The 142,322-nt window shown below is 51.2% G+C and overlaps 5 protein-coding genes, 1 non-coding gene and 1 pseudogene across 13 annotated transcripts; 4 read left to right on the forward strand and 3 right to left on the reverse strand.

The window, feature by feature from the left end:
- The first annotated feature begins 18,867 nt into the window (after positions 1–18,867).
- On the forward strand, positions 18,868–27,372 carry LOC100282555 (uncharacterized). The gene is made up of 2 exons (NM_001369011.1): positions 18,868–19,774; positions 26,845–27,372. Exons 1-2 carry the CDS (start codon positions 19,000–19,002, stop codon positions 26,850–26,852), a joined length of 783 nt encoding a protein of 260 aa, NP_001355940.1. The 5' UTR covers positions 18,868–18,999; the 3' UTR covers positions 26,853–27,372.
- Positions 27,373–29,894: 2,522 nt separating this feature from the next.
- Positions 29,895–31,644, reverse strand: LOC103630561 (uncharacterized). The gene is made up of 3 exons (XM_008651610.2): positions 30,802–31,644; positions 30,548–30,661; positions 29,895–30,383 (listed from the first exon to the last, which is right to left on the reverse strand). The coding sequence occupies exons 1-3, from the start codon at positions 31,558–31,560 to the stop codon at positions 30,171–30,173; spliced, it is 1,086 nt and encodes a 361-aa protein (XP_008649832.1). The 5' UTR covers positions 31,561–31,644; the 3' UTR covers positions 29,895–30,170.
- Positions 31,645–51,095: 19,451 nt separating this feature from the next.
- LOC100273558 (uncharacterized) lies at positions 51,096–55,628 on the forward strand. The gene is given in 5 exon segments (NM_001147976.1): positions 51,096–51,615; positions 51,729–52,488; positions 53,849–54,064; positions 54,177–54,932; positions 55,031–55,628. Coding segments are annotated over 4 exon segments (2,001 nt in total). The 5' UTR covers positions 51,096–51,615; positions 51,729–51,972; the 3' UTR covers positions 55,544–55,628.
- A 606-nt stretch (positions 55,629–56,234) lies between these two features.
- On the reverse strand, positions 56,235–58,694 carry LOC100217026 (heat shock 70 kDa protein pseudogene; annotated as a pseudogene). 2 transcript variants are annotated; one of them, NR_159527.1, is made up of 5 exons: positions 57,615–58,694; positions 57,392–57,539; positions 56,997–57,066; positions 56,715–56,844; positions 56,235–56,485 (listed from the first exon to the last, which is right to left on the reverse strand). The product of NR_159527.1 is annotated as a heat shock 70 kDa protein pseudogene, transcript variant 1 (transcript). The 2 variants fall into 2 exon arrangements; NR_159528.1 differs by adding an exon at positions 57,215–57,284 and having other exon boundaries at positions 56,240–56,844; positions 57,615–58,539.
- Positions 58,695–93,366: 34,672 nt separating this feature from the next.
- Positions 93,367–98,670, forward strand: LOC100285585 (1-acyl-sn-glycerol-3-phosphate acyltransferase 4). 6 transcript variants are annotated; one of them, XM_023300294.2, is made up of 5 exons: positions 93,367–93,804; positions 94,009–94,068; positions 96,296–97,013; positions 97,203–97,333; positions 98,049–98,670. In XM_023300294.2, the coding sequence occupies exons 3-5, from the start codon at positions 96,385–96,387 to the stop codon at positions 98,498–98,500; spliced, it is 1,212 nt and encodes a 403-aa protein (XP_023156062.1). In that variant the 5' UTR covers positions 93,367–93,804; positions 94,009–94,068; positions 96,296–96,384; the 3' UTR covers positions 98,501–98,670. The 6 variants fall into 6 exon arrangements, with proteins under 6 accessions (XP_023156062.1, XP_023156065.1, XP_023156064.1 ...); XM_023300297.2 differs by lacking the exon at positions 94,009–94,068 and adding an exon at positions 95,811–95,903; XM_035959645.1 differs by lacking the exons at positions 93,367–93,804; positions 94,009–94,068 and adding exons at positions 94,075–95,155; positions 95,811–95,903.
- A 195-nt stretch (positions 98,671–98,865) lies between these two features.
- On the forward strand, positions 98,866–98,937 carry TRNAD-GUC (transfer RNA aspartic acid (anticodon GUC)). The gene has a single exon. It is a non-coding gene; the product is annotated as a tRNA-Asp (tRNA).
- An 836-nt stretch (positions 98,938–99,773) lies between these two features.
- LOC100279480 (uncharacterized) lies at positions 99,774–103,867 on the reverse strand. Its single transcript, NM_001152482.2, has 3 exons — positions 102,690–103,867; positions 102,267–102,344; positions 99,774–101,373 (listed from the first exon to the last, which is right to left on the reverse strand). Exons 1-3 carry the CDS (start codon positions 103,515–103,517, stop codon positions 100,024–100,026), a joined length of 2,256 nt encoding a protein of 751 aa, NP_001145954.2. The 5' UTR covers positions 103,518–103,867; the 3' UTR covers positions 99,774–100,023.
- Between the last annotated feature and the right edge of the window lie 38,455 nt (positions 103,868–142,322).

Genomic DNA, 142,322 nt, shown 5'->3' on the forward strand with positions numbered 1-142,322 from the left:
CGGGGAGTAGGTTTGCAAGAACCGAACCTCGGTAAAACAAATCCGCGTGTCACACTCTTCATTTGCTTGCAATTTGTTTTGCACCCTCTCTCGCGGACTCGTTTCTTTATTACTAACGCTAACCCGGTTTGTAGTTGTGTTTATATTTGTAAATTTCAGTTTCGCCCTATTCACCCCCCCCCCTCTAGGCGACTATCAATTGGTATCAGAGCCCGGTGCTTCATTAGAGCCTAACCGCTCGAAGTGATGTCGGGAGATCACGCCAAGAAGGAGATGGAGACCGGCGAAAAGCCCACTACAAGCCACGGGAGCACTTCATCGGAAGAGTCCCGCACCAAGAGGAGGGAGAAGAAGAAGAGCTCCTCCAACAAAGGCAAGGAGAAGAAATCTTCTTCTCACCATAAAGAGAAGAAGGAAAAATCTTCTTCCCACAAGCCGCATCGAAGTGGGGACAAGCAAAAGAGGATGAGGAAAGTGGTCTACTACGAGACCGAAACTTCATCAACATCAACCTACGACTCCGATGCGCCCTCCGTAACTTCTAAACGCCAAGGGTGTAAGAAGTTTAGTAAGACCCCCCTACACTATCCTCGCATTTCTAAACATGCACCTCTACTTTCCGTTCCATTAGGCAAACCACCAACTTTTGATGGTGAAGATTATGCTAGGTGGAGTGATTTAATGCGATTTCATCTAACCTCACTCTACAAAAGTATATGGGATGTTGTTGAGTTTGGTGCACAGGTCCCGTCGGTAGGGGATAAAGATTATGATGAGGATGAGGTGGCCCAAATCGAGCACTTCAACTCTCAAGCGACAACAATACTCCTCGCCTCTTTAAGTAGAGAGGAGTATAACAAAGTTCAAGGGTTGAAGAGCGCCAAGGAGATTTGGGATGTGCTCAAAACCGCGCACGAGGGGAGATGAGCTCACAAAGATCACCAAGCGGGAAACGATCGAGGGGGAGCTCGGTCGGTTCCGGCTTCGCAAAGGGGAAGAGCCACAACACATGTACAACCGGCTCAAGACCTTGGTAAACCAAGTGCGCAACCTCGGGAGCAAAAAGTGGGACGACCACGAAATGGTTAAGGTTATTCTAAGATCCCTCATTTTCCTTAACCCCACTCAAGTTCAATTAATTCGTGGTAATCCTAGATATACTATAATGACCCCCGAGGAGGTTATCGGGAATTTTGTAAGTTTTGAGTGCATGATCGAAGGCTCGAGGAAGATCAACGAGCTTGATGATCCCACCACATCCGAAGCTCAACCAGTCGCATTCAAGGCGACGGAGGAAAGGAAGGAAGAGTCTACACCAAGTAGACAACCAATCGACGCCTCCAAGCTTGACAACGAGGAGATGGCGCTCGTCATCAAGAGCTTTCGCCAAATCCCCAAACAAAGGAAGCGGAAAGATTACAAGTCCCACTCCAAGAAGGTTTGCTACAAGTGTGGTAAGCCCGGTCACTTTATTGCTAAATGTCCATTATCAAGTGACAGTGATAGGGATAACGACAAGAAGGGGAGAAGAAAGGAGAAGAAGAAGTATTACAAGAAGAAGGGCGGTGATGCCCATGTTTGTCGGGAGTGGGATTCCGACGAAAGCTCAAGCGACTCCTCCGACGACGAGGACGCCGCCAACATCGCCGTCACCAAGGGACTCCTCTTCCCCAATGTCGGCCACAAGTGCCTCATGGCAAAGGACGGCAAACGGAAGAAGGTTAAATCTAACTCCTCCACTAAATATGAGTCCTCTAGTGATGATAATGCTAGAGATGAGGAGGATAATTTGCGTATCCTTTTTGCCAACCTCAACATACAGCAAAAGGAGAAACTTAATGAATTGATTAGTGCTATTCATGAAAAGGATGACCTTTTGGACACTCAAGAGGACTTCCTTATTAAAGAAAATAAGAAGCATGTTAAGGTTAAAAATGCTTATGCTCTAGAAATTGAGAAATGTCAAAAATTATCTAGTGAGCTAAGCACTTGCCATGAAACAATAGGCAACCTTAGAAATGAAAATGCTAATTTGTTAGCTAAGGTTGATTCTCATGTTTGCAATGTTTCAATTCCCAACCCTAGAGATAATAATGATGATTTGCTTGCTAGGATTGAAGAATTGAACATTTCTCTTGCTAGTCTTAGATTAGAAAATGAAAATTTGATTGCTAAGGCTAAAGATTTTGATGTTTGCAAAGTTACAATTTCCGATCTTAGAGATAAAAATGATATTCTACATGCTAAGATTGTTGAACTTAATTCTTGCAAACCATCTACATCTACTATTGAGCATGTCACTATTTGTACTAGATGTAGAGATATTGATATCAATGATATTCATAATCATATGGCTTTAATTAAACAACAAAATGATCATATAGCCATATTAGATGCTAAAATTGCCGAGCATAACTTAGAAAATGAAAAGTTTAAATTTGCTAGAAGTATGCTCTATAATGGGAGACGCCCTGGCATCAAGGATGGCATTGGCTTCCAAAGAGGAGACAATGTCAAACTTAATGCCCCTCCTAAGAAATTATCTAACTTTGTTAAGGGCAAGGCTCCCATGCCTTAGGATAACGAGGGTTACATTTTGTACCCTGCCGGCTATCCTGAGAACAAAATTAGGAGAACTCATTCTAGGAAGTCTCACTCTGGCCCTAACCATGCTTTTATGTATAAGGGTGAGACATCTAGCTCTAGGCAACTAACCCGTGCTAAGTTGCCTAAGAAGAAAACTCCTAGTGCATCAAATGATCATGATATTTCTTTTAAAACTTTTGATGCATCTTATGTGTTGACTAACAAATCCGGCAAAGTAGTTGCCAAATATGTTGGGGGCAAGCACAAGGGGTCAAAAACTTGTGTTTGGGTACCCAAAGTTCTTGTGTCTAATGCCAAAGGACCCAAAACCATTTGGGTACCTAAAGTCAAGAACTAAACTTGTTTTGTAGGTTTATGCATCCGGGGGCTCAAGTTGGATACTCGACAGAGGGTGCACAAACCACATGACAGGGGAGAAGAAGATGTTCTCCTCCTACGAGAAAAACCAAGATCCCCAACGAGCTATCACATTTGGGGATGGAAATCAAGGTTTGGTCAAAGGTCTTGGTAAAATTGCTATATCTCCTGACCATTCTATTTCAAATGTTTTTCTCGTAGATTCTTTAGATTACAATTTGCTTTCCGTATCTCAATTATGTCAAATGGGCTACAACTGTCTATTCACTGATGTAGGTGTCACTGTCTTTAGAAGAAGTGATGATTCAATAGCATTTAAGGGAGTGTTAGAGGGTCAGCTATACTTGGTAGATTTTGATAGAGCCGAACTCGACACCTGCTTAATTGCTAAGACTAACATGGGCTGGCTCTGGCATCGCCGACTAGCACATGTTGGAATGAAGAATCTTCACAAGCTTCTAAAGGGAGAACACATTTTAGGACTAACAAATGTTCATTTTGAGAAAGACAGGATTTGTAGCGCATGCCAGGCAGGAAAGCAAGTTGGCGCCCATCATCCACACAAGAACATCATGACGACCGACAGGCCGCTTGAACTACTCCACATGGATCTATTCGGCCCGATTGCTTACATAAGCATCGGCGGGAGTAAGTATTGCCTTGTAATAGTGGATGATTATTCTCGCTTCACTTGGGTATTCTTTTTGCAGGAAAAATCTCAAACCCAAGAGACCTTAAAGGGATTCTTGAGACGGGCTCAAAATGAGTTCGGTTTAAGGATCAAGAAAATTAGAAGCGACAACGAGACAGAGTTCAAGAACTCTCAAATCAAAGGCTTTCTTGAGGAGGAGGGAATCAAGCATGAGTTCTCTTCTCCCTACACCCCTCAACAAAATGGTGTAGTGGAGAGGAAGAATCGAACTCTATTGGACATGGCAAGAACCATGCTTGATGAGTACAAGACTTCGGATCGGTTTTGGGCCGAGGCGGTCAACACCGCTTGCTACGCCATCAACCGGTTATATCTACACCGAATCCTCAAGAAGACATCCTATGAACTCCTAACCGGTAAAAAGCCCAATATTTCATATTTTAGAGTCTTTGGTAGCAAATGTTTTATTCTTGTTAAAAGAAGTAGAAAATCTAAATTTGCTCCTAAGACTGTAGAAGGCTTTTTACTAGGATATGACTCAAACACAAGGGCATATAGAGTCTTTAACAAGTCCACTGGACTAGTTGAAGTCTCATGTGACGTTGTGTTTGATGAAACTAACGGCTCTCAAGTAGAGCAAGTTGATCTTGATGAGATAGGTATTGAAGAGGCTCCATGCATCGCGCTAAGGAACATGTCCATTGGGGATGTGTGTCCTAAGGAATCCGAAGAGCCTCCAAATGCACAAGATCAACCATCCTCCTCCATGCAAACATCTCCACCGACTCAAAATGAGGATGAGGCTCAAGTTGATGAAGTAGAAGATCAAGCAAATGAGCCACCTCAAGATGACTGCAATGATCAAGGGGGAGATGCAATTGAGGAAGACAAGGAGGATGAAGAACAAAGACCGCCACACCCAAGAGTTCACCAAGCAATTCAACGAGATCACCCCGTCGACACCATCCTCGGCGACATTCATAAGGGGGTAACTACTAGATCTCGTGTTGCACATTTTTGTGAGCATTACTCTTTTGTTTCCTCTATTGAGCCACACAGGGTAGAGGAAGCACTCCAAGATTCGGATTGGGTGGTGGCAATGCAAGAGGAGCTCAACAACTTCACTAGGAATGAGGTATGGCATTTAGTTCCACGTCCTAATCAAAATGTTGTAGGAACCAAATGGGTCTTCCGCAACAAGCAAGATGAGCATGGTGAGGTGACAAGGAACAAAGCTCGACTTGTGGCGAAAGGATACTCCCAAGTCGAAGGTTTGGATTTCGGTGAAACCTATGCACCCGTAGCTAGGCTTGAATCAATTCGCATATTATTGGCCTATGCTACTTACCATGGCTTTAAGCTTTATCAAATGGACGTAAAAAGTGCCTTCCTCAATGGACCAATCAAGGAAGAGGTCTATGTTGAGCAACCTCCCGGCTTTGAAGACAGTGAGTACCCTAACCATGTCTATAAGCTCTCTAAGGCGCTTTATGGGCTCAAGCAAGCCCCAAGAGCATGGTATGAATGCCTTAGAGATTTTCTTATTGCAAATGGATTCAAAGTCGGAAAAGCCGATCCTACACTCTTTACTAAAACTCTTGAAAATGACTTGTTTGTATGCCAAATTTATGTTGATGATATTATATTTGGGTCTACTAACGAGTCTACATGTGAAGAGTTTAGTAGGATTATGACACAGAAATTCGAGATGTCTATGATGGGGGAGTTGAAGTATTTCTTAGGATTTCAAGTGAAGCAACTCCAAGAAGGCACCTTCATTAGCCAAACGAAGTACACTCAAGATATTCTAAGCAAGTTTGGAATGAAGGATGCCAAGCCCATCAAGACACCCATGGGAACTAATGGGCATCTCGACCTCGACACGGGAGGTAAGTCCGTGGATCAAAAGGTATACCGGTCGATGATCGATTCATTACTCTATTTATGTGCATCTCGACCGGACATTATGCTTTCCGTTTGCATGTGTGCAAGATTCCAAATCGACCCTAAGGAAGCTCACCTTAAGGCCGTAAAACGAATCTTGAGATATTTGGCTTATACTCCTAAGTTTGGGCTTTGGTATCCTAGGGGATCCACATTTGATTTGATTGGTTATTCGGATGCCGATTGGGCGGGGTGTAAAATCAATAGAAAGAGCACATCGGGGACTTGCCAGTTCTTGGGAAGATCCTTGGTGTCTTGGGCTTCAAAGAAGCAAAATTCGGTCGCTCTTTCCACCGCCGAAGCCGAGTACATTGCCGCAGGCCATTGTTGCGCGCAATTGCTTTGGATGAGGCAAACCCTGCGGGACTACGGTTACAAATTAACTAAAGTCCCTTTGCTATGTGATAATGAGAGTGCAATCAAGATGGCGGATAATCCCGTCGAGCATAGCCGCACTAAACACATAGCCATTCGGTATCATTTTCTCAGGGATCATCAACAAAAGGGAGATATCGAGATTTCTTACATTAATACTAAAGATCAATTAGCCGATATCTTTACCAAGCCACTTGATGAACAATCTTTTAACAAACTTAGGCATGAGCTCAATATTCTTGATTCACGCAATTTCTTTTGCTAGATTGCACACATAGCTCATTTCTATACCTTTGATCATGTCTCTTTCCTATGCTATGACTAATGTGTTTTCAAGTCTATTTCAAACCAAGTCATAGGTGTATTGAAAGGGAATTTAAAGTCCTCGGCGAAGACAAAGGCTTCCACTATGTAACTCATCTTTCGCCGTCACTCCAAGCAACCCTCCATTCTTGGGAGAAAAAGCATGAGCATCAAAGAAAAGGACTTCGTCTTTGGGGGAGAGAGTGAAAGAGCCCAAAGCAAAAGACCGGACTTCGTCTTTGGTATAATCTTAACTCATTCATTTATGACCAAAGGGGAAGAAAGCACTTTGTGGGCTCTAATAATTCCGTTTTTGGCGATTCATGCCAAAGGGGGAGAAAGTAAGAGCCCAAAGCAAAAGGACCGCACCACCACCAATTTCAAAAACTTTGTGTTTCCAAGGATATTATCAATTGGTTTTCCTATTGTGTTCAAAAGGGGGAGAAAGTAGTATTTCAAAAATTATCAAAACCCTCTTGAACACTAAGAGGAGGATCTCATTTAGGGGGAGTTTTGTTTAGAAGCATTTGACACAGGAGGAGAAAATTTCAAAATCTCGAAAATGCTTTGCAAAATCTTATTCATTTATCTTTGACTATTTGCAAAAGAACTTTGAAAAGGATTTACAAAAAGAGTTTGCAAAAACAAAACATGTGGTGCAAGCATGGTCCAAAATGTTAAATAAGAAAGAAACATTCCATGCATATCTTGTAAGTAGTTATATTGGCTCAATTCCAAGCAACCTTTACACTTACATTATGCAAACTAGTTCAATTATGCACTTCTATATTTGCTTTGGTTTGTGTTGGCATCAATCACCAAAAAGGGGGAGATTGAAAGGGAATTAGGCTTACACCTAGTCCCTATATAATTTTGGTGGTTGAATTGCCCAACACAAATAATTGGACTAACTAGTTTGCTCTAGTGTATAAGTTATACAGGTGATAAAGGTTCACACTTAGCCAATAAAAAGACCAAGAGTTGGGTTCAACAAAAGAGCAAAGGGTCAACCGAAGGCACCTCTGGTCTGGGAGCACCGGACAGTGTCCGGTGCACCAGAGGACTCCAACGCAAACTCTCCACCTTCGGGAATTTCTGAGGCGACTCCGCTATAATTCACCGGACTGTCCGATGTACACCGGACAGTGTCCGGTGCGCCAAGAAGGAGCGGCCTCAGGAACTCGCCAGCTTCGGGAATCTCCAACGGCTAGTTCGCTATAATTCACCGGACATGTCCGGTGTGCACCGGACTGTCCGGTGCAACTCCGGAGCAACGGCTACTCGGCGCCAACGGCTACCTGCAGCGCAATTAATGTGCGCTCTGCGCGCGCAGAAGGCAGGCGCGCCCATAATGGCGCACCGGACAAGGAACAGTAGATGTCCGGTGAGGCGGGCCCAGAAGTCAGAAGCTCCAACGGTCAGAATCCAATGGCAGTGATGACGTGGCGGGGGCACCGGACATGTCCGGTGTGCACCGGACTGTCCGGTGCGCCATCGAACAGACAGCCTCCCAACGGCCACTTTTGGTGGTTGGGGCTATAAATACCCCAACCACCCCACCATTCATTGCATCCAAGTTTTCCTCTTCCCAACTACTACAAGAGCTCTAGCATTCAATTCCAGACACACCAAAGAGATCAAATCCTCTCCAAATTCCACACAACGCCATAGTGACTAGAGAGAGTGATTTGCTTGTGTTCTTTCGAGCTCTTGCGCTTGGATTGCTTTCTTCTTTCTTGATTCTTTCATTGCGATCAAACTCACTTGTAATTGAGGCAAGAGACACCAAACTTGTGGTGGTCCTTGTGGGAACTTTGTGTTCCAAGTGATTGAGAAGAGAAAGCTCACTCGGTCTGTGGGATCGTTTGAGAGAGGGAAGGGTTGAAAGAGACCCGGCCTTTGTGGCCTCCTCAACGGGGAGTAGGTTTGCAAGAACCGAACCTCGGTAAAACAAATCCGCGTGTCACACTCTTCATTTGCTTGCGATTTGTTTTGCACCCTCTCTCGCGGACTCGTTTCTTTATTACTAACGCTAACCCGGCTTATAGTTGTGTTTATATTTGTAAATTTCAGTTTTGCCCTATTCACCCCCCCTCTAGGCGACTATCAAATACCTTGAGCCAACCAGAGCCAGATTCTGATGACTGGAGGAAGCCGATCATCAAATATATAAAAAATGAGGAGGAGCCAGATGACAAGAATACAGTTGAGCGCATCGCAAGACAATCAGCTCACTATACACTCATTGGGGAAACACTATACAGAAGGGGTGCATCAGGAGTCCTCATGAAATGCATTCTCTTAGCCACTGGAAAGCAACTTCTGGATGAAGTCCATGCTGGGCAATGTGGAGTACACGCAGCATCCAGGACCCTAGTTGGGAAGGTTTTCAGGTCAGGTTTCTATTGGCCAACAGCGAAGAGTGATGCAGCCGAGTTAGTCCAGAGGTGTGAAGCTTGCCAGTACCTGTCAAAACAGCAGCATCTACCAGCACAACAGCTGCAGACTATACCCATAACTTGGTCGTTCGCGAGCTGGGGATTGGATATGATTGGACCTTTCAAAAAAGCTCAAGGAGGATACACTCATGTACTGGTGGCTATCGACAAATTCACTAAATGGATAGAGTTCAAACCTATTGCTTCTCTAACTTCAGCTAAGGCAGTGGAATTCATACAAGATATAATATTTAGGTTCGAGATACCGAATACCATCATAACCGACCTAGGATCCAACTTCACCAGTTCGGAATTCTTCAATTTCTGTGAGCAAAAGAGCATTCAGATCAAATATGCCTCGGTGGCACATCCAAGGGCCAACGGGCAAGTAGAAAGAGCTAACGGGATGATATTAGAAGCACTCAGAAAGAAAGTCTTTGACAAGAACGAGAAATTCGCAGGAAAATGGATCAGAGAACTGCCATACGTAGTCTGGAGCCTGAGAACTCAACCCAGCCGAGCTCTGCATGGAAACACCCCCTTCTTTATGGTTTACGGTTCGGAGGCAGTGCTACTTGCCGATCTCAAGTTCGGGGCACCAAGGTTAATCTTTGATGACATAGCAGAAGCTGAAGCCACTAGGCTAGAAGACGTTGACGTACTCGAAGAAGAGCGACTGAATACGGTGATTCAATCAGCGCGATATCAGCAAACTCTGAGGCGCTATCATGATAAGACCATACAGCGTCGATCCTTCGCAGTGGGAGATCTCGTCCTCCACCGAATTCTAATGGGGGAGGGACGACATAAATTGTCACCTCTATGGGAAGGACCATTCATAGTAGCAGAAGTCACTCGGCTGGGATCATATTGCCTTACTCAGATGGACGGAACAGAAATTGGGAACTCATGGAACATAGAGCATCTCAGGAAATTCTACCCGTAGCTACATCACGGAGGCTCTCGGAACGACGATGTATTCTGTAAATTGAGAAAAATATCATCAATAAAAAGGTTTCAAAGGCGCTCAGATTGTTCACTGTCAATTGACACGCATACTTGACTCAGGGTGACCACTATGCCCTGCTAACGGAGCAATCGACTTAAGTCGGCAACGACTTAAGGCGGTGCGACATGCTCACGCATACTTAACTCTGGGTGACCACTATGCCCTGCTAACGGAGCAATCGACTTAAGTCGGCAACGACTTAAGGCGGTGCGACATGCTCACGCTTACTTAACTCGGGTGACCACTATGCCCTGCTAACGGAGCAATCGACTTAAGTCGGCAACGACTTAAGGCGGTGCGATATGCTCACGCTTACTTAACTCGGGGTGACCACTATGCCCTGCTAACGGAGCAATCGACTTAAGTCGGCAACGACTTAAGGCGGTGCGACATGCTCACGCTTACTTAACTCGGGGTGACCACTATGCCCTGCTAACGGAGCAATCGGCTTAAGTCGGCAACGACTTAAGGCGGGGCAACATGCTCACGCATACTTAACTCAGGGTGACCACTATGCCCTACTAACAGAGCAATCGGTTTGAGTCGGCAATGACTTAAGGCGGTGCGACATGCTTATACTTATCTAAAACTCGGGGTGACCACTACGCCCCACTAGCGGAGCAGTCGGTTTAAATTGATGCTAATTTAAATCGGCGTTGCGCGCTTGGCATGTTCGCAATCACCCGACTTAAGGCAACTTCTGTGCCCCATGATGAAATTTCGAAATCACCACACTGCATTTACTTCTACAAATGCAGATACTATTGAATTCTAAACAATAGGAAAACAATAGTAGCATTCAGCACTAAAAGGTGTCCTCTAACAAAACATCCAAGCACGTTAACCACGCGTTCAAAACATCCAATGTTTTTATATTTTGCAATGTTCTTCTCAGGAGCAACCGATGAAGAGGGGCGACTTGAGGAATCAGGAGCAGCATTCACGTCAGCCCTTATGTCGTCAGGAACAACCACACCAGGTCTCCTCATCAGAATCCGCCCCGCGCGAATGGCTTTATCCATAGCTTTATCGCGCTGGGCCCTCAGAGTAGCGGAAGTCTCTTCAGCAACCTTGACAGTCGACCGAGCGGTCTCTAGCTCCTGGGCGACGGCTTTCTTGGAAGCACGCAGATCCTTAATGACATCATCTTTGGTCGATACCAACTACCTGAGGCGAATCACGTCATCCAAGGATTCCTGCAGCTTATAACGATGATTGTCTAACTCCTCCCTGGTGAAGCGATGACTCCTCTCCAAGATGGTCAACGAGTTGCTGGAGTCACGTTATAGCCTGTCAAGATTGTCACGAGAAGTAACGAGGGCACGTTTTTCTTCCTGCAAACAAGAATCAGCTTCTTCAAACGTCAAGCAAGCAATAAGAACACAGCAAAACAAAGCCCGGATTCATAGGTCACCTTTTCAGAGTCGAGCTGAGCGCAGAGGGTAGAGTTCAGCGTGTTAGCATCATTTAGAGAAGCAGAAACCCCGGCCTGTTCAGTCTGACCTTGAGAATACTTTTCCTCGAGATCAGAGCACCACCGGGCCAGTTCAGCTTGACCTCGAGAATGATTTTCTTCAAGATCAGAAAGTTGTCGAGCCAAAGAAACAGTCAAGCAAAGGTGTTAAAATAAGAAGCAGTTTAATCAGGTAGCCAAAAAGAAGCAAAAGAGCACTGACCAGCATTTGTCGCCTCTAAGTCAGAAACACGCCGCTGGAGCAGCACCGGATTCCAACGCGCCAGAGACAAAGCTCCTTCTGGGACAGAAGCACCCTGCAACTTCAGCCGACTAGACATCTCATCGACCAACGTCTGGCATTAAAAAGCATACAAGCGTCAGAACAATCATCTGCCTAAGTAAAAGTTAGACCAGAAGAAACCAAAATACCTGGAGGTTGGAGAAGAATGAGGGAACCCCCAGGTCGTGAGAGGTCAATTGATGGCTCGGCGAAGGGTCACCAACCGGAACAACTCGCAACGAATCAGCAACAACCAATTCAGTGTTATCAGCAGAAGTCAGAACTCTGGCATTAGGTGTGTTGGCCTCTAAAGCGACTCCTCGATCCAAGGCTGGAGCTATCGCCATGCAACCAGAGTGTGGAGGAGAAGACCCTATGTGAACATCCATGGAAGTATGGGAGGGAGAACCCACTCGGACACCCTCGGGGGCTGGGTCACAGCTTGCGCTACCCATCCGAGCCGGATCATCCCCGGCAACACCCTCGGGGGCTGGGTAAGCGCCAGCACCATCTGTTGGGGACTTGTTCTCAAATGCTAAGAGTTAAGAACAAGGCAACATAAAAAGTGTTAAGTGTTAAAGTCCTTCGTCCTTCGAAGCATTATGTCCCTTCGGGAAATAATGAGTTTCGGACGAAGGTCATAAGAGACATACCTTCGTAAACATAACAAGTAATGACGAAGGATTCATATAAAGCATGAAATATAATATAAGCATCATCATAGAATCATTTCTATTTTATTAACATGGAAAAATAGAAATGATTTCAAATTACAAATGTACCTTCGGTCCTGAGAGAAGATAAAAAGTACAAGCGTGACGCAAAAGCAAATGCCAAGTCCGCGTGAACAGTACGGGAGTACTGTTCATCTATTTATAGACGCGGGACGCAGCCTACGTAAAATTACATTTATGTCCATTACATTTGTCAATGACTTATGGAAATCTGACAAGGTCCACGTAGTCTTTTCATCTTTAAGTCGGTTCCCCTCTCTGCTATCGCGACGAAGCTTCCCTGCGCACAGCTTCGGCTGTGCACCATCCTTCGTGGAGCTTGGTAATCAGCCCGTCCTTCGTCTGGTTCAGGCTTCGTCCTGACCGCACTTCATGTTCGTAATTCTGAGTCCGAAGGTACCTGTTCACATAATCCACTTGGAAAACATTGTCAAATCATGTTTTTGAGGACCTTCGGAGGACGAAGGCCCCCAACACCATCCTTGAGGACCGAGTCCTCTGCAGCAGCCACCTCTAAGGCTGAAGGTCCCTCAGTCACTTCCATGGGAGCAGGGCAATCTAAACCAGCTTCCTGACCCTCAAGACCGCGCTCCAAGGTCGATGAGGCACGGGACGCTGCCTGGGATGACCCCAACCCGGCATCGAGCACACCAGCGCAAACATCCATCGCGCCACCATCCGCCGGTTCTGATAACAGATCTTCCAAAATCATGTCTTCAAGAGTTTGATCAAAGTTCGCCAGAGATAATTCTTGCAGACCAATGAGGGCAGGCAAGGCAGGAGAAGGAACACCACTACTTCCCCACTAGCTATGTAACGCCGGCTGTTCTTCCGAATCAGAGGGATCTCGTCCTCTTCTTCATCATCCTCATCAACAACATGGACATCACACCCATTGGGGTCAGCGTCAGACGGGTCACACCCATTGGGATCAGCTTCAGTAAATTCAGGCACTGGCACTTCCTCAGCAACAGGAGCAGAAGGACCGGCATCCTGATCCAAGCTAGACACCTGACGAAGACGTCTCTTCTTCTTTTTCTTCCCCTCAACAGGAAAAGAGGCTTGATCGGCTCGGCAAGAACGTTTCAGACGAACATTGACAGACTTCTGAGCGTCTAAAGCTTTGTCAGCCTCAGGGATGGGCGCCACCACCAATGTTTCAGCAGGAGCGGCATCAGAGGAATCCTCGGCCAACATATCAAGCATGACACTTATCTCTGCATCACTTGGATTCAAAGGCACCTCAAAATGAACCTGCCACTCGTTGTCAGGAATTTCTCCGAGCGAGGCAACCAAAGCACTAACTTCTTCAGGAGAGGGTCGCACTCTAAGACCCAAACCGCTATCACCAGCAGGAGGATTTGACACGAAACTATTAAAAGCCTGGGAAGGAGACAGATTCCAGGCCGAGTATGCAACAGGGGCATCGATGTTCGATACCTTGCCTCTAAGTATCATCTCAAGCCGGCTCACTAAATCCACGGCAGGAATTCTTCTGTTGGTTACCCGGGTTGAGTCAGCCAAGCCTCGGTACAGATAAGCAGGATATGCTCTGTCTTTTAGTGGCTGAATGTTCTTGAAAACAAAGTCAGCGACCACAACTTCTGTAGTCAGACCCCTTTCTTTCAGCAACCCAACTTCTGCTAACAAACCCCCTGCTTCAGCCACTTCCTGGTCCATGGAGGACTCGGTCCAGCTCGGAGTGCGAACATCCGACTATCTCCCTGACCGTGGGGGGGGGGGAATTCCCATGATTCTCCACGATAAACCATTCCAGGTGCCATCCCTTGATGCTGTCCTTGAGGGGGATGTCGAGGTAATCAATTTTCCTTCCGTGGCGCATCTCCAAGCTCACGCCCCCCACCAGCTGGTGCTTCCTCCCGGCCATCCCAGGCCGACAGTGGTACAGATACTTCCAAAGGCCAAAGTGGGGCAAAACTCCAAGAAATACTTCACATAAATGAACGAAAACAGAAACTTGCAGAATGGAATTTGGATTCAGATGGGTCAGATTCAGGCGATAGCAATCAAGGAGACCGTGGAAGAAAGGAGAAATGGGCAGAGCGAGCCCACAGATGAGAAAAGGAACGTAAATGACGGATTCGTGGGTGTCCTCTGTCGGAACAGTGACCCCACGGCAAATCCGCCATGAGCAGAGCTCCTTCGGAGGAAGAACCCCGATGGAAACGAGATGAAGGAGGTCAGATTCGGAGACAACAGACATATGGTTACCTGCGAAGGGCAACTGACTATTGGGATCAATGGGGGGAATGATTGCGACGGACAAACTCGAAGCTTTCCGCTTAGGCGCCATTTCAACCTCGCCGGCGAACGGAGCAGAAGCGATATTGCAGAAGAACAAAGAAAGCCTGGATGCAAAAAGCTAAGCAAAAACTAGGGCACGGAGCGTGGAGGCGCGCGATAGTATAGTACATATGGGGTTTTCCCGGGCCAGATGCCGTTTCCAAAAAGTGCCCAGTCATCACCCAGCGGTTATTTCTAAAACGCTGACGTGCCATGTCATTACTCAGCTGCTATTTCTAAAGAAGCTGGTGCGCCATGTCATCACTCGGCCGTTGTTTCTAAAACGGCCGACGCGGCTCAAATTGACTCAGTTGTTGTTTCTAAAAACGCTGTCATTATCTGACTCCACTCGGCTATTACCTTCAAAGTAGCTGACGCGGTCTAATTATCACTCGGCTGCTACCTCTAAAGCACCGATGTCGCCAGTAATCGTTCGGCTGTTACCTCTAAAACACCGAAGTCGCCAGTAACTGCTCGGTCGTTATTTCTAAAACACCGACGCAACCCCCGTTACTACTCGGCTGTTACTTCTAAAAACACCGACGTCGCCAGTAATCGTTCGGCTGTTACCTCTAAAACGCTGACATCGCCAGTAACCGCTCGGTCGTTATTTCTAAAACACTGACGCGGCCCGTTATCACTCGGCCATCACCTTTAAATTGCCCCGACATCGCTGATAATCACTCGGCCACCACTACTAAAGCGCTGGCATCGTGAGGAAGGCAGTCTGAGGCACGACTCAACGATTCTAAGTTGCTACTTAAGCGTTACGTTTAGAAACAACCTCTGCAGAAGGCATCAATACAAACAATGATCAACAAGAAGACGAAATGATATACACAAGAGGGATCAAAACCATTCTTCATTATATGGGAAGTACCATCGAACTTACAAATCAACTCATTATGAGCTGATGCTTTCCCTTCTACTACATTACATTTAACTAACTATACTACTAGCTACTACTACATTATTTCGCTAATAATATTTCTACTACTAATCTACACTAACATTTAAAACTAGTGGCATCTAGCCACTGGCCTTGTTGCTGCCCTTGCTGCTGCCCTTGCTGACGCTACCGCCGTCGCCGCCGCCGGCCTTGCCGCTGCCGTCACCGCCCTTGCCGCTACCGCTGCCACCGTCACCGTCGCCTCCATCGCCGTCGCCATCACCGCCGTCGCCGCCGCTGCCCTCCTCGGACGAGTCGGAGGAGTCCTCCTCATCCGAGGAGTACTCCGACTCATCTGAGCCCTCGAGCCCGGCACGCTCGACGCCCTGGATGTAGGTCCATACCTCCGCGGCAATCCCCTGAGAGTCGTCTGAATCATCAGACGACGCCGGGGGAGAGACATGAGCCGGAAAGCCCTCGGACTCGAAGGAGAACTCCTCCTCCGAGTATTCCGAGTCGCCGAAGTCCTCCGAGGGAGGAGTCGGCTCGCGCTTGCGCTTGTCACCCGAGTGATGTGAAGAGCTGCCACCTTTCTTACTCTTGCCCATGGTGGAAGTGGAAGGAAGGAGAGGAGATGAAGCAGAAAGCAGTAGCAAGAAGCGTGAAAACGCTGGAGAAGTAGGAGCACTATTTATAGAAGAAGAAGGCAAACACTCACCTCCTACCACGACCACCGAACAGTCACAAAAATTCAATATACAATTCAAATCGTCTGAAGACACGTCAGGCGGCTGACGCCGTTTCACGTAACACGACACCCATTGGGACTCCAGTCAACTGCGTGGGCGATATGATTACACCCGCGGTCACATCAAGTTACTACTCAGAAGCAGTTTGCTAAATGCTCAGCGTACCAAGCCGTCCCTTGCCTACACCCATTGGGGGGGACGCCCAGAAATTATCAGTATATTTTCCAAAACTGTCACATCCATGCAGTATACGCAATGAATACTCCAAGACAGAAAAGAGATACCAGCAAGGATCAAAGGAAAGCCAAATATAGCTGATAAGGTACAAGTCTAATCAACAGAAGCATCAAAGCACGAAGTGATATGAAGACTAGTCAAGACCCATCTATCGAACGTCCAATCAGTTGCAGATCAAATAAATTGTCAGACCTAGCAAGATATGGGCATATCGTGTACTCGACTTCAAAAATAAAAATGTATGCTGACCTCTGAAGCATAACGTTGATGACATAATACTGACCTCTAAGGCATTCGACAAAAGAAAAGGATGATTCTCAGAAAAAAGCAAGAAATGAAGACCTTCGAGTGGATTATTTTCAAAAATCCACTCGAAGCTCGGGGGCTACACCCATTGGGTGCACCTTCGGTGCACCCAATGAATCACCATCCCCGAAGAAGCAAAATGCTGACCTCTAAAGCACAAGGCAAGGCTGGCCTCTGAAAAAACACGAGTGGAAGATGAAAATGATTTCTGATAATACCCGAAGTAAAGACCTTCGAGTGGATTGTCTGCAAAAATCTACTCAAAGCTCGGGGGCTACACCCATTGGGAGCACCTTCGGTGCACCCAATGGACTTCACAGGTCGACAGTGCAAAATGCTGACCTTCGAGGCACAAACCCGAGACATAACACCAAAATTTTGAGGAATAATAGCAGGAGAAGACAATAAAAAGAAGACATGTTAACCGGATCGCTCAGATTTCTGAAGTAGTGGCCCGACAGACTTATTTCCAAAAGCACTCCCTGACAAAATCAAATACCGCAAGCTGGACCTGGGATCTTTGGGCCGTTTATTTCAAAAGCAGCCCAAAGATCGAGGGCTTGTGAGGGACAGATATCCCCCGGGTTCACTAGAAGGATAAAAGATCTCACGAAAGGCCCAAAGGCCTCATAATTCGTAAGGTCACCCCCCTCGTGGGCCTGGGAGGAACGGACGGTGAGACAGATCAGCACAAGACCGGGTCGGTGCAAGCCTAGACGACCCAATAACATCTGAGCAATAATTGCAAGCAGTAACCCGACCTTCCCGCACAGGAGCCCCGTACGTCGGAACTGGGCGAGGATGAGTCAGCTGAACTATAGGGAGATAGACTCAGTTAGTTCTCTACAATTCCGACTCACGTTGTTATCATATCCACATGTAATGCCCCACGGTCGAGTATATAAGGCCTAAGGGACACTCCTTCAAGACGATCGATCGAGAGAGACATCACTCGCCACTTAGCCATCCACCCCGCTCTCTACGTTTTTCGACACTAGAGAGCTCCCTTGTAACCCACCGCATAAAGCATTCCAACCAGGACGTAGAGTGTTACGCATCTCAAAGCGGCCCGAACCTGTACACAATTGTCCACTATCTCTCGTGCATTTAGCATGAACCATCGAGCTACAGTCGATAACACCATCCTACTCCAAAAAGCACCTTGAGGTGCAACCCCGGGTGCGCGGTCGGACCCGAAACACCGACACCAGGCCACTCTACAAATATAACGATATACTACTCCTCTTTTAATTTTTCGTGTTTTAACGGTAGTAACATTTAAAACAATCCAGTGGAATTGTGGCAGTAAGGGAAAGGGAATCAGGAATTCAGAAACAATTAATCACAATAGAGGATAATCATGAGCACATGGCAGCGGGTAGTCAGCACTCAGCACACAGCGCTCGCCGCTCAGGTGGTCGTTGCCCATTGGCCAGGGAGGCGCTCCGCCCTCGCCTATGAATAAGAAAATAAAGGGAATGAGGTTGAAGAAGTATAGTTTGGGAGAAGATATAATGGCAGGGGCGGATTTGGGGGTGGCGTGGCGTCAGTGCAGGCCGCACGCGTCATTGCTACAGGGTCGCAGGGAGACTGAAGGCGGACTAGCGGAGGTGGTGGCAGATGCCTGAGTCAGAGCCTGCCCGGCCGCCTCAGAGGTTGCTGCCTTATGCCCTTACCGGATTTGTAGAGCCTGAAGGCGTGGAGAGCGATAGAGGACTGAATGGAGACGGCCGCGCCCCAAGCAATATATGAAGCGCAGCCGCGCAGGTTTGCAAAATAATTGGAAGAACCTATGTTCTCGTGACTTGAGCGACTGAGGGAGACCACTAGAGCCAGGCTCAATCGGTGTAAGCCAGAGGTCTTTTGGGCCACATTTTTTGGCTGAAATGTATTTTGGGCTAGATTTTTTGGTTGAAAAAAATCTGTATGCAAGAGAATTTTTGGGTTGCGCCTCCGCCATGACACAGGTGGCCCGGGGCCCAAATCGGTCTATGCATATAGGTGCAATGTATAGTATTTTATTTATATGGTCAAAAAACAAATTTTGTACTGTAGACAATATTATTTGTAGAGTGTAGTTTGAATATGAGCATGTGTATGGATAAGCTGTTGGGACGGTCTTAACCGCACAAGTGACAAATCACGTTCATCGGTGTCCACTCCAGTACTCCACTGGTCGTTGTCTCCACAAATCCGCGTCATTTGCAGCCAAAACCCTCGCCGTCTTGTCTCCCCCCGCCCCCGTCGCCCTCCCCGTGATCAGATCGAGAGAGCAGGCCCGATTCAATTCGACCCGAGGCGCCGCGGCCTGAAGGAATTTCGCGAGTCGCCCGGAAAAAAAGCCCTAGCCAGATCAGCGATGGCAACGCACCCGGCGTCCCCGACCGCCGGCGCTGGTGGCGACAGGTCGCCGTCCGGCCCGCCGCCGGTGCGCCTGTCTGCGGCACAGGCGGTGGCGGCGATCCAGCCTACCTCACCGCGGTACTTTTTCTCCTCGCTAGCCGCTGCCTCTGCCGCGGCGTCCTCCCCGCACCGCCGCATCGGCATCGCCGTCGACCTCTCCGACGAGTCCGCCTTTGCCGTCAAGTGGGCCGTTCAGAACTACCTCCGCCCCGGGGACGCCGTGGTGCTGCTCCACGTCCGCCCCACCTCTGTGCTCTATGGTGCCGACTGGGGCTCCATCCCGGTCTCCGTCGACGACGACCCCGACGTCGACATCGCCGAGGGTGCGGTGCGCGCTGCGGCCGCTGAGGAGGAGCCTGAGGAGGCGAAGAAGAAGCGGGAGGAGGAGTTCGACTCCTTCACGTCCACTAAGGCGCAGGACCTTGCGCAGCCGCTGGTCGGCGCGCAGATCCCCTTCAAGATCCACATCGTCAAAGACCACGACATGAAGGAGCGCCTCTGCCTCGAGGCCGAGCGCCTCGGCCTGTCCGCGATGATCATGGGCAGCCGGGGATTCGGTGCCTCGCGCAGGGTCGGGAAAGGGAGGCTCGGGAGCGTCAGTGACTACTGCGTGCACCACTGTGTCTGCCCGGTTGTGGTTGTGCGCTACCCAGATGATGCCTTCGGGGATGAGCTGCGAACGGTACCTGAAAATGAGCCTGTGTATCATGCGGCGCCGGAGGCCCAGAAAGGTTCGTCCTATATTCCTATTGCTTCGTCTTCTACTTAGCACTGTTTCATCCATTGGGCCTGTCCTATTTAATTTGTTTGTCGACTAGTTTCCATGTAGAGATTGAATGCTTTCCATGTAGGTCTGTCCTATGTTTCATGAAGTAGGGAATGAAATGCTTTGCGTATTGGAGTGTGCTGATGGTGAGGATAAATGAGAGAACATTAGGCTATTCTCAGCAGCTGCCGTATCTGAGCTCACAGCGGCAATTTGCGCAACCAAAATACACTGTAGCACATCCAACAGACTGCGGATGTGGCTACGCATCAGCTCACATCGGCAATTTGCGCAATCAAAATACACTGTAGGACATCTAGCAGACTGCGGATGTGGCTACGCATCATCTGCGCTCCCCTCCGTCGTGCCGCATATTCACGTGTTCTCTCTCCTCATCGCATTCTGCTGGAGCACCGCTTCATTTTACGAGACGTGAATGGTTCGCATCCGGTAGCTACCGGAATCAGCCTTACATTATAAAGTTTTAACTACTCTAGAAAGAAATTTCCCCTTCATCTAAAGAAAGCAAGAAAATTTTAAAGTACTAATCGTTTTTGCCTTTATATGCCAATGTGACTGTCCAGCCTAAATATCTGGCCTTTTGGCATAGTTTTGCATAGAGGTTTAACTTTTTCATTTTGACTTGACAAAGAATGAAGCAAAATAAATTAACCCAGCTGCTACATAGACATTGTCAAATTGATATCCTAATGTTGTCTCCTGGTATGAAAATGATCACACTATACTCCCGTGAGCATGATGCCATAATGTGTGAAATTATAATACACATTGCTCGATATTCTCATGTCAGCAATGTTCTTTTTCTTGAGACATTTAATTCCATGTGGGATTGGTTCCTCGTTTTGTTTAATTTAGTAGCACAAAAAAGTGCTAACTGTTGCATGACTAAACATGGATTTTCTGTTTATATCCAAACGTACATAGACTCTCCATGAGGAGAAATGTTCTTGCTCAACATGTTCAAAGTTGAATAGCTATCAAAAGTGCTGGCTGCTTGACATTACTAGTCACATTTTGTTTTTCATCATTATCCCTTGGAAAGTTATGATAAAAGCTGTTTTTATCCCTTGGAAAGGATATAGTGAAGTATTTACTTTGGTCTATAAAATTTATGTCACCTCCAACCAGGGCCTAGACGAGACAGCCGCTGCATGGTTATAAAAGTTAATTTATAACCCTGCAAGGCGCGTGAAATGTAAAGGCAACAACGCAACTGTAAATATAAAATGCATGCAGAATGTAAATAGCTTGAATGTAAACATCACCAGAATGTTAGCTTGTTATATCTCCAGCAGCCTTCCCTGTCCCATCTCTCATTTTGAACTCCACTCTGTAAACAATACCAAACAGTGTTTTGCTTGGCAATATGGACTATCTACCGCAAAGCGCAAACGGCCGTAGTAGCAAGTAGGCTGCTTGTCTTGTTAGTTGGTGTAAATAAATAGATAAATATTAATAACATGGATGTTGCTTGTCTTGTTAGTCAGTGCATATAAATAAATAAATGTTTTATTGCTTCCTAGCAATATTTCACCAATACCTCTGCCTCCTAACACAATAACACTAGCAGTGCTCAGCAGCACCGTACGGCCATACCAATATCTATTTAGCTAGAGCACATATTCTACAACATTTTGGAGAGATCTGCTTAGTCCATGCTCGTAGTCTGCTTGTGTGTGCTGAGCTCCAATGCCTCGAAGTCCTATTTATACGGCGAGCAGGATGAGGCAGTCTTTGCTGCCAGGAACGGATGGCTGCTGTTAAATTAAGTGACGCCGAGCAAGAAGCTACTTGTTTAGTCCAGTAAATTGATAAGACCGGTGAGGCGGTGACTATTTTAGCATCTGGTGATGGTGAGTATGCGAAGCTGGTGGATAATATCTTTTGTTGCCTATGACAAATGGGGGCTACTCATATTTTAATCAATTACACCTAGTCCTCGCTCTCATATATGAATACAGCAGCAAACTGGCCCTTACTCCTGCTTATCTACCCCAGTTGGGTCCCACTGAAACTTAACGGTTGTTGGTTTTATCTTAAGCAAAGAGTAAATATTTGACAAATTAATGTGTCTAGATTCTAGAACAAATATAGGCTCCACAATTTCTTTAATCAAAATCAGCAACATTGTTGCTTGCATGCTTATCACATATTCATAATAAACCATGCACAAGGAAAGAGTTAAGATAAACTCATGTACACAATTATTTGTTCAATTAGTAAGTGTATGTCGTGATGCACATGTAAACTATTTTTCTACTTTATCAAAGAAAATAATTGCAAACTAGGTGTAACCACAAACCATTTATATAACATGATCATTAACCCACTTAATTGATAACATGTGAAAATAATTTATAATATGCTATACATAGACTACAAACATAGTTGTCCATGATCCTCTTGGGCTAGATTAGAAACCAACTCTGATTAGAGTTTAGAGATAAAACAAATCAGGACTGCAACATTCAGTTCATTTAGTGTCAGAGTTGGTTGGGATGTTGTAACCGAGTAGGATTTCTCTTGTAATAGGTGGCTCCTACCTGTTAAATATACGGCCTCATCGACCCTAGAGGTCAAGACGAGCAATTTAATATTCCGCTGATGTGTTTCTTTCATGGTAATTAGAGTGACCTCCTCCATCTATTAGCTGATGTCCTGACCAAGAACATGTCAACAACAACCTCACCAGCTAGATTCCATGGCGTCATCTAGCTCCACACTAACGATGCCTCCTAGGGCAAAGCATTGTTGTAAAGCTCAAAAAGACCAACTTTTGCTCTGGAAAGTGCAAGTTCTGCCCATCCTTAGAGGTGCACAACTACAAGGCTATCTAGATTGCACGACTGTAATGCCTGACAAGATCATCTCTGTTAAGCAGGATGACAAGATGATCAATGATGTCAACCAAAATACATCCAATGGGTCATGCTCCAGCAGCAGGTCCTTGGCTTCCTCTTGACATCCATTACTCAAGAAGTCATGAGTAAAGTTGCCTTCTACAAAACACCCCATGAGGTGTGGTCAGAAGTGCAGAAGATCTACGCGTTGTAGTCAAGAGCCTGGACCGTGAACACACGAATTTCCCTAATAACGATAAGGTAATATGACAATGGCTAAATATATTGCCAAGATGAAATATCTTACAGATGAGATGGCATTTGCAAAGAAGACTGCTGGTGATGAAGAACTCGTCTTGTACATTCTGATGGGACTTGATGATGGGTACAACCCGGTGGTCTTTACAATGGTGACCCATGTTGAGCAGGTCACTATAGTTAAAGCCACCTCCCAGCTTCTCAACTATGATGCCAGGATGGATCTACTTCATGGAGGTCATCAAGCCTCTGCTAATGCTACTGTCCGAATGCGAAGAAACAACAACCGTGACCGCGGATGTGGTCGAGACAGAGGGCATGGTGGCTACCAAGGTCCATCATCATCTTTGTTTGATGGATGTCCACAAGCTTGACACATTGTCAGGACAGTAGTCACCCTTATGATGAGGGGAGTAACCGAGGAAAACACATAAAGAGGAGCAATGAGTGAGTTTATGAGCGGTGGTGGAAAGGTTGGGTAGCATCGACAGTCCAAAACACGGGGATGAGGGATCCAAAGAGAGCGAGATGGGGTTTGAAAATATCAAGGAGGAGCGTAGCGGTGTTAAGCGCCATGACCCAATATCTGGTGTTAAGGAGCGAACAACTTTATTGATGGTGCAAAGCATACCTTCAACTTCACCATTTGAGGCAAAGTATAGGGGCAAGACATACGAAGCTTGATGTCATTGGAGTGGAAGAAAGTGCATGCACTTTGGTTGTCGAATTTGTGGCCATTATCGCACTGGATGCCCTGAATGGGAACGTCGAATTGTGTGGCGACATAGGCAAAGAAATAAGACAGGGTGGAAAATGTCTTAGATTCCAGTTGAGGGGGAATGTCCTATTAAGAGTGGTAGTGCCTGTGCAAATAACGGGGAAATAAGTATATTATTGAGACGAAGTTGATGTGGAAGAGTGGTAGTGCCTGTGCAAATAACGGGGAGAAGCTTTCCATTATCGACAATAGTATTAGAGGGAAAAGATGGAGGGCATGGGATGAGTATACCATAGTCAGAGGTCATATGGTTGGTGACACTAGAGTCGAAGTATCAAATAGTTTGTGGAGGTTGGTGGAGCGATATGGTCTGGAAACTGGCTGCAAGACTTTGCTGATCCCAGCCCAGTGCAATAGTAGGGTTGTACAATTTTGCCGATAGAAGGGCCCATTGATGGGTGTCGGCCCATCCTGGTTGGTCTCTAGGTAGTAGCGTGGGGTGGAGTTGCTAGGCCTGGTGTTGTTGTTGGGCCTAACGAGGTGTGCGTGAGGGAGTTGTTGGGCCAAGTGTGCATGTTGGGCTCCAGCGATGAGGGCATGACGATGCAAGAGGGACGACAATAGTGGGTCGTGCCACATGTTGATGGACCCGTCTAGGGTTCATGAAAACTAGGCCACAACGTGGTTTGGTCCCTGGACAGACCATCGAGCAGTGTGTCGTCCCACTTGGCTCCCTGCCGCGTTTGTCGCTGTCGTTGGAGGAGAGCATTGTGTGGAATGGTGGCCGAGGTAGGAGAGCTATAGAGGTCTGAGGCGCAGGGACTGGTGGTCGAGCGTCGCTAGGGTTGGCGGCCTTGGCATGAAGTGTGGTGGCTATAGGAACTGCATCTATGGTGAGCTCTTCAAGGAGGTTGTAGCAAGTCTGCAAAATAGGGGAAGGGGCATCCACGATGAAGATGAAACCCGATAGCTTCGAAATTATTGTTGAGATTGGTGGACGTTGAGAACGTGGCTGTGGTTGGAACTGGGCTCGCCGAGGTCACAGAGGTGTCGGCCATGCCTTTAAGGTTTGCAGCACTAGTCGGTGATGTTGAGGAGCCCTTGTGTGAAGGTGTCAAAGGTGTCGTCGTCGAGGAATAGAGCACGAATTTCACGATTGTCGTGGAATTGTGACTCAAGGCCAAGCTAGGTGGCGTGGGCGCGATGCTCGACGACGACATCAGTGAGCTCGTCGGAGATGGTGTTGATGATCCACATCCACACGACGCAATCCATGCGGACCTAGTCGGGGGCAAAAACATCAGAGAGGAAGTGGCCCTCAACGGAGTACCGATCGACGGTGAGGAGGAACGCCTTGGGCCAGCGGGCGTAGAACGTCGAGGACGAGAGGCACACAAATGTTCTACTAAACAATAGCTTGAGCGTGGAGATTGAGTGCGATGGCCTCATGACGAAGAAGGGCATCGTAGATCGGTATATGTGTGGCGCATCGGCAACAGAGGCTTCGTCCTCAAGGTCGTTCCCATCAAGGTTGGCGAGTCGTTCGTAGTCGGCTCAACCGCAGCACGTGCACGAGCGGCACGGTTCAGGGCGTAGTGGATGCGAACATCCATGGTGTTGTGCTCAGCTTGGGCGAGGGCAGCCACACGCTTCTAATAGCACGGGCGTGGGCGGCGCTGCGGGTGGCCTGGGCTGTGCGCTTGTGTTTCTCCTTGGTAAGGCGAGCAGCATTGGTCTATCGGAGAGCAGCGGCGTCCAGATCGGTGATGATCGTGCTTGCGCTGGCGGCTGCGCTAGAATTAGCAGCACTAGGATGCTGCGCAGGAGGGTTGTCAACCATAGCAGTCGGTGTGGCAGATGACACACACGCAGGGTGCAGTGTCGGCGAGAAACCGAAGGCTAAACCTAGGTAAATGACATACTAATGGATTCATTGATTGAATATAGGCGAAGGACATCTCGGTTCTTATGGTAACCGAACCAAACAAGACCTTCCATCTCTCTCTAACCATATACAGGGGTTGACCAGCTATACCTGACACGTACCCATACCATATACACACACAACATATATGACAATATAACATATATAATGATCAACCTGCTATACCTTGCACGTAGCACCGTACCTTATATACACACATCATATATGGCAGTTTAACAGCGCTGTTTTTCCTTTATGGGGTATAAGTTTGCAATAGCACGGGCTTATATGTAATCTAGTAGCTTATTTGCCTTACAAGTTGAGGCATATGATAGGCTACCTAGTGCTGACTCGTGACTCGTGAGTTATTGTGAATGGAGACGTGCCTCTACACTGTGTCATTGCCAGCCCAAAGTCACAAGCACACTAGGTGAATTAGTGATTCATGCTAAACGTAGTTGATTATAAGCATTGTGCGTCTATGCATGTGCACTCTTTTCACCCATGAAAATCCAAACTTCCCAGACAGTCCCTTAGGAGTCTTATTTTAGCTTCTGAAAGTTTAGCTGCATTACGCATATCGTTATCATTTGTTTGGCACTAGATAACCTACAGTTCAGCATCTTGTGCCCTTTTGCACTTCACATTTTGCAGTTGTATAGCTTAATCTCAGTGTAGGTTAAAAGTATATATATGTACATGAACTTGCTTGAAAACTCCAATGCTGTGTAATTGTATTATTCGACCTCCGCGCTTGCCGAAGAAAACATCTACACGCGGCATCTCATTGTCTGGTGTGCACGTGATAGTGAAGATAATGGCTGGACTAACCTGATTGCTATTTTTCACATGTGCAAATCAGACCTCAAAGCTCTCTCTCTCTCTCTCTCTCTCTCTCTCTCTCTCTATATATATATATATATATATATATATATATCTTCTTCAAGGAAAGTTCAAACTTGCAAGCCCTTTGCAAGCATCGGGCAGAGCATGATTTGGCTATGTCCCAGAAGAAGCCTAGATAGGAATAAGCAAAATAAAGAACCTGCATCCAGAAAACAACTTGCTCCAGGAATGCAAAACGTTTGTCATATATGTTCGTCAGTTCAGAAGTGCTCCTCAACGTTTCCATGTGACAGTCCACGTTTCTTGTTTCACTGCTTTTGTTTGTGAACCTATTGGCAGCGCTTTGCATGTCTGTTCGACAAAGTTGTTTACTACCTGCATCTGTTGTTCTGGGAACACGCCTCCGATGTTTTCCTCGTCTGTTGCAGAAAACTGAGGGAAGTGCAGGGCGGCTAGGCGACGAGGGGTGGAGAAAGCAGAGGCCGTCACGTCACGTCGTCAGCCAGCCAGCCCTAGCGTAACACACCGGTGTCCTGTCTCTCCGACTCTCCGTCCCATGGCCACTCTGCATCTGTACCAGGAACCTGTATATCATGGACGAGTCCCCGCTGTTTTGCTTCATGACATGTGTGTTGGTAAACTGAAGACTTCAATGTTTTTGGCGTGCATGGGCCGCCGTGTTCTTCTTCTGCTTGTGTCGTACTGGCCTTCCTGCTTGGCTCGCTACCCCGCCAGTTCATTTGCCGATGACTCGGTGGCTGGCAAACGAGTGGCACCGCGGTCAGCCACAAGGGCAACACACGTACATGCATTGGTTGGTAGCTGGCAGCGGGTAAAAATAAAAAAAAAATTATGGTGTTCGGTTTGATGGATGAGTTCTCCATGACTGTTAAACATTGAATTTGGTCTGTGAAGCGGAATGGATTAATCTCAGTGTGTCGTCATCTAATTCTCCACAAGTCATCTGATACTCGCTCGATCCAGTTTCAGACGCTGTCTTTTTCTAGATTCAGGGTTTATATACCTCTCAAACGTTTTATCGTTAACGGGATGGAGAGAGCAATTGCATGTAGACGCGGCTGGCTTGCGAGCTCGCAGTTGCAGACGGATTCGCTGTATCCAACGCTCGCTCCAGCTTTCGTTTGCATGCACAGGAGATCCCTGGCCCGGGGAGCGAGAGTGCGAGACGTAGAGAAATGCCGGCCGAAGAAGCTGGTGCTTTGAGCAGTGGTCTGGTCTGAGTGGCTGGCGGCCTGGCACTCTGGCAGATAGGTGTGGCAGGGCCAGGGCGGGGGCTGTAGGGACGGAGACGGTCATCGATGCCCTGCCGCTTGGGACCCACGCGCCACCTGCTGCTTGGCAAGTGGCATTGAGTGACACTCGAGATCGTATGGGCCCCCACTAGCTATCTCCTGAGCCCAGCGCCCTGGTCTGTTCTCTGCCTTCATTGCATGCTCACTCACACTAGTCACCGGCCACCGGGGGAAAAAGGGCTGCAACTCTGAGAAACCGGAGCAATACAAAGCAACACGTGGAGTCAGATTTGTGACGGCCCTATGGCAGGGCAGGACAGGAGGACAAGGCCGGCGAGGCACCGAGCGAGCGCGAGTGGATTCGCCCGTCCGGTCGACCACCGTGTCTCCTCTCTCCTCCCCCATGCACTCTCCACTCCTCCACCTCGGCGAGCAAAGCCTACTGTAGATTTCCTTGGCGTGCACCGCCCGCAGACGGCTGGCTAGGTGGTCGAGATGCGCGCAGATGCTCTGTCTTCTCTGTAGCTGGTCCCTCCCCGGCACGGCGGCAGGCACTGCTGGCTGCTGGGTGGGTGGAGAACCTGCAGTGCACAGGCTTCCCAGCATGCAGCACGCCGCGCGCAGCAGACGTAGCAGCGGCCGCAGCCTTGTCCTTCCCTTCCCTGCACCAATCCATCTAGGCCTCTGGGATGTTATACACGTTATTATGTGTTAAGTAGATTAGATGGAACTTAGTTCAGATTCCATTAATTCCAATCAACCCAACACAAATTGAATTTATACGAATCCGGCCGGCTGTATTTGGTGTTTGGTTGTCATGCATGTATAGCCAACCTGTATTTGGTTGCTTACATCACGATACGTTACGCCATGCTCTAGTAGACGTCTATTATTATTCTACCAAAAGTGAGGGTTAATTGTGAGAAGATCATTTTTTTTGGTGTGTGTGTGTGTGTCCTACCAACCTCTAAATATCCCGGTACTTTCATATGGCTAAGAGCCTGTTTCAAAGCACTTAGTTTTATAAGAAATTGAGTGCCGTTTGGTTCACTAAATGTAACGTAAACGTTAATGGTAAACGATTCACACCCGAATACCGGCGGTAACAAATTTGAATAATGCAGTATCTATTTGTAGTGTGGTATCTACTATGATTAGAGATGGCAATGGGTACCCGCTACCCGAAACCCGGTGGGTTTTTGCTCTATTAGGGTATGGGTTTGGGTCAATTTCTCTACCCATGGGTTTGGTAATGGGTTCAAATGGAAACCCAACGGGTACGTGGGTACGGGTTCGTTCTTCCACTACCCATACCCGCAAACCCATGGGTTTTTAAAACCCGCCTTAAAATCAACATTCCTTATAAATATGTCTCATAATATTATTAATTAAATATGTTCTAATTGAAATAAACTTTATGTAACAAAATTTAGGCTAAAATTAGTTATCACTTGTTCCTTTTATGCTAGCTTATTAATGTATTGATTGTCATTTACAAGATGAATTATTTTTTATGTTGATGTTAGTGGGTATGGGAAACCCGTTGGGTACCTGAAACCCGCATGGGTATGGGTTTGGGCAAAATTTCATACCCGTCATGGGTATGGGTTTTTTAGCGGGCGTATTTTTTCTTCGCGGGTATGGGTTTGGGCAAGTAATACCCAGCGGGTTTTTACCCATTGCCATCTCTAACTATGATTGGACTTAAACAAACATGATTTAACATTATAGGTTATCTATTACGTTACCAATATGTTAACCAAACGGTAGTTCTAAACGTACTAGTTTACGCCTCCGATATAGAAACTAGATTCTCGGTTTCTTAAAAACCAAGAAGCTAGACCCACTCGCCCCGCTCATTAAAGCTAGTTTACGAAAATTGTGGTGGTTCAAAACATCATTAACCATTTTTTCACAAACAAGTTTCTAGAAACTAGATTCTTAAATACTATGTTGCTTTAACAGAGCCTAAATCTAGCGTGTTAATAACTAGTACTGTATTGGACATGCTAATATATACAGGAAACTAAACATCCCGTGTAATGTTTTTGCAATATCTTCTTAACCATTGATGATATTTTATGGAAATAATACTGAGGGTATATTTTTTGTGCACACTTGACCCTTGTACTGGTAGTAATACTGCAGGTAAGCATGCAACAGAGCAAAATTAGGAGTGGCGCGCTAAAAACAAAATGAGAGCAACTCAAAAGGACAAGGGAAAAGAAGTCCACACAGCCAGTATCATACAGAATTACAACGCCATCCGCACGCAGTTATCTGATTCTGATGGATCTCCAGTGTTCACAAATAGGGCGGCATTTCATCAGCGAATAATAAGTAGAAAGAACAGCAACAACTACTACCAAGTGTGTCTAAAACTCAAAACCCAGCGATCTAGATGGCACATCCATGCATGATGACCGACATAAAAGCAGCAACATAAGCCTAGAGAACCCTACATTGTGGATCAGGCATAACGATACGATCGAGCCCCGCTACTACAGTCTCAGTGAGAGGTCAAGCTGCGGTGCGGTGTGGCTGGCGGCGCCGTACGGGGAAGAGAAGGACGCTGCGAGCTCCGCCGGCTCGTCGGGGACCGAGACTCGGCCGCCGCCGCCGCCGCCAGCGCGGTGGTGCGCGCTTGCCGCCGGGAAGAACTCGATCTCCCTCACCTCCTTCTTCGCGGGCGGCTCGGCCAAGGGCGCGTCTCCCTGCGCAGTAATAATGCGTTTGCATCGCAGCGTTTGTGACTTTGACCGAGTAAAGCTAGCTAGCTTCACAAGAAGACAAAGAGAGAGCACTTTTTTTTTGCGCGGGCGCGCGCGTACGTGTGCACGAGCGGACGATGAGTGGACACGCGACAAAGTACACGTACCTGGCGAGCGGTGGCCATGGCTGTGGCAAGGTCGTAGATGGAGTAGTCTGGAGGCGTCGGCGCCGGCGCCAGCGCCAGTGCTCCTCCGTTGTTCTCTGCCAATGCTCTCATCCTCTTTGGACGCGTCAAGAATCGCGCGCGGATGCAATAATAGCAACAAGGGAGACAGTATTAGTACGCTACGTACATACATACATTTGTCAAGAGCACGATCATGCATGTGGGAGTAGGGGTGGAGGGATTGAAAAGGTTACCGGGTGGTTTACCCTGGAGCAGATGCCACAGCGGTGGCCGGTGTGGAGGCAGGAGGAGGAGGAGGACACAGCGGGACGCCAGATGGTGCTTTGGCTTGAAGGGTGCTCTGGTTCCAGTGTCGCCGGCGGCAGCAGCTGGGACTGGGACTGGCACTGGGGCTGGTGGTCAGCTCCACCGCCAGACGAGGTGAAACCCCCGACGCGGCTCGTCCACCGGTCCCTGAAGTACTGCTGCTCCGGCGCCACGGGCGCCCTCTGGCACCCGGCCGCCGCCGGGGGCGAGTGGAGCGCGCAGACTGGTCCTCCCGGCGGCGCCGGGGCTAGCAGCTGCGAGCAGTAGCGCGCGCCGGCGGCTTCGAACGCGGAGTGCGGGTGGCGGTGGGGGTAGTGGAGCATCGGGTGGCCCTGCGCGGCGGCGGCAGGATCCCCGACCACGGTGGAGAGCTCGAGCAGCGGGTCACCCCCGCAGCGGAGCCGCTCGAGCTCCGCCACGCCGAGCCCGCGCTGCGGCTTCTTGTTGGCCCCGACACCACCGCCGGCGCCCGCCTGCTGCTTCTTCTTCCCGCTGGGCCCGGAAGCAGCGTCCGCCCGGCGCAGACGCGGCCGCGCCACCGCCGCCGCGGCGCCAAGCTCCGGCGCGTCCCCCGCGGCCGTCGCCTGCGTAGCGCTCGACCTGAAGACCCCGACGTCGTCGGAGTCCGGGGCCGCGGTGGAGGTGGCGTGCGTGTCCCCCCAGAGGAAGAAGGGCTTCGTCGCCATGGAGGAGGAACGAAGCGGAGTGCTATGGTACTGGTAGGGCGGGCGGATGTAGGCTGTGGCAATGCTGGCAAGACGCAACGCAAGTGTCTGTCTCCTCTTGGGGGTGCTGCACTCCTTTATAGCGAGATTTTATAATGATAGGAAGGAGGGGGGCAGGCAGATGATCGCTGATCAGTAGCAGTGATCTTGCACTTGCTTGTCTGAGAGATGGGGCCCGCGGAGGGTAGCATATGCTTAGGGGGTGTTTGGTTCTGTGGACTAAAGTTTAGCCCGGGTCACATCAAACGTTTGACTTTCAAATAGGAGTATGAAATATAGACCCAACCAACTGTACTAGATTCGTCTCACTTTTTAATCTTCGGCTGAGAAATTAGTTTTATAATCCGACTACATTTAATACCCCGAACGGAGGTTCAAACATTCGATGTGACAGGGGCTAAATTTTAGCAGGGGCAAACCAAACACCCCCTTATATATATCACAGGAGTTATCGACATGCATGTACCTACTATACGTACACGTACCGTTCCTCACTACCGGAAGCGAGTGCTTTGCCGAGTGCCCGAAGCACTCGGCAAAATCTTAAAAACACTCGGTAAAACCTTTGCCGAGTGTCACACTAAGCAAAGAAGGCTCGACAAGTAGTGCATCGGCAAAGCCTTCTTTGCCGAGTACTTTTTCTCGGGCACTCGGTAAATAAGTTTACCGAGTGCCAGGGAGCACTCGGCAAAGAAAAGCAGTTGTTACGGCGCTGGGTGACGGAGACGGCGTCTTTGCCGAGTGTCACGGATGACATTCGACAAAGGACCCGCCAGAGAGGGTCCTCATGTCAGGTTCTTTGCCGAGTGCAACGTGCGGCACTCGGCAAAGCGTGCCTCTTTGCCGAGTGCCACAGACATTACACTCGGCAAAGAACCTAAACCGGTGCCCAGGCTTGGTTCTTTGCCGAGTTCTATGGTCTTTACACTCGGCAAAGAATCTATTTGCCGAGTGTAACACTCAGCAAAGTGACCAGTATGCACCTTTTTTATTTGTTTTTTGTATTCCATCCATACAAACAAAAGATATCACATATATACATCACAGATATCATCACAAACATAAATAGCCAACACAAACATAAATATACATCACAAACATAAGTGTTCAAACACAAGTACCAACACAAACATGTCTCATACGTCTCAAGCTCTGACATAAGTATCCAACACAAACATAAGTAACTAACACAAGTTTTGAAGTCTTCAAACACACAGACATAAGTATTCAACACTGAAAACATAAAACTCATGGAGGTGGACGGTTGGTCTGGTGCTGCGTTGGGCTGAACCCTTCAGGAGGGTTGTTGGATGCGGCACCAGATTGACCTTGCATAGAGAAGAGATTGCATGTGTTATACCAGATGCATTACCAACATCTAACTACAATTTTGATACTCACAGGAGTATGGAACACAGCAGGGTCAATTGCAGGGAACAATGGAGGTGGCGGAGCGAAACCCTGTGCCGCGCTAAGGCTCTGCATGTACTGGAACATATCTGCCATCCTCTGATCAGTCGCCGCCCGCTCCGCCATTATCCTCGCCTGCATCTCTTCTAGTTGGGTATGTAATATTACAAGCCAACGTTATAGTAACTCGGCAAGAAGGTATAAAACTTAAGGAAGGACGAGTTACAGAAGCACTAACCTCGAGTTGCTGTATGCGCTAACCTCGAGTTGCTGTATGCACTAACCTCGAGTTGCTGCAGGCACGGCGGCGAGGGCGCGGGCGCGGTGGGCGAGGGGCACGGCGTCGGCGCGGGCACGACGGCGTGGCGCGGACGTGGGCGAGGTCCTCCCGGGCGCGGTCGCGGCGGCGGTGGGCAGGGGCGCGGTGGGCGAGGGCGCGGCGGCGGCGCGTGTGAGTGAGGAGAGTGAGAGAGTGAGGAAGAAAGCGCTGACCGTTTGGTATGTACGCGTGCTTTGCCGAGTGCCCGTGATCCGGCACTCGGCAAAGTTTTTTTAATTTTAAAATACACTTTGCCGAGTGCCAGATCGCTCGCACTCGCCAAAAAGCCGTCTTTGCCGAGTGTCCCCTAGGCGACACTCGGCAAAGACTCTTTCACTATTCTTTGCCGAGTGTCCCCTTGCCGAGTGTCACCCAGGGGACACTCGGCAAAGACGGCTTTGCCGAGTGCCAATCAGTTGACACTCGGCAAAGTATATTTGTATTTTTTTTATTTTCCCAACCAAAATTTTTGTGGTGTGTTCCTACACTATGTAGACCTATATGTACCATTTTGGGACAATTATAGTTGTGTTTTCAATAGCTAGTAAATTTAGTTCGTTTATTTGGATTTCTTCGGAAAATTCAGATTTGAACTGCAGGTCAATCGAAACTTGGAAAACCGTGCATGCAAAAATGATATTCATGCTACTCAGCACAAGTTGCGACCGATTTCAGGAGCGGACTGGAAACTTCGAGCACCATACTCACTCAACATGGCTGTGAACTTGCCATCCAGGTGTTTAAAAATTGTATAAAACACAGACAAAGTCAGAAAATTATGAAACATGTCCACGTGTCATGATATCATATGTAGAGGCTGTGATAAAAATTTGAAAAAGTTTCGAGAAAGTTGTGAGACACTATGTGTACAAAACTAAGAGAACTACAAATGAAATCATAGAGTTTCAATGTGGATCTCTTAGGTTTCTAAACATAGCGCGTCATAGGCTTTTCGAAACTTTTTCAAATTTTTATCACAGCCTGTACATATGATATCATGACACATGGATAAGTTTCATGATTTTCTGACTTTGTTTGTGTTTTATACGATTTTTAAACATGTGGATGGCAAGTTCACGACCATGTTTAGTGAGCATGTTGCTCGAAGTTTCCGGTCCGCTCCTGGAATCGGTCGTAACTTATGCTAAGTAACATGAATATCATTTTTGCATGCACGGTTTTTCAAGTTTCGAGTGACCTGCAGTTCAAATCTGAATTTTCCGAATAAATTCAAATTAACGAACTAAATCTACTAACGATTGAAAACTCTGTTATAATTGTCCACAAATGATACATGTAGGTCTACATAGTGTAGGAACATACCAAAAAAAGTTTGGAAGACAAAATCTAAAAAATAAAAATATACTTTGTCGAGTGTCTAGGGAAGACACTCGACAAAGAGTCCTTTGCCGAGTGCCCAATATTTGGCACTCGGCAACGAAACCTCTTTACCGAGTGCCAATCCTCGGATCTCGGCAAAGACTAACGGTCATCAGCTTTAGGACGGCCGCTGACGGACCTTTGCCGAGTGTTCATGTCTTTGCCGAGTGGGGTCCTGTGCCGAGTGTTTAGCACTCGGTAAAGAGGCTCGTTGCCGAGAGCCGAACTTTAACAAGTGCGGCTCTCGACAAAGCTATCGAGTGCCCGACAAAAGACACTCGGCAAAGAGACCGACACTCGGCAAAGCCTTGGATTCCGATAGTGCCTTTAGCTGATTAGCTCTACAGTTGATTCAAACCTGCAAGTTGCAACTCGCTTTTGCCATCTGGAGTACACTAGTTCGAACGCCGTACACCACCCATAACTTTACTACGTGAAATGTTGCGGTATAATTCACTGTAGGATCGCGTGGTTTCGTTTTTTTTTTTTGTTTTTGTTTTTGTTTTTGTCACCGCAGGAACGAAGAGAGAGGGAGAGAATGGAGTCCACACTCGAGGTATGTATATATGAGTATGAGCAATGGCAGCTTGCACGTAGACCCAAATCCATCATCCATGGACGCATGCATAGCGCTGCAGTATCTTTGACCTGAGGCGGGGCTGGTGGTGGTGGGTGACGCCACGTATATTGCGCCTGTATATCATAGCCCTACAGGCCCACACAGCTAGCGCAGTAGATCACGAGGTGGCTGCAGAAGATTCAGGTTCAGGCATACTACTACTACAACCAATGCAGCAGCTCGTGCATGCGCCAGATTTTGATGGGACATCATGGCACACAGATCGCGCATCTCCGGAGAGGAGTGTGTACTTGCTGCGTTGTTTGCATCACGAGAGCAAGCAGCGCGCTGAGTTTTCCCTATAGATTAGATTATATTAGATGCTGCTCTAATAATAGATTGGGAGTTGATGCATCTCGCTCTCAGCTGCTCATTTTCTCGTTCGAGTGCGGAGACTCTCTAGTTGGGAATTGATTGATGTGGGGGCTCTGCATGGGCGGGCCCACATAGTAGCAAGGGTATTCAGTTTAATACCCATTATTTTTTTGGTAAAAATAGATATACATATATATGTTAGATATATACACTAAAATATTACAAAAACATAAAATATATAGTTCTATTCTCAAACTCGCATTCCAGGTCTCGTTTTTCCCTAACGCACAGTCCATTAAAGCATTAGGCTCATTGAATGAGCCAACCAGCACCATGTCTTTCATGGCTTGGTGACTGCCCTTCGGTTCGTCGCTTCTTTCAAGGCTTCAAGGGCTCAAATTCTGGTGGCGACGCGCCAGCGCGGGTTTGCAGGAGTGGAGGAGCCACGAAGCCGGACTAATGTGTCGGGGGCGGGAGCGTGAAGCGAGTGAGCAACCGATGGCCTGACCTTGACGCCTGCTGTGCCGCTCGCCGAGGTTCAAGGGAAAGAGCTACTCGTCTGTGCATGCTAATCAATTATATATATCTAAAGGCTACTCTAATAGGCTTTAGGCCATCAATTATATATGACTAAGGCTACTAACATAGATTTAGGCTATCAAAACATTTTTTTTGCTCTAGTAAAATTTTGAATACCTATTGTCCAAATTCTAGGCCCGCCCCTGGGGCTCCGGGCTCTGGTTCAGTGCATGCAGACCACCAGCAGTTCATTTAAGACAGAGACAGGATAGAGAGAGAGGATCCGTTTCATCAATGACTGCTAGCTTGTTGATGCTTCTTTTGCTCTCCTATATCCGGCCACGCACAATCTGTACCTGATCGTCTGCCCGTTTGGATCCTACCTCCGCATACTTGCATGGTGGTACGGCGTCTTGCGTCTACCAGTCCTACTACATGAAGCCTTTTTTTTTGGTATTTGTTGCTGCAAAGAATCAAACAGAGGCACGGCACGTCAGCCTTCGGCCGTCCTCAGTACGAAGATGCCAATGCCATGCGGCGGCGCCGTGCACCCTCACCCAGCATCTTGTTTTTTTTTGGTGGGAGCGGCGCGAGACGAGGACGAGAGAGGGCTAAAGCGTACAACTGATGCCTCCAGTGGATCTCCATCCTTGAAGAGCTGTGGCCGTGCCAACCGCCATAGATTTGCTTGCTACACGACGCGTAGGCGTAGCGTCTCAACAGCATCAACGGCAGGATGCAAACCCTAGGTAGCAAAGCAAAGCAAAAGAGTATCAGATCCAAAAGGGGGGCCTTTGTACAGCTCGCCTCGCTTTCCTCCCCTAGACTCCCTGCGCTTGTCCAGGCTCGGCTCGGCAAAAGCAAACGGTGGCCGTCCCAAAAAGAGATCCCTCCGCCCTGCCCTGCCAAGATGGTTAAAGCACTGCCGATAACTGGCACTGGCACTGCTCGCGCGAGGCCTCCACTGCCACACAGACCGATTTCGGCAGCCGGCCGGCCTCCCTGCCTGCTCCGATCTGCAGGGCGCAGGCTTTGTGATCTCCCCAGTCCCCCCGGGGCTGGGCCCTGCAGGAGAGGACGGAGGACCACTACTAGCTGCGGCCCTGCTACTGACATGTGGAGCTACGCAGAGAGAGAGAGAGAGAGAGAGAGAGAGATAGATATAGAGAGAGAGGAGCCTAGTATGACCGTGTTCGAAACTGGGAGGGGGACAGCGCCGGCTTTAGGCGCAGGCCAGGCGCCCCGGAAGGAGGAAGCGCTACTGGAACCGCATTGGATCCACACACGCGCGCGCGGTCCGTACAGTACTCCTCCTACTCGAGAAGAAGAAGATCGGATCCTGCGATCCGCGTCGCATCCTGCACAGACACACACACACACACACACAACGCCATCAATGAACGCTTCCCTGCTGGGTGTGGTGCAGTGTGCCACCAATGCCATGGCGCCCTCCCTCCCCGGCCCCGGCCCGCCTCCCCCGCGGGCGCCGCGCCGTCTCAGCTGGCACGCCTGCCGCCTAGCCTAGCAATATAGCATGCGGGCAACGGCACAGCCACAGCACGACCATCGGCGCAGCGGCGGCAGCGCATTGGCCAGGCCTGTCCTGGATCGTTCGGGGATTGGGTCGGCGAGACGCCGTGACGGAGGGGACCCACGCAGATGCCGATCTCCGGTGCGCTGCGGTGCCGTCTGGCAATGGACGCCTGGTCATCTCTCTCTCTCTCTCTCTCTCTCTCTCTCTCTCTCTCTCTCTCTCTCTCTCTCTCTCTCTCTCTCTCTCTCTCTCTCTCTCTACGGCCCACGGTAAAAGAAGGCTGCCTGCACTTGTCCCGACCGAATAGGGAGAGATGGTAATTTTAACCCGCGAGCACTAGCAGGCAGCAGTGGTGTTAACCTGGAAACAGTTGTTTTTTATTGGCCTGGGGTTTTACGAGCACGCCGGCCGGCCTGCCTGCCTGCCTGCCATTTGGTTTGGATGCGACACTAGTTACGAACCTTGGCGGCAGCAGGGGATCCGCGCGCAGGAGATCTTTGCCGGAAGGGGGAAGCCCGCATCGGCGCGGTTAAATTCTTGGGGGCTCGCGCGCGGATCCGCGGGAGTGGGTGGGTGGGTGGCTGCCACTAGGGCAGGGGACAGCGCGATGACGTGCCGCGGCCCCGCGAAAACCTAGCAGTGGCAGGTGGCAGCCGTCGCCCTGGCAGTGGCAGCCGGATTTTTTGTTAGGGGTTGGGTTGCTTGAGCACGCCGGACCGGCAAAGGCCTTTTTGGTCTCTGGTTTCTTAACGGGCTCGGGTTTTGTATCCGGGCCGCCGGAACCAGGAAATTGCTACTGGGCTTTTTGGCTTGACGCCTCGACGCCCGGCAGCAGGCCGCTGCGTTGTTGGGCTTTCAGTTTGCCGGCGCTTGTCATCGTCGTCGCCTATTTCGGCTGGGAGCATGTACTCTAGGCCTTGTACGCGTGCAATGATGCAAACGTGGACGCACGTACGCGCGCGACAGATTCTTGTTACTCCGCGGTCGAATCCACACAGTAACGGGCACGCGAAGCTGCCACGAAGCTTGTCTTGTCCCGGCTGACGGTTCAGTGACTGAGAAAATGGTTCTCGATCGATCGATCGATCGATCGTATATATGTACGCGGCCACATGCATGCATTCGTCCAGGTAAACGTGCATGCACGCCGTACGTCTCGTCGTCTTGTCTCTTTTTGGCGACGGATGAGGGTCCGTCCTGGGCTTCATCTCATGGCACAAACAAGTGAAATCCAAGTGCCCATCTTCATTTCCTAGCGGGAGCAGATCAGGATCACAGCAAGGCAGCAAGCGACCGCGACACACGTCGACCGCGCGCCGTGCAGCGGCTCGTCGTTTTCCGGGGCCGGCACGCTAGCTGCAACACGACACGCCTCACCCTCACCTGATCAGTTAGGTAGTGTTTGGTTCGGTGTCAACAAGAATGGGACGAAATTAACCTTGAGCTAACCTCGTTCCTTATTTTTTAAAGGGATGTTTTTATCCACCCTTTTTAAAGAATATTTCTTAATCCTGACTCTGGACCTTCAAACCAAACGCGAGTTAAGCTAGAATGATCTCATCTCATCCATCTTCATCCTTCCTCGTCCCTCCATCTAAACACTAGATGGTCCTGTTTCCCGTGGTTGTGGCTGTGGTCGCTGGCTCGTGTCGTCTGTGTGATTTAAAAATGTTCATTTTCTGGTGGCAACCGATTGCTCTGCGATCTTTTTCTGGCACCGGGGACGATTTTTTTTTTCTACTGGTGGTCGATCGAATCGGCAATAATCCCCTGATGTCATTGTCCTACGAGATTTATGCATTTACATATACAAGCAATCATCAGAGCGATCTTTTTGTTCAATTGTTCCCGCGGCGGTTCGGTCAAGTAATTCGATTTGATATGGTACTGGCATACAGTATGACCGAACTTGTTTTTTTTAAATAAAATAAAACGATGCAATAATAAACAGCAACCAATTTCAGTTGTTCGCGGGTCCACGTTGGTTCATCACTCCCGACCAATAATTGGCCAGCTAGTCAGTCGTGGCCCAAATATACGGCTCCTCGCTCCTCCAAGGGCAGGGGCAGGGGCGCAGACAGAAATTCGAGCTCCACGCCAAAAAACTCGCCACGGCCCTGCGAGACATCTAACCGAGAACAGCGCTCCGCTCCATATCATCTATTGATCCAATAAACGTGGGTGAGCAGACGAGACGAGACGAGATGGGTCGTCGATGAATTGATGAGCGGAGAGGGACTGATGGGAGGTGGCACGTGAATGCTCAGCCGCCGGGCCCAGCTTCCTGCGGCACTAGCTCTGTGTGCCTTCGCATTGCACTGCACTGCGCAATGCAGTGTGCCGCTGCTCGGCTGCCCCCGCCGTTGCATTCAGATCAGATTATTATTTTACAGAAACGTACACGCAGGACAACTACGCGAGGCCGAGGCGTCCCCCTCCCTATTTATCCAGCGAGCGAATATTCCTTCTGCGGGCACGAATATCCCTTCTCCGGAACAATCAATCATGCCGGCCCGGACTGACATCGCTGTGCAAACATTCTACACGGCTCTTCTCAAATTAATAATTTGGACGCCGCTCCAGTGATCTGGACCTTGCAGTATTATTGTCTGTCTGTTTGTTCGTAATTTTTGTGTATAATAATTACTCGTCTCGACACGTTGCAGATTATAATAATTTTTGGATTCAACAAAGGAGCAAAGTGGGAACCGAAGGCCCTCTGGTCTGGGAGCACCGGACTGTCCGGTGTACACCGGACAATATCCGGTAAACCACCGGACATATCCGGTGCACCAGAGGACTCCAACACAAACTCGCCACCTTCGGGAATTTCCAGAGGCACTCGCGCTATAATTCACCGGACTGTCCGGTGTACACCGGACAGTGTCCGGTGCGCCAAGGGAGGTCGGCCTCAGGAACTCGCCAGCTTCGGGAAACTCCAACGGTCACTTCACTATAATTCACCGGACTGTCCGGTGTGCACCGGACTGTCCGGTGCGACTCAGGAGCAACGGCTATCTCCGCGCCAACGGCTCTCTGCAGAGCAATAAATGTGCGCGCAGCGCGCGCAGGAGTCAGAATCGCCCATGCTGGCACACCGGACAGCAAACAGTACATGTCCGGTGTGCACCGGACACCCAGGCGGGCCCACAAGTCAGAAGCTCCAACGGTCAGAATCCAACGGCAGTGATGACGTGGCAGGGGGCACCGGACTGTCCGGTGTGCACCGGACTGTCCGGTGCGCCATCGAGCAGACAGCCTCCCAACGGCCACTTTTGGTGGTTGGGGCTATAAATACCCCAACCACCCCACCATTCATTGCATCCAAGTTTTTCCAATTCCCAACTATTACAAGAGCTCTAGCATTCAATTCTAGACACATACAAAGAGATCAAATCCTCTCCAATTCCACACAAGGCCTTAGTGATTAGCGAGAGAGATTTGCCGTGTTCTTTTGAGCTCTTGCGCTTGGATTGCTTCTTTTCTTTCTCACTTGTTCTTGTGATCAAAACTCCATTGTAATCAAGGCAAGAGGCACCAATCGTGTGGTGGCCCTTGCGGGGAAGTTTTGTTCCCGGCTTTGATTTGAGAAGAGAAGCTCACTCGGTCCGAGGGACCGTTTGAGAGAGGGAAGGGTTGAAAGAGACCCGGCCTTTGTGGCCTCCTCAACGGGGAGTAGGTTTGAAAGAACCGAACCTCGGTAAAACAAATCCGCGTGTCACACACTTCATTATTCGCTTGCGATTTGTTTTGCACCCTCTCTCGCGGACTCGTTTATATTTCTAACGCTAACCCGACTTGTAGTTGTGTTTATATTTGTAAATTTCAGTTTCGCCCTATTCACCCCCCCTCTAGGCGACTTTCAATTGGTATCAGAGCCCGGTGCTTCATTAGAGCCTAACCGCTCGAAGTAATGTCGGGAGATCACGCCAAGAAGGAGATGGAGACCGGCGAAAAGCCCACTACAAGCCACGGGAGCACTTCATCGGAAGAGTCCCGCACCAAGAGGAAGGAGAAGAAGGACTCCTCCAAACGGAAGGAGAAAAAGTCTTCCTCCTCTCACCACAAAGAGAAGAAGGAAAAATCTTCTTCCCACAAGCCGCATCGGAAAGGCGACAAGCACAAGAGGATGAGGAAGGTGGTCTACTACGAGACCGACACTTCATCAACATCGACCTCCGACTCCGATGCGCCCTCCGTCACTTCTAAGCGCCAAGAGCGCAAGAAGTATAGTAAGATCCCCCTACGCTACCCTCGCATTTCCAAACATACACCTTTACTTTCCGTCCCATTAGGCAAACCACCAACTTTTGATGGTGAAGATTACGCTAGGTGGAGCGATTTAATGCGATTTCATCTAACCTCGCTCCACAAAAGCATATGGGATGTTGTTGAGTTTGGTGCGCAGGTACCATCCGTAGGGGATGAGAACTATGATGAGGATGAGGTGGCCCAAATCGAGCACTTCAACTCTCAAGCAACAACAATACTCCTAGCCTCTTTGAGTAGAGAGGAGTATAACAAAGTTCAAGGGTTGAAGAACGCAAAGGAGATTTGGGATTTACTCAAGACCGCGCATGAAGGTGATGAGCTCACCAAGATCACCAAGCGGGAAACGATCGAGGGGGAGCTCGGTCGGTTCCGGCTTCGCAAAGGGGAGGAGCCACAACACATGTACAATCGGCTCAAGACCTTGGTGAACCAAGCGCGCAACCTCGGGAGCGTAAAGTGGGATGACCACGAGGTGGTTAAGGTTATTCTAAGATCACTTATTTTCCTTAACCCTACTCAAGTTCAATTAATTCGTGGTAATCCTAGATATACTAAAATGACCCCCGAGGAAGTTATCGGGAATTTTGTAAGTTTTGAGTGCATGATCGAAGGCTCGAGGAAGATCAACGAGCTTGATGATGCCACCACATCCGAAGCTCAACCCGTTGCATTCAAGGCAACGGAGGAGAAGAAGGAGGAGTCTACATCAAGTCGACAACCCATAGACGCCTCCAAGCTCGACAATGAGGAAATGGCGCTCGTCATCAAGAGCTTCCGCCAAATCCTCAAGCAAAGGAGGGGGAAGGATTACAAGTCCCGCTCCAAGAAGGTTTGCTACAAGTGTGGTAAGCCCGGTCATTTTATTGCCAAATGTCCTATATCTAGTGACAGTGACCGAGGCGACGACAAGAAGGGGAGAAGAAAGGAGAAGAAGAGGTATTACAAGAAGAAGGGCGGCGATGCCCATGTTTGTCGCGAGTGGGACTCCGACGAGAGCTCAAGCGACTCCTCCGACGACGAGGACGCCGCCAACATCGCCGTCACCAAGGGACTCCTCTTCCCCAACGTCGGCCACAAATGCCTCATGGCAAAGGACGGCAAAAAGAAGGTTAAATCTAAATCCTCCACTAAATATGAATCCTCTAGTGATGACAATGCTAGTGATGAGGAAGTTAATTTGCGTTCCCTTTTTGCCAACCTTAACATAGCTCAAAAGGAAAAATTAAATGAATTGGTTAGTGCTATTCATGAAAAGGATGACCTTTTGGATTCCCAAGAGGACCTCCTTATTAAGGAAAACAAGAAACATGTTAAGGTTAAAAATGCTTATGCTCTAGAAATTGAAAAATGTGAAAAATTATCTAGTGAGCTAAGCACTTGCCGTGAGATGATTGACAACCTTAGGAATGAAAATGCTAGTTTAAATGCTAAGGTTGATTCACATGTTTGCAATGTTTCAACTTTAAATCCTAGAGATGATAATGTTGATTTACTTGCTAGGATTGATGAATTGAATGCTTCCCTAGCTAGCCTTAAAATTGAAAATGAAAAATTGCTTGTTAAGGCTAAAGATCTTGATGTTTGCAAAGTTACAATTTCCGATCTTAGAGATAAAAATGATATTCTTCATGCTAAGATTGTTGAACTTAATTCTTGCAAACCGTCTACATCTACTATTGAGCATGTGTCTATTTGTGATAGATGTAGAGATATTGATGTTAATGCTATTCATGATCACATGTCTTTAATTAAACAACAAAATGATCATATAGCAAAACTAGATGCTAAAATTGCCGAGCACAACTTAGAAAATGAGAAATTTAAATTTGCTCGTAGCATGCTTTATAATGGGAGACGCCCTGGCATTAAGGATGGCATTGGCTTCCAAAGGGGAGACAATGTCAAAATTAATGCCCCTCCTAAGAACTTGTCTAACTTTGTTAAGGGCAAGGCTCCCATGCCTCAGGATAACGAGGGCTACATTTTGTACCCTGCCGGCTATCCTGAGAGCAAAATTAGGAAAATTCATTCTAGGAAGTCTCACTCTGGCCCTAATCATGCTTTTATGTATAAGGGTGAGACATCTAGCTCTAGGCAACCAACCCGTGCCAAGTTGCCTAGAAAGAAAACTCCTAATGCATCAAATAATCATGCCATTTCATTTAAAACTTTTGATGCTTCTTATGTGCTTACTAACAAATCCGGCAAGGTAGTTGCCAAGTTTGTTGGGGGCAAACACAAGGGTTCCAAGACTTGTGTTTGGGTACCCAAAGTTCTTGTGTCTAATGCCAAAGGACCCAAAACCGTTTGGGTACCTAAAGTCAAGAACTAAAATTGTTTTGTAGGTTTATGCATCCGGGGGCTCAAGTTGGATACTCGACAGCGGGTGCACAAACCACATGACCGGGGAGAAAAGGATGTTCTCCTCATATGAGAAAAACCAAGATCCCCAACGAGCTATCACATTCGGGGATGGAAATCAAGGTTTGGTCAAAGGACTTGGTAAAATTGCTATATCTCTTGACCATTCTATTTCCAATGTTTTTCTTGTTGATTCCTTAGATTACAACTTGCTTTCTGTTTCCCAATTATGTCAAATGGGCTACAACTGTCTTTTTACTGATGTAGGTGTCACTGTCTTTAGAAGAAGTGATGATTCAATAGCATTTAAAGGTGTGTTAGAGGGTCAGCTATACTTAGTAGATTTTGATAGAGCTGAACTCGACACATGCTTAATTGCTAAGACTAACATGGGTTGGCTCTGGCACCGCCGACTAGCCCATGTTGGGATGAAGAATCTTCATAAGCTTCTAAAGGGAGAACACATTTTAGGATTAACAAATGTTCATTTTGAGAAAGACAGGATTTGTAGCGCATGTCAGGCAGGGAAGCAAGTTGGAGTCCATCATCCACACAAGAACATTATGACGACCGACAGGCCGCTTGAGCTTCTCCACATGGATCTATTCGGCCCGATTGCTTACATAAGCATCGGCGGGAGTAAGTATTGTCTTGTAATAGTGGATGATTATTCTCGCTTCACTTGGGTATTCTTTTTACAGGAAAAATCTCAAACCCAAGAGACCTTAAAGGGATTCTTGAGACGGGCTCAAAATGAGTTTGGCTTAAGGATCAAGAAAATAAGAAGCGACAACGGGACGGAGTTCAACAACTCTCAAATCGAAGGCTTCCTTGAGGAGGAGGGCATCAAGCATGAGTTCTCCTCACCCTACACGCCACAACAAAATGGAGTAGTGGAGAGGAAGAATCGAACTCTATTGGACATGGCAAGAACCATGCTTGATGAGTACAAGACACCGGACCGGTTTTGGGCCGAAGCGGTCAACACCGCCTGCTACGCCATCAACCGGTTATATCTTCACCGAATCCTCAAGAAAACATCCTATGAACTCCTAACCGGTAAAGAGCCCAACATTTCATACTTTAGAGTTTTTGGTAGCAAATGCTTTATTCTTATTAAAAGAAGTAGAAAATCTAAATTTGCTCCTAAAACTGTAGAAGGCTTTTTACTTGGTTATGACTCAAACACAAGGGCATATAGGGTCTTTAACAAGTCCACTGGACTAGTTGAAGTCTCATGTGACGTTGTGTTTGATGAAACTAACGGCTCTCAAGTAGAGCAAGTTGATCTTGATGAGATAGGTAATGAAGAGGCTCCATGCATAGCGCTAAGGAACATGTCCATTGGGGATGTGTGTCCTAAGGAATCCGAAGAGCCTCCAAGTGCACAAGATCAACCATCCTCCACCACGCAAGCATCTCCACCAACTCAAAATGAGGGTGAGGCTCAAGTTGATGAAGGGCAAAATCAAGAAGATGAGCCACCTCAAGATGATGGCAATGATCAAGGGGGAGATGCAAATGATCAAGAAAAGTAGGATGAGGAAGAACCAAGACCGCCACACCCAAGAGTCCACCAAGCAATCCAACGAGATCACCCTGTCGACACCATCCTCGGCGACATTCATAAGGGGGTAACTACTAGATCTCGAGTTGCTCATTTTTGTGAACATTACTCTTTTGTTTCCTCTATTGAGCCACACAGGGTAGAGGAAGCTCTCCAAGATTCGGATTGGGTGATGGCGATGCAAGAGGAGCTCAACAATTTCACGAGGAACGAGGTATGGCATTTAGTTCCACGTCCTAACCAAAATGTTGTAGGAACCAAATGGGTCTTCCGCAACAAGCAAGATGAGCATGGTGTGGTGACAAGGAACAAAGCTCGACTCGTGGCCAAAGGGTACTCACAAGTCGAAGGTTTGGATTTCGGTGAAACCTATGCACCCGTAGCTAGGCTTGAGTCAATTCGAATATTATTAGCCTATGCTACTTACCATGGCTTTAAGCTTTATCAAATGGACGTGAAAAGTGCCTTCCTCAACGGACCAATCAAGGAAGAGGTCTACGTTGAGCAACCTCCCGGCTTTGAAGACAGTGAGTATCCTAACCATGTCTATAAGCTCTCTAAGGCGCTTTATGGGCTCAAGCAAGCCCCAAGAGCATGGTATGAATGCCTTAGAGATTTCCTTATTGCTAATGGTTTCAAAGTCGGCAAGGCCGATCCTACACTCTTTACTAAAACTCTTGAAAATGACTTGTTTGTATGCCAAATTTACGTTGATGATATTATATTTGGGTCTACTAACGAGTCTACATGTGAAGAGTTTAGTAGGATCATGACACAGAAATTCGAGATGTCGATGATGGGGGAGTTGAAGTATTTTCTAGGATTCCAAGTCAAGCAACTCCAAGAGGGCACCTTCATTTGTCAAACCAAGTACACTCAAGACATTCTAACCAAGTTTGGAATGAAGGATGCCAAGCCCATCAAGACTCCCATGGGAACAAATGGGCATCTCGATCTCGACACGGGAGGTAAGTCCGTGGATCAAAAGGTATATCGGTCGATGATAGGTTCATTGCTTTATTTATGTGCATCTCGACCGAACATTATGCTTTCCGTATGCATGTGTGCAAGATTCCAATCCGACCCTAAGGAATCCCACCTTACGCCCGTAAAACGAATCTTGAGATATTTGGCTTATACTCCTAAGTTTGGGCTTTGGTACCCTCGGGGATCCACATTTGATTTGATTGGTTATTCGGATGCCGATTGGGCGGGGTGCAAAATTAATAGGAAGAGCACATCGGGGACTTGCCAGTTCTTGGGAAGATCCTTGGTGTCTTGGGCTTCAAAGAAGCAAAATTCGGTCGCTCTTTCCACCGCCGAAGCCGAGTACATTGCCGCAGGCCATTATTGCGCGCAATTACTTTGGATGAGGCAAACCCTGCGGGACTACGGTTACAAATTAACCAAAGTCCCTTTGCTATGTGATAATGAGAGTGCAATCAAAATGGCCGACAATCCCGTCGAGCATAGCCGCACTAAGCACATAGCCATTCGGTATCATTTTCTTAGGGATCACCAACAAAAGGGAGATATCGAGATTTCTTACATTAACACTAAAGATCAATTAGCCGATATCTTTACCAAGCCTCTTGATGAACAATCTTTTACCAGACTTAGGCATGAGCTCAATATTCTTGATTCTAGAAATTTCTTTTGCTAGCTTGCACACATAGCTCATTTGAATTACCTTTGATCATATCTCTTTTATATACTATGACTAATGTGTTTTCAAGTCTATTTCAAACCAAGTCATAGGTATATTGAAAGGGAATTGGAGTCTTCGGCGAAAACAAAGGCTTCCACTCCGTAACTCATACTTCGCCATCACTCCAAGCAACTCTCTATTCTTTGGGGGAGAAATGAGCATCAAAGAAAAGGACTTCGTCTTTGGGAAAGAGTAAGAGCCCAAAGCAAAAGGACCGGACTTCGTCTTTGGTATAATCTTAACTCATTTACTTATGACCAAAGGGGAAGAAATTACTTCGAGGGCTCTAATGATTCCGTTTTTTTTGGCGATTCATGCCAAAAAGGGGGAGAAATGAGCCCAAAGCAAAAGGACCGCCGCACCACCACCAAATTCAAAAACTTAGTGTTTTCCAAAAGTATTTATCAATTGATATCCTACTATGTTCAAAAGGGGGATTTCGAACAATCTTACATCAAAACCCTCTTGAACACTAAGAGGAGGAATTAATTTAGGGGGAGTTTTGTTTAGTCAAAAGAAAAGCATTTGAAACAGGGGGAGAAAATTTCAAATCTTGAAAATGCTTTGCAAACTCTTATTCATTTACCTTTGACTATTTGCAAAAGATCTTTGAAACGGATTTACAAAAGAATTTGCAAAAACAAAACATGTGGTGCAAACGTGGTCCAAAATGCTAAATAAGAAAGAAACATTCCATGCATATCTTGTAAGTAGTTATATTGGCTCAATTTCAAGCAACCTTTACACTTACATTATGCAAACTAGTTCAATTGTGCACTTCTATATTTGCTTTGGTTTGTGTTGGCATCAATCACCAAAAAGGGGGAGATTGAAAGGGAATTAGGCTTACACCTAGTTCCTAAATAATTTTGGTGGTTGAATTGCCCAACACAAATAATTGGACTAACTAGTTTGCCCAAGTGTATAGATTATACAGGTGTAAAAGGTTCACACTCAGCCAATAAAAAGACCAAGTTTTGGATTCAACAAAGGAGCAAAGTGGGAACCGAAGGCCCTCTGGTCTGGGAGCACCGGACTGTCCGGTGTACACCGGACAATGTCCGGTGAACCACCGGACATATCCGGTGCACCAGAGGACTCCAACACAAACTCGCCACCTTCGGGAATTTCCAGAGGCACTCGCGCTATAATTCACCGGACTGTCCGGTGTACACCGGACAGTGTCCGGTGCGCCAAGGGAGGTCGGCCTCAGGAACTCGCCAGCTTCGGGAAACTCCAACGGTCACTTCACTATAATTCACCGGACTGTCCGGTGCGACTCAGGAGCAACGGCTATCTCCGCGCCAACGGCTCTCTGCAGAGCAATAAATGCGCGCGCAGCGCGCGCAGGAGTCAGAATCGCCCATGCTGGCACACCGGACAGCAAACAGTACATGTCCGGTGTGCACCGGACACCCAGGCGGGCCCACAAGTCAGAAGCTCCAACGGTCAGAATCCAACGGTAGTGATGACGTGGCAGGGGGCACCGGACTGTCCGGTGTGCACCGGACTGTCCGGTGCGCCATCGAGCAGACAGCCTCCCAACGGCCACTTTTGGTGGTTGGGGCTATAAATACCCCAACCACCCCACCATTCATTGCATCCAAGTTTTTCCAATTCCCAACTATTACAAGAGCTCTAGCATTCAATTCTAGACACATACAAAGAGATCAAATCCTCTCCAATTCCACACAAGGCCTTAGTGATTAGCGAGAGAGATTTGTCGTGTTCTTTTGAGCTCTTGCGCTTGGATTGCTTCTTTTCTTTCTCACTTGTTTTTGTGATCAAAACTCCATTGTAATCAAGGCAAGAGGCACCAATCGTGTGGTGGCCCTTGCGGGGAAGTTTTGTTCCCGGCTTTGATTTGAGAAGAGAAGCTCACTCGGTCCGAGGGACCGTTTGAGAGAGGGAAGGGTTGAAAGAGACCCGGCCTCTGTGGCATCCTCAACGGGGAGTAGGTTTGAAAGAACCGAACCTCGGTAAAACAAATCCGCGTGTCACACACTTCATTATTCGCTTGCGATTTGTTTTGCACCCTCTCTCGCGGACTCGTTTATATTTCTAACGCTAACCCGGCTTGTAGTTGTGTTTATATTTGTAAATTTCAGTTTCGCCCTATTCACCCCCCTCTAGGCGACTTTCAATTTTTATATGGAATTTTAATATATAGACAATGAGATATAGAGTATACCGTTAGAGAGAATAAGATATACCCCTCCCTCCTAAATTATAATTTGTTTGACATTTTTTTACCATGTTTGACTGGCTCGTCTTATTATTATTTCTTGCAAAAAATGGAAAATTCAAAGTCATTATAAAGCATATTATATATATTATATACTAAACAATATTACAGAAAGAACTATAATATTTATGATTTTTTTGAATAAGATGAGTCGATCAAATTTAGGGTTAAAAATTCAAACGTTTGGAACGAAATGAGTAGAATGTATGTCTTCAATCTATCTCTACCTAGCTTGGTATCGACTAAGGGTCTGTTTGGTTGGGCTGTGGCTGTGAAAAAAGTTACTGTGGGCTGTGAGCTGTGGAAAAAGCTGTTGTAGGCTGTAAGCTGTTAAAAAGCTAAAAACCGTTTGGTGGAAACCACTAAAAGTCATTAAAAATTCTTCGATATATGTTTTCACAGTTCCATCCGAAAAGCCACTAAAAGCAGGTCCAGGTGTGCTTTCAGATTTGCACTACGAGAAAGTCGGCTTTTAGAAAAAGCTGCTTCCTGGATCCAGCCCTTTGGTTGGCTTTTGGTTTTTAGAGGGGCAAAAGTCAAAGCCAAAAGTCAAACCAAACACACCCTAAGGTTGTCTCTAGCAACGTCCTCTATATCTATACTCTATATCTGTTTTTTTACAGTCTTCTCTAAAAGATTCTATCATTTATATCTTCTTCTATTTAACAACGTCCTCTAAATCACGTCCTCTATACTTAAATACATATATTAGAGACATTTTTATTTTTATTTTCTGTACATACGTATTTTTTATACTCTCAAATGTATTGTACATATTTTTGTTTTGCTAAACCGGTTATTTAAAGTATTCAAATGGATAAAGTATCATTTAGAGAAACTCTATATATATAGAGAATCCAGCAGCGTTCTCTAATTTTAGAAGACCATTTAGAGGACGCTGCTTGGAGAGCGTAGAGGACCGTTTGATCCTCTATATTTAGGGTAGAGGATCCTTTAGGGTCTATTGCTGGAGTCAGCCTAATACACAAGTAGATCCTACATGTAAATGTGCAATCACGTCCTTTAATCTATTGGATGTCTATTCAACGGTGGAACTAATAGAAGATTATTAATAAAATGGTACACACTGGTCCATGCTCGTGCAAGTCCTAGTGATCGAGTGAATCAGACACGGGCAGACTAGAGCTGTCTGGACTGGACAAGTATCCCATGCCGCTAGGCAAATATGCCGTATATATAGGTGTGGATTTTATGGATGTACATGTACTACGCGGGCAAAGCAAAGCATCGGTGTCTACCTCATTATTTTCGGAGTCCGAGTGGCGAAACCCGCCGCAGCTTCCACTGGGCAGTGCTCCACAGGCTCATATCCGATTCCGATCCCTAAGACCTCAGCCGCTGCGGCATCCACGGCCAACTCAAGCGCTGGCAACTGGCAAGGGCAGATGATCTGTGTATAGCACTCGCTACCTTCTCTTGATTTCCCCCTCAGGTCGCTGACCAAGGGTCCTGTCCGCCATGGATGCGGAGCGAAGCTCTGCACGCAGCGCCACACCTTTTGGTCCGCCGTCCGATCGCCACCGCTAGACGCCACGCCTGCGTTGCCTTCCCGGCTGAATCGCCGATTCCCTTGGCGGTCTAGTGCCTGCGGTCGGCGCCAGACGCCGGCGAGGTAGCCGCGAGACACAGGTACGGGTGCCGAACGGGAACGGCTGCTGCCCGCCGAGCCGTCGACTGCCTGCCTGGAGCCTTGACTGCGCAAGCGCAGCTGCCGTGTGTTGAGTGCTGAGTCGCCGACTCCACCAGGTACGGCCCGACTGCCGGTACACTCTGTGTGGTATTCTTTTCAATTTCTCTTGACTCTTTTTTTATTTAATCTGTTGGATGGATCATGGTTCATGGATAGTTTACTTATGCAGGTGGCCAGCGATTGCTTTGCTGCTCCAGGAAAGAAGCCAAAAAAAAACACGAAGAATTAAACATCGATTGAAAGGGAAAAGACAATGCCAAGCCTGAACTGAGAGGCGCACACTGGATTTCGCATCAGTTCATGTCGTTCCTTACACCGTCAATTTGACGAATCACCTCGCCACGCCGCCTTGATTTTGTTTTGTCCTCCGCTTCTGGCCGGGCTCAGTTCAGCTGTATGGTATTGGTATCGCCATGTCAAGCGACCTCTCCACACGCTCCTCGCCTTCCTCCTCCACCGCGTCGCCTTCCGACGACTCGCGGCGGCAGGAGCAAGGCCAGGCGGCGGGTAACGCCAGCGGGAGCCGGCGGTGGCGGTGGCGCCTCGGGCTGGGCGCGGCGTGGGCGCTGGACCCGCGGGCGAGGTGGGTCCGGGACTGGAACCGCGCCTACCTCCTGGCCTGCGCGGCCGGGCTCATGGTCGACCCGCTCTTCCTCTACGCCGTGTCCCTGAGCGGCCCGCTCATGTGCATATTCGTCGACGGCTGGCTCGCCGCCGCCGTCACCGCGCTGCGCTGCGGGGTGGACGCCATGCACGTGTGGAACGTCGCCACGCAGCTCCGCACCGCCAAGGCGCCGCCGGGTAAGCGCGTGGCCGGCGACGAGGAGCAGCAGCAGACCGTCGCCGAGGCCGCGCGCAAGCTCCCCGAGGACGCGGCGTCCAGGAGGGGGCTGTTGCTGGACTTCTTCGTCATCCTTCCCGTGATGCAGGTGCGGTGCTCTGCTGGTTTAGATTATTCGCTAGTCAATGTTATTGCTTGTTTTTTTCGATCTGAGTGATGACAAGGCAGTAGGCACTGATTAGGTAGATTAGCCATTACATGATGCCTGAGCTTCATCGACGGCCGATGGCCGACCGGTAATAAACTAAACTAGAATAGGAAGCGCCCTCTCGGGTAAATATATACTATTTGACGGTAAAATCAAATCGCCAATAGAACAATATACCAATTAGGAATTCCCAGCATGTCTCTTGGCATGAAAAAATGTAAGGGGGTGTTTGGTTTCTAGGGACTAATGTTTAGTCTCTACATTTTTTTCCATTTTAGTTGCAAAATTGCTAAATATAGAAACTAAAACTCTATTCTAGTTTCTAAATTTGACAATTTATAGTCTAAAATGGAATAAAATAATGGGACTAAACATTAGTCCCTACAAACCAAACACCCCCTAAGTAAATGCCTTAAACCATTGGCCACAAAGAATACACTATCCCGTTCTTGAATATTTGTCGTACCGCTAGTTCATTTTTGAATTATAACACGACTAACAAAAAAGACCGGAGTGAGTACTATTGGACTGAGTACTACTGACTTTCAGTGAAATCTAGAGACCATCATTGAGTCTCTAAGAAAAACATGACAAATAAAAAATATATAAGAAAAGCATGAAGAATTATGTAACTGAAGAATAATTCAACAGGACATCCACATATATAGTTTCAGATCGCCAATCAAGATGCATGGTCTATAACTATAATCATGCACTCTACTGTAAGTGCTAACGTGGTCTCCCGAATAAGTTGTCACCCACACAGGGCACAGCTTGGAGTTTTCCTGATTGCATTACCCTGTCCAAACTGTTCTTGCCAGGAACATTATTCCTCCTCGTGTTCCATCTTCTAAACAAACTGCATCCTGCCATGATTCGATGATCGACCTCATGTCGCTAGCACTGCCCTGGCCAGCAGACCGGCACGGCGATGCGATCGGTGTCGCGAGTAGGGCCTGCGTGCCATAGTTTCTGCTTGTCCTGACGCACATGATTGTTTTGGTGCCGCGCCGCGTCTGTCTGTGGCGGCGTGGCCCAGCATGCTCGAGCCGAGCGCATCCATTGGCAGTTGGCACAGACGTACGCGGCTCCGTGCCGTGTCCATGCGCATCGTCCAGCCGGGTGCGAGCACGGACGACACGGCCCACGGCGTCTTCATCTCGCCACCAAGGCACCAATCCGGTCACCAGACCGCCTTGGAATTTTTTTTTACTCGTCGGTAGATTCAACGAAAGCAGCAGCGTGTTCGGTCCTGAGTCCTGACGGTGTGTAGTGTATATGGCGCATGCGTGCAATACAGGTGGTGGTGTGGGTTGCGGCGCCGGCGATGATCCGCGCGGGGCTGACGACGCCGGTGATGACGGTGCTGCTGGTGTCGTTCCTGCTGGAGTACCTGCCCAAGATCTACCACGCGGCGCGCCTGCTCCGGCGGATGCAGAGGCAGTCTGGCTACATCTTCGGCACCATCTGGTGGGGCATCGCGCTCAACCTCATGGCCTACTTCGTCGCCGCCCATGTACGTTACGTTACGTTACGTCGTCAGCTAGCAGCGTTGGATGCCATTGCCGAGTGCCAACCAGCATAAGCTAACAAAAACCTCGATCCGGTCGTGTCGAGATGGGTTGCAGGCTGTGGGCGCGTGCTGGTACCTGCTCGGCGTCCAGCGGGCCAGCAAGTGCCTGAAAGAGCAGTGCCTCCAGGCGGCCGGGTGCGCGCGCGGCAGCGCGGTGGCCTGCGCGGCGCCGCTGTACTACGGCGGCTCCCCGTCTCCCGGAGTCGGCGGCGGCGACAGGCTCGCCTGGGCCGGGAACGCGCAGGCCCGGGGCACGTGCCTCGCCAGCGGCGACAACTACCAGTACGGCGCGTACACGTGGACGGTGATGCTGGTGGCGAACCCGAGCCGGGTGGAGCGGATGCTGCTCCCCATCTTCTGGGGCCTCATGACGCTCAGCACGTTCGGCAACCTGGAGAGCACGACGGAGTGGCTGGAGATCGTGTTCAACATCATCACCATCACGGGCGGGCTCGTCCTCGTCACCATGCTCATCGGCAACATCAAGGTGTTCCTGAACGCGACCACGTCCAAGAAGCAGGCCATGCACACGCGGCTGCGCGGCGTGGAGTGGTGGATGAAGCGCAAGAAACTGCCGCGGAGCTTCCGCGGCCGGGTGCGCCAGTTCGAGCGCCAGCGGTGGGCCGCCACGCGCGGCGTCGACGAGTGCCAGATCGTGCGCGACCTCCCCGAGGGCCTCCGCCGGGACATCAAGTACCACCTCTGCCTCGACCTCGTCCGCCAGGTCCCATTCTTCCAGCACATGGACGACCTCGTGCTCGAGAACATCTGCGACAGGGTGAAATCCCTCATCTTTCCCAAGGGAGAAACCGTGAGTGTCTCTAGCTGTCTGTGTGTGTCATCATCTGGAGTAAGCGCGGTTTGAATGAACGTCGACGACCACTGACTGACATCTCCATTCAACAACAGATCGTGAGGGAGGGCGACGTGGTGCAGCGGATGCTGTTCATCGTGCGGGGCCACCTGCAGTGCAGCCAGGTGCTGCGGAACGGCGCGACGAGCAGCTGCACGCTGGGGCCTGGCAACTTCAGCGGCGACGAGCTGCTGTCGTGGTGCCTGCGCCGCCCGTTCCTGGAACGCCTCCCGACGTCGTCGGCGACGCTGGTGACGCTGGAGAGCACCGAGGTGTTCGGCCTGGACGCCGCCGACGTCAAGTACGTCACGCAGCACTTCCGCTACACCTTCACCAACGACAAGGTGCGCCGCAGCGCTCGCTACTACTCGCCCGGCTGGCGTACCTGGGCGGCCGTCGCCGTTCAGCTGGCCTGGAGGAGGTACAAGCACCGCAAGACGCTCTCGTCGCTCTCCTTCATCCGCCCGCGGCGCCCGCTGTCCCGCTGCTCCTCGCTCGGGGAGGAGAAGCTCCGCCTGTACACGGCCATCCTCACCTCGCCCAAGCCCAACCAGGACGACGACTTCTAGCTAGCTTAGCTAGGCCGTTCCAGGCCGGATTCTCTTCTCCTCAGCGAGGAGTATATATATCAAACAACATGCATTTATTTGTAGTATTCATTACTCGCATGTCGCATGAGAGACAGAGCCATGACCGTACTCCCTCCGCTTTCCTATTAGTTGTCGTTTAGGATAACGACACGGTCTCTAATATATAACTTTGACCAATATTTTTTGTTAAAATACAAATAAACTCTTAATACATTTATACTTTTATAAAAGTACTTTTTATGATAAATTGGTGCATATAAATATTAGGTTTCAAAACTAAATAACAAAATAGTTATTTGTAGTCAAAACTTTATAAGTTTGACTCGAACCTTATCTAAAACGACAATTAATAGGAAACCGGAGGGAGTATTTTGCATCCAAGTTCCGATGTGGAAAGCACGAATTTGAGGTCACTTGTGTTCAAACTTCAAAACCGCAAGGCCCCGCAAACACTCTTGGTGCGCATCCGCCGGCGCGAACGATGGTCGATGAGTCTCAGGGCCGTTCCTGGCTTTTCAGGGGTCCGGTGCGAAATTCGATATGAAGGTCTTATCCACACAAATATATATAATTATATACTAGTTAGAGGCCCGTGCGTTGCAACGGTATATATCTAACATGATTTAAATTTGCAGATAATAAATCGTTACTCTGTTAATTGGCAAGCAATGCTTTGAACAGACTGAAAGAGGTGAGTGAGTATGTTGGAGTTGGTGTTATAAACTCATGAAGGGAACACTTATCGAGGGATGGACTTCTCAGCAAAATAATGGACAAACGAATTAGATTAGATGATGAGGGCTTTTCCGTTCCTGATTCTTCTAGGCACGCAGTTTAGCTTCTTGCACCATCTTCTAGATGTCAGCCTCAGACAGCCCACCCGAAGATCGATCTGATCCTTCCTCGTAGCCTTATCTTTGGCTGAGACGGTCACAATTCCATTAGCATCGATGTCGAATGTAACCTCAATCTGAGGCAAGCCCTCATCAACTAATACAGTCAAATATAAATATAAGACATAACCAATACAGTGAGTCTAGCCCCATATCATTCAGGACACCTGAGTTTGCAGGTTAGATTAAAAGATATACATCGGATGTCAAAAGCTTCTTCATTCATCTCTAGGGAGACCGGAAAAATAATAACTTACCGCTCATGCTATTTCTGTTAAATGTTAAAATTCCAGCAGGAGTAAGAAACTGACGTCCTCCTTTCTCACCCCATTCAACGAAATGAATGGCTTCTGTAATACCATTGCCACTTCTACAAGTATCTGTCATCTGTAAAATGACAAAGATAATAAAGTCACATTCTTCCAACGGAGACCACAATTAATTTATTTCCATAATGTATAACTGTCATCTATGAAAACAAAGAGTGAGTTGCATTCTTAGATCAGATACCGGTAAAAAAACAAAGATAATAGACTCACATCTTGAATCTGAGACCATAATTAATTTATTTCCACAATGTATGTTTTCCTCTGCTGATACGAAGTTGAGCTGAGAGAAGAACAGTAAAATATTTTCTTGTAAAAAAAATGCATTCACGAGGTTTCATCAAAGTAGTAGGTAACCGAGGTATCACAAGATCCATTTTTGTTAGCGATGAAAATGAAAAATATGGGCAAATTTGACCACAGATTACTACCTTATATGCCGATATGGGTGTTGTCTACATAACCAATACAGTGAGTCTAGCCCCATATCATTCAGGACACCTGAGTTTGCATGTTAGATTAAAAGATATACCCACATTGCCAAAAATCTAATTTGCTGGTTTTGCTTAATGCTAGTTACTCCTAGTGGCAAAACTTGCTGTACTTACCACCCAACCTCATGTGCTTATTGAGCTGATCAAATTCTCAACAATTTGCATGTACACCCCGCCTGCTTGCCATCTAACTTGCTAGTCATTAGGCTGCATCGCTTCTTGTCTCCCCGAAAATTGTTGTGGTAACCACCAGTCTTGCCATCTGCTCAACCACCCAAATCTCTTCAGCTAAGATGCTAGAGGTAAAACTGCAAGTTTAGATATACATGCTCATTACCATTCGTCAATTTGCCAATTCCATTTCCTCGGAACTCTAAACTCAGCAAGGTCAATCGACAAACCACGCATCATCGAACCAAATCAGATCAGACCAGCATCATTTGCATATCTCACTGAATTGTCCTTGTGAGTTTGCACTTGGAGATGGAGGGGGTGTCGGTGTAGTTGAGGCGGCACAGCTTGAGCAGCTCCGACGCCTTCTGCTTCAGCTCCAGCGCACAACCACTTTGGATGACAAGCTGAAGCTTCGCCGCCAACCCAGCCTCCACTGCAGCAGGTGCGCATTCTTCCGGAGCCATCCGACACACCGGCCACAACATCGACAGAGCTCGTCGAGTGCATGCCTCTGAAACTCTCATCAGCAACCGGACAGCATTGGGTATCGTCTGCAGACAATCCTTAAGAACCATCCTCCCCTCTGGAACCGCAGACAGGGCATCCAAGATGTCCAAAGCCGGCTCGACACACTCCGTCGCTAGCTTCGGCAACAATTCCACCAGCTACGACACCGCACCGATGCTAACAATCATACACCTCGCTGACCTGTGCACCGCGCAGATCGAATTCAGCAGCTCGAGCCCCGCGGCCACACCGTCCGGATGCTAACAATCATACACCTCGCTGGCCTATGCATCGGCAAACAGGTCCCGCTCCTCCTCGCACTCCGCGGCTTCGGTCATCTCCACCAGCGCGACGAGATCTGCTAACCTCCGTCCTCTTCTCCTACACTGGCAGGTGGGGATGAGAAGGAGAGGGGCGGGTTTGTTGGCGACCCAGGCATGGTGAGCTGCTGCGTGCTTATCCGCCGGCGGCCCGCTGTGTTCACGAGATGCGCGGAGCCATCTGTTGTGCGCAGTGGGGGAGGGGAATCCATCTGTAGGCGGTGGTTAGGGACGAGCAGGATGGCGGCGCCGTTTTGCGGGATCGGTGGTTTGCGACGGTGGAAATGATCCTTGCCTGGCCCCAGCAATGGGGAGGGGTGGGCGTCGCGGGGCACAGGCAGGTGAGAGCGAGCGGTACGCCTTCCATCGAAGTCAGCAAGGGGCAAAGATTGTGGTGGCGGGAATCGAGATGCGGGTGTGCCTTCTATCATGCGTGGGCGAGCATCACGGCGAAGGAGCCGCACGGGGATGGTGGGATGCGGGCGCGGATTGCGGCGGCGGAGGCGCGGTGGGGCAGAGCTGCGGACGCGGACGCGTGATGGGAGGAGGCAGAACATGTCGACTGTGAACGCCTACAATACTATCTTAAGTAGTAGTAGAGATATATTATCAAATATTTGACATATAAAAATTAGTATGCATTGTTTTAAAGTTTATAAGATAACAGATATAAAATATAGCAAAAACACTTGTTATATCTTCTAACATTTTATGATACAAAGTCATCGTTTATATCATCGAGATCAATCTCATCCAACAACTTTTTTTCGATATATAGAATCGTCAAGCCATTTAATCTCTGTTGAGTTATTGTTAACCATAAATAGTTAAAAAACTTTAATTTTAAAAAGCTTCTCTCTAGGGAAGCAACCATCATATGTATAATTTATAATACTCTCTCTATATCAAAATTAAATTTGTTTTGCTTCTTTAGTGGATTTATCATCATCAATATAAACATAAAAAATTAAGAGCTAAACCAAATACTATTTTGAAACGGATGGAGTATTCGATAAGTAATTGAGATATTAGTTTAACAATATAATTGAGACTAGTCGATAACTCGGTAGCGCATCGTTTTTTGCGTATTTGTGTCTAGAATAGATAGGTTTAACAAAAAATGCTAGCGTCCATTGGCTAGGGGACCCTCTGTTTTTTGGGGCCCGGTTGGCCGCACCCACCGCACCCCTTCAGGACCGACCCTAATGAGTCTTTCATTACGTGTCGTCATAAAAGTTTATAATGTATATAAACTATTGAATGAAAACGTTAGGCCGTCACTGATGATGTCATTGATCCAAACTTTTTTTTGCCCTCCACACTATTTTGTCTACCTTTAGACCTGTCGGGGACCATAATTAGGGGTACCCTCAAGACTCCTAATTCTCGGATTACCCGCCAGCAGCTCACCGGAGACACCATGTTCGGCGCCCTCCGAGGGCAACATGGCGCTTTCCCCCCCTCCTCCTTGCGGAAAGGCGACGCAGGGGCGTATGTAAAAAAGTCGAGTCTGTCCCTGATCGTCCTCTCGCCCTGTGCAGAGGCTCGGGGGCTGCTCTCGCAAACCCGGCTCCGGCCAAACCGTTGACAGCGTCAACATACCAGCCCGAGAACTTGGAACCCGACCGTGCACCCGGGCTACGGCCAGCTCGCATGAGGGAACGACCAGACCAGCCGAAGCATTACGCGAGGCATTAAGACCTCGGAGGAGTCAAACCACTCCTCCGAGGCCTCGGGGGCTACACCCGGCGGGTGCGCTCGCGCGCACCCACCGGAACAAAATGCAACCGAGAAAGGCTGGTCCCCTTGCAAAAAAAGTGCGACAAAAGCCTCCAAGCGAGTGCTAACACTCCCTTTGAGGCTCGGGGGCTACTGTCGGGGACCATAATTAGGGGTACCCTCAAGACTCCTAATTCTCAGCTGGTGAAAGGGAAATGTGCCCTTGGGCCATTTCTAAGTATTTTGGTGATTGAGTGCCAACACAAGTGCTTAAATGTGAATTCATGGTTATGGATGGACAAAGTGCAAAACAAGAGCAAAGGTATGTTTCTAAGTCTTAGTACATTGGTTTTGTGTACTAATATACTTGTCTCAGTATTAGAAACAGAAAGAAGAAGAAAAGAGAAGAGTTGGCTGTGTACAGCCAAAAGGCTGTTTCGGTTTGGGGCACCGGACTGTCCGGTGGTGCACCGGACAGTGTCCGGTGCGCCAGGCTGCCTCGAGCGAAATGGCCGCTCTCGGGAATTCGCCGACGGCGTACGGCTATAATTCACCGGACTGTCAGGTGTGCACCGGACTGTCCGGTGATCCAACGGTCGGACGGGCCAACGGCCGGTCGCGCGATCTGCGCGGGACACGTGGCCGAGCCAACGGCTAGAAGGGGGCACCGGACTGTCCGGTGTGCACCGGACATGTCCGGTGCGCCAACGGCTCCAAGTCTGCCAACGGTCGGCTTCGCTATTTAAGGAAGGAAGTCGGGCACCGGACAGTGTCCGGTGTGCACCGGACTGTCCGGTGCACCCGACGACAGAAGGCAAGAAAGGCCTTCCAGATTTGCTCTCAACGGCTCCTAGCTGCCTTGGGGCTATAAAAGAGACCCCTAGGCGCATGGAGGAGCACACCAAGCAACCTTAGAGCATTCTTGATCATCCACACTCAGTCTTTGCGCATTCGTTTGTCATTCTCAGTGATTCGAGCTCCGTTCTAGTGAGAACTTTGAGATAGTCTTTTGAGCTCGATTCTTGGCCGTGTGTGTGCGCATTTTGCTGTGGATTTGTGTGTGTTGCTTCCCTCCCTTACTCCGTATTTCTTTGTGAATCTCAAGTCTCTCAAGCTTCGGATGTGGATGGATCATCAAGCTCGTTGATCTTCCTCGAGCCTTCGATCATGCACTCAAAACTTACAAAATTCCCGATAACTTCCTCGGGGGTCATTTTAGTATATCTAGGATTACCACGAATTAATTGAACTTGAGTGGGGTTAAGGAAAATGAGAGATCTTTGAATAACCTTAACCATTTCGTGGTCGTCCCACTTCGTGCTCCCGAGGTTGCGCACTTGGTTCACCAAAGTCTTGAGCCGGTTGTACATGTGTTGTGGCTCCTCCCCTTTGCGAAGTCGGAACCGACCGAGCTCCCCCTCGATCGTTTCCCGCTTGGTGATTTTGGTGAGCTCATCTCCTTCGTGCGCGGTTTTGAGCACATCCCAAACTTCCTTGGCGCTCTTCAACCCTTGAACTTTGTTATACTCCTCTCTACTTAAAGAGGCGAGGAGTATTGTTGTCGCTTGAGAGTTGAAGTGCTCGATTTGGGCCACTTCATCCTCATCATAGTCTTTATCCCCTACGGATGGTACCTGTGCACCAAACTCAACAACATCCCATATACTTTTGTGGAGTGAGGTTAGATGAAAACGCATTAAATCACTCCACCTAGCATAATCTTCACCATCAAAAGTTGGTGGTTTGCCTAATGGGACGGAAAGTAAAGGTGCATTTTTAGAAATGCGAGGGTAATGTAGGGGGATCTTACTAAACTTCTTACGCTCTTGGCGTTTAGAAGTTACCGAGGGCGCATCGGAGCCGGAGGTCGATGTTGATGAAGTGTCGGTCTCATAGTAGACCACTTTCCTCATCCTTTTGTGCTTGTCCCCTCTCCGATGTGGCTTGTGGGAGGAAGATCTCTCCTTCTTCTCTTTGTGGTGCGAAGAAGATTTCTTCTCCTTCCCTTTGTTGGAGGAGCTCTTCTTCTTCTCCTTCCTTTTGGTGCGGGATTCTTCCGATGAAGTGCTCCCGTGGCTTGTAGTGGGCTTTTCGCCGGTCTCCATCTCCTTCTTGGCGTGATCTCCCGACATTACTTCGAGCGGTTAGGCTCTAATGAAGCACCGGGCTCTGATACCAATTGAAAGTCGCCTAGAGGGGGGGGGGGGGGTGAATAGGGCGAAACTAAAATTCTCAAAAATAATCACAACTACAAGCCGGGTTAGCGTTAGAAATATAAACGAGTCCGCGAGAGAGGGAGCAAAACAAATCGCAAGCAAATGAAGAGTGTGACACGCGGATTTGTTTTACCGAGGTTCGGTTCTTGCAAACCTACTCCCCGTTGAGGAGGCCACAAAGGCCGGGTCTCTTTCAACCCTTCCCTCTCTCAATCGGTCCCTCAGACCGAGTGAGCTTCTCTTCTCAAATTACTTGGGAATCAAACTTCCCGCAAGGGCCACCACACAATTGGTGCCTCTTGCCTCAATTACAAGTGAGTGTTTGATCACAAGAAAGAATCAAGAAAGAAGGAAGCAATCCAAGCGCAAGAGCTCGAAAGAACACAAGCAAATCACTCTCTCTAGTCACTATGGCGTTGTGTGGAATTTGGAGAGGATTTGATCTCTTTGGTGTGTCTAGAATTGAATGCTAGAGCTCTTGTAGTAGTTGAGAAGTGGAAAACTTGGATGCCATGAATGGTGGGGTGGTTGGGGTATTTATAGCCCCAACCACCAAACTTGACCGTTGGCTGGGCTGTCTGTTCGATGGCGCACCGGACAGTCCGGTGCACACCGGACATGTCCGGTGCCCCAGCCACGTCATCAGTGCCGTTGGAATCTGACCGTTGGAGTTCTGACTTCTGGGCCCGCCTTGATGTCCGGTGGCGCACCGGACATGTACTGTAGAGTGTCCGGTGCGCCAGCATGGGCGTGCCTGACCTCTGCGCACGCTGGCGCGCAATAAATGCGCCGCAGGTAGCCGTTGGCGCCTGAAGTAGCCGTTGCTCCGCAGATGCACCGGACAGTCCGGTGCACACCGGACAGTCCGGTGAATTATAGCGGAGCGGCTGGAGTGAAAACCCGAGGCTGGCGAGTTACTGAGGCCGTCCTTCCTTGGAGCACCGGACATGTCCGGTGCACACCGAACAGTCCGGTGAATTATAGCGGAGTGGCCTCTGGAAATTCCCGAAGGTGGCGAGTTTGAGTTGCAGTCCTCTGGTGCACCGGACATGTCCGGTGCGCCAGACCAGAGGTGCCTTCGGTAGGCCCTTTGTTCTTTTGTTGAATCCAACTCTTGATCTTTTTATTGGCTGAGTGTGAACCTTTTACACCTGTAATGTCTATACATTTGGGCAAACTAGTTAGTCTGATAATTTGTGTTGGGCAATTCAACCACCAAAATTATCTAGGAACTAGGTGTAAGCCTAATTCCCTTTCATGGAGATTTCTCGCAAACGGGATATTGAAAGGAAAAGCAAAACACTGTGGTACTCAAGTTGGTCTTTGGACTGCTTGAGAGGGGTTGATTGCAACCCTCGTCCGTTGGGACGCCACAACGTGGAGTAGGCAAGCGTTGGTCTTGGCCGAACCACGGGATAAACCACTGTGTCACCTCTGTGTTTGATCTCTTGTGGTATTGTGTTTTGTTGAGACTCCTCTCTAGCCACTTGGCGATTATTGTGCTAACACTTAACAAGTTTTTGTGGCTATAAGTTTAAGTTTCCCAGGATCACCTATTCACCCCCCTCTAGGTGCTCTCAATTGGTATCGGAGCCGTTCTCTTCACAAAGGGACTAACCGCCCGAAGAGATGGATCCTAAAGGGAAGGGAATCGTGATCAACGACAAGGAGAAGGAGTCCTTCGTCAACGAGCCAAGGGATGACAAGTCCAACGACTCGGGCTCGGGTCACAGACGCAAAGATGGGAAGAAGAAGAAGACAAGACGCATCAAGGAGATCGTCTACTACGACAGCGATGAGTCTACTTCCTCCCAAAAGGACGACGACCACAACGACTACGAGAAAAAGAAACCGGTCAATTCGAACTTTTCTTTTGACTACTCTCGTATTCCGCATAGTTCAAGTTCACATTTGCTCTCCATTCCACTCGGCAAGCCCCCACACTTTGATGGAGAGGACTACGGATTTTGGAGCCACAAAATGCGTAGTCACCTATTCTCTCTCCATCCTAGTATATGGGAGATTGTAGAAAGTGGAATGCACTTTGATAGTTCCGATAGTCCCATGTTCATTAATGAGCAAATACATAAGAATGCACAAGCTACTACTGTTCTTCTAGCTTCTTTGTGCAGGGATGAATACAACAAAGTGAGCGGCTTGGATAACGCCAAGCAAATATGGGACACCCTCAAGATCTCTCATGAAGGGAATGACGTCACCTTACTCACCAAGATGGAGTTGGTGGAGGGCGAGCTTGGACGGTTCGCAATGATAAGGGGCGAGGAGCCAACTCAAACATACAACCGGCTCAAGACACTTATCAACAAAATAAGGAGCTATGGAAGCACGCGATGGACGGACCACGACGTCGTCCGACTGATGCTAAGGTCCTTTACCGTTCTTGATCCTCATTTGGTGAATAATATTCGTGAGAATCCCAGGTACACCAAAATGTCGCCCGAAGAAGTCCTTGGAAAATTCGTAAGTGGGTGAATGATGATCAAGGAGGCAAGGTACGTGGACGACGCCTTGAATGGACCGATCAACGACCCGCAACCTCTTGCTCTCAAAGCAACAAGAAGCAAGGAGGCGCTACCTAACAAGGTGGCACAAATTGAGGCGGCCAGACTTAATGATGAAGAGATGGCTCTCATCATCAAGAGATTCAAGATGGCGCTCAAGGGTCGCAAGGGACAGCCAAGCAAGACCAAAGCCAAAGGGAAGCGCTCATGCTTCAAATGCGGTAAGATTGGTCATTTTATTGCTGACTGTCCCGATAATGAAAGTGACCAGGAACTCGGGAGCAAGAGGGAAAAGAAGAAACATTACAAGAAGGCCAAGGGCGAGGCACATATCGGAAAGGAGTGGGATTTGGATTGCTCCTCCTCCGACTCCGACAATGAAGGACTCGCCGCCACCGCCTTCAACAAGTCGTCCCTCTTCCCCAACGAGCATCACACATGCCTCATGGCGAAGGAGAAGAAGGTATGTACTCGAGAAAGTACCACTTATTCTTCTAGTGATGATGATTCTAGTGACGACAATGAAATAGACTATTCTAGTTTATTTAAAGGTCTAGATAGAATTAAAATTGGCAAAATTAATGAGTTAATTGATGCCTTGAATGAAAAGGATAGGCTTTTAGAAAAGCAAGAGGATTTGTTATATGATGAACATGATAAATTTGTAGAAGCACAAAAATCTCATGCTTTAGAAGTTAAAAGAAACGAAATGCTTTCTTGTGAATTATCTTCTTGCCATGAGACAATTTCTAGCTTAAGGAGCATTAATGTTGACTTGAATGCTAAGATTGCTAGTAAATCTAACTCTTGCGTAGAGAATGTTATAACTTGCACTAGGTGTAAAGATATTAACATTGATGCTTATAGTGAACACCTAGCTTGCATTTCTAAATTAAATGAAGAGGTGGCTAGTCTTAATACCCAACTTGAGACTAGCAAAAGTGATTTTGAGAAACTAAAATTTGCTAGGGATGCCTACACGGTTGGTAGACACCCCTCAATTAAGGATGGACTTGGCTTCAAGAGGGAAGCCAAGAACTTAACAAGCCATAAGGCTCCCATCTCCGCCAAGGAGAAAGGGAAGGCCCCTATGGCTAAAAGTACTAAAAGGAACCATGCTTTTATGTATCATGATAGGAGACAAACTAGAAATGCTTATAGGAGTTATAATGCTTATGATGACTTTAACTCTCATGCCATGGTTGCTTCTAGTTCTTCCTATATGCATGATAGAAATATGTCTAGAAGAAATACTATTCATCATGTGCCTAGAAAGAATATTATTCATGCTTCTAGGAAAGTAGTGAATGAACCTTCTACAATTTATTGTGCTTTAAATGCTTCCTTTGCTATTTGTAGAAAGGATAGGAAAATAGTTGCTAGGAAGTTAGGGGCAAAATGCAAGGGAGACAAAACTTGCATTTGGGTCCCTAAGGATATTTGCACTAACCTTGTAGGACCCAACGTGAGTTGGGTACCTAAGACCCAAGCCTAAATTTGCCTTGCAGGTTTATGCATCCGGGGGTTCAAGCTGGATTATCAACAGCGGATGCACAAACCATATGACGGGGGAGAAGAAGATGTTCACCTCCTATGTCAAGAATAAAGATTCCCAAGATTCAATTATATTCGGTGATGGGAATCAAGGCAAGGTAAAAGAGTTAGGTAAAATTGCAATTTCTAATGAGCACTCTATCTCTAATGTGTTTTTAGTTGAGTCTCTTGGCTACAATTTGCTATCTGTTAGCCAACTATGCAATATGGGATATAATTGTCTTTTTACAAATGTAGATGTGTCTGTCTTTAGAAGAAGTGATGGTTCACTAGCATTTAAGGGTGTATTAGACGGCAAACTTTATTTAGTTGATTTTGCAAAAGAGGAGGCCGGTCTAGATGCATGCTTAATTGCTAAGACTGGCATGGCTGGCTGTGGCATCGCCGCTTAGCACATGTGGGGATGAAGAACCTTCACAAGCTTCTAAAGGGAGAACACGTGATAGGTTTGACTAATGTGCATTTCGAAAAAGATAGACCTTGTGCAGCTTGTCAAGCAGGTAAACAAGTGGGAGGAGCGCATCACAGCAAGAATGTGATGACCACTTCAAGACCCCTGGAGTTACTACATATGGACCTCTTCGGACCCGTCGCCTATCTAAGCATTGGAGGAAGTAAGTATGGTCTAGTTATCGTTGATGACTTTTCCCGCTTCACTTGGGTGTTCTTTTTGCAGGATAAGTCTGAAACCCAAGGAACCCTCAAGCGCTTCCTAAGGAGAGCTCAAAATGAGTTTGAGCTCAAAGTGAAGAAGATCAGGAGCGACAACGGGTCCGAGTTCAAGAACCTTCAAGTGGAGGAGTTTCTTGAGGAGGAGGGGATCAAGCACGAGTTCTCCGCTCCCTACACACCACAGCAAAATGGTGTGGTAGAGAGGAAGAACAGGACACTCATTGATATGGCGAGGACGATGCTTGGAGAGTTCAAGACCCCCGAGTGCTTTTGGTCGGAAGCCGTGAACACGGCTTGTCACGCCATCAACATGGTCTACCTTCACCGCCTCCTCAAGAAGACGTCGTATGAGCTTCTAACCGGTAACAAACCCAATGTATCTTACTTTCGTGTATTTGGGAGCAAATGCTACATTCTAGTGAAGAAGGGTAGAAATTCTAAGTTTGCTCCCAAAGCTGTAGAAGGGTTTTTGTTAGGTTATGACTCAAATACAAAGGCGTATAGAGTCTTCAACAAATCATCGGGTTTGGTTGAAGTCTCTAGCGACGTTGTATTTGATGAGACTAATGGCTCTCCAAGAGAGCAAGTTGTTGATTGTGATGATGTAGATGAAGAAGATGTTCCGACGGCCGCTATACGAACCATGGCGATTGGAGAAGTGCGGCCACAGGAACAAGATGAGCGAGATCAACCTTCTTCCTCAACAACGGTGCATCCCCCAACTCAAGACGATGAACAGGTTCATCAACAGGAGGCGTGTGATCAAGGGGGAGCACAAGATAATCATGTGATGGAGGAAGAAGCGCAACCGGCACCTCCAACCCAAGTTCGAGCGATGATTCAAAGGAATCATCCCGTCGATCAAATTCTGGGTGATATTAGCAAGGGAGTAACAACTCGATCTCGATTAGTTAATTTTTGTGAGCATTACTCTTTTGTCTCTTCTATTGAGCCTTTCAGGGTAGAGGAGGCCTTGCTAGATCCGGACTGGGTGGTGGCCATGCAGGAGGAGCTCAACAATTTCAAGCGCAATGAAGTTTGGACACTGGTGCCTCGTCCCAAGCAAAATGTTGTGGGAACTAAGTGGGTGTTCCGCAACAAACAAGACGAGCACAGGGTGGTGACAAGGAACAAGGCTAGACTTGTGGCAAAAGGTTATGCCCAAGTCACAGGTTTGGACTTTGAGGAGACTTTTGCTCCTGTGGCTAGGCTAGAATCAATTCGTATCTTGCTAGCATATGCTGCTCACCATTCTTTCAGGTTGTACCAAATGGATGTGAAGAGTGCCTTCCTCAACGGGCCAATCAAGGAGGAGGTGTACGTAGAGCAACCCCCTGGCTTCGAGGATGAACGGTACCCCGACCACGTGTGTAAGCTCTCTAAGGCGCTCTATGGACTTAAGCAAGCCCCAAGAGCATGGTATGAATGCCTTAGAGACTTTCTAATTATTAATGCTTTCAAGGTTGGGAAAGCCGATCCAACTCTCTTTACTAAGACATGTGATGGTGATCTGTTTGTGTGCCAAATTTATGTCGATGACATAATATTTGGTTCTACTAACCAAAAGTCTTGTGAAGAGTTTAGCAGGGTAATGACGCAGAAATTCGAGATGTCGATGATGGGCGAGTTGAACTACTTCCTTGGGTTCCAAGTGAAGCAACTAAAGGACGGCACCTTCATCTCCCAAACGAAGTACACGCAAGATCTGCTAAAGCGGTTTGGGATGAAGGACGCCAAGCCCGCAAAGACGCCGATGAGAACCGACGGACACACCGACCTCAACAAAGGAGGTAAGTCCGTTGATCAAAAAGCATACCGGTCCATGATAGGGTCTTTACTTTATTTATGTGCTAGTAGACCGGATATTATGCTTAGCGTATGCATGTGTGCTAGATTTCAATCCGATCCTAAGGAGTGTCACTTAGTGGCGGTGAAGCGAATTCTAAGATATTTGGTTGCTACGCCTTGCTTCGGGCTCTGGTATCCAAAAGGGTCTACCTTTGACTTGGTTGGATACTCAGATTCCGACTATGCTGGATGTAAGGTCGATAGGAAGAGTACATCAGGGATGTGCCAATTCTTAGGAAGGTCCCTGGTGTCGTGGAACTCTAAGAAACAAACCTCTGTTGCCGTATCCACCGCTGAGGCCGAGTATGTTGCCGCAGGACAGTGTTGCGCGCAACTACTTTGGATGAGGCAAACCCTCCGGGACTTTGGCTACAATCTGAGCAAAGTCCCACTCCTATGTGATAATGAGAGTGCTATCCGCATGGCGGAAAATCCTATTGAACACAGCCGCACAAAGCACATAGACATCCGACATCACTTTTTGAGAGACCACCAGCAAAAGGGAGATATCAAAGTGTTTCATGTTAGCACCGAGAACCAGCTAGCCGATATCTTTACCAAGCCTCTAGATGAGAAGACCTTTTGCAAGCTGCGTAGTGAGCTAAATGTCTTAGATTCACGGAACTTGGATTGAATTGTAGCATACATATGTTTATGCCTTTGATCATGTTCATTCTGCATTTTGTTGCTTATTGTGGTGCTCAAGTTGTACAAACATTCCCTGGACCTCACAAGTCCTTGTGTAAGTGATGCACATATTTAGGGGGAGTTGTGTTACAACTTGACCCTTTGAGACTAACCATATGCTTGAGTTTACTTGATTTAGTCTCGAAGGAGAATTGAAAGGGAAAAGGTGGACTTGGACCATGAAAGATCCACTGCACTCCGATAAGAGGGTAACTTATTCCAAGTTCATCTCATGAACTCTTATTGCCATTTGCTCTTAATTGAAGATTTTGGTGAGGCAATGGGGTTAACGGGCCAAGATTGATCCCGTTTTGGTGCTTGATGCCAAAGGGGGAGAAAATAAAGGCCAAAGCAATAGATGGATCAGCTACCACTTGAGAAATTTTGAAAATAGTAGAATAGAGCTTTTGGTTTGTCAAAACTCTTGCATTGTCTCTTTTGTCAGAATAGAGCTTTTGCATTGTCTCTTTTGTTAAAAGTTGGCCTCTTGTGGGGAGAAGTGTTGATTATGGGAAATAGGGGGAGTTTTTGAAATCTTTGATCAATCTCTTTTGGAATGACTCTCTTTATGCTTCAACATGTGTGTTTGACTTAGAGATAGAGATTTGAGTTTGATTTGCAAAAACAAACCAAGTGGTGGCAAAGGATGATCCATATATGCCAAAAATGAATCAAAAAAAATTTGAGTTTTATTCGAAGTGATTTTGCACTTATTCTAGTTGCTTTATGTTGTGTTGGCATAAATCACCAAAAAGGGGGAGATTGAAAGAGAAATGTGCCCTTGGGCCATTTCTAAGTATTTTGGTGATTGAGTGCCAACACAAGTGCTTAAATGTGAATTCATGGTTATGGATGGACAAAGTGCAAAACAAGAGCAAAGGTATGTTTCTAAGTCTTAGTACATTGGTTTTGTGTACTAATATACTTGTCTAAGTATTAGAAACAGAAAGAAGAAGAAAAGAGAAGAGTTGGCTGTGTACAGCCAAAAGGCTGTTTCGGTCTGGGGCACCGGACTGTCCGGTGGTGCACCGGACAGTGTCCGGTGCGCCAGGCTGCCTCGAGCGAAATGGCCGCTCTCGGGAATTCGCCGACGGCGTATGGCTATAATTCACCGGACTGTCCGGTGTGCACCGGACTGTCCGGTGATCCAACGGTCGGACGGGCCAACGGTCGGCCGCGCGATCTGCGCGGGACACGTGGCCGAGCCAACGGCTAGAAGGGGGCACCGGACTGTCCGGTGTGCACCGGACATGTCCGGTGCGCCAACGGCTCCAAGTCTGCCAACGGTCGGCTTCGCTATTTAAGGAAGGAAGTCGGGCACCGGACAGTGTCCGGTGTGCACCGGACTGTCCGGTGCACCCGACGACAGAAGGCAAGAAAGGCCTTCCAGATTTGCTCTCAACGGCTCCTAGCTGCCTTGGGGCTATAAAAGAGACCCCTAGGCGCATGGAGGAGCACACCAAGCAACCTTAGAGCATTCTTGATCATCCACACTCAGTCTTTGCGCATTCGTTTGTCATTCTCAGTGATTCGAGCTCCGTTCTAGTGAGAACTTTGAGATAGTCTTTTGAGCTCGATTCTTGGCCGTGTGTGTGCGCATTTTGCTGTGGATTTGTGTGTGTTGCTTCCCTCCCTTACTCCGTATTTCTTTGTGAATCTCAAGTGTAAGGGCGAGAGACTCCAAGTTGTGGAGATTTCTCGCAAATGGGATATTGAAAGGAAAAGCAAAACACTGTGGTACTCAAGTTGGTCTTTGGACTGCTTGAGAGGGGTTGATTGCAACCCTCGTCCGTTGGGACGCCACAACGTGGAGTAGGCAAGCGTTGGTCTTGGCCGAACCACGGGATAAACCACTGTGTCACCTCTGTGTTTGATCTCTTGTGGTATTGTGTTTTGTTGAGACTCCTCTCTAGCCACTTGGCGATTATTGTGCTAACACTTAACAAGTTTTTGTGGCTATAAGTTTAAGTTTCCCAGGATCACCTATTCACCCCCCCCTCTAGGTGCTCTCAGCTGGTAACCCCCATCAGCACAAAGCTGCAAAGGCCTGATGGGTGCGACTAAGTCAGGGATCGGTCCATTCGAGGGACTCGATCACGCCTCGCCCGAGCCTAGCCTCGGACAAGGGCAGCCGACCCCCGGAGGATCTCCGTCTCGCCCGAGGCCCCCCTCCAGCGACGAACATATTTCTGGCTCGCCCGAGGCCCTGTCTTCGCCAAGAAGCAACCCTGACCAAATCGCCGCGCCAACCGACCAAATCGCAGGAGCATTTAATGCGAAGGTGGCCTGACACCTTTATCCTGACGCGCGCCCTTCAGTCGGCAGAGCCGAAGTGACCACAGTCACTTCGCCGCTCCACTGACCGGCCTGACAGAAGGACAGCGTCGCCTGCGCCGCACCGACTGCAGTGCCACTTGACAGAGTGAGGCTGACAGGCAGTCAGGCCCGGCCTCAGGCACCATAGGAAGCTTGAAAGGGAATTAGGCTCACACCTAGTTCCTAAATAATTTTGGTGGTTGAATTGCCCAACACAAATATTGGACTGACTAGTTTGCTCTAGTGTATAAGTTATACAGGTGCAAAAGGTTCACATCTAGCCAATAAAAAGATCAAGTGTTGGATTCAATAAAGGAGCAAAGGGGCAACCGAGGGCACCCCTGGTCTGGCGCACCGGACTGTCCGGTGCGCCACCGGACAGTAAACAGTACCTGTCCGGTGCACCAGGGGACTCAGACTCCAACTCTTCACTCTCGGGAATTCTCGGAAGCCGGCGCGCTATAATTCACCGGACTGTCCGGTGTGCACCGGACATGTCCGGTGCTCCAAGGAAGCTCGGCCTCCTGAACTCGCCAGCCTCGGGTTCGCGCGGCAGCCGCTCCGCTAAAATTCACCGGACTGTCCGGTGTGCACCGGACTGTCCGGTGTGCCAGCGGAGCAACGGCTCTCTGCGGCGCCAACGGCTCCCTGCGCAGCATTAAATGCGCGCGCAGCGCGCGCAGATGTCAGGGCTGCCCATACTGGTGCACCGGACATCAAACAGTGCATGTCCGGTGTGCACCGGACACCCAGGCGGGCCCACAAGTCAGAAGCTCCAACGGCTAAAATCCAACGGCAGTGATGACGTGGCAGGGGCACCGGACTGTCCGGTGTGCACCGGACTGTCCGGTGCGCCATCGAACAGAAGCCTCCAGCCAACGGTCAAGTTTGGTGGTTGGGGCTATAAATACCCCAACCACCCCACATTCATTGCCATCCAAGTTTTCCACTTCTCAACCACTTACAAGAGCTAGGCATTCAATTCTAGACACACCCAAAGAGATCAAATCCTCTCCAATTCCACACAAACCCTAAGTGACTAGTGAGAGTGATTTGCCGTGTTCATTTGAGCTCTTGCGCTTGGATCGCATTCTTTCTTTCTCTTTTGCTCTTGTGATCAACACTCAATTGTAACCGAGGCAAGAGGCACCGATTGTGTGGTGGCCCTTGCGGGGAAGTTTTGTTCCCGGTTGATTGAGAAGAAGGGAAGCTCACTCGGTCCGAGGGACCGTTTGAGAGAGGGAAGGGTTGAAAGAGACCCGGCCTTTGTGGCCTCCTCAACGGGGAGTAGGTTTGCAAGAACCGAACCTCGGTAAAACAAATCCGCGTGTCACTCTCCTTATTTGCTTGCGATTTGTTTTGCCCCCTCTCTCGCGGACTCGTTTATATTTCTAACGCTAACCCGGCTTGTAGTTGTGTTTATATTTGTAAATTTCAGTTTCGCCCTATTCACCCCCCCTCTAGGCGACTATCAAAGCTCCGCTTCGCCCGACCCAGGGCTCGGACACGGGCTAAGCCCCGGAAGACGGCGAACTCCGCTCCGCCCGACCCAGGGCTCGGACTTGGGCTCAGCCCCTGAAGACGGCGAACTCCGCTCCGCCCGACCCAGGGCTCGGACTCGGGCTAAGCCCCAGAAGATGGCGAACTCCGCTCCGCCCGACCCAGGGCTCGGACTTGGGCTCAGCCCCTGAAGACGACGAACTCCGCTCCGCCCGACCCAGGGCTCGGACTTGGGCTCAGCCCCAGAAGACGACGAACTCCGCTACGCCCGACCCTAGGGCTCGGACTCAGCCCTGGCCTCAGCCGACAGTCTCTGCCTCGCCCGACCCAGAGGCTCGGACTCGACCACGGCCACGGAAGACAGACTCGACCTCGACCTCGGAGGAGCCTCCACATCACCCAACCTAGGGCACAGGCCGACCACGTCAACAGGAGGCGCCATCATCACCCTACCCCGAGCTGACTCAGGCTACGGGGAACAAGACAGGCGTCCCATCTGGCTCGCTCCGCCAGATAGGCAATGATGGCACCCCGCACGCTCCCTGACGACGGCGGCTCTCAGCCCCCTTACGGAAGCAAGAGGACGTCAGCAAGGACTCGACAGCCCCGACAGTTGTCCCTCCACCAGGCTCCAGCGCTCCTCCGACGGCCACGACACCACACGAACCGGGTGCCAAAACCTCTCCGGCTGCTACGATGGCATGTACTTAGGGCGCTAGCTCTCCTCCGCTAGACACGTTAGCACTCTGCTACACCCCCATTGTACACCTGGATCCTCTCCTTACGCCTATAAAAGGAAGGACCAGGGCCCTCTTACAGAGGGTTGGCCGCGCGGGGGCGAGGACGAGACAGGCGCTCGCATGAGGCCGCTCGCTCCCTCACCCGCGTGGACGCTTGTAACCCCCTACTGCAAGCGCACCCGACCTGGGCGCTGGACGAACACGAAGGCCGCAGGATTTCCACCTCTCTCACGCCCGCCTCCGGCGACCTCTCTTCCCCCCTTCGCGCTCGGCCTCGCGCCGACCCATCTGGGCTGGGGCACGCGACGACATTCACTCGTCGGCCCAAGGACCCCCCCGGTCTCGAAACGCCGACAGTTGGCGCGCCAGGTAGGGGCCTGCTGCGTGTTGACGAACAGCTTCCCGTCAAGCTCCAGATGGGCAGTCTCCAGCAACCTCTCCGGCCCGGGACGGTGCTCTGTTTTGGGAGTCTTGAGTTCATGTCCCTCGACGACAGCTACGACATGATACTCCTTCCACCGCCGTGCGACAGCGACAATGGCGGCCGACAGCCCGCCCGCCGGAGGCGGAATTGACGACATCTTCCCCGCGTGGTGGAAGAACAACATTCGAGCTCACCCTGTTCTCTCCCCCGCCGACGGAGGAGGGGGCGGGGCAACCAAGGCCAAGCAGAAGGCAGCGCCTCGTCGGCTGTCGAGCGGGTCGACGGCGCCAGCACCCCAACGGGGGGCGCGTCGGGCATCGACCTCGCGTTTGAGACGAAGACGAGCGTCGTCTCCCCGCGACACGCCAGTTTCGAGCAAACGGACGACGCTAGCACGCTCGCGAAAGGCTTGTTGGACGTCACCCTCGTACCTGAGACGACGGTGCAGTCAGTCCCTGACGTGACTTCATCGCCGCCCGTCGACCAAGAGGTACCGACCGATTCTCATCTCACGCCCCTTGGATTCAGCCTTGACCCGCCAAGCGGCTTCGCTTTGGCGGGCGCCCTTGTAGAGGTGAGTCCAAACCCTCTGGGGTTTCGTATGCGGTCACCTTGGGACCGGCTGACGGACGTCTCGACCTACGGGCCCTCTGGGTCCGAGGAAGATGACGAGCCCGACTTCTGTTGGGATTTCTCTGGACTTGGCGACCCTAGTGCCATGCGGGACTTCATGACCGCATGCGACTACTGCCTTTCCGACTGTTCCGACGGTAGCCGCAGCCTCGGCGACGAGGACTGTGGCCCAAGCCACGAATGTTTCCACGTCGATCTAGGGGTCCCTCCGAAGGCAACCATCTCAGTATGCCAGAGGACGGTGATCTCCCTAGGCCGGTGCCTCGCGTTGACATCCCACGGGAGCTAGCTGTGGTCCCCGTTTAGGCGGGGGGCCATGACCCACAGCTCGAGCAAATCCGCGGGGTGCGGGCCAGGCTTGACGAGGGAGCAGGAGCACTTGAGCCGATCCACCGGGACGTCAGGCAGGAATGGGCGGGCCAACCTCCGGCTGGAGAAATGCGTCATCTACCCCAGGGCTTCCAGCACCGCATCGCCGACGATGTCAGGATGAGGCCGCCACCCGCTTCCAGTGGGGTCGGCCAGAACCTGGCTGCAGCAGCAATGCTTCTCCGTGCGATGCCAGAGCCATCAACCACCGAGGGGCGGCGAATCCAGGGAGAGCTCAAGAATCTCCTGGAAGGCGCCGCGGTCCGACGGGCCAAGAGCTCCGCCTCCCAAAGGTAGGGGTACCCCTCGGAACATCATGTCGCGACTTCCCGATTCATGCGGGAAGCCTCGGTCCACACCGGGCGTACGCGCAACACAGCGCCTGCGGCCCCGGGTCGCCTCGGCAACAAGCTCCATCACCGCGACCATCGGGCCCACCTCGACGAGAGGGTGCGCCGAGGCTACCACCCCAGGCGCGGAGGACACTACGACAGCGGGGAGGATCGGAGTCCCTCGCCCGAACCACCCGGTCCGCAGGCTTTCAGCTGGACCATACGACGGGCGTCGTTCCCGACCAGGTTCCGACCCCCGACTACTATCACAAAGTACTCGGGGGAGACGAGACCGGAGCTGTGGCTCGCGGACTACCGGCTGGCCTGCCAACTGGGTGGAATGGACGATGACAACCTCATCATCCGCAACCTCCCCCTGTTCCTCTCTGACACCGCTCGCGCCTAGTTGGAGCACCTGCCTCCGGGGCAGATCTCCAACTGGGACGATCTGGTCCAAGCCTTCGCCGACAATTTCCAGGGCACGTACGTGCGCCCTGGGAATTCCTGGGACCTCCGAAGCTGCCGACAACAGCCGGGAGAGTCTCTCCGGGACTACATCCGGCGATTCTCGAAGCAGCGCACCGAGCTGCCCAACATCACCGACTCGGATGTCATCGGCGCGTTCCTCGCTGGCACCACCTGCCGCGATCTGGTGACCAAGCTGGGTCGCAAGACCCCCACCAGGGCGAGCGAGCTGATGGACATCGCCACCAAGTTCGCCTATGGCCAGGACGCGGTCGAGGCTATCTTTCGGAAGGACAAGCAGCCCCGGGGCCGCCCACCGGAAGATGCCCCCGAGGCGTCAACTCAGCGCGGCGCCAAGAAGAAGGGCAGGAAGAAGTCGCAAGCGAAACGCGACGCCGCCGACGCGGACCTTGTTGCCGCCGCCGAGTACAAGAACCCTCGGAAACCCCCCGGAGGTGCCAACCTCTTCGACAAGATGCTCAAGGAGCCGTGCCCCTATCACCAGGGGCCCGTTAAGCACACCCTTGAGGAGTGCGTCATGCTTCGGCGCTACTTCCACAGGGCCAGGCCACCCGCGGAGGGTGGCAGGGCCCGCGACGACGACAAGAAGGAAGATCACCTGGCAGGAGAGTTCCTCGAGGTCCGCGACTGCTTCATGATCTACAGCAGGCAAGCAGCGAACGCCTCGGCTCGGCACCGCAAGCAAGAGCGTCGGGAGGTCTGTTCGGTGAAGGTGGCGGCGCCAGTCTACCTAGACTGGTCCGACAAGCCCATCACCTTCGACCAAGCCGACCACCCCGACCACGTGCCAAGCCCGGGGAAATACCCGCTCGTCGTCGACCCCGTCGTCGGCGACGTCAGGCTCACCAAGGTCCTCATGGACGGAGGCAGCAGCCTCAACATCATCTACGCCGAGACCCTCGGGCTCCTGCGTGTCGATCTGTCCTCGGTCCGGGCAGGCGATGCGCCTTTCCATGGGATCATCCCCGGGAAGCGCGTCCAGCCCCTCGGACAACTCGACCTTCCCGTCTGCTTCGGAACACCCTCCAACTTCCGAAGGGAGACCCTGACGTTCGAGGTGGTCGGGTTCCGAGGAACCTACCACGCGGTACTGGGAAGGCCATGCTACGCGAAGTTCATGGTCGTCCCCAACTACACCTACCTCAAGCTCAAGATGCCGGGCCCCAACGGGGTCATCACCGTCGGCTCCACGTACAAACACACGTTCGAATGTGACGTGGAGTACGCCGAGGCCCTCGCTGAGTCCGAGGCCCTCATCGCCGACCTAGAGAGCCCCTCTAAGGATGTGCCAGACGTGAAGCGTCATGCCGGCAACTTCGAGCCAGCGGAGACGGTTAAGTCTGTCCCCCTCGACCCCAGCAGCGACGCCTCCAAGCAAGTCCGGATCGGCTCCGAGCTCGATCCCAAATAGGAAGCAGTGCTCGTCGACTTCCTCCGCGCGAACGCCGACGTCTTCGCGTGGAGTCCCTCGGACATGCCCGGCATACCGAGGGATGTCGCCGAGCACTCGCTGGATATCCGAGCCGGAGCCCGACCCGTCAAGCAGCCTCTGCGCCGATTCGACGAGGAAAAGCGCAGAGCCATAGGCGAGGAGATCCACAAGCTAATGGCCGCAGGGTTCATCAAAGAGGTATTCCATCCCGAATGGATTGCCAACCCTGTGCTTATGAGAAAGAAAGGAGGGAAATGGTGGATGTGTGTAGACTACATTGGTCTAAACAAAGCATGTCCGAAGGTTCCCTACCCTCTGCCTCGCATCGATCAAATCGTGGATTCCACTGCTGGGTGCGAAACCCTGTCTTTCCTCGATGCCTACTCAGGGTATCACCAAATCAGGATGAAAGAGTCCGACCAGCTCACGACTTCTTTCATCACACCCTTCGGCATGTACTGCTATGTCACCATGCCGTTCGGCTTGAGGAATGCGGGTGCGACGTACCAGCGGTGCATGAACCATGTGTTCGGCGAACACATTGGCCAGACGGTCGAGGCCTACGTCGATGACATCGTAGTCAAGACAAGGAAAGCCTCCGACCTCCTTTCCGACCTTGAAGTGACATTCCGATGTCTCAAGGCGAAAGGCGTGAAGCTCAATCCCGAAAAGTGTGTCTTCGGGGTACCCCGAGGCATGCTCTTGGGGTTCATCGTCTCCGAACGGGGCATCGAAGCCAACCCGGAGAAGATCGCAGCCATCACCGGCATGGGGCCCATCAAGGACTTGAAGGGCGTACAGAGGGTCATGGGATGTCTCGCGGCTCTGAGCCGCTTCATCTCATGCCTCGGCGAAAGAGGTCTGCCTCTGTACCGCCTCTTAAGGAAGGCCGAGTGCTTCACTTGGACCCCTGAGGCCGAGGAAGCCCTCGGGAACCTGAAGGCGCTCCTCACGAATGCGCCTGTCTTGGTGCCCCTAGCTGCCGGAGAAGCCCTCTTGATCTACGTCGCCGCGACCACTCAGGTGGTTAGCGCCGCGATTGTGGTTGAGAGGCAAGAAGAGGGGCATGCATTGCCCGTTCAGAGGCCAGTCTACTTCATCAGTGAGGTACTGTCCGAAACCAAGATCCGCTACCCATAAGTTCAGAAGCTGCTGTACACAGTGATCCTGACGCGGCGGAAGCTGCGACACTACTTCGAGTCTCATCCGGTAACTGTGGTGTCATCCTTCCCCCTAGGGGAGATCATCCAGTGCCGAGAGGCCTCAGGTAGGATCGCAAAGTGGGCGGTGGAAATCATGGGCGAAACAATCTTGTTCGCCCCTCGGTAGGCCATCAAGTCCCAGGTCTTGGCGGACTTCGTGGCTGAATGGGTCGACACCCAGCTCCCAACTGCTCCGATCCAACCAGAGCTCTGGACCATGTTTTTCGACGGGTCGCTGATGAAGACAGGAGCCGGCGCATGCCTACTCTTCATGTCGTCCCTCGGGAAGCACCTACGCTACGTGCTACGCCTCCATTTCCCGGCGTCCAACAATGTGGCTGAGTACGAGGCTCTGGTCAACGGGTTGCGGATCGCCATCGAGCTAGGGGTCCGACGCCTCGACGCTCGCGGTGACTCGCAGCTCGTCATCGACCAAGTCATGAAGAACTCCCACTGCCGCGACCCGAAGATGGAGGCCTACTGCGATGAGGTTCAGCGCCTTGAAGACAAGTTCTACGGGCTCGAGCTCAACCACATCGCCCGGCGCTACAACGAGACTGCGGACGAGCTGGCTAAAATAGCCTCGGGGCGAACAACGGTTCCCCCGGACGTCTTCTCCCGAGACCTGCATCAACCCTCCATCAAGATCAACGACACGCCCGAGCCCGAGGCACCCTCGGCTCAGTCCGAGGCATCCTCGGCACGGCCCGAGGCACCCTCGGTTTAGCCCGAGGCACCCTCGGCACCCGAGGGTGAGGCACTGCGCGTCGAGGAGGAGCGAAGCGGGGTCACGCCTAATCAAAACTGGCAGACCCCGTACCTGAAATATCTCCACCGAGGAGAGCTAACCCTCGACCGAGCCGAGGCTCGGCGGTTGGCGCGACGCGCCAAGTCGTTCGTCTTGCTGGGAGATGGGAAGGAGCTCTACCACCGCAGCCCCTCAGGCATCCTCCAGCGATGCATCTCCATCGCCGAAGGTCAGGAACTCCTACAAGAGATACACTCGGGGGCTTGCGGCCATCACGCAGCACCTCGAGCCCTTGTTGGAAACGCCTTCCGACAAGGTTTCTACTGGCCGACGGCGGTGGCCGACGCCACTAGAATTGTCCGCACCTGCGAAGGGTGTCAATTCTACGCAAGGCAGACCCACCTGCCTGCTCAGGCTCTGCAGACGATACCCATCACCTGGCCTTTTGCTGTGTGGGGTCTGGACCTCGTCGGCCCCTTGCAGAAGGAACCCGAGGGCTACACGCACCTGCTGGTCGCCATCGACAAATTCTCCAAGTGGATCGAAGTCCGACCCCTAAACAGCATCAGGTCCGAGCAGGCGGTGGCGTTCTTCACCAACATCATCCACCGTTTCGGGGTCCCGAACTCCATCATCACCGACAATGGCACCCAGTTCACCAGCAGAAAGTTCCTGGACTTCTGCGAGGATCACCACATCCGGGTGGACTGGGCCGCCGTGGCTCACCCCATGACGAATGGGCAAGTAGAACGTGCCAACGGCATGATCCTACAAGGACTCAAGCCTCGGATCTACAACAACCTCAACAAGTTCGGCAAGCGATGGATGAAGGAACTCCCCTCGGTGGTCTGGAGCCTGAGGACAACGCCGAGCCGAGCCACGGGCTTCACGCCGTTCTTTCTAGTCTATGGGGTCGAGGCCATCTTGCCCACAGACTTAGAATACGGTTCCCCGAGGACGAGGGCCTACGCCGACCAAAGCAACCAAGCTAGTCGAGAAGACTCGCTGGACCAGCTGGAAGAGGCTCGGGACAAGGCCTTACTACACTCGACGCGGTACCAGCAGTCCCTGCGACGCTACCACGCCCGAGGGGTCCGGTCCCGAGACCTCCAGGTGGGTGACCTGGTGCTTCGGCTGTGACAAGACGCCTGAGGGCGACACAAGCTCACGCCTCCCTGGGAAGGGCCATTCGTCATCGCCAAAGTTCTGAAGCCCGGAACATACAAGCTGGCCAACAGCCAAGGCGAGGTCTACAGCAACGCTTGGAACATCCAACAGCTACGTCGCTTCTACCCTTAAGATGTTTTCAAGTTGTTCATATACCTCGCTCCCATGCAAAGTTTAGTCATCAAGGAAGGGTCAGCCTTGCCTCGGCAAAGCCCGATCCTCCCTCGGGGGCTAAAAGGGGGGAACCCCCTCTGCGTTGATTTTTTTCCTCGAAAAAAGATCCTTTCTGCCAGAATGTCTTTCGTGCTTTTCGACTACTTCGAAAGTGGATCCTGAAAACGACGGAGTACACGTAAGCAGCCAAGGCTGACCGAGCCGAGGGACTCCTACGCCTCCGGGATATGGATACCTCACTCATCACCTTCTGCGATAAGTAACTCACGCTCGGATAAGTGATTCTGCGGACTGAACAAGTCTTCACGTTCGAAAGCTCATCTGCCGAAGCGGTTCTTCGGGCCTTCTCGACTACGTCGATGACAGAACCCCATGGACAGGCAAGAGCGCGCGTAAGCGGCAAGGCCGACCGAGCCGAGGGATTCCTACGCCTCTGGGATACGGATACCTCACTCATCACCTTCCGTGAAAAGCAACTCCCGCTCGCACAGACAATTCTGTTACCGACGAAAAAGTCCAGATACTCGAAACAAGAGGAAAAGAAGCACAGCTTTACAACACGGCGAGGGTGTGTTTGGGCCTCGGCGGCCGCAAAAAACACACACTACAAGATAATCCGATCCTGCAGGCTCGGATCATGACGGTTGAAGGGAGCAGCAGCACCCTCGGCGTCGACTACACCTTCGGCGAGGTCCGACCTAGCCTCGGACGACGACGCGGTCTGAGGGTCTCCACTCCGAAGGACGACGTCATCGCCAAGCCCGGGCCATCGCCGCTAGGGTCTTCTCCGAGAATCCAGCCCGAGCAGGCGGCTCGGCTGGTCACCCCGAGGCCTCGGCCAGCTGTCCTCCGAGGACATCAGCCCGGCCCGAGGCCTCGGCAGATCAATTCGGCGTCGGTCCCGCTAACGGACGACCCGGCCAGGCTCCGGCCGACCAAGTCTTCTTTGTCGAGCCTACTCTGCCTCTGTCCATGCTGACACCGCTACCCCTGGCCTCGGCTCATCGAAGAGCGGCCGAGGGGTTCCTTTAACTAAGCAAGAGAAGCCTCGGACAACAAGGCTGACCGAGCCGAGGGACTCCTACGCCTCCGGGATACGGATACCTCACTCGTCACCTTTACACGGGGCAACTCACGCTTGGTGAAGCGGTTCAGACAACCAACAGGCGAGTCTTAGTGCTCGGAAATGAGGAAAAAATACATACATGTTCAGGCCTCGACAGCCACAATGAACAAAAACACTGGCATTCAAAGTGCCATTACAAACGGAACTCCGGTTCCACCTCCGCAGGTACGAACAACCCCACTCGATGGGGGGGGCCTGCGGAGCAACAGAAGACCGACGAACGGCACGCCGTCACCCGCTCCAGCAGCGGCGACGACGACGACTTCTGCTCCGGGGGGCGAACAGCGGCAGCGATGACCTCAGGGCGGATGCTGCTGCCAGGAGGCCCCCGCCCATGCCCAAACTCGTGAGGCAAGGACGGGCAGAAGGCCGTAGAGTTGGAGGTCGGTCCGTAGGCGGCCCCGGCTATCTCGTCGGCGGAAGAACCTCTTCCAGCTGCCGTGGCGGAAGCCGGCGCCGAGAGCGGCTCCGAAGCCACTCGAGTCCGAGAGCCAGGCACGCGGCAGCTGCCAGCGCCACGGACAGCAACCGCCCTTCCCCCCGATCACTGAGGGAAGGAGCGGGCCACCGCCCACGCAGGGGCCGACCCCAACTCGACACTCTCCCCTCCCCAGCACTGGTGATGAAAATTGTTGAGGCTGAGGGAGGGGCAGAGGCCGCGGCCCGGCTTGCTTTCCCCCGCCATCAAACTGGAGGTCACCATCTTGGGTGACCGCCGGCGGAGGGGTGCAACCGGGCTGCATGATGAAAACCTTTGAAGCCGAACGATGGCTGAAAGGTACCAACTCCCACGGAGTTGCGTTCCTCCAACGACAAGGCTGAAGGAATGCGGGCGTCCCCCATCCGGGGGCTCGGAAGGTGGAAAGACACGATGCATAAGGGAGCGCGAAGACATGGTCGCCTTTCGAGGAGGTCACCCTCCTTTTAAAGGCGACTCTCCCTACTCGCGCCCCCAGCCATCACGGGCTGAGTCTTCTCCAGCACGCTCCAAGGTCCTCCCCCAACGGCGCGGGGGCTGGGCCCCACGCGTCATGCAAGCCGGCCCAGGGCGGAAGAAGCCAAACCGCCGCGCGCGGTGCATGCAACCGTCCAGCAGTTACAAGCGTCCCTCCACTTTCGCCCAGACCAGCGGGTGAAAGGGCGGGCAGCCATGCAGGCGGCATGCAACCGCGCCAAGTGGGTGCACCTCTCCGACTTCCAGCGCGCCCAGCATGGAAGCCTAGGCCCACGCGTCATGCAACCGGTGCGCCGGATGCTACGTGCGAGCAACTGCACCGCCACTCGCGCCACTGCCACGCCTCCTCGACTGCGGAACCAGTACCGCGACTCGAGGCAACCCAACGCACGACCCAGCGGCGCCAGCCTGGCGCGACGGTCAATGCGGCCAAAAATGGGCCGGTAGTAATGGCGGTGGCAGGCGGGCAGGAGCAGCGGTCACGTCGTCAGCCAAGCTTACGTCCCATCCGGGGGCAGCGAGAGAGCCCTCCCTCACGGCGTGAAGACGACGCGCCCGTGTTCTGTTCCTCGAACAGCTCGTGCACGCGCAATGGCCGCCCCGCGAACCGCACGCCTCGTCGCATTAACTCCGCGGCACGACAGGCGGCGCCCCTGGCAGGAGAAGCAAGCGACGCTTCGCCTTCGCCATAATGACCGCGTCAAAAAAGGTACGCCACGTCATTCGATTTCGTATCCTTATCCTTTTCCTCTTTCTCTCTTTTACAACAGGGACTGGGAAAGGGGGATACCCCGAAAAGGATCCTTCCCCGTGAAGGAACCGGGCTCCGAGCCTCCCTACTGATCAGAGGTTCGAAGGCTGGCCCCTTGGAAGGGTTCAACAGCCGCCTCAGAGCACGTGGGCTCCACACCCACTACTGGTCAGAGGTTCGAAGGCCGGCCCCTCGGAAGGGTTCAACGACCGCCTCAGGCTACTCGGGCTCCGCGCCCACTACTGATCAGGGGTTCAAAGGCTGGCCCCCGAAGGGTTCATAGCCGCCTCAGACACAGAGCGAGGGATGACCATGGGTAAGTTCGATACATAACCAAGGCTCGGGCTGCGCTCCCGAGGTACCCTAGGACATTTCCGAGACCAGCGGGAACGATCTTGTAACGGAATCCCATCAGAGGGAGGCATCGAGCCCTCGGACCCCGTCGACAGGGGACCGGGTCCGGCAGATCACTCGCAGGTACTTTTGGGCGCGCCTCCGGGCCTCTAGCCGACCCCTAGCGAATGGGGCACGGACGTCCACTCGAATTACCCGCCAGCAGCTCACCGGAGACACCATGTTCGGCGCCCCTCCGAGGGCAACATGGCGCTTTCCCCCCTCCTCCTTGCGGAAAGGCAACGCAGGGGCGTATGTAAAAAAGTCGAGTCTGTCCCTGATCGTCCTCTCGCCCTGTGTAGACGCTCGGGGGCTGCTCTCGCAAACTCGGCTCCGGCCAAACCGTTGACAACGTCAACATACCAGCCCGAGAACTTGGAACCCGACCGTGCACCCGGGCTACGGCCAGCTCGCATGAGGGAACGACCAGACCAGCCGAAGCATTACACGAGGCATTAAGACCTCGGAGGAGTCAAACCACTCCTCCGAGGCCTCGGGGGCTACACCCGGCGGGTGCGCTCGCGCGCACCCACCGGAACAAAATGCAACCGAGAAAGGCTGGTCCCCTTGCAAAAAAGTGCGACAAAAGCCTCCAAGCGAGTGCTAACACTCCCTTCGAGGCTCGGGGGCTACTGTCGGGGACCATAATTAGGGGTACCCTCAAGACTCCTAATTCTCAGCTGGTAACCCCCATCAGCACAAAGCTGCAAAGGCCTGATGGGTGCGACTAAGTCAGGGATCGGTCCATTCGAGGGACTCGATCACGCCTCGCCCGAGCCTAGCCTCGGACAAGGGCAGCCGACCCCCGGAGGATCTCCGTCTCGCCCGAGGCCCCCCTCCAGCGACGAACATATTTCCGGCTCGCCCGAGGCCCTGTCTTCGCCAAGAAGCAACCCTGACCAAATCGCCGCGCCAACCGACCAAATCGCAGGAGCATTTAATGCGAAGGTGGCCTGACACCTTTATCCTGACGCGCGCCCTTCAGTCGGCAGAGCCGAAGTGACCGCAGTCACTTCGCCGCTCCACTGACCGGCCTGACAGAAGGACAGCGCCGCCTGCGCCGCACCGACTGCAGTGCCACTTGACAGAGTGAGGTTGACAGGCAGTCAGGCCCGGCCTCAGGCACCATAGGAAGCTCTGCTTCGCCCGACCCAGGGCTCGGACACGGGCTAAGCCCCGGAAGACGGCGAACTCCGCTCCGCCCGACCCAGGGCTCGGACTTGGGCTCAGCCCCTGAAGACGGCGAACTCCGCTCCGCCCGACCCAGGGCTCGGACTCGGGCTAAGCCCCAGAAGATGGTGAACTCCGCTCCGCCCGACCCAGGGCTCGGACTTGGGCTCAGCCCCTGAAGACGGCGAACTCCGCTCCGCCCGACCCAGGGCTTGGACTTGGGCTCAGCCCCAGAAGACGACGAACTCCGCTTCGCCCGACCCCAGGGCTTGGACTCAGCCCTGTCCTCAGCCGACAGTCTCCGCCTCGCCCGACCCAGAGGCTCGGACTCGACCACGGCCACGGAAGACAGACTCGACCTCGACCTCGGAGGAGCCTCCACATCACCCAACCTAGGGCACGGGCCGGCCACGTCAACAGGAGGCGCCATCATCACCCTACCCCGAGCTGACTCAGGCTACGGGGAACAAGACCGGCGTCCCATCTGGCTCGCTCCGCCAGATAGGCAATGATGGCGCCCCGCACGCTCCCTGACGACGGCGGCTCTCAGCCCCCTTACGGAAGCAAGAGGACGTCAGCAAGGACTCGACAGCCCCGACAACTGTCCCTCCACCAGGCTCCAGCGCTCCTCCGACGGCCACGACACCACATGAACCGGGTGCCAAAACCTCTCCGGCTACCACGATGGCATGTACTTAGGGCGCTCGCTCTCCTCCGCTAGACACGTTAGCACTCTGCTACACCCCCATTGTACACCTGGATCCTCTCCTTATGCCTATAAAAGGAAGGACCAGGGCCCTCTTACAGAGGGTTGGCCGCACGGGGACGAGGACGAGACAGGCGCTCGCATGAGGCCGCTCGCTCCCTCACCCGCGTGGACGCTTGTAACCCCCTACTGCAAGCGCACCCGACCTGGGCGCGGGACGAACACGAAGGCCGCAGGATTTCCACCTCTCTCACGCCCGCCTCCGGCGACCTCTCTTCCCCCCTTCGCGCTCGGCCTCGCGCCGACCCATCTGGGCTGGGGCACGCGGCGACATTCACTCGTCGGCCCAGGGACCCCCCGGTCTCGAAACGCCGACAAGACCGGTTAGAAGTGAATTAGTGCGTGTTTGGTTTCGTCTAGATTGAAAAAGATTAGAGAGAATTAAATCTATCCATAGTCAAAATTGAATAGAGGTGAATTCACTCAATCCTTTTCGTTTCAGACGCAACCGAACATAAATGTATTAGAGGGGATTAAATATTTTACTAATTAAAATTAAATAATAATGATTAATTTGGTGACAAAAGTATCACGGAGGATTGGAGATGATTAATGGAGAAATAAACTAATTTTTCCCTTAATTTCCTTTAATCCCCGTGATCCTGGCATCAAATCATTATCCTCTCAACGCTTCGATCCCCATGTTATTGAACGAAGTTTTAGTGCATTTCACGGTTTGGCAGCTCTCACATGTGAACCTAATCATTAAAAATATCCAAAATATCTTGATCTCGTAACTCTATCCTGTCACTTCTCTTTACTGAGTGGAGCCAAGCTGTCAGCGACCTAACACCTTCCTCCTCAAGACGATGTTTGGTTACGTTTCACTCCATCACGTTTAGATTTGTGTAAACATGAAGATTCTCATAATTATTTGATTCTCGCTTATTTAGTTCAATAGGTTAACTACTAATTCTATGGGAAGCAAAAAATAATTTAGATGTATGGTGGAATTCTTGCTTATTTTCACCTAGAATCGATTTATAAGTGAAACTAAACAGTACCTCGTTCTGATCCAACGCCGCCACGAGCGGTAAGCGTCGCATGAGGAGGACAAGCACTACACCAAAATGCTTAACTTCCTAGGGCCTAAACCGTAGGAAGTTAGCGCAAAACTCTCGGAAGTTATACACACCGTCGGAAGTTAGCCGAAACCGTCGGAAGTTAGCCCGTCGGAACAAATTGGTCGGAAGTTAGGCTAACTTCCGACGGACTCTCGGAAGTTAAAGAAACTTCCGAGAGGGCGTTTCCCTCTCGGAAGTTAAGTGCTGACGCCGTCCAGCACGGGCTAACGTCGTCCGCGGAATAACTTCCGACGGCCTCTCGGAAGTTAACCATTAACTTCCGAGAGTTTTCTATTCCTCTCGGAAGTTAAATTGACCAGCACTAAATATACAATTTGTTTTTGGCAATTCAACACATTGCATACATAACAAATATATATAACAGCCACAATACACAACATATCACATATAACATCTCACATACATAATAATAACATAAGAATTCACAAGTCTCACAAGACACAAGTCTCACAAGTCAAATCCACTTCGACATAAGAATTCACAAGTCTCACAAGACACAAGTTTGAAGTCTCACAAAACACATCGAATGGAAGCCCACTGCTGTCGATCAACATCAGGAAATATCGAAGAGTGATGCTCGCTACCTCCACTCGCGAAGAGCGTATTGACAAAGTCTAACCCATCATCTTGTTGCTGCGTCGGCAAGGTAGCTGGAGGAGTCTCATATACCTATACAAATGACATTCACGGAGTTACATCGTAATGTAACAAGTAAATTATGATAAATTTGCATACCTGATGTTCGGTAGGTGGAGGTGGAGGTGAAGGCCAAGGAAAATGTATGGAAGGTGGAGGTGGGGGGCCATCGGAAACTGTATCCCTTGGGCTTGTGCTAGTTGCTACCAAATTTCCGAACACATTAATGTCAGTGTTTTAAATCAATACATAACTTAAAATGAATGATCTTTTTGAACTTACTTGTATCAGTGCTTGCTGTTGTTGAAAATGAGTAGCATAGTATTCTTGTTGAGCAGCATGTTGCCTCAAGTATTCCTCCTGAACCCTTTGCCGCTCCTGATGTTGCCTAAGCTCTTCTCGTAGTTGCTCAACTTCTGCAATATCCTGAGTAGAGCGACGGGAGCTACGAGCAGCAGACCTCGACGAACCTCCCCTCTGAACCGTCACCTAGCTCGAGTCGATGATGTTATCGAAAATCGAGTACCTTCAAACAAGTAACATCACAACAGATTCAAAAATAATCTATTGTACTTAAACCGATGAAATAAGATAAGGTATGTAGAGTCCACACCTTCCATGGGGTTTTCCACTACTTGCATACACAACCTGAGGATCAATAGGTGAGGTCCTCCAGTCGTAATATGATCCGTGTTGACTAGACATCGCCTCAGCATATGCAGCCTCCATACAAAAGAACAATGCAATCTTACATCACTGGGCACATACATAAATTCATATGAACAAAATCTACCAAGCATTTCAAAACACTCACCAGACAATCTGTTGCCTTTTGGCTACACAACACATCTGGATTTGCAGGATCTGGTCCTCTGTGACCCTTCAGGTATATTTGAACATCACTGGGCACTACACCACTGCTAGCTTCCTGTACGTACATTTGACAAACATTATAATCAGAAATGACATCAACTCATACACAATCAACAAAACTACACCACTGCTAGTTTCCTGTACTTACCATTCGTTTTGCCAAACGAAAGTGATCATCACATCCATACTTGTGATACGACTCGGTTCCACGATTCAGCCCTTTCCCAGGATGGTCTGGACCAGGAATAATTAGGGAAAGAAACATGTAATCATATTTCATGCACAGATGAGGTGGAAGGTTGTATGGAATAACAGGGATGAAAGTGGTAATCCGAACTGTTAGGACAAATTTAATATTTTAAAATAGATATGTATAAAATTTGATGTTGATCTTTTCTTATGTTATCGAGCATATTAGTACAAATATGAATAAAATATTACATACATTGTTTTATGTATTATTTGCTCCCTACAACACAAAAAGTTGAAAAAATTACCGAATTTATTTCCGAATCCATACCGAAGTTTATATCTATTATTTGAGAAAATATAGGATGAATTTGAGGTTTACCTTTTATGAATCTTAACAAGCTGAATGTTAAAAACAAGAAAACAAATTTGTATTGTATATTCTATATCCTATTTATTCGAAAAACGACTAAAAACTGATTACCGAAAAAATACCGTTTCCGACCGTTTTCATCCCTTCAAATACAGGCCAACAAGAATATGATGATGCGTTCGTATTGAAAGGTGTGAAACCATCTGTTGCCAACCCAATTCGAATATTTCTCGCTTCACTAGCAAATTCTGAATCAAAGTTATCTAGAGCCTTCCACACATCACTGTCAGACGGGTGCATCATCACATGAGTGTCCCCTCGTTCACGTTCTTTATGCCATCTCATGTGCCTAGCTGTGTTCCTCGAAAGAAACAAACGCTTAACATGAGGCGCAAGAGGCATATAACGAAGTTGCTTTTGGGCTACAGTTGATGTGACCATTTCACCATCATCGTTTTTAACCTCTACATATCTCGACTTGCCACACTTTAGACACTTACTATCATTCTCATGATCCTTCCAGAACAGCATACAATTATCTGGACAGACATCGATTTTCTGATAGTCCATACCTAGACCAGAGAGCAGTTTCCTGCACTGATACACGTCTTTCGGCATCTTGTGATTTGGTGGAAACACTTCACTGATTAAGTTCAAGAGCTCGTTGTAACAATTGTTCGAGAACACGAACTTGGACTTGATAGCCATAAGTCGAGTCACGAAAGCGAGGACTGAAACTGTTGTGTGTTCGTGCAATGGCTCTTCTGCAGCCTTAAGGAGGTCGAAGAACTTTTTAACCTCTGGAGGAGGCGTCTCCTCATGATTTGGTGGAAAGACCAAATCAGGATCCTCCCTTAAATCTTCAAGCATCTCGTCCATTCTATCGTACTCCACGTCGTCAGTGTTGTTGGCTTCCGGCGAATTTTCACGGGGAAAGTCCTCGCCGTGATACACCCATACTTCATAGTCAGGCATGTAGCCATATTTGCAAAGGTGCCCCGACAGAGTTCTCTTGTCTTGACATCTACAAATCCGACACATACTACATGGACAACACACATCCGTGCCGGTTCTTGATATAGCAAAAGCACGATCAATAAAATCCTCTGTCTTTCTTATCCAATCTGCTGAGGGATCATTCATACGCCAACCTTCATACATCCATCGACGGTCCTCGCCCACCATATTTGATTCTAAAATAGTAGAACACATGATTCATAATTTTTTTCCGATACTAAACGCATATCGATCGTGTCACTACATCTATAGGAAAAGATAGTTCCTAAATCCACCCATGAGTGACCGATAGAGCAACGATTTATGACGAGCAACGAGTCCGAACGAAATTTCAGCAGCATAATCTCGTTGTTCTCCATTTGCATGCCCATAAATGGTGCAATAGAGAACAACAGGGTTATGTCACCAAAATCTCGTTCGGACCCGTCATCGTCATAAATCCATAGCTCTATCATCCACTAACAGACTGTCCAAAAAGGGACAATTTCGGACCAATACGAGTCATATGTGTATATATCATGTGACTCGTGCCTATCCGGAATGGGCGACACATAGGTTTCACAACACTACGACAATTTTGCAAAAATATTACTAACACACAACAAACAAGAGACTAACATAATTCAATTACATGCACCACCTAGCTTATTAAGTTAATTAACTGTATTAACATAACTTTCTACGGTTTAAAAACAGTTAACTCTCGGAAGTTAGCATATTTAATATAAAAAATATAATATAAATACTCGGAAGTAGTTACCTGAAGCGACGACGGTGACTGGCGGAGCCGGGCCGGGCGAGTAGCGGGCGGGGCGGAACGGAGACGACGGGATGTGGGGCGGCTGAGCACCCGGCGGCGGGGAGGCGGCCGAGCAGACGGGCACGCCGGCGGACGAGCAGGCGGCGGTGGAGCGAGCGGGCGCCGGCCGAGCAGGCGGGCGCGCGGTGAGCGAGCGTCGGTGGAGCGAGCAGTCGGGCGCGCGGCGAGCAGGCGGGCGCGCGGAGAGCAGGCGGGCGCGCGGCCGAGCAAGCGGGCGCGCGGCCGAGCAAGAGGGCGCGCGGCGACCGGGCGGCGGGGGGCCGAGCAGGCGGGCGTCGGCCGAGCAGGCGGGCGCGCGGCGAGCAGGCGGGCGCGCGGGGCGAGCAGGCGGCGGTGGAGCGCGGCGGCACGTTCCGGCGAGCAGGCGGCGGTGGAGACGGCGTAGCGGGCGCTGCAAAATGAGAGACAGACAGAGACGGGCGCGCGCCGTTAGCCTAAAATTGATAACTTCCGAGAGGCCCTGTGCAAAACCGTCGAAAGTTAAGGCCTACCCCGATCGATCAACGTCTGAATACATAACTTCCGAGAGGCGACAGACCAGCCGTCGGAAGTTAACTTAACTTCCGAGAGGCCGTCAGAAGTTAACTTAACTTCCGAGAGGCTCTTGGCCGGCCGTCGGAAGTTAACTTAACTTTCGAGAGGCACTAGTCGCCGCTCGGAAATTATTAATTTCCTACGGTTTTGAAAAGAAACCGTAGGAAGTTATTTGCCTCTCGGAAGTTGCTTATTTTGGTGTAGTGAAGGGAGACAAGCACAAGCGGGGCACAGACGACAAGGAGGAAGCTCTAGTAATAGTCCACAAGGTCGCCAGTGCCTTGGCGTCGACGAGAGGAACAAGAGATCTGAGGATAAGGGTACCGTCATTTGGCTCAACACCAGAACCTCGGTGGGAGAGGTGTCTTTCGTGCGGTGCGCTGCTTCACGCACGACCACGAGGACCAAACATAAGCGCGCAGCCGCGAAGGTAGGGGCTATGACCGCCAAGGTCCTCTACGACGATTCGTCGTCGAAGCTCATCCCTTGCATTCATGGTGTCGCCTTCCTTGGTGTTCCTTGTGTCTCGTGTGAGAGGATAGCGAACGAACAGAGAGACACCAGATTTAACGGATATCTCAGCTACACTATATTTTAGTGAACACTTAGCATATCCAACGACCCCCTTAAATCAGTGCCCTAACTTAAAATATAGGGATCAACACATAAAAATGTTCTATTTTATTTTTTTATAAAAATATAGAGCACACTATGAGTGATCCAAAATACTACACCTCGTACCAGTACCCTATCATTTATTCTACACTATTCTCATCATTTTCTTTACTAATAATATAATTTACTTCATAAAATATATGATTTAGTGCTTAACTAACTGTTAGAGCACAATTTGTTTTAGTGCCCTAAACATTTTAAATGATGTAGTATTTAATTTGGAGCATTATTTTAAGTCACCGTATTGGAAATGCTTTTACATATCTTTGTTGGAGGTGTTGGGGAGCGTACCGAACGTTTTAGCGTCTATTGTTAGAGAGATAGTGTGCATAAATGAGATAAGAGCATCTCCAACAATGCCTCAAACCAGTGGCTTAAATTGAAACATGAGCCTTTACGTAGAAAAAACTACTCCAACCGTGCATCATTTTATAGAATTTGGTCAAAAAAACTATAGGACACCATCTCAAGTGCCTCAAATATACTACACTGTAGTGGGATGCCCTGTAATCTAAAATTGAGGCTTTACTGTTGTAGTAGATTGTTTTGTTAGTGCATTACTCATTGTTAAATTATAAGGTATTTTTATAGGTCACGATGGTGGAGGTACTCTAAGAGATATTTTTTTTACCGGCCGAAACTTCTAAAAATATAATTAATTTTATAAAATATAATAGTACCATATATATCTTTAAATACGTTTAATTATCTTTCAACGATCTATCTAGTAATATTATATATATAATTGTAAGGGTCTGGCTGTCAGATGGAGGGAGGAGATCTTTTTACGTGCGATGATACACTGAAAACGTTTGAGCAAAGTGAGGGATAGACGTTTTTCCCCTCAAGAAAGGTTGTCAACTAATATTTGTCTCTTTGTTTGTCGTCTAGTCTTGTCATGATTGTTTCATGCATCTTGAACTCGAATGTGACCTGTTGCTATCTGGGTCGATTTTTAAAACTCAAAACCCAAAATTGGCATGGACTGAGTTTGACGACGTGACGTGAGTGAGACCCAGAAGTTTACGTCCAGTCGTCCACCCATCCACCATGGACCACGATTAACCCTCCTGGAGGAGAGCGCAGATGGGGACGCGGACTCCATTCCACTCCACTGTTCTCGCTTTCCCCTCCACCGACCTGAGACACAGAGTGAGAGCCCGCAGACAAGTGAGACAACCCACCGCGAAACCGACATCCCAATCCGTCGGAATCCGTGGCCAGAGGCTCGCCGCCGCCCGCCGCCCGCCGCGTCAGAGACACGCTCTCCCCCGGGCCCGGACAAACACCTCCCGGCGGGGCTATTTTCTCACCGCGTGGTCTCTTTCGATCTATCAGAGCGACGACTAGGCTACCGCCGCCCTACGCCAGATGCCCTGGTCTTAGTCGGGCCCTTCTCCGGCAACGAGCACCTAACAGCAGGTTTGCTCGCTCTTTCTCTTCCCTTCCTGCTGTGCAGAAACCGAGCAGCACCCAAAGCCTTATCTAAGCTACTGTTTAGCTATCTGTAACCAGGCCTGATCTAACTGCAAGTGGATACGTGCATTATTCTTACTAACTTCGATTTTGATTATCGGTTGTACATGTGTATTCCCATTTCCTTTACTGGGTGTGCTGCTGGTCAAGTGTTACCATCGTCGCATGGGTGCCCTTTTTGGATTTACTCGCTGGGATGCTGTCTTGAAAGTATGTGCTGATTCTCTGCTATATCACGCAATGCCAGGCTGCTGTCAACCTTTTTTTGTTGAGTGTTATGAGCCTATGAATGGCCCCTTTGACATAGTAGCTTACAGCCACAGTTGGAGCGTGCTTTTGTACCATCTTTTTTTCTTCCCATGTCAGTCAGATTGGTGCTCATAAATGGAAAATAACTCTTCATTTATCTATATTTGTTGCCACTGGTCGATGTGCATAAAAACAGGGAGGTAAAATGGAGATCTAACTCCAAAGCGTGAATTGGTCAAGTCTTAATGTAAATTTGTCGTAGCAATTGTTAAGATGGCATTGTATTGGATTCTGGTAGGCTTTAGAGCAACTCCAAGAGAAACCTTAAAATAACACTAAAAACATTTATTGGTGAAAAACACCTTATTGAGACGTCCAACAATATCTTCATCCTCTCCCCAAAACATTCGCATCCCGAATCCGCCCGTCCCTCTCCCGCATATATTGGCGTCGCCGAATCCTCCCCAATCGCCCGAGCGCACGCGCACCCAGTTGTTTGGTACACAATAGTTTGCTCGCACCCAGTATCGTTGGTTTTGGAAGGCACGAACCGTCAGTGGCCACGGGAGGTTTCAGCGGCAGCGGTAGAGGAGACGGGAGAGGGTACAACAGCGGTGGAGGAGGCGGAGGCGGCGTCGACGGAGGGAGATGAAGCCTGGTTGCGGCGCTGCTCCGAAAGCGCCAGTGGAATCCATCGGAGGCAAAGTTTCTCATATGCAGATGGCCGGAGATGGAGAAATAGACTGTGACGGTGGAGGCGCCTTGCAAGGACCTCTCCGCCCATCAGTGCCAGGACGCGCAAGAGCCATCGCAAATCCATTTTCATTCCCCTTCGGATGCAGCGACGTGGCCTTCTGTTCATCCTTCAAGCTAGCGGCTAAAAAGGCATGAAACTGGGTGTTTAGGGTAGGAACGTGGCTACTTGTGTTTGTGTCTGATTGGGGTCGCAGGAGGAATCCATGATTAGCATCGCTGATGCTTTGTGTCAGTCTCCAAACACGGAGGTTTATGTTTCGCAGATCCATTCATGTCCGATTCATTAGACAAGGTAAATCCATCTAAAATTTTACCACATATGTTACTTTACTTGTGCACTTGGTAGTAATTGGTCATTCTATCTCTATGCACAGAGATTATGCATAATGAGCGTTATAGATTTTTGGAGTTTGCTATCAATGTCAATTACTGGAGTTTACTAGCAACTAAATTATTACTGCTTCCTAAATGCAACCGTTGTCTTGATGAACTTTTCCTTCTCAGCTTCATATCTCTCAGCCTAAGTCTATATATGAAGTTTAGTTGGTTAGTCTATTTAGTTCAGTTGGTTAGATAAGAATGTGACAATTTTAATTTCGCCACCCTCTTGCTTAGTCTATGTGACCTTGTGCTGAATTTACATAGTTCTTATTATTATCCATCCATACATGGCAGCTCGCTCATTAATTCATTATGGCGCTTTCAGAATTGAAACTTGTGCCTTGAGAACTGAAGCTCACTCATAATGTTTACCAAATTGCAATACATTGTTCAGTTTGTGCATAGTACCTGGGATTTGATATGAATACTTCAGGTTACTTCAATTTAGTCAGTGTCAGCTTGTGGTTAATTTCAGTGTATATTTTCTGAAATTGACCATTTGGTTTTCAGTTAGTGTTAGTTTCAGTCAGTGCCAGCTTGTGGTCAATTTCAGTTTTGTTTAGTAGGGATGACCAGCGATGCACAGGAGCTATGAACAACGATGACTACCGACCTGCAGCACATACGAGCCCATGACGCAAACGAGTTGGCCGAAATAGGCAAGCCATGACCCACGGAATCTGTTTCAAAATTATTAGGGATTGGTTATTAGCAGTCTGATGTGGATTTAAATTGTTTTTAGCGAGAATATTTTTTCATCAGCCCCAATAAGACGTTTTAGCAAACAAATTTTTAGTGTTCTTTTGGAGTTGCTCTTAGCGCATTTATTTACTTAAGAAAACAATTCTTGCATTATGCATGTCTCTAGAGACTCAGACTTGCAATAAACCTGGACTCCTGATTATAGTCTGTTTCCCTAATTTCCTATCAAAGGTAGGTTTTAGCACCAAACATTAGAGACATTTTCTTTCTAGTTGTGCTAATACAGCAATATTTACAGTGAACCTCTAATAACACTGTGCAGTTCTTACTTCTCCCATCATGTGTGCAGTTCAGATGATTCTGCTGGTGCCATAGGTGTGAAGTACTTAGTGGGGACTGGGGAGTGGGCGGACAAGATTTTCATTATAGCCATATAAAATGGAGTGTTCCAATTCAACTAGTTCCCAAGGGCATCATGTAGGAAAGTGGAATCAAGTGCAAATCATTGATCCTTCCATTGTTGAAATGGGACCAAGTCACCTTCCACTGAGTTTCATGAGAAGATGCCGTGGAGTATTGTGTTTGGTGATTATGATATTAACAGCATTTATGATGATGGTATACCTGTCCCCTGTTACTACTTTCCTTGTGAGGTTGTTCAGTGTGCATTACAGCAGAAAGTCTACATGCTTCCTGTTTGGGATGTGGTTAGCCATGTGGCCTTTTTTGTTTGAGAAGATTAACAAGACCAGGTTTGTTTTCTCTGGTGAAAGTGTGCCAGCAAAAGAGCGTGTTCTGTTATTTGCTAACCACAGGACCGAGGTTGACTGGATGTACTTATGGGATTTTGCATTGAGGAAAGGCCGCTTGCAGTGCATCAAGTATATCCTTAAGAAAAGTTTGATGAAGTTACCTGTTTTCAACTGGGCATTTCACATTATTGAGTTTATTCCGGTAGAGAGAAAGTGGGAGATTGATGAAGCAATAATCCGAAGCAGGCTTTCTGAATTTAAGAACCCAAAGGATCCCCTTTGGCTGGCAGTTTTCCCAGAAGGCACTGATTATACGTAAGATCTCTTTCCAATCTTTCTTCCCACATGCTTGCCTAGATCACTGACATGATTTGGATTTGCGCTCCAGGCATCTGGAACAATAATTTGAATCATTCACCTCCAATATTTTTCTTTTTGGCTTCTATGCTTCAACTGTCCTTTTATCTATCTGTATTCTAACTAGTCCTAATGTTAATATCTCAGTGAGAAGAAGTGTATCAAAAGTCAAGAATATGCAGCAGAGCATGGTTTGCCTGTTCTGAAAAACGTACTCCTTCCCAAGACAAAGGGTTTCAATTGCTGTTTGCAAGTGCTGAGGAGTACCATAGATGCTGGTTAGTGTTCACACTGTTCTTCTGAAATATTCTCTTCTTTATCGCAGCATTGCAGACTACCATTTGTGGCAGCCATGTCATGAAGTCTTACACTTTACAATGGACTCTGCGGACTTGTTGAAATCATTATTGAGTGGACTGCATGGTTGTTTTTGCATAACCTCTGTAATGGCCCTTAACGGTAGCTGCCAAATAACATTCCAAATGCATGCTAGGTGTAGTGGTGAGAGCTATTTCACTGAGTTAGCAGGTCACGTTTTCGAAGTTCGAAGCAGCCTCTCCGCATTTGCGGGAGAAGGCTTGTCTTGGTTTATCACTTTCCTAAACCCCACTCATACGGGAGCTTCCGGCATTAGGTCTATCCTTTTTTTTAAGGAGGTGAAACTAAATTTCCATGCAACTAATAATTAACAGGAGGCCTGAAGCATAGGCTGATACATTGGGCACCATTCAAAGTTGTGAACTGAAAAAAACTTGTATAACACTATGATATATTGATATTCTTTAGGAACTCGACCTCTTTAGCTTACTCTCGATAGTTTCAACTTTTTGCTCTGCGGATTCGCGCCTTAGGTTCCGATTCTTATTCGGTTCCATGTATTCATGGATGCACCCGGCCGTCTTAATACTCTTGCAATATTTTGGGTGTGCAAAAAAGCTCTGGTCTCTCGGTCGCATGACCCGCGCCCTGTGCCCTGTTGATCAATGCACGCAGTGTACGACATCACGATCGCCTACAAACACCGGCCGCCGACATTTCTGGACAACGTCTACGGCGTGGGTCCTTCGGAAGTCCACATCCACATCAGCAGCATCCAGGTCTCCGACATACCGGCGTCCGAAGACGGGGTGGCTGGCTGGCTGGTGGAGCGGTTCAGGCTCAAGGACGAGCTGCTGTCCGGCTTCTCCGCGCTGGGCCACTTCCCCGACGAAGGGACCGCCGAGGGGGACCTGTCGACGGCCGAGTGCCTCGCGAACTTCGCGGCCGTGGTCGCCGTCACGGGCCTGCTCGCGTACCTGACCCTGTTCTCGTCCGTGTGGTTCAAGCTCTTCGTGGCGTTCAGCTGCTCGTCTCTCACGCTCGCTACGTGCTACTCTGTACATCTGCCCCAGATGGTAGGTTTTGGCTCAGGTACCCCTGCGAGCATCCACGCGAAGGAGGCTTGAGCGTAGTAGCGTTGTGACTGTAACTGAGAGCTGTATGTATGTCAGCAGAGAATTTGGTACTGCTACCTGGACGCGGCTTTTGTATCACCACGTTGCTGTGTGTAGTATATGTGTTGGTCAATGTGTTTTTGCTACCGCCATCTTTTATCTGGTTCAAGTAATTGGGCGTATTCGTTGCCTAAGGTTTTGACCGTTTGAACTGTGTGCGGCCGCTGAGGTCCTTGTCATCGGCCGATCGCGTGCACCTGGCTGGTCTGGTTCTCGAACGATGGTCTGAGAACCATGGTTAGGTTTTCTTCTTCGATTTCCAGTTCTCTACCAAGATTATCGTTAATTTAACATTGAATATCTGATAATACAACCAGGTCGTTGTAGTATAGTGGTGAGTATTCCCGCCTGTCACGCGGGTGACCCGGGTTCGATCCCCGGCAACGGCGCCCCTTTTTTTTTTAAAAAAAAACTCTTTAGCTTTTTTTGTGTGTACCTTGCTCGGCTTCTGTTTGTTCTCTTTCTGTATCCAGTGACTGACTCTTCGTCGGTTTGAAAACGTAGTAGAGCACAGAGCCCATAACGGGTTACATATATGCCAAGCAGCATACGGTCTTCTCTTTGACAAGAATCCATTGGTATTTTTGTTTCGCCAAAACCTGTTTTCTAGGGCTGCTAAGCCGTGCTTTTTAACCTGTGTTTACAATGCTTCTCTAGAGAAGTTCTTCGCTCCTACGTCTCAAGCCTGTTGTGTCTCCTCGATCACTCACAGATATTATCCATTGGTATTTTTGTGTGTATGGCAAGCGATACATATGTAAATCGAGTTGAACTCTTTCTACTAAAGCAGTGGGTTCAAGTCTGGTATATCTCCTTGATCACTGAAAAAGGACGCAGTGGACGGAACGCGCCATCTGTTCTGCTGCAGCGTCATGCACCTCCTGCTGGTGGCCTGGTGCTATAGATTACACTGATCATATACTAGAGTTTAAATATAAGGATGAATAAGCTGGTAGAGATACCTTCTATTTTACTGTGCTATCCACAATAGAAAACTAAGTTTTCAGATACGCCGTTTAACCAGATTAACCAGTCGGGAATGCAGCTCGTCAACTCCATATTTTAGATTACCTTTTGAAACTGAATTTTATTATTCCTTCTCTAGAAATAATCCAGTATTTAAAAAAAACAGAATAATTATGTGCAATGCCACCACCACAAAAAAAACGCACTACGATAGCACGACAATAACCTGTCACACCATTATAAATAGAAGAGTTTCTTTGCACTCCAATTTCCTTTGCATGAGAAGAAAAATTATCCTCTTTCCACTAGATCATGGTGACATGGAGCCAGAGATACGCATACTGGGCGCAGGAAGTGTATTACAACACGCTGTCATTCGACGGGATGTCCAATCCACTCAGCAAGCAACATTACAAGAAACATACTTCTGGTATTACATAATCTTTAGTGTCTCGATTATGACTGGAACACTCATACTGAATCTACACCGGGGGCAACGCTCCAGATACCTATCTGGGGTGCCGGCCGCCTCTGCCACCTCTGCCATAGGAATGCCGGCCACCGCGGTGCTGCGTCCTTCCCCGGCCAAAGGATGACGAGCTCCCTTGATGAAACTGCCTGGAACTGAACTGCGGAGGCGAGCCTTGTTTCCCATCTTCACCGGGTGGCGCCGGAATCGTAAATCCTTGTGGATTTGGAGGCTGACCAAAGTTGCCTTGCCCCATAGGGGCAATAGACGCTGGACCAGATGGAGGGTTCGCTGGTGGTCTGCCACCGAACGGCATTGGATTTGCAGGCATTCCGGTCTGGTGCATGGTCTGAAGAAAGGGCATGGGCATTTGGTTTGGGAAGCCACTGAAGTTCTGGTTCGGAAACTGCTGCTGGAATTGGTTGGTCCCTGGGCCACTCAAGTTCTGGTTCTGAAACTGCTGCGGGAACTGGTTGGCTCCTGTGCCGCCACTGAAGTTCTGGTTCTGAAACTGCTGCGGGAACTGGTTGGCTCCTGCGCCACTGAAGTTCAGGTTCTGAAACTGATGCTGGAATTGGCTGGCTCCTGCGAGGAGGTTCTGCATGATGTTGGCGGCGAGTGCAGCTCCATCTACCCCCATGTTGGGAAGAGGAGGCTGTGGAAATCCACCAGGCCAAACCATATTAGGCTGCTGCGGTAAGAGCTGCTGCTGTGCCAGGTTCATGAAGCAGCCACCCATCTGATTTGCAAGAGGAACAGGTGGTGGCACAGCAGGGTTCATTGGGCCAGGCTGCAACATTGTTGGAGCAATCATAGGTGCATTTTGAGGACCCAATGAACGTGCTGTATTTTCAGTACCTGCAGGAGCCATATCTGAGCGGCGAAAATGAGGTTGTGGCTGGTGACCTCGTGTTGATGTATCCAGGTTCCTTGGCGGCATGGGCTTCCGTATTCCGCTACCTCTAGGCTGTGATCCCTTCATGTAACAAGAAGTCTTCATAGGCTCGTGCTGTCTATCAGTCTGCCTTTTTGCTTGACGTAATGACCGTTTGTACTCAGCCTCCTTTTCATCATCAGAGAAATCAGGTAAATCTTCTGCATCTTTGTCTACAGAATCAGATTCATCATAGCCTTTTGCATAGAGCTCCTTCATATTCAGGATGTGGTCTGCAAACTCCGCTACAAAACAGACATCGGTTCCTGCACTGATCCCAGCAGGTACCTCTTCCTCAGAGTTGTACCGCACAAGGTAGTACGGGTTCTTAACAGGTCCAAACAACTCATCAACTATACCAAGCGGCATCCTACTTTCTGTTATCCAGAGAATTGAACCCTCATTCAGGGGGTTGTGTTGGACTGAACCTTCAACAATTACTCTTTCACCCATTATCTGGATAGATAGCAGACAGGAAAATAGTCAGGATATGAACTCAAACATTGTACGGTATGACTAGATCGGCCATTATATGAGAACAATCCAAAACACCACAATTGAGAAGTATTTTATACCCAAAAACGCTAACAGCTGCAGAACAAGTAAAAACAACTACCACACCTCAGGTACCTTTAAGCTTCTGATAGCACTAAATATATTGCACACACAGTTTCCCTTATAAAAGGAAGAAAATGTGACATTCAGTAAATTTCATCTGAGTCTCTAAACAGTCAGGAGACTGGAGGGTTTCAGTATATTCTACAAGTTCTGCCTTTCTGGGTGCCCCCAGGGATCAAAAGCAGGTCTAGTTATCAACCAATTCAAGCAGCTAAATTTCATTAATTTTAGGTAATAACAATTTCCTAAGAAGGTCCGAAATGCTACAAAAGATCCAACACATTACCTTCCACAAAAAAGTCCCGCTGCTTTTAGCAACTATATGGGGGGTGTTTGGTTTGGGGAAAACCTCCCTAATCTTCTCCTCACTATTTGTTTGATGTCCGGAATAGAGTAGTTTAATCCATCACTAATCATCCCACAAAAGCTAATAATTAGTATAGGCATAACGAATGGGTTGATTCCACCAAAATTAATGGGATGAACAGATGAACTCATGATGCACCACTTCATCTATGAATGGGGTGGTTCCTCAAACCAAACACACCTTAAATGTATGAACTATGAAGTGAACCAGTTTTATCTTCAAACAATGACACCATGAGATGAAATAAGCAGATAGTCTAAATACACATAAATATAAGGATAACACCAACTTTTCTTGCATGGAATATGAAAAACAAATATTAAAGTATCACAAAAGGGACCTGCGCAGGAAATATAAGACTTACAGCTGAAATAGTCCCTACTGGAAGAGTCTGATGATGTGGTTCCAACTGTATTTCAATTTTTGGGACTGGTGGAAGAACCTGTGGTGTATATCGACATTAGAAGATGCATACAAATACAAATGTAAGCAAATAAATAAGAACGTTGAAAACTGCTTATGTCGTTTTGTAGATCCTGGTAGCAAAAAAATAAGAGTATCTGTTAGAACCAATTTAACATCATAAGCATAACCTTAATTTGGATTCAAACAATAGGCTATTCTTGAAAATTAACTGCATAATAAAACTTGTTTAAATGTAATTGCACTATCTAGAATCATAGTGACAACCCATTCACAAATGATTAACACAGTATCGTAGCAAGAAAACCAAACCTAATAAGTATCAAAAGAAGACGCAACTCATAGGATACTGCAACTCAAATACCTCTGCTTCATATTTGGACTTGGTGCCTCCCTTTTGTTCCTCATTCTCCACATCGCTCCCCATCATCAACTCGCCTTCCTCGAGGAGGCTCTGCAGGTTATCAGCCTTACCACCATGCCTCCTAACTTCCAGCCCTTCCTCTTCGCTGCTTGAGGCTTCACTTGATTCCTCATCCTTGTTGACCCCCTGCTCTTTCTCGTCCTCGCTGCTTGAGGAATCCTCGCTGGATGACAGCTCGTCATCATCCTCGCTACTCTCTGATTCCGACTCTTCATCGCTGCTCTCCTGCCCTTCCTTGCCACCTTGAGCTTCCACTTCCACGGACACCATGGTATTCATCATCTCAGCATCAGCAGGTGCGGCCGGTGCCTCCTGCCCTTCTTTGCCACCTTCCGATTCCACTTCAACGGATACAGTGGTATTCATATCAGTATCAGCAGCTGCAGGCGGTGTGGCAGCCATCTTCATAGCAACCGCTTCCTCTGGAATATCCTCTCTCACGGCCAAATCGCCGATCCCAGACACCAGAAGCTGATCCGGGGCAAGCAGCCCGTCCAATTCGCTGCTCACCACCTCGACCTTCTGGTCCTTCACACCAAACTCGAGCTCGAAGCTCTTTTGCGCCGCCGTCTCCAGCGTAAGCGGAACCGCCGCCGCTTGCTCAGCGAGTTCGGGGCCCTTTGCCTCTAGCTCGCTCGACATGGCCGGGTCGAAGTCCACGAGCCACTCCTCGATGGGGTCGAAGCCGCTGCCTGGGTCCGGGTCCGAGTCCGAGGGCGGGCACGGCGGTGGGGATGGGGACGCGGGCGGCTTAGGCTGTCGCCCCATAGGCGACGGAGGCGAGGCTGGGGTACTGGCGATGGAGAGGGAGGTGGTGCGGCGGCTGCGTCATGGGTTTAGGGCTTTAGATTAGTGGCGCCGCGATTTTGGAGGATCGGAGTAAGCGTGGCTGCGTGGGTACGGAGCCAGCTCGGCTCTGACCGTTTAGCTAGCGAGCTACAACAAGCTTCCGGCGGCTGCGGCTGCAAGCGGTGCCGGCGACTGCAGTGGATGAGAGCGTCAGGACCCGGGCGAGCGGAGGAGTGGCGGGCTGCCGGCACTAGCACCTAGCGGGTCAGACCGATGGATGGAATCACGGAGGAGTGGAGCGGCGGACTCGGGCAACTTCGGAACAGGAGGGCTGGCGGCGCGCTCGGTCCGTTCACACGGCGACTAGGGTTGGTTTTGCTGGGCCTCCCTTGTGGGCGTGGGCCGGCAAGACTCGCTTATAGGCCGGTCGGGAGCCTGAGCATTTGACTCTTTTTCGGCTTTCGAACCTGTTTTTGTATTATGAAAGGCAAAAGTCAACGAAAGAGATAAAAAAATCAACTACTGTTTTAGATCAAAAGCTCTTTTATTTAATATAAAACTCAAACCAGATCATTTCTATTTTTACCTGCCACTCCCTCCGTCCCGAAAAAGTTGTCGTCCTCGAAGCATTTGTTCCATAAAGCTCGTCGTTTTGATGTGTGTGAGTCTAAAAAAAATCCTAGCATCTGATTCTAGACAAAAAAAAAGTGTAATAAAGCAGTGGCAGTAATGTTGTGTGCACAAGAATCATTGCATTTAATTGGGTATTGTTGCATTCTCTGAGTTGGCTTGTTTTCTCACATGTAATGCTAGAACGGTAAGGTTTATGGGACGGACGGAGTATAAAGATGGACAACTTTAAAAGAATATTCACATTTCATTATTTATGAAGATGCCAGTTTATTGTTTTTCTTCTTTCTCATCTCTAATCTTTTCATGTTATGTCAAACCTGGGTTTAATACCAAATCCAGATGTATCTTATATATATGTTAAGATTAAATTTCACACGTATAATAACTCAGTGTATAGAAATCAGTGTCACAAAATTTATTATAATAGTAAAATGTATTTACAAAAATTAACTAAATAATACAACTAAACGACAGCGCCGGCGATGTTGAGGACCACAATCCCGATCACGAGCCACGGGAGCGATGACAGTCGAGAACTCTTCTCCTGCTGATTCCATTCTGAATAACAAATTTCGCAAGGGTGGGCTCATTTATGGTGTGAGCTCAGCAAGTGTATAGAGAAAAATATGCTTACTAAGGAAAAGTCTGAGGCTAAGCATTAGCTTTTAATTAAGTTTGTCAAACTTTTATTAGTAATTACTAAGTAAATACTAACCTAAATATATAAATAGTAACAACTAAACTGTCATACATAAACCAACCACATGCATGTTAGGTTAAATTTACTTCCATATTGTCGGCGTCTCGGACCCAGGGGTCCCTTGGACCGACCAGTGAAATCGCTGTGTGTCCCTGCCCAGATGAGTTGGTGCGGGATGGAACAAAGAGGTGGGACAAGCCTTGTATTATCCTGCACCAGGGGTGCCGCTCGCAGTAGGGGTTACAAGCGTGTCGCGTGAGAGAGAGAGGGACACAGAGCTCGTCCGCCGCTTCCCTCGCGCGAACCCCCCTCAGGGTGGCCCTGGACCTCCCTTTTATAGAGGCAAGGAGAGAGTCCAGACATATAACAGGGGGTGTAGCTATGCGCTAACGTGTCCGGCAGTGGAGTGCCTAAGCCCTGTGTACATGCCAACGTGGCCGTTGGTGGAGAGCTTGGGCCCTGTACATGTGATGGCGTGGCCGTCGGAGGAGCGCCTGAGTCTTGTAGGAGCACAGCTGTCAGCGCGGCGAGGATCCTGCTGACGTCTCCTTGCTGTCGTAAGGGGCTGAGAGCCACCGGCGTCATGGTGCACGCGGGGCACCATCATTACCCGTCGTCGGGGTAAGCCAGATGGGACGCCGGTCTTGTTCCTTGTAGCCTGAGCAGGCTAGGAATAGAGAAATGATGCATCCCCTATTAGCGCGGTCAGTCCGAGCCCAGGGTCGGTCGAGGCGGAGACTTCTCTTGAGGCTGAGGCCGTGGTCGGGCGAGGACGCGATTCCTCCCGAGACCGGGGTCGAGGCCGAGTCCGGGGGTCGAGCGAGGCGGAGACCTCCTCCCGAGGCCGGAGCATGAGGTCGGGCGAGGCGGAGCTTCCTGTTGCGCCCGAGGCCGGAGCATGAGGTCGGGCGAGGCGGAGCTTCCTGTTGCGCCCGAGGCTGAACTCAGTGGTTGATCGTGACTTGTTGTCAGTCGTTGCCGGGGTGGCTGACACGGCAGTCGGAGCGGAGCGAGCGGCGCTGTTTTCCTGTCATATCAGACAGTAAAGAAGAGGGGCGAAGTGACTGTGGTCACTTCGGCCTGCCCGTCTGAGGCGCGTGTGTCAGGATACGGCGTCAGGCATCCCCTGCATTTAATGCGCCTGTGAAGCGGTCGGTTGGTGAGGCGGTCTGGCCAAGGTTGCTTCACAACGAAGCCTGCTCGAGTTGGGCCTCGGGAGAGCCGAGGGGGCGCCCGCTGCCTGAGGAGGCCCTCGGGCGAGGCGTGAACTCGTCTGGGACTACTATTCCAACCCAAGGCTGGGCTCGGATGAGATCGTGTCCCTCGGGTTAGACGAAGTCTTGGCTTCAACCGCACCCGTCAGTTGCTCTGAGGGTGTTTACCAGCCATGATTAGGAGCGTTGGGGGTACCCCTAATTATGGTACCCGACAGTAGCCCCCGAGCCTCGAAGGGAGTGATGGTACTCGCTTGGAGGCTTTTGCCGTGTTTTCGGTGAGGGGACCGGCCTTTCTCGGTTTTTGCCTTGTTCTGGTGGGTGCGCGCGAGCGCACCCGCCGGGTGTAGCCCCCGAGGCCTCTGAGGTCTGAATGCTTTTCGTGGTGCTTCGGCCGGTTTGATCGTTCCCTCATGCGGCCCGGCAGTAGCTCGGGTGCACGGTCGGGTTCCAAGTTATCAAGTTGGTTTGTTGACGCTGTCAACAGTTTTGGCCGTAGCCGGGTGCGAGAGCGGCCCCCAAGCCACTGCATGGAGCGAGAGGACGATCAAGGACTTTCCCGACTTTTATTATACGCCCCTGTGTCGCCTTTCCGCAAGGAGGGGGGAAGCGCCATGTTGCCCTCGGAGGGTGCCGAACATGGTGTTTCGAGTGAGCTGCTAACGGGTGATCCGAGTGGACGCCCGTGCCCCGTTCGTTAGGAGTCGGCTGGTGGCCCAGAGGCGCGCTCCAAAAGTACCTGCGGGTGATTCGCCGGACCCAGACCCCTTCGACAGGGTCCGAGGGCTCGATGCCTCCCTCCGGTGGGATTCTGTTACAAATCGTTCCCGCCGGTCTCGGAAATGTCCTAGGGTACCTCAGGAGCTGTCGGGTACCATATTTAGGGGTACCCCCAACGCTCCTAATCATGGTTGGTAAACACCCTCAGACCAACTGACGGGTACGGTTCAAGCCAAGACTTCGTCTACCCGAAGGACGCGATCTCACCCGAGCCCAGCCTCGGGTTGGAACAGTGGTCCCAGACAAGTTCACGCCCTAATCATGGCTGGTAAACACCCTCAGACCAACTGACGGGTACGGTTCAAGCCAAGACTTCGTCTACTCGAAGGACGCGATCTCACCCGAGCCCAGCCTCGGGTTGGAACAGTAGTCCCAGACAAGTTCACGCCTCGCCCGAGGGCCTCCTCAGACAGCGGGCGCCCCCTCGCTCTCCTGAGGCCCGGCTCGGGCAGGCTTCGTTGTGAAGCAACCTTGGCCATACCGCCTCACCAACCGACCGCTTCGCAGGCGCATTAAATGCAGGGGATGCCTGACGTCGTATCCTAACACACGCGCCTCAGTCGGCCAGGCCGAAGTGACCGCAGTCACTTCGCCCCTCTTCTTTACTGTCTGATATGACAGGAAAACAGCGCCGCTCGCTCCGCTCCGACTACCGTGTCAGCCACCCTGGCAGCGACAGACAACAAGTCACGATCAACCACCGAGTTCGAGCCTCGGGCGCAACAGGAAGCTCTGCCTCGCCTGACCTCACGCTCCGGCCTCGGGAGGAGGTCTTCGCCTCGCCCGACCCTCGGACTCGGCCTCGACCCCGGTCTCGGGAGGAATTGCGTCCTCGCCCGACACCGGTCTCGGCCTCAAGAGAAGTCTCCGTCTCGACCGACCCTGGGCTCGGACTGACCGCGCTGATAGGGGATGCATCATTTCCATATTCCTAGCCTGCTCAGGCTACAAGGAACAAGACCGGCGTCCCATCCGGCTTACCCCGGCGATGGGTAATGATGGTGTCCCGCGTGCGCCATGACGCCGGTGGCTCTCAACCCCTTACGACAGCAAGGAGACGTCAGTAAGGTCCTCGCCGTGCTGCCAGCCGTGCTCCTACAGGACTCAAGCGCTCCTCCGGTGGCCACGCCATCACATGTACAGCGCCCAAGCTCTCCCCCAACGGCCACGTTGGCATGTACACAGGGCTTAGGCACTCCACTGCCTGACACGTTAGCGCATAGCTACGCCCCCCGTTGTACACCTGGACTCTCTCCTTGCCTCTATAAAAGGGAAGTCTAGGGCCACCCTGAGGGGGGTTCACGCGAGGGAAGCGGCGGACGAGCTCTGTGTCCCCCCCTCTCTCTCTCTCTCTCTCGCGCGACGCGCTTGTAACCCCTACTGCGAGCGGCACCCCTGGTGCAGGATAATACAAGGCTTGTCCCACATCTTGTGTTCCATCCCGCGCCAACCCATCTGGGCAGGAACACGCAGCGACAATTTACTCGTCAGTCCAGGGACCCCTCCGGGGTCGAAACGCCGATAGTTGGCGCGCCAGCTAGGGGTCTGCTGCGTGTTAACGAACATCTTTCCGTTGAGTTCCAGATGGGGAGTCTTCAGCAACCTCTCCAGCCCGGGACGGTGCTCCACTTTGGGGGTCTCGAGTTCATGTCCCTCGACGGCAGCTATGACATGGTACTCCTCCCCCCGCGGCGTGACGACAACGACGGTCTTCGACTCGCCCGGCGGCGGCGAGCTCTACGACTGCATCTCCCATGACAGAAGATGAGCACTCCGGTCGTCGCTGCCACCCTCCTCGTCGGAGGAGGCGGAGACGGGGCAACCATGGCCACGCAGGAGGCGGCACCTTGTCAGCTGTCGCACCGGAGCGAGTCGATGACGCCAGCACTCCCCCGCGGGACATGTCGGACATTGCCCTCGCACCTGAGTCGACGGTGGGTGTCACTTCCCCGCGACGTGTCAGCCCCAAGCGGACTGATGACGCCAGCACCCTCGCAAAGGACCTACTGGGCGTTACCCTCGTACCTGAGATGACGGTGTGCTCCACCCCTGACGCGACTTCACCACCGTCCAACGACCAAGAGGTACCGTCCGTTTTCCATCCCATACCTTTTCGGTTCAACTTCGATCCACCTAGTGACCCCGCTATGGTGAGCACCTTCGTAAAGGCGTATCCAAACCTTCCGGGGTACCACATGTGGTCGACCTGGGACCGATTGACAGCCGTCTCAACCTTTGGACCGACGGGTTCTGAGGAAGAGGACGACCCCGACTCTGGTTGGGATTTCTCTGCTTTCAATGACCCCGGTGCCATGCGGGGCTTCATGTCCGCATGTGACCACTGCCTCTCCGGTTGTTCTGACGATGACCATGACCTTGACGATGAGGGTTACGGCCCAAGTCGCGAAAGTTTCCACGTCGATCTGGGAGATCACAACGAAGGCAACCACCTCGGTACGCTAGAGGTTGACGATCCCCCTAGGCCCGCATCTCGCGTTGACATCCCGCGGGAGCTAGCTGTCGTCCCAGTCCCTGCGGGGGGTCAGGACATACAGCTCGAGCAAATCCATGAGATGCAGGCCCGGGTCAACGGGGAAGCAGGCCGGCTTGTACAGCTCCGACAGAACATCGAACAGGAGTGGGCAGGCCAATCACTCGCTGGAGAAGCCTGTCATTGGGCCCAAAATATCTGGCACCGTATCGTCGACAATGCCAGGGCAGCGGTGCCTCCGGCCGTCAGCGGGTCTGGCCAGGACATAGCTGCAGCGGCGATGCTGCTCCGAGCCATGCCAGAGCCATCCACCACCGAGGGACGGTGTATCCAGGGCGAACTCAAGAATCTCCTAGAAGGCGCTGCGGTTCGACGAGCCGAGAGCTCTGCCTCCCGCAGGCGAGGTGACCCCTCGGAGCATCACGTGGTGTCCTCCCGGCGCATTAGGGAAGCCTCGGTCCATCCCGAGCGTACACGGGACGAGGCGCCCGTCGCTCGGGAATGCCTCGGCAACGAGCACCACTATCTCGACCATCGAGCCTGCCTCGACGAGAAGGTGCGCCGAGGCTACCATCCTAGGCGCGGGGGACACTGCAATAGCGAGGAGGATCGCAGTCCTTCGCCCGAACCACCTGGCCCGCGAGTCTTCAGCCGGGCCATACGACGAGCACCGTTCCCTGCCCGTTTCCGAGCCCCGACTACTATCACCAAGTACTCGGGGGAGACGAGGCCGGAGCTGACACTCGCGGACTACCGACTGGCATGCCAGTTGGGAGGGGTGGATGATGACAACCTCATCATCCGTAATCTACCCCTTTTCCTCTCCGACGCCGCCCGAGCCTGGCTAGAGCATCTGCCTCCTGCGCAGATCTCCGACTGGGACGATCTAGTTAAAGCTTTCGTGGGAAACTTCCAAGGCACGTACGTGCGCCCTAGGAACTCGTGGGACCTCCGAAGCTCCCGCCAGCAGCCAGGGAGTCCCTCCGAGAGTACATCCGGCGGTTTTCGAAGCAGCGCACCGAGCTGCCCAACGTTACCGACTCAGATGTCATCGGGGCTTTCCTTGCCGGCACCACTTACCGAGACTTGGTGAGCAAACTAGGGCGCAAGACTCCCACCCATGCGAGCGAACTAATGGTCGTGGCCACCAAGTTCGCCTCGGGTCAGGAGGCGGTCGAAGCCATCTTCCGGAAGGACAAGCAGCCTCAGGGGGAGCCGAAGACAGACGCCCCTGAGGCGTCCGCCCAGCGGGGCACGAAGAAGAAGGCTAAAAACAAGTCGCGAGCGAAGCGCGACGCCGCAGACGCGGATCTTGTCGCTGCGGCCGAGCACAGGAACCCTCGGAAACCTCCTGGGCGGGCTGGCGCGTTCGACAAGATGCTCAAAAGAGCCGTGCCCCTATCACCAGGGGCCCGTCAAGCACACCCTCAAAGAATGTGTCATGCTCCGACGCTACTTCCATAAGACCGGGCCCCGACGGAGGATGGCAAGGGCCATGACAACGAAAAGAAGGAGGGCGGCAAGGAAGAGGGATTCCCGGAAGTCCATAACTGCTTCATGATCTACGGTGGGCAGGCGGTGAACGCCTCGGCTCGACACCGCAAGTAGGAGCACCGGGAAGTCTGCTTGGTGAAGGTGGCGGCGCCAGTCTACCTAGACTGGTCCGACAAGCCTATCACCTTCGACCAAGGCAACCACCCCGACTTCGTGCCAGGCCCGGGAAGGTACCCGCTCGTCATCGATCCGATCATCGACAATGTTAGGCTCTCCAAGGTCCTCATGGACGGAGGCAGCAGCCTTAACATCATCTACGCCGAGACCCTAGAACTCTTAGGGGTTGATCGGTCCGAAGTCCGGGCCGGTGTGGCACCCTTCCACGGGATCGCGCCTGGGAAGCGAATCCTACCCCTCGGACGGATCGACTTACCCGTCTGCTTCGGAACTCCCTCTAACTTCCGAAAGGAAGCTCTCACCTTTGAGGTCGTTGGGTTCCGAGGAACCTACCATGCGGTGTTGGGAAGACCATGCTACGCCAAGTTCATGGCCGTCCCCAACTACACCTACCTCAAGCTCAAGATGCCGGGCCCGAATGGGATCATCACCGTCGGATCCACGTACCGCCACACGTACGAATGCGACGTGGAGTGCGTGGAGTACGACGAGGCTCTTGCCGAGTCCGAGGCCCTCATCGCCGACCTGGAACGCCTGTCCAAGGAGGCGCCCGACGCAAAGCGGCTATAAGGAAAATGGACCTCGGGCCATTTAGCTTAATAGATTTTGGTGTTTGATGATCAACATAACCTATGGACTAATGTATTTCCCAAGTGTTTGTGTGTTGTAGTTCACAGGATGCGAAGTGGATTGGACTGAGGCTCTGAGGATGCAACACCTCAAAGAAGACATTATAAGACCCATATAATACATTACAAAGTCATATTGAAGACACTTTGTACATGCTAAGAGTCCAACACAACAAGAAGTAGAAGTGAGATACAAAGCTACAAAACAAAAGTGAAGTTGACAAAATTGAGAGGAAGGGCAGACTGAATTGGAAGTGTTTCACAAAATCAAATCTACTCAAACTGACATGGCTTCAACTCTAAGATGTAGACAGTTTTATAAGCTTTCCAAAAAGTCTAAGATCATCAAAATCGGAGTTCGGAGCTAAAAGTTATGCCCACAATACGAAGTCAGAATTGCTGAAAAAACTGCAGCTGTATATGGGATGTCCAGTGCACACCGGACTGTCCGGTGTGCCAAATTTGCTCAAACTGGTATGGCTTCAACTCTGGGACGTAGAGAATTTCATAAGCTTTCCAAAAAGTACAAGAAAATCAAAATCAGAGTTCGGAGCTAAAAGTTATGGCCAAAATACGACAAGAGAACATGGGCTGTCCAGTACACACCGGACCGTCCGGTGCGCCATGTCCGGTGCGCCATCTTCGGAAGCTCCAACGGCTACTTTTAACGGCTAGTTCATGTGGCATGTCCGGTGCACCACCGGACAGTCCGGTGCACCTGTCCGATGCGCCGCAGAAAGCTGCAGAACTGCTTTCCAACGGCTATATTTGAGTTGGGGCCTATATATACTTCACCCAACCAGCCATTTGGAGGTGTGGGAGCCCAAGCAACATACCAAGGCATATAGTGCACATTTCCAAGAGCTCAAACACCCAAGTGCTTAATAGAATCACTCGGTGATTAGCGTAGGTGCTTTGCGAAGTGCTTAGGTTAGTTAGACCGCTTTAGCGCTTGCTCTAGGTGAACCCTAGTTAGTTGAGTGAGTTTTGTAAAACCACACAAACCCTCGGCTCTTGTGTGAGTCGTTGTAATTGTACCGAGTGGGGCGAGAGTCTTGCGAGACCGTGACAACCGTGTTTGTGTCACGGCCGCCACCGTGTACAGGAGGGAACGTGGCCCGCGGTGTTTCGACCAGAAGCTCGATAGTGGAGACGACGGGGAGCATCCGAGAGGAGCCGGAAGCAGAGCACCACTTGTGCGTGGAGAAGGCTCGCCGCTCTCTACGGAGTTACTCAACCGTGGTGCTTGGCCCTCGCGTGGGCTTCCCTTTGCGTAGGGGCACCAACGAGGATTAGTCGGGACCTTGCATGGTTCTGGATATCTCGGTAAAAATACCGGTGTCATCCACAAGAGTTTGCTTCTCTACTTTGCTCTTTAAGTTTCCGCATTTATATTAAGCATTTAAGTTTCAATCTTGTATGCATACTTATTTAGTGTAGATTGAAACTTAGCCATTGCGGTAGAGATAGCAACACTTAGACAAAACCTAGTTTGCACATTCTAGTTTGATTATTTGCATAGGTTTTGCTCTAGGAATTTAATTGTGGCCTAGTTTAGTAAAAGTTTTAGAAGTCCTAATTCACCCCCCTCTTAGGCGTCACCCGTTTCCTACAGCGGCACGCCGGCAACTTTGAACCAGTTGACGCGGTCAAGTCTGTCTCTCTCGACCCCAGCAACGACGCCAGCAAGCAAGTTCGGATCGGCTCCGAGCTCGACCTCAAATAGGAAGCAGTGCTCGTCGACTTTCTCCGCGCAAACGCCGAAGTCTTTGCGTGGAGTCCCTCGGACATGCCCGGCATACCGAGGGATGTCGCCGAGCACTCCCTGGACATCAGAGCTGGAGCCCGACCCGTGAAGCAAACCCTGTGTCGTTTCGACGAGGAAAAGTGCAGGGCCATAGGCGAGGAGATCCACAAGCTACTCGCGGCAGGGTTCATCAAAGAGGTATTCCATCCCGAATGGTTAGCTAACCCTGTTCTTGTAAGGAAGAAGGATGGGAAATGGAGGATGTGTGTAGACTACACTGGTCTAAACAAAGCATGTCCGAAAGTTCCCTACCCTCTACCTCGCATCGATCAAATCGTGGACTCCACTGCTGGGTGTGAAACCCTGTCATTCCTCGATGCCTACTCAGGCTATCACCAAATCAAGATGAAAGAGTCCGACCAGCTCGCGACATCTTTCATCACACCTTTTGGCATGTACTGTTACACCACAACGCCATTTGGGTTGAGGAATGCAGGCGCCACTTACCAGAGGTGCATGAACCACGTGTTCGGAGATCACATCGGCAGAACGGTCGAGGCTTACGTCGACGACATCGTTGTCAAGACGAAGAGAGCCTCCAACCTCCTCTCTGACCTTGAAACGACATTCAAGTGTCTGAGAGCGAAAGGCGTGAAACTCAATCCCGAGAAGTGTGTCTTCGGAGTCCCCCGAGGCATGCTCCTTGGGTTCATCGTCTCCGAGCGGGGCATCGAGGCCACCCCGGAGAAAATCGCGGCCATCACCAGCATGGGACCAATCAAAGATTTGAAAGGAGTACAGAGGGTCATGGGATGCCTTGCGGCTCTAAGCTGCTTCATCTCACGCCTTGGTGAGAGAGGCTTACCTCTGTACCGCCTCTTAAGGAAGGCCGAGTGCTTCACTTGGACCCTCGAGGCCAAGGAAGCCCTCAGGAACCTTAAGGCGCTCCTTACGAACACACCCATTCTGGTGCCCCCCGCCGCAGGAGAAGCCCTCTTGATCTACGTAGCCGCGACTACTCAGGTGGTTAGCGTCGCGATCGTAGTCGAGAGACGAGAAGAAGGGCATGCACTGCCCATCCAGAGGCCAGTCTACTTCATCAGTGAAGTGCTTTCCGAGACTAAAGCTCGCTACCCACAGATCCAGAAGCTGCTCTACGCAGTGATCCTGACACGGTGAAAGTTGTGACACTACTTCGAGTCTCATCCGGTAACTGTGGTGTCATCCTTCCCCCTGGGGGAGATCATCCAGTGCCGCGAGGCCTCGGGTAGGATAGCAAAGTGGGCGGTGGAGCTTATGGGCGAAACACTATCATTCGCTCCTCGGAAGGACATAAAATCCCAGGTCTTGGCAGACTTCTTGGCTGAGTGGACTGACACCCAGTTACCGACAACTCCAATCCAGCCCGAGCTCTGGACCATGTACTTCGATGGGTCACTCATGAAAACAGGAGCGGGCGCTGGCCTACTCTTCGTTTCACCCCTCGGAAAGCATCTCCGCTACGTCATTCGCCTCCATTTTCCGGCATCAAACAATGTGGCCGAGTACGAAACACTGGTTAACAGGCTACGCATCGCCATCGAGCTATGGGTCCGACGCCTCGACGCTCGAGGCAACTCACAGCTTGTCATTGACCAAGTCATGAAGAACTCCCACTATCGTGACCAGAGGATGGAAACCTACTGCGACGAAGTCCGGCGCCTAGAGAACAAGTTCTACGGGCTGGAGCTCAACCACATCGCCCGACGATATAACGAGACTGCGGACGAGCTGGCGAAAATAGCCTCGGGGCGAATGACAGTTCCCCCAGACGTCTTCTCCAGAGACCTACATCAACCATTCGTCCAGATCGACGACGCGCCCGAGCCCGAGGAAACCTCAGCCCAGCCCGAGGCACCCTCGGCCGCACCCGAGGCACCCTCGGCCATCGAGGAAGAGGCCTTGCCCGTCGAAGAGGAACAGAATGGGGTCACGCTAGATCCGAACTGGCAGACACTGTACCTAGAATATCTCCTTCGAGGAGAGCTTCCCATCGACAAGACCGAAGCTCAGCGGCTGGCTCGGCGCGCCAAGTCATTTGTCCTGCTGGGTGATGAAAAAGAGCTCTATACCGCAGCCCCTCGGGCATCCTTCAACGATGCATATCTATCGCCCAAGGACAAGAGCTGTTGCAAGAAATAAACTCAGGGCTTGCGGCCACCATGCAGCGCCTCGAGCCCTCGTGGGGAATGCCTTCCGACAAGGTTTCTACTGGCCAACCGCGGTGGTCGACGCCACTAGGATTGTGCACTCCTGCTGGGGGTGTCAATTCTACGCAAAGCAGACGCACCTGCCCGCTCAGGCCTTGCAGACGATACCCATCACCTGGCCATTTGCTGTGTGGGGTCTGGACCTCGTCGGTCCCTTGCAGAAGGCACTCGGGGGCTTCACGCACCTGCTGGTCGCTATCGACAAATTCTCCAAGTGGATCGAGGTCCGACCCCTAAACAGCATCAGGTCCAAGCAGGCGGTGGCATTCTTCACCAACATTATTCATCGGTTCGGGGTCCCAAACTCAATCATCACCGACAATGGCACGCAGTTCACCGGAAAAAAGTTCCTGGACTTCTGCGACGACCACCACATCCGTGTGGACTGGGCCACCGTAGCTCATCCCATGATGAATGGGTAGGTGGAGCGTGCCAACGGTATGATTCTGCAGGGGCTCAAACCAAGGATCTACAACGACCTCAACAAGTTCGGCAAGCGGTGGATGAAAGAACTACCCTCGGTAGTCTGGAGTCTGAGGATGACGCTGAGCCACGCCACAGGTTTTACGCCGTTCTTTCTAGTCTATGGGGCCGAGGCCATCCTCCCCACGGACTTAGAATACGGGTCCCCGAGGGCCAAGGCGTACGACGATCGAAGCAACCAGACCAGCCGAGAAGACTCGCTGGACCAACTCGAGGAGGCTCCGGACGTCGCCCTACTACATTCGGCACGGTACCAGCAGTCGCTGCGACGCTACCATGCCCGAAGCGTTCGGTCCCGAGGCTTCCAAGTGGGAGACTTGGTGCTTCGCCTGCGACAGGACGCCCGAGGGCGCCACAAGCTCACTCCTCCCTGGGAAGGGCCCTTCATCATCGCCAAGATCTTGAAGCCCAGAACATACAAGCTGGCCAACGACCAAGGCGAGGTCTACAGCAACACTTGGAACATCCAAGAGCTACGTTGCTTCTACCCTTAAGATGATTTAAGTCGTTCATGTACCTCGTTTACATAAACAAAGTCTAACCGTCAAGGAAGGGTCAGCCTTGCCTCGGTAAAGCCCGACCCTCCCTCAGGGGCTAGAAGGGGGAACCCCCTCTGCGTCAAAATTTTCCTCGGAAAAAATTTCTACCAAAACAACCTTTGTGCTTTCGACTTCCGTATCGATAGCGGGATCCTGAGAACGACGAGAGTACACGTAAGCGACAAGGCCGACCGAGCCGAGGAACTCCTACGCCTCCGGGATACGGATACCTCACTCATCACCTTCCGCGATAAGTAACTCACGCTCGGATAAGCGATCCTACTACCGAACAAGTCCTAACACTCGGGTAGAAAACGACTTTCGCGCCTTCTCGACTGCCCCAATAATGGAATCCTTCGACCAAATGAGAGCGCACGTAAGCGGCAAGGCCGACCGAGCCGAGGGACTCCTACGCCTCCGGGATACGGATACCTCACTCATCATCTTCCGCGATAAGTAACTCTCGTTCGGATAAACGATTCTGCTATTGACAGACAAGTCGTGATGCTCGAAACAGGAGGAAAGAAGACGCAACTTTTTAAACACGACGACAAAGTGTTTAGGCCTTGGCGGCCGCAAAAAAGCATGTGCATGCTACAGACAAACTGTTCCTGTAGGTTCTGGAATCGGCAAGGGGAGCGGCAGCACCCTCGGCGTTGTTCCCACCCTCGGCGGAACCAGGCCCGGCCTCGAACGGCGACCCGGGCAAAAGGACCTCCACCTAAGGGAGGACGCCAGCACCGCGCCCGCAGATGTCTTGGCCAAGCTCCAGCGGCTGCTACCACTCCTTCCTCGGTCTGGGAAGCCGCCATCTCCCGGGCCGACGAAGTCTCTTTCCGGGCTGACTCCGCGTCTGTCCGCGCTAACACCGCTGCCTCCGGCTCCGGCTCATCGCAGAGCAGCCGAGGGTTCCAAAAACTGAGCAAGGGAAGCCTAGAGCGGCAAGGTCGACAGAGTCGAGGGACTCCTACGCCTCCGGGATATGGACACCTCACTCGTCACCTTCCGCGAAAGGCAACCGATGCTCGGTTAAGTGGTTCGGCTAGCCAACAGACAAGTCCCAGCGCTCGGAATGAGGAAGACACACAACTTCATTCTCGAATACCCAAATGTTCAGGCCTCAACAACCACAAAGAACAAACATATATACCTGGGGTAACTCTGCTACACGGACGTCGGCAGAACCCTTGGTGGTTCTCTCGACCTACGACAAATGTCTAAGTACTTGAAGCGGTTACATTTTGCTCCGGCATAAGCCCGGTATATCTCCTTACAAACAGAACTTCGGTTCCGCTCCTGCGGGTATGAACAACCTCCATACCAGGGGCCCGCGGGATGACGAACTCCAAGCGGCTCGCCGGCAGATCCCCACTCAAATCCTCGAGGACCGGCCAGCGCCGGTCCCCACGAGGACCAAGCAGCACTAGAGCCAACTGGGCCAGCGAGTCGGACACGCTGCAGATGACGATGTCTACGGCCGACCGAACCCGCATTATCGAAGTCCACCCTCTCCGCGAGGGCGGTGACAGCAGCCACCGACGTACGGCACAACCGTTGCCCAGGTGGAGGACGGACGGCTGCGCCCTGGCCGGGCAGCAGCGGTTCGCCTTCCCCCCGCATGGCTGGAGGGCATCACCTCCGCAAGGCTAGAGGATACCTTTCTCCCCCAAATGTTGGAGGAAGAAGCGGGTCGCCGGCCCACATGGGAGGCGAAACCCGGCTCAGCTCGCTCTCCACCCCAGCCTGCACGACGAAAATCCTTGAAGCCGAGCCATGGATGAAAGGTACCGATCTCCATGAGGCTGCACTCCTCCAACGACAGCAAGAGCAAGGCGACACTAGGGCACCCCATCCGGGGGCTCAAAAGGCGGAAGGGCGCAAGGCATGAGGGGAGGACGAAGGCATGGCCACTGCTTAGGGGATCAATCCCCCTTTTATAGGCAGACCTGCTCGCTTCCATCCCTTAGCGTCACGGGCGAAGTCCCCACTAACATCCTCCAAGGTTCTCCCCCCACGACATGGGGGCTAGGACCCAGATGTCATACGAGCTAATCTGAAGCACGAAGAAGGTGAACCGCCGCGCGTGAGGCATGTAACCGTCCCGCGGTTACAAGCGCTCTCCCATCTTCGCACAAACCGGTGGTCGAAAGGGTGGACTGCCACGCGACGGGCATCCAACTGCACCGCAACTGTGCGCCCCTTCGGCTCCATCCACATCCGGTGGACCAGCGCAAAGGAAGCGGGCCCGCATGTCATGTAACCGGCGCGCCGGTTACGACGTGCAAGAAGCTACACCGCCACTCACGCCAATGCTGCGCCTCCTCGACTGCGGGACCAGTACCGCGACTCGAGGTACCCCTACGCATGACCTAACAGTGCCAATTAAAGGCAACGGCCACAGGTCAGTCAGCCGCGGGGTAGGCACGACGGTTGGCATGGACAAAAGTGGGCCGGCAGTAACTGCAGCGACAGACGAGCGGAGGCAGCAGTCAAGTCGCCTGCAGGCTCGCGTCCCCTCCTGAAGTGACGGGAGAGCCCTCTCCCGCGGCGTGAAGACGACGCGCCCGTACCCCGTTCCTCGAACGGCTCGCACGCGCAACGGGCGCCACGTGAATCGCCTGTCCCGTCGCATTAACTCCCCAACGCAGCAGGCAACACCTCTAGCAGGCGAGGCGGGCGTCGCTTCGCCTTCGCCATAATGACCGCGTCAAAAAAAGGTGTGCCACCTTATTTAAATTCATATCCTTCCCCTCCTCCTCCTCTCTCTCTCTCTCTTGCCACAGGGACCGGGAAAGGGGACGTTGTGGAAAGGATCCTTCTCGACAGAGGAAGCGGGCCCCGAGCCCTCCTACTGATCAGGGGTTCGAAGGCTGGCCCCTCGGAAGGGTTCCGACAGCCGCCCCAGAGCACTCAGACTTCAAGCCCATTACTGATCAGGGGTTTGAAGGCTGGCCCCTCAGAAGGGTTCGACAGCCGCCCCAGAGCGCCCGGGCTCCGTGCGCACTACTGATCAGGGGTTCGTAGGCTGGCCCCTCGGAAGGGTTCGACAGTCGCCCTAGAGCACGCAGAGTGAGGGATGACTCTGGGTACGTTCGTTACATAACCAAGGCTCGGGCTACGCTCCCGAGGTACCCTAGGACATTTCCGAGACCAGCGAGAATGATTTGTAATGGAATCCCACCGGAGGGAGGCATCGAGCCCTCGAACCCAGTCGAAGGGGTCTGGGTCCGGCGAATCACCCGCAGGTACTTTTGGAGCACGCCTCTGGGCCACAGCCGACCCCTAACAAACGGGGCACGGGCGTCCACTCGGATCACCCATTACCAGCTCACTGGAAACACCATGTTTGGCGCCCTCCGAGGGCAACATGGCGCCTTCCCCCCCTCCTCCTTGCGGAAAGGCGACGCAGGGGCGTATAATAAAAGTCGAGAAAGTCCTTGATCGTCCTCTCGCTCCGTGCAGAGGCTCGGGGGCTGCTCTCGCACCCAGCTACGGCCAAACCTGTTGACAGCGTCAACAAACCAGCCTAATAACATGGAACCCGACCACGCACCCGGTCTACTATCGGGCCGCATGAGGGAACGATCAGACCGACCGAAGCACCACGAAAAGCATTCAGACCTCAGAGGAGTCAAACCACTCCTCCGAGGCCTCGGGGGCTACACCCGGCGGGTGCGCTCGCGCACACCCACCAGAACAAGGCAAAAACTGAGAAAGGTCGGTCCCCTCACCAAAAACGTGGCAAAAGCCTCCAAGCGAGTACCATCACTCCCTTCGAGGCTCGGGGGCTACTGTCGGGTACCATAATTAGGGGTACCCCCAACGCTCTTAATCATGGTTGGTAAACACCCTCAGACCAACTGACTGGTATGGTTCAAGCCAAGACTTTGTCTACCCGAAGGACGCGATCTCACCCGAGCCCAGCCTCAGGTTGGAACAGTGGTCTCAGACAAGTTCACGCCTTGCCCGAGGGCCTCCTCAAACAGCGGGCGCCCCCTCGGCTCTCCCGAGGCCGGGCTCGGGCAGGCTTCGTTGTGAAGCAACCTTGGCCATACCGCCTCACCAACCGACTGCTTCGCAGGCGCATTAAATGCAGGGGATGCCTGATGCTGTATCCTGACACACGCGCCTCAGTCGGCCAGGCCAAAGTGACCGCAGTCACTTCACCCCTCTTCTTTACTGTCCGATATGATAGGAAAATAGCGCCGCTCGCTCCGCTCCGACTGCCGTGTCAGCCACCCCGGCAGCGACTGACAACAAGTCACGATCAACCACCGAGTTCGAGCCTCGGGCGCAACAGGAAGATCCGCCTCGCCCGACCTCACGCTCTGGCCTCGAGAGGAGGTCTCCGCCTCGCCCGACCCCCGGACTCGGCCTCGACCCCGGTCTCGGGAGGAATCGCGTCCTCGCCCGACCCCGACCTCGGCCTCAAGAGAAGTCTCCGCCTCGACCGACCCTAGGCTCGGACTGACTGCGCTAATAGGGGATGCATCATTTCCCTATTCCTAGCCTGCTCAGGCTACAAGGAACAAGACCGGTGTCCCATCTGGCTTACCCCAGCGACGGGTAATGATGGTGTCCCGCGTGCGCCATGACGCCAGTGGCTCTCAGCTCCTTACGACAGCAAGGAGACGTCAGCAGGGTCCTCGCCGCGCTGCCAGCCATGCTCCTACAGAACTCAGGCGCTCCTCCGGCGGCCACGCCATCACATGTACAGCGCCCAAGCTCTCCCCCAACGGCCACATTGGCATGTACACAGGGCTTAGGCACTCCACTGCCTGACACATTAGCGCATAGCTACGCCCCCCCGTTGTACACCTGGACTCTCTCCTTGCCTCTATAAAAGGGAATTCCAGGGCCACCCTGAGGGGGGTTCGCGCGAGGGAAGCGGCGGACGAGCTCTGTGTCCTCTCTCTCTCTCTCTCTCTCTCTCTCTCGACGTGCTTGTAACCCCTACTGTGAGCGGCACCCCTGGTGCAGGATAATACAAGGCTTGTCCCACATCTTGTGTTCCATCCCGCGCTAACCCATCTGGGCAGGGACACACAGTGACAATTTACTCGTCGGTCCAGGGACCCCCCCCCGGGTCGAAACGCCGACAGGAGCGTAGCCCGAGCCTCGGCTATGTATCGAACGTACCCAGAGTCATCCCTCACTTTGCGTGCTCTATGGCGACTATCGAACCCTTCTGAGGGGCCAGCCTACGAACCTCTGATCAGTAGTGGGCACGAAGCCCGAGCGCTCTGGGGCGGCTGTTGAACCCTTCCGAGGGGCCAGCCTTCGAACCCCTGATCAGTAATGGGCTTGAAGTCTGAGTGCTCTGGGGCGGCTGTCGAAACCCTTCCGAGGGGCTAGCCTTTGAACCCCTGATCAGTAGGAGGGCTCGAGGCCCGCTTCCTCCGCCGAGAAGGATCCTTTCCACAACATCCCCTTTCCCGGTCCCTGTGGCAAGAGAGAGAGAGGAGGAGGGGAAGGATATGAATTTAAATAAGGTGGCACACCTTTTTTGACGCGGTCATTATGGCGCAGGCGAAGCGACGCCCGCCTCGCCAGCCAGAGGTGTCGCCTGCTCTGTCGGGGAGTTAATGCGACGGGACGGGTGGTTCGCGGGGCAGTCGTTGTGCATGCGTGAGTCGTTCGAGGAACGTGCGTTTCGTCTTTGAGTTTGAACTTCGCGGCGGGTTCGGGCGAAGTGTTGAACGGGTCTTGCCCGGACCTTTATATACCCGGAAGAGGGACCAGTTGTGGTTCTTTACTCTGCTGCTCGCCTCCTGCTTTGGTTTTCGCAACCTAAGGGAATAGCCAGAGAAAGAAAACCGCGTACCTTGTCCGCTCTGCCACCACCCCCTTCGTTTGGCGATGGCCGACCGGATGACCGTCGTTCCACCGCGCGACCCGTGGCCTTCTTCCATCGTCGCAGTGGACGATCTGGAGGCCCTTGTCGCCGACGGTTTGCTCCGTCCCCTCTCCGGTGACCCACAGCCGGAGTGGATGGTCCCTCCGAGCGGGGCTAACCCGACCCCGCCGCTAGGGTATGTGCTGAGCTTCGTCTCCTTCCATGAGCGGGGGTTCGGAGTGCCAGCAAGACGTTTCATGCGGGCGCTCCTGCATTACTACGGGGTGGAGCTGCACAACCTCAACCCCAACTCAATTGCGCAAGCGGCCATCTTCGCGGCGGTTTGCAAAGGCTTTTTGGGGATTGACCCCCACTGGGATCTGTGGACCCATCTCTTCTCCGCGGAGCTTTTTGCCTTGACGACGGGGGAGAAGAAGGTTCGTATGGCGGTGCGGGCCGGTGGCTGCACCCTCCAGTTGAGGCAGGCGCGCGCGCAGCAGTACATCCCTGCCATCCTTGTGTCTTCGAACAAGGGGTGGCAGCGCCGGTGGTTTTACCTCCGGAATGACGATGGAAGGCTCCCGTCGTTTTCTCAACGAGTGGTGACTGCTCCCGGCAGCAATTGGCGCTATGGGGCCGCGCGCGAAAAACAGGAGAAACTCCATCCCCTTCTGGAGGCCTTGCAGGAGTTACGAGATGGGGGGCTCACCGCCGCGGGGGTGGTTGCCGCCATCCATCGCCGGAGGGTGCTTCCCTTGTCAGGGCGGCGGTTGCCGCTTTCGGAGATGATGCCGGGAGTCGACTTGGAGGGTTCGCAGATGTCCTCGGTCCCCCTCTCTGCCGATGACCTGCGCAGGCGGGTAACGGGCACGGTGGGGAGGCTGGACGCCGGCGCCCTTACCCAGCCCTTGATGCGTCCCGAGCGTGGGTGCATGTCCTTGGTGAGTGTCCGCTCCTTCTCCTATCTTGTGTCAGGTTGCCTTTGATTCTCTCAGTCGGGATTTCCGCTCGTCTCTAGGAGTTGGGGTGTTACAAGCCTTCCCTGCCGCCGGTCCCTGAGGATGCGGTGGACCGAGCCGCGCGGAGGGTCGCTACGGAGAAGAAGAAGGAGAAGAAGGATGTGAAAAAGGCTCGGGCTCGCGAGCGGATGCGGGCTCAGGACGCCTTGGAGAGGCGCCGTCGGAGGCAGGAGAGGGACGGGCCCCCGAGGGAGCCGTCGCCGGAGATGCCTGACGACGACGATGACGACGATGATGACAAAGACGATGACATGGCGACCCGCCTTGGCCTCAGCCCGGATCTGAGGCTGGGCCAGGGGTCGTCGAGCCAGCCCCCAAGTGGGCTGGCGCCGTCGGTATCTGGGGCCGGGACATCAGGGTCCCGGTCCAAAGAGCAGGGGCAGGCTGAGGGGGTACTTGACCCCTTGGCCGAGGTAGTTGAGGTGACCCCAGGGAGTCAGGTAGTCCCGCCTGTCCCCCGTGAGCAGTCGCCCGTGCCGGCCGTACAGGAGGTTGATCCTCGGGCCGTCGTGACGTCGCATGGGCAGGCCGTCCCTTCGGCGCCCCGGGCGCCCGAAGTGGGAACGGCGCTGAAGCCGGCAGCGGGGCGAACCTCGGCGGCGCCTGCGGGGACCGAGGCCCGAGGGGCATCCCCACAGGCACGATTGGCCTTGGTTTGGAGCGGGTAAGTATCTGAGGATACCTATGTCCTGGCTCCTTCCTCGTGTGTCCTGATCCTGCTTTACCTTTTCCTCCTAGCAAACGGAGGCACGGTTCGGCCGGTCTGGCTCCCTGGAAGGCCCTTAAGATGGTGCCGGCTTCTGCAGCCAGTGCCGCACCGCGCCACGCCGGTCGGCCGGCCTCCGCACAAGATGCCCCCAAGCGGGGGGGCCAGGCGGCATGAGTTGCCATGGGGCGAGCTCCCCAGGCTGACCCCTCCGTCGAGGTGTCCGTCGTGCTGGGGGAGACTACTGGCGCGGTCGCGGCCTTGAGCCCACCTGACGTGTTGTCGACGCCGGCACCAGCTTTTGTCGAGGCTGTTGTCGTTCTGCCCGTGGAGCCACCCGTTGTCGCTGATGCTGAGATGGTTGAGGTGCCGCTGCTCGACGTCGGTGATCGGAAGCCCGCCTCCTTAGCCGAGGGGGTACCCGATGCGTCGACTGCAGGGGGTCCCGACGCCTTAGAGGAGGGGGGTGCAGAACCGTGGCCTGTCTTGGGGAGCGGCGACCTCATCCCCGCGTGGCGCGATCCCAATGAGCGGCGCGCGCAGGCGCTCGGGTTCTGGACCCGCAGCGCCCCGAAACCCCTCTTTGTCCTTGACAATGAGCGGGAGGTGCAGTCTTGGGATGAGCTCCGTGAGTATGCCGAGGCAGCGATGGGGTCGCTTCGGTCGACCATGGAGATCTTTTCCAGGGACATTCCTAGGATCCTCCAGGTAAGGATTTCAAGCATACCTTTCGCATGACCAGGGCATTCTTTGTGACGCCCTGCTTCCCTTCCTCATAATCTGAAGGATCTGAGCACCGCCAAGTCGTCATTCATCCACCGCGAGGCCGACGTCTGGGGTTCGCTGCAGTTCCTGAGGGCCGCGCTTACCGAGGCTACCGAACGCCTCGCCCAACGGTGCGCCGAGGCGGCGGACCTTCGGTTGCTCTGTGATGAGCTGGGGTGGAGGCAGCGGCGGCACGCGCAGAGGCGCAGTAGCGGTAGCTGGAGCTTGGTCAGGTCATCGGCGAGCGGGACCAATCTCGGAACCAGGCCGCTGTGGCCGAAAGCCGGGCTGAGGCCCTTAGGGGCCAGCTAGCTGAGGTGTCTGCTCGGGCCAGGGCCCTTGCGGAGGACCTGGCCACGGCCGTCGGGTCTGCCCAGTCCGCCCAAGCCGCAGCCTCGGAGCAGCGTGCCGGGGCTGAAGGTGTGTTTTGGCCGCTTTGTGACTTCGATATTCATTCTTCAACTCGTATCTGAAGAATTCTGTTTGGCTGTTTGTAGAGTTCGAGTCAGCCCTCAACGAGTCCGCCAAGGCACTTGCCCGGGCGGTTGAGCGGAAGGAGGCCGACCGCGTGGCCATGTCTGAAGCTATCTCGGTCTTCTGCCAGGTCTTTGGTCTTGACGACGTCCCCTCGGGAAGCTCCCCCAGAGTCGCCTGCAGGCCTTGGGCGGCCATGTGCGCAGCAGACTCCGCGAGGCACTGCATCACGGCGTTAGGCGGGCCTTCGCCGTGCTCGCTTCCCACTACGATGTGGATCTGGAGCGGGTCAGCGAGGGGTACTATCTACCCGACGAAGATGAAGCTGCCCTGGCCGAAGTTTAGAGGCTTGACGTGGCCATCGCAGGCCCAAGCGCGGTGCTGGTGTCCTCCTTCGAGGTGGAGATCCTTCCGCTTGCGTCGCCGTCCAAGGCCGAGGCGGATCTCGCCGAGGGTGGAGACGGCGCTGAGGGTGGAGATGAAGCCGAGGGTGTCGCTCCTCCCCCGGGCGATGCCTGATTCTGCCGGAGCAGTTTGTTTGGAACATGCATGTGTCTTTCGCGGCCGCCGAGGCCTAAACACTTTGTCGTCGTGTTATAAAGCTGCGTTTCTTTTCCTCTTGTTTCGAGTATCCGGACTCGTTCGTCAGTAGCAGAATTGCTTATCCGAGTAAGAGTTATTTTTCGCGGAAGGTGACGAGTGAGGTATCCGTATCCCGGAGGCGTAGGAGTCCCTCGGCTCGGTCGGCCTTGCCGCTTACATGCGCTCTTATTCGTTTTGCGGGGTTCTGTTACCGATATAGTCGGGAAACACAAAAGTCGTTTTGGTGGAAAACTTTTCCGAGGAAAATTTTGACGCAGAGGGGGTTCCCCCCTTCTAGCCCCCGAGGGAGGGTCGGGCTTTGCCGAGGCAAGGCTGACCCTTCCTTGACGGTTAGACTCTATTTATGTATGTAAACGAGGTACAAGAACGACTTAAAACATCTTAAGGGTAGAAGCGACGTAGCTGTTGGATGTTCCAAGCGTTGCTATAGACCTTGAATTGGTCGTTGGCAAGCTTGTATGTTCTGGGCTTCAAGATCTTGGCGATGATGAAGGGCCCTTCCCAGGGAGGAGTGAGCTTGTGGCGCCCTTGGGCGTCCTGTCGCAGGCGAAGCACCAAGTCTCCCACTTGGAAGCCTCGGGACCGAACGCTTCGGGCGTGGTAGCACCACAGCGACTGCTGGTACCGTGCCGAATGTAGTAAGGCGACGTCCCGATCCTCCTCGAGTTGGTCCAGCGAGTCTTCTCGGCTGGTCTGGTTGCTTCGGTCGTCGTACGCGTTGGTCCTCGGGGACCCGTATTCTAAGTCCGTGGGGAGGACGGCCTCAGCCCCATAGACTAGAAAGAATGGCGTAAGACCCGTGGCGCGGCTCGGCGTCGTCCTCAGACTCCAGACTACCGAGGTGTCGGCGTTTCGACCCTGGGGGTCCCTGGACCGACGAGTGAATTGTCGCTGCGTGTCCCTGCCCAGATGGGTTGGCACGGGATGGAACACAAGATGTGGGACAAGCCTTGTATTATCCTGCACCAGGGGTGCCGCTCGCAGTAGGGGTTACAAGCGCGTCGCGCGCACGCGCGACAGAGAGAGGGGGACATAGAGCTCGTCTGCCGCTTCCCTCGCGCGAACCCCCCTCAGGGTGGCCCTGGACCTCCCTTTTATAGAGGCAAGGAGAGAGTCCAGGCGTACAACGGGGGGCGTAGCTATGTGCTAACATGTCCGGCAGTGGAGTGCCTAAGCCCTGTGTACATGCCAACGTGGCCGTTGGGGGAGAGCTTGGGTGCTGTACATGTGATGGCGTGGCCGCCGGAGGAGCGCCTGAGTCCTGTAGGAGCACGGCTGGCAGTGCGGCGAGGACCCTGCTGACGTCTCCTTGCTGTCGTAAGGGGCTGAGAGCCACCGGCGTCATGGCGCACGCGGGACACCATCATTACCCGTTGCCGGGGTAAGCCAGATGGGACGCCGGTCTTGTTCCTTGTAGCCTGAGCAGGCTAGGAATAGGGAAATGATGCATCCCCTATCAGCGCGGTCAGTCTGAGCCTAGGGTCGGTCGAGGCAGAGACTTCACTTGAGGCCGAGGCCGGGGTCGGGCGAGGACGCGATTCCTCCCGAGACCGGGGTCGAGGCCGAGTCCGGGGGTCGGGCGAGGCGGAGACCTCCTCCCGAGGCCGGAGCCTGAGGTCGGGCGAGGCGAAGACCTCTTCCTGAGGTCGAAGCATGAGGTCGGGCGAGGCGGAGCTTCCTGTTGCGCCCGAGGCTTGAACTTGGTGGTTGATCGTGACTTGTTGTCAGTCGTTGCCGGGGTGGCTGACATGGCAGTCGGAGCGGAGCGAGCGGCGCTGTTTTCCTGTCATATCGGACAGTAAAGAAGAGGGGCGAAGTGACTACGGTCACTTCGGCCTGGCCGACTGAGGCGCGTGTGTCAGGATACGGCGTCAAGCATCCCCTGCATTTAATGTGCCTGCGAAGCGGTCGGTTGGTGAGGCGGTATGGCCAAGGTTGCTTCACAACGAAGCCTGCCTGAGCCAGGCCTCGAGAGAGCCGAGGGGGCGCCCGCTGTCTGAGGAGGCCCTCGGGCGAGGCGTGAACTTGTCTGGGACCACTATTCCAACCCGAGGCTGGGCTCGGGTGAGATCGTGTCCTTCGGGTAGACGAAGTCTTGGCTTGAATCGTACCCGTCAGTTGGTCTGAGGATGTTTACCAGCCATGATTAGGAGCGGTGGGGGTACCCCTAATTATGGTACCCGACAGTAGCCCCCGAGCCTCGAAGGGAGTGATGGTACTCGCTTGGAGGCTTTTGCCGCGTTTTCGGTGAGGGGATCGGCCTTTCACGATTTTTGCCTTGTTCTGGTGGGTGCGAGTGAGCGCACCCACCGGGTGTAGCCCTCGAGGCCTCGGAGGAGTGGTTTGACTCCTCTGAGGTCTGAATGCTTTTCGTGGTGCTTCGGCCGGTCTGATCGTTCCCTCATGCTGCCCGGCCGTAGCCCGGGTGCGTGGTCAGGTACCAAGTTATCAAGCTGGTTTGTTGACGCTGTCAACAGTTTTGGCCATAGCCGGGTGCGGGAGCAGCCCCTGAGCCTCTGCACGGAGCGAGAGGACGATCAAGGACTTTCCCGACTTTTATTATACGCCCCTGCGTCGCCTTTCCGCAAGGAGGAGGGGGGGAAGGCGCCATGTTGCCCTCAGAAGGCGCCGAACATGGTGTTTCCAGTGAGCTACTAATGGGTGATCCGAGTGGACGCCCGTGCCCCATTTGTTAGGGGTCGGTTGTGGCCTAGAGGCGCGCTCCAAAAGTACCTACGGGTGATTCGCCGGACCCAGACCCCTTCGACAGGGTCCGAGGGCTCGATGCCTCCCTCCGGTGGGATTCCGTTACAAATCGTTCCCACCGGTCTCGGAAATGTCCTAGGGTACCTCGGGAGCGTAGCCCGAGCCTTAGTTATGTACCGAACGTACCCAGAGTCATCCCTCACTCTGCGTGCTCTGGGGCGACTGTCGAACCCTTCCGAGGGGCCAGCCTACGAACCCCTGATCAGTAGTGGGCACGGAGCCCGGGCGCTCTGGGGCGGCTGTCAAACCCTTCTGAGGGGCCAGCCTTCGAACCCCTGATTAGTAATGGGCTTGAAGTCTGAGTGCTCTGGGGCGGCTGTCAGAACCCTTTCGAGGGGCCAGCTTTCGAACCCCTGATCAGTAGGAGGGCTCGGGGCCCGCTTCCTCCGCCGAGAAGGATCCTTTCCACAACGTCCCCTTTCCCGATCCCTGTGGCAAGAGAGAGAGAGGAGGAGGGGAAGGATATGAATTTAAATAAGGTGGCGCACCTTTTTTTGACGTGGTCATTATGACGAAGGCGAAGCGACGCCCGCCTCGCCTGCCAGAGGTGTTGCCTACTCCGTCGGGGAGTTAATGCGACGGGACGGGCGATTCGTGTGGCGCCCGTTGCGCGTGCGAGCCGTTCGAGAAACAGGGTACGGGCGCGTTGTCTTCATGCCGTGGGAGAGGGCTCTCCCGTCGCTTCAGGAGGGGAAGCGAGCCTGCAGGCGACTTGACTGCTGCCTCTGCTCGTCTGTCGCTGCAGTTACTGCCGACCCACTTTTGTCCATGCCAACCATCGTGCCTACCCCACGGCTGACTGACCCGTGGCCGTCGCCTTTAATTGGCACTGTTGGGTCATGCGCAGGGGTACCTCGAGTCGCGGTACTAGTCCCACAGTCGAGGAGGCGCAACATTGGCGTGAGTGGCGGTGTAGCTTCTTGCACGTCGTAACCGGCGCGCCGGTTACATGACATGCGGGCCCCGCTTCCTTTGCACTGGTCCACCGGATGTGGATGGAGCCGAAGGGGCACACAGTTGCGGTGCAGTTGGATGCTCGTCGCGTGGCAGTCCACCCTTTCGACCACCGGTTTGTGCGAAGATGGGAGAGCGCTTGTAACCGCGGGACGGTTACATGCCTCACGCGCGGCGGTTCGCCTTCTTCGTGCTTCAGATCAGCTCGTATGATGTGTGGGTCCCAACCCCTGTGTCGTAGGGGGAGAACCCTGGAGGATGTCAATGGGGACTTCGCCCGTGACGCTAAGGGGTGCAAGCGAGGAGGTCTGCCTATAAAAGGGGGATCGATCCCCTGGGCAGTGGCCATGCCTTTGTCCTCCCCTCATGCCTTGCGCCCTTCCGCCTTTTGAGCCCTCGGATGGGGTGCCCCAGCGTCGCCTTGCTCTTGCTGTCGTTGGAGGAGCGCGGCCTCGTGGAGATCGGTACCTTTCAGCCATCGCTCGGCTTCAAGGATTTTCTTCGTGCAGGCTGGGGTGGAGAGCGAGCTGTGCCGGGTTTCGCCTCCCGTGTGGGCCGGCGACCCGCTTCTTCCTCCAACATTTGGGGTAGAAAGGTATCCTCTAGCCTTGCGGAGGTGACGCCCTCCAGCCATGCGGGGGAAGGCGAACCGCTGCTGCCCGGCCAGGGCGCAGCCGTCCGTCCTCCACCTGGGCAATGGTTGTGTCGTACGCTGGTGGCTGCTGTCATCACCCTCGTGGAGAGGGTGGACTTCGACAACGTGGGTTCGGTCGGCCATAGACGTCGTCATCTGCAGCGTGTCCGGCTCGCTGGCCCAGCTGGCTCTAGCGCCGCTTGGTCCTCGTGGGGACCGGCGCTGGCCGGTCCTCGAGGATTTGAGTGGGGATCTGCCGGCGAGCCGCTTGGAGTTCGTTATCCCGCGGCCCCCCTGGTATGGAGGTTGTTCATACCCGCGGGAGCGGAACCGGAGTTCCGTTTGTAAGGAGATATACCGGGCTTTTGCCGGAGCAAAATGTAACCACTTCAAGTACTTAGACATTTGTCGTAGGTCGGGAGAACCGCCGAGGGTTCTGCCGACGTCTAAGCCCGTGTAGCAGAGTTACCCCAGGTATATATGTTTGTTCTTTGTGGCTGTCGAGGCCTGAACATTTGGGTATTCGAGAACGAAGCTGTGTGTCTACCTCATTCCGAGTGTTGGGACTTATCTGTTGGCTAGCCGAACCACTTAACCGAGCGTCGGTTGCCTTTCGCGGAAGGTGGCGAGTGAGGTGTCTGTATCCCGGAGGCGTAGGAGTCCCTCGGCTCTGTCGGCCTTGCCGCTCTAGGCTTTCCTTGCTTAGTTTTCGGAACCCTCGGCTGCTCTGCGATGAGCCGGAGCCGGAGGCAGCGGTGTTAGCGCGGACAGATGCGGAGTCGGCTCGGAAAGAGACTTCGTCGACCTGGGAGATGGCGGCTTCCCAGGCCGAGGAAGATGTGGTAGCAGCCGCTGGAGCTTGGCCAAGACATCTGCCGGCGTGGTGCTGGCGTCCTTCCTTAGGTGGAGATCCTTTTGCCCGGGTCGCCGTCCGAGGCCGGGCCTGGTTCCCCCGAGGGTGGAATCAACACCGAGGGTGCTGCTGCTCCCCTGCCGATGCCCGAACCTGCAGGAACAGTTTGTCTATAGCATGCGCATGCTTTTTCGCGGCCGCCGAGGCCTAAACACTTTGTCGTCGTGTTTAAAAAACTGCGTCTTCTCTCCTCTTGTTTCGAGCATCACGACTTGTCTGTCAATAGCAGAATCGTTTATCCGAACGAGAGTTACTTATCACGGAAGGTGATGAGTGAGGTATCTGTATCCTGGAGGCGTAGGAGTCCCTCGGCTCGGTCGGCCTTGCCGCTTACGTGCGCTCTCATTTGGTCGAAGGATTCCATTATTGGGGCAGTCGAGAAGGCGCGAAAGTCGTTTTCTACCCGAGTGTTAGGACTTGTTCGGTAGCAGGATCGCTTATCCGAGCGTGAGTTACTTCTCACGGAAGGTGATGAGTGAGGTATCCGTATCCCGGAGGTGTAGGAGTTCCTCGGCTCGGTCGGCCTTGCCTCTTACGTGTACTCTCGTCGTTCTCAGGATCCCGCTATCGATACGGAAGTCGAAAGCACAAAGGTTGTTTTGGTTGAAAATTTTTCCGAGGAAAATTTTGACGCAGAGGGGGTTCCCCCCTTCTAGCCCCCGAGGGAGGGTCGGGCTTTGCTGAGGCAAGGCCGACCCTTCCTTGACGGTTAGACTTTGTGTATGTAAACGAGGTACATGAACGACTTAAAACATCTTAAGGGTAGAAGCGACGTAGCTGTTGGATGTTCCAAGCGTTGTTGTAGACCTCGCCTTGACTGTTGGCCAGCTTGTATATTCTGGGCTTCAAGATCTTGGCGATGATGAAGGGCCCTTCCCAGGGAGGAGTGAGCTTGTGGCGCCCTCGGGCGTCCTGTCGCAGGCGAAGCACCAAGTCTCCCACTTGGAAGCCTCGGGACCGAACGCTTCGGGCGTGGTAGCACTGCAACGACTGCTGGTACCGTGCCGAATGTAGTAGGGCGACGTCCCGAGCCTCCTCGAGTTGGTCCAGCGAGTCTTCTCGGCTGGTCTGGTTGCTTCGGTTGTCGTACGCCTTGGTCCTCGGGGACCCGTATTCTAAGTCCGTGGGGAGGACGGCCTCGGCCCCATAGACTAGAAAGAATGGCGTAAAACCCGTGGCGCGACTCGGCGTCGTCCTCAGACTCCAGACTACTGAGGGTAGCTCTTTCATCCACCGCTTGCCGAACTTGCTGAGGTCATTGTAGATCCTTGGTTTGAGCCCCTGCAGAATCATATCGTTGGCACGCTCCACCTGCCTATTCGTCATGGGATGAGCTACGGCGGCCCAGTCCACACGGATGTGGTGGTCGTCGCAGAAGTCCAGGAACTTTTTTCCGGTGAACTACGTGCCATTGTCGGTGATGATTGAGTTTGGGACGCCGAACCGGTGAATAATGTTGGTGAAGAATGCCACCGCCTGCTCGGACCTGATGCTGTTTAGGGGTCGGACCTCGATCCACTTGGAGAATTTGTCTATAGCGACCAGCAGGTGCGTGAAGCCCCCGGGTGCCTTCTGCAAGGGACCGACGAGGTCCAGACCCCACACAGCAAATGGCCAGGTGATGGGTATCGTCTGCAAGGCCTGAGTGGGCAGATGCGTCTGCTTTGCGTAGAATTGACACCCCCTGCAGGAGCGCACAATCCTAGTGGCGTCGGCCACAGCGGTTGGCCAGTAGAAACCTTGTCGGAAGGCATTTCCCACGAGGGCTCGAGGCGCTGCATGGTGGCCGCAAGCCCCCTAGTGTATTTCTTGCAACAGCTCTTGTCCTTGGGGGATAGATATGCATCATTGAAGGATGCCCGAGGGGCTGCGGTGATAGAGCTCTTTTTCATCACCCAGCAAGACGAATGACTTGGCGCGCCGAGCCAGCCGCCGAGCTTTGGTCTTGTCGATTGGAAGCTCTCCTCGGAGGAGATATTCTAGGTATGGGGTCTGTCAGCTCGAATCTGGCGTGACCCCATTCTGTTCCTCTTCGACGGGCAAGGCCTCTTCCTCGATGGCCGAGGGTGCCTCGGGTGCAGCCGAGGGTACCTCAGGCTCGACCGAGGGTACCTCGGGCTGGACCGAGGCTTCCCCAGGCCCGGGCGCGTCGTCGATCTTGATGGATGGTTGATGTAGGTCTCTGGAGAAGATGTCTGGGGAAACTGTTGTTCGCCCCGAGGCTATTGTCGCCAGCTCATCCGCAGTCTTGTTGTATCGTTGGGCGATGTGGTTGAGCTCCAGCCCGTAGAACTTGTTCTCCAGGCGCCGGACTTTGTTGCAGTAGGCTTCCGTCCTCTGGTCACGGCAGTGGGAGTTCTTCATGACTTGGTCAATGACAAGCTGCGAGTCGCCTCGAGCATCGAGGCGTTGGACCCCTAGCTCGATGGCGATGCGTAGCCCGTTAACCAGTGCTTCGTACTCGGCCACATTGTTTGATGCCAGAAAATGGAGGCGAATGATGTAGCGGAGATGCTTTCCGAGGGGTGAAACGAAGAGTAGGCCAGCGCCCGCTCCTGTTTTCATGAGTGACCCATCGAAGTACATGGTCCAGAGCTCAGGCTGGATTGGAGTTGTTGGTAACTGGGCGTCAGTCCACTCAGCCAGGAAGTCTGCCAAGACCTGGGATTTTATGGCCTTCTGAGGAGCGAATGATAGTGTTTCGCCCATAAGCTCCACCGCCCACTTTGCTATCCTACCCGAGGCCTCACGGCACTGGATGATCTCCCCCAGGGAAAGGATGACACCACAGTTACCGGATGAGACTCGAAGTAGTGTCGCAACTTTCGCCGTGTCAGGATCACTGTGTAGAGCAGCTTCTGGATCTGTGGGTAGCGAGCTTTAGTCTCGGAAAGCACTTCACTGATGAAGTAGACTGGCCTTTGGACGGGTAGTGCATGCCCTTCTTCTCGTCTCTCGACTATGATCGCGGCGCTGACCACCTGAGTAGTCGTGGCTATGTAGACCAAGATGGCTTCTCCTGCGGTGGGGGGCACCAGGATGGGTGTGTTCGTAAGGAGCGCCTTAAGGTTCCCGAGGTCTTCCTCGGCCTCGGGGGTCCAAGTGAAGCACTCGGCCTTCCTTAAGAGGTGGTACAGAGGCAAGCCTCTCTCGCCAAGGCGTGAGATGAAGCGGCTTAGAGCCGCAAGGCATCCCATGACCCTCTGTACTCCTTTCAAATCTTTGATCGGTCCCATGCTGGTGATGGCCACGATTTTCTCCGGGTTGGCCTCGATGCCCCGCTCGGAGACGATGAACCCAAGGAGCATGCCTCAGGGGACTCCGAAGACACACTTCTCGGGATTGAGTTTCACGCCTTTCGCTCTCAGACACTTGAATGTCGTTTCAAGGTTAGAGAGGAGGTCGGAGGCTCTCTTCGTCTTAACAACGATGTCGTCGACGTAAGCCTCGACCGTTCTGCCGATGTGTTGTCCGAACACGTGGTTCATGCACCTCTTGTAAGTGGCGCCTGCATTCCTCAACCCAAATGGCATTGTGAAAGGGAATTAGGCTTCCACATTTTTCCTAAATGATTTTGGTGGTTGAATTGCCCAACACAAATAATTGGACTAACTAGTTTACTCTAGTCTATAAGTTATACAGGTGCCAAAGGTTCACAAATAGCCAATAAAAAGACCAAGAAAAGGGTTCAACAAAAAGAGCAAGGGATAACCGAAGGCAGCCCTGGTCTGGCGCACCGGACTGTCCGGTGTGCCACCGGACAGTGTCCGGTGCACCACTGGACAGTGTCCGGTGCACCAGGGTACTCCAAGCTGAACTCTTCACCTTCGGGAATTTTCAGAGGGCTCCGCTATAATTCACCGGACTGTCCGGTGCACCACCGGACAGTGTCCGGTGCCCCAAGGAAGAGCAACTCTGAACTCGCCAGCTTCGGGAATCCGCTCCGCTATAATTCACCGGACATGTCCGGTGCACACCGGACTGTCCGGTGAGCCAGCGGAGCAACGACTCTTCGCGCCAACGGTCACCTGCAGAAGCATTTAATGCGCGCCTGCGCGCGTAGAGGAGTAGGGCACGCGCGGGTGGCACACCGGACAGCCTACAGGGCCTGTCCGGTGCACCACCGAACAGCCAGGTGGGCCCACAAGTCAGAGCTCAACGGTCGAACCCCAACGGTCTACTGACGTGGCTGGCGCACCGGACAGTGTCCGGTGGCGCACCGGACTGTCCGGTGCGCCATGCGACAGTAGCCTCCACCAACGGTCAAGTTTGGTGGTTGGGGCTATAAATACCCCAACCACCCCCTCATTCAAGTCATCCAAGTTTTCACACTTCTACACCTTACAAGAGCTCTAAGCATTCAATTCTAGACACACCAAATTGATCAAATCCTCTCCAATTCCACACAAAGCTTTAGTGATTAGTGAGAGAGATTTGTTGTGTTCATTTGAGCTCTTGCGCTTGGATTGCTTCTTTCTTTCTCATTCTTTCTTGAGATTCATTCACTTGTAACCGAAGCAAGAGACACCAATTGTGTGGTGGTCCTTGCGGGGACTTTGTGTCCCGTGTGATTGAGAAGAAGAAGCTCACTCGGTCTGAGGGACCATTTGAGAGAGGGAAAGGGTTGAAAGAGACCCGGTCTTTGTGACCACCTCAACGGGGAGTAGGTTTGCAAGAACCGAACCTCGGTAAAACAAATCATCGTGTCTTGCTCTTTATTCGCTCACGGTTTGTTTTGCACCCTCTCTCTCGGACTCGTTTCTATTTCTAACGCTAACCCGGCTTGTAGTTGTGATTAAGTTTGTAAATTTCAGATTCGCCCTATTCACCCCCCTCTAGGCGACTTTCAATTGGTATCAGAGCCTAGTGCTTCATTAGAGCCTAACCGCTCGAAGTGATGTCGGGAGATCACGCCAAGAAGGAGATGGAGACCGGCGACAAGCCCACTACAAGCCACGGGGAGACTTCATCGGAAGAGTCCCGCAACAAGAGGAAGGAGAAGAAAGACTCCTCCAACAAAGGGAAGGGGAAGGAAAAGAAATCCTCCTCCCACAAGTCACATCGGAGAGGTGACAAGCACAAGAGGATGAGGAAAGTGGTCTACTACGAGACCGACTCTTCATCACCATCGACCTCCGGCTCCGACGCGCCGTCCGTCACTTCTAAGCGCCATGAGCGCAAGAAGTATAGTAAGATTCCCCTACGCTATCCCCATATTTCAAAGCGTACTCCTTTGCTCTCCGTTCCATTAGGCAAACCACCGGTTTTTGACGGTGAAGATTATAATATGTGGAGTGACAAAATGAGGCATCATCTAACCTCACTCCACACAAGCATATGGAATGTTGTTGAGTTTGGTGTACAGGTACCATCCATAGGGGATGAAGACTACGACTCGGACGAAGTGGCCCAAATCCACCACTTTAACTCCCAAGCCACCACTATACTCCTCGCCTCTCTAAGTCGAGAGGAGTATAATAAGGTGCAAGGGTTAAAGAGTGCGAAGGAAATTTGGGACGTACTCAAGACCGCACACGAAGGAGACGAGGTGACAAAGATCACCAAGCGGGAGACGATCCAGGGGGAGCTCGGTCGCTTCATGCTTCACCAAGGGGAGGATCCACAAGCTATGTACAACCGCTTGAAGACCTTGGTGAACCAAGTGCGCAACCTCGGGAGCGAAAAATGGGATGACCATGAAATGGTCAAGGTTATTCTTAGATCCCTCGTTTTTCTTAACCCTACGCAAGTTCAATTAATTCGAGGTGATCCTAGATACAAGCTAATGTCTCCCGAGGAAGTTATAGGAAAATTTGTGAGCTTTGAGCTAATGATTAAAGGCTCAAAGAAAATCATCAAGCAAGGCACCTCCTCCACGCCGGAGGCACAACCCGTCGCATTCAAGGCAACAGAGGAGAAGAAGGAGGAGTCTACATCAAGTAGACAACCAATCGATGCCTCCAAGCTCGACAATGAGGAAATGGCGCTTATCATCAAAAGCTTCCGCCAAATCCTCAAGCAAAGGAGGGGGAAAGATTACAAGCCCCGCTCCAAGAAAGTTTGCTACAAGTGTGGTAAGCCCGGTCACTTTATTGCCAAATGTCCTATTTCTAGTGACAGTGACAGGGGCGACGACAAGAAGGGGAGAAGAAAGGAGAAGAAGATGCACTACAAGAAGAAGGGCGGCGATGCCCATGTGTGCCGCGAGTGGAACTCCGATGAGAGCTCCACCGACTCCTCCTCCGACGAGGACGCCGCCAACATCGCCGTCACCAAGGGACTTCTCTTCCTCAACGTCGGCCACAAGTGCCTCATGGCAAAGGACGGCAAAAAGAAGAAGGTTAAATCCAAATCCTCCACTAAATATGAGTCCTCTAGTGATGATAATGCTAGTGATGAGGAGGATAATTTGCGTACTCTTTTTGCTAACCTCAACATGCAACAAAAAGAAAAACTAAATGAACTAATTAGTGCCATCCATGAGAAGGATGAACTCTTGGACTCCCAAGAGGACTTCCTAATCAAGGAAAACAAAAAACATGTTAAGGTTAAAAATGCTTATGCTCTCGAAGTTGAAAAATGTGAGAAATTAACTAGTGAGCTAAGCACATGCCATGATTTGATTGCCAACCTTAGAAATGAAAATGCTAGATTAATTGCTAAGGTTGATTCTAATATTTGTGATGATTCAATTTCCAATCTTAGAGATGATAATGCTAATTTGCTTAATAAGATTGAAAAATTGAATGATTCTCTTGCTAGCCTTAGAAATGAAAATGAAAAATTAATTGCTAAGGCTAAAAATTTTGATGTTTGCAATGTTACTATTTCCAATCTTAGAAGTGAAAATGATATATTACATGCTAAGATTGTAGAATTAAAATCTTGCAAACCCTCTACATCTACCGTTGAGCATGTTTCCATTTGCACTAGATGTAGAGATGTTGATATTGATGCTATTCATGATCATGTGGCTTTAATTAAACAACAAAATGATCATATAGCAAAATTAGATGCTAAAATTGTCGAGCATGAACTTGAAAATGAAAAATTTAAATTTGCCCGTAGTATGCTTTATAGTGGGAGATGCCCTGGCATCAAGGATGGCATTGGCTTCCAAAAAGGAGACAATGTCAAACTTAATGCCCCTCCTAAAAGATTGTCCAACTTTGTTAAGGGCAAGGCTCCCATGCCTCAGGATAATGAGGGCTACATTTTGTACCCTGCCGGTTATCCCGAGAGCAAAATTAGGAGAATTCATTCTAGGAAATCTCACTCTGGCCCTAATCATCTTATATGTATAAGGGTGAGACATCTAGCTCTAGGCAACCAACCCGTGCTAAGTGGCCTAAGAAGAAAACTTCTAGTGCATCAAATGACCATAGCATTTCATTTAAAACTTTTGATGCATCATATGTTTTAACTAACAAATCCGGCAAGGTAGTTGCCAAGTATGTTGGGGGCAAACACAAGAGCTCCAAAACTTGTGTTTGGGTACCCAAAGTTCTTGTCTCTAATGCTAAAGGACCCAACACTGTTTGGGTACCTAAAATCAAGAACTAAACTTGTTTTTGTAGGTTTATGCATCCGGGGGCTCAAGTTGGATCATCGATAGCGGGTGCACAAACCACATGACCAGGGAGAAGAAAATGTTCTCCTCTTATGAGAAAAACCAAGATCCCCAACGAGCTATCACAGTCGGGGATGGAAATCAAGGTTTGGTCAAAGGTTTGGGTAAAATTGCTATTTCACCTGACCATTCCATTTCCAATGTTTTTCTTGTTGATTCATTAGATTACAATTTGCTTTCCGTATCTCAATTATGTCAAATGGGCTACAACTGTCTATTCACTGATGTAGGTGTCACTGTCTTTAGAAGAAGTGATGATTCAATAGCATTTAAGGGAGTGTTAGAGGGTCAGCTATACTTGGTAGATTTTGATAGAGCTAAACTCGACACTTGCTTAATTGCTAAGACTAACATGGGTTGGCTCTGGCACCACCGACTAGCCCATGTTGGAATGAAGAATCTTCATAAGCTTCTAAAGGGAGAACACATTTTAGGATTAACAAATGTTCATTTTGAGAAAGACAGGATCTGTAGCGCATGCCAAGCAGGAAAGCAAGTTGGCACTCATCATCCACATAAGAACATCATGACGACTGACAGGCCACTGGAGCTCCTACACATGGACCTATTCGGCCCGATCGCTTACATAAGCATCGGTGGTAGTAAGTACTGTCTAGTTATTGTGGATGATTATTCTCGCTTCACTTGGGTATTCTTTTTGCAGGAAAAATCTCAAACCCAAGAGACCTTAAAGGGATTCTTGAGACGACCTCAAAACGAGTTCGGCTTGAGGATCAAGAAAATCAGAAGCGACAACGGAACGGAGTTCAAGAATTCACAAATTGAAGGCTTCCTTGAGGAGGAGGGGATCAAGCATGAGTTCTCTTCTCCCTACACCCCTCAACAAAATGGTGTAGTGGAGAGGAAGAATCGAACTCTATTGGACATGGCAAGAACCATGCTTGATGAATACAAGACATCGGATCGGTTTTGGGCCGAGGCGGTCAACACCGCCTGCTACGCCATCAACCGGTTGTATCTACACCGAATCCTCAAGAAGACATCATACGAAGTCCTAACCGGTAAAAAGCCCAATATTTCATATTTTAGAGTCTTTGGTAGCAAATGCTTTATTCTTGTTAAAAGAGGTAGAAAATCTAAATTTGCTCCTAAGACCGTATAAGGCTTTTTACTAGGATATGATTCAAACACAAGGGCATATAGAATCTTTAACAAGTCCTAAGGACTAGTTGAAGTTTCTTGTGACGTTGTGTTTGATGAAACTAACGGCTCTCAAGTAGAGCAAGTTGATCTTGATGAGATAGGTGAAGAAGAGGCTCCGTGCATCGCGCTAAGGAACATGTCCATTGGGGATGTGTGTCCTAAAGAATCCGAAGAGCCTCCAAATGCACAAGATCAACCATCCTCCTCCACGCAAGCATCTCCACCAACTCAAAATGAGGATGAGGCCCAAGTTGATGAAGGAGAAAATCAAAATGATGAGCCACCTCAAGAAGACGGCAATGATCAAGGGGGAGATGCAAATAATCAAGACAAGGAGGATGAGCAAGTTGCAAGACCGCCACACCCAAGAGTCCACCAAGCAATCCAACGAAATCACCCCGTCGACACCATCCTCGGCGACATTCATAAGGGGGTAACCACTAGATCTCGTGTTGCACATTTTTGTGAGCATTACTCTTTTGTTTCCTCTATTAAGCCACACAGGGTAGAGGAAGCACTCCAAGATTCGGATTGGGTGATGGCGATGCAAGAGGAGCTCAACAACTTCACTAGGAATGAGGTATGGCATTTAGTTCCACGTCCTAACCAAAATGTTGTAGGAACCAAGTGGGTCTCCCGCAACAAGCAAGATGAGCATGGTGTGGTGACAAAGAACAAAGCTCGACTTGTGGCCAAGGGATACTCCCAAGTCGAAGGTTTGGATTTTGGAGAAACCTATGCACCCGTAGCTAGGCTTGAGTCAATTCGTATATTGTTAGCCTATGCTACTTACCATGGCTTCAAGCTTTATCAAATGGACGTGAAGAGTGCCTTCCTCAATGGACCAATCAAGGAAGAGGTCTATGTTGAGCAACCTCCCGGCTTTGAAGACAGTGAGTACCCTAACCATGTCTATAGGCTCTCTAAGGCGCTTTATGGACTCAAGCAAGCCCCAAGAGCATGGTATGAATGCCTAAGAGATTTCCTTATAGCTAATGGCTTCAAAGTCGGAAAGGCCGATCCTACTTTATTTACTAAAACTCTTGACAATGATTTGTTTGTATGCCAAATTTATGTTGATGATATCATATTTGGGTCTACTAACGAATCTACATGTGAGGAATTTAGTAGGATCATGACACAGAAATTCGAGATGTCAATGATGGGGGAGTTGAAGTATTTCTTAGGATTTCAAGTGAAGCAACTCCAAGAGGGCACCTTCATTAGCCAAACGAAGTATACTCAAGACATTCTAAACAAGTTTGGAATGAAGGATGCCAAGCCCATCAAGACTCCCATGGGAACCAATGGGCATCTCGACCTCGACACGGAAGGTAAATCCGTCGATCAAAAGGTATACCGGTCGATGACAGGTTCATTACTCTATTTATATGCATCTCGACCGGACATTATGCTTTCCGTATGCATGTGTGCAAGATTCCAAGCCGACCCTAAGGAATCTCACCTTACGGCCGTAAAACGAATCTTGAGATATTTGGCTTATACTCCTAAGTTTGGGCTTTGGTACCCTCTGGGATCCACATTTGATTTAATTGGTTATTCCGATGTCGATTGGGCGGGGTGTAAGATTAATAGAAAGAGCACATCGGGGACTTGCCAGTTCTTGGGAAGATCCTTGGTGTCTTGGGCTTCAAAGAAGCAAAATTCGGTCGCTCTTTCTACAGCCGAAGCCGAGTACATTGCCGCAGGCCATTGTTGCGCGCAATTGCTTTGGATGAGGCAAACCCTGCGGGACTATGGGTACAAATTAACCAAAGTTCCTCTTCTATGTGATAATGAGAGTGCAATCCGCATGGCGGATAATCCCGTTGAGCATAGCCGCACTAAACACATAGTCATTCGGTATCATTTTCTCAGGGATCACCAACAAAAGGGGGATATCGAGATTGCATATATTAATACTAAAGATCAATTAGCTGATATCTTTACCAAGCCACTAGATGAACAAACTTTTACCAAACTTAGGCATGAGCTAAATATTCTTGACTCTAGAAATTTCTTTTGTTGTCTTGTACACATAGCTCATAAATATACCTTTGATCATGTCTCTTTTATATATGCTATGACTAATGTGTTTTCAAGTGAATTTCAAACCAAGTCATAGGTGTATTGAAAGGGAATTGGAGTCTTCGGCGAAGACAAAGGCTTCCACTCCACTCCATA

Source organism: Zea mays, chromosome 6 (genome assembly GCF_902167145.1).
Source record: "Zea mays cultivar B73 chromosome 6, Zm-B73-REFERENCE-NAM-5.0, whole genome shotgun sequence".
In the NCBI taxonomy this organism is placed as follows: domain Eukaryota; kingdom Viridiplantae; phylum Streptophyta; class Magnoliopsida; order Poales; family Poaceae; genus Zea; species Zea mays.

What these genes read in the sequence shown, in the direction of transcription:
- LOC100282555 (NM_001369011.1), top strand. Translation starts at nt 19,000, where the DNA reads ATGGCAACGCACCCGGCGTCCCCGACCGCCGGCGCTGGTGGCGACAGG.
- LOC103630561 (XM_008651610.2), bottom strand. Translation starts at nt 31,560, where the DNA reads ATGGCGACGAAGCCCTTCTTCCTCTGGGGGGACACGCACGCCACCTCC. An exon ending in GCTCCAGGGTAAACCACCCG is followed by an intron (nt 30,662 to 30,801) that starts GTAACCTTTTCA and finishes ACGCGTCCAAAG; the next exon opens with AGGATGAGAGCATTGGCAGA. An exon ending in CCATGGCCACCGCTCGCCAG is followed by an intron (nt 30,384 to 30,547) that starts GTACGTGTACTT and finishes ATTACTGCGCAG; the next exon opens with GGAGACGCGCCCTTGGCCGA.
- LOC100285585 (XM_023300294.2), top strand. Translation starts at nt 96,385, where the DNA reads ATGGAGTGTTCCAATTCAACTAGTTCCCAAGGGCATCATGTAGGAAAG. An exon ending in CCAGAAGGCACTGATTATAC is followed by an intron (nt 97,014 to 97,202) that starts GTAAGATCTCTT and finishes TTAATATCTCAG; the next exon opens with TGAGAAGAAGTGTATCAAAA. An exon ending in GAGGAGTACCATAGATGCTG is followed by an intron (nt 97,334 to 98,048) that starts GTTAGTGTTCAC and finishes CAATGCACGCAG; the next exon opens with TGTACGACATCACGATCGCC.
- LOC100279480 (NM_001152482.2), bottom strand. Translation starts at nt 103,517, where the DNA reads ATGGGGCGACAGCCTAAGCCGCCCGCGTCCCCATCCCCACCGCCGTGC. An exon ending in AGTCCAAATATGAAGCAGAG is followed by an intron (nt 102,345 to 102,689) that starts GTATTTGAGTTG and finishes TATACACCACAG; the next exon opens with GTTCTTCCACCAGTCCCAAA. An exon ending in CAGTAGGGACTATTTCAGCT is followed by an intron (nt 101,374 to 102,266) that starts GTAAGTCTTATA and finishes CTATCTATCCAG; the next exon opens with ATAATGGGTGAAAGAGTAAT.